Below are 144,179 nucleotides of genomic sequence, written 5' to 3' on the forward strand. Positions count from 1 at the left end.
TATCTCTACTAAAAATACAAAATTAGCCAGGTGTGGTGGCGCATGCCCGTAATCCCAGCTACTCAGGAGGCTGAGGGAGGAGAATCGCTTGAACCCAGGAGGCAGAGGTTGCAGTGAGCTGAGATCGCATCACTGCACTCCAGCCTGGGCAACAAGAGCAAAACTCCATCTCAAAAAAAAAAAAAAAAAAGAAAGAAAAGAAAAGAAAAAAGAAAACACTTTCATTCAATGATTATTAACATTTTATCATATTTGATTACTCTGCATTTATCTATATGTACTTCTATCTGGATTTTTGAAATTAAGTAGTAGATAGCTTGAAACTTCATCCCTAAATATTTTATTCTGCATCTCCTAAGAATATGGACATTTTCTTACATAATCACAATATTATTATCACACCTAAGAGAATGAACAATCGCTCCCTATTTATATTGAAGTTTAATATCCTGTTCAGGTTAGCATTTTCTTCTCTTCAAAAGGTCCTTTATACTTTTGTTTTTTGAATCAAAACCCAATCAAGTTTTACCTGTTGTGTTTGGTGAAGCAAGTTAAACAAGATCGGTCCCTCAAACTTTGGTGTGTTTGTTTTGTTTCATGACATTGACTTTTAGAAGAGTCCAAACCAAAGTTTGGTAGATTAAGCCATATTCTGGATTTGTCTGATTGTTTTCTTGTAATGTTAGTTCTCCCCACTCTCTCCCAATTTCTCCTGTAAACTGGAAGCTCAATCTAGAGGCTGAATTGGAATTAGGTTCGCTATTTTGGCAGGGATACTTCATAGGTGATTTGTACTTCAAATTGCAACAATCAGGAGGCACTTAACGCCAGATTGTCCCACAGTGGTGACATGAAATATGATCACTTGGCTACAGTGATGACACACAGGTCCTTCCATTGTAAAAGTATGGAATTTCCTTGAAAGCAGCCAGCAAATGGTAAATAATCGGTTCCATAGGAACTTTATATTTGATGGTATTAGCACCCATTGATATTTATGTAATTATGTAGATTATTTAATTAATAAATGTAACATGCTAATTTTCTAAATTATTATTTCTCCTTTATTTATCTGCAAGCATATCTATGTAAAGAAGAGCTTCTTACCTATTGGGGATGAATTATATTTCCTTTTAAAAAGGCAGGCTAAGTGCTTAATTCTTTCTCTTTGCTAATTTTCAGAATAAGGAGTTGCTGCAACAGTCACTTTCAAGGGTTGCAAATTAGTTTTTTTGTCTCTCTTTCAACAGTTCTATGAACTATGTCGATTTTTACTTATTCAATTTTTATAATCAGTTGCAGTCACTGATCTTGGTATTCAAATTGACCCAAATTTGGCCAGAGGGAGCTCTTCAAGCTGGCTTCCTCCTATGTCCTTCTGAGATATCTCCATCATTCTCTGGGCTTTTCTTGGCACAAGAAAATGGCCAGGCTGGGCCAGGCGTGGTGGCTCACATCTGTAATTCCTGCACTTTGGGAGGCCAAGGCGGGCGGATCACGAGGTCGGGAGTTTGAGACCAGCCTGGCCAACATGGTGAAACCCCATCTCTACTAAAAGTACAAAAATTAGTTGGGCATGATGGCATGCGCCTGTAGTCCCAGCTACTCAGGAGGCTGAGGAGAATCGTTTGAACCTCCTTCAGGGAGGCAGAGCTTGCAGTGAGCCGAGATCACGCCATTGCACTGCAGCCTGGGCGACAGGGAGAGACTCCGTCTCAAAAAAAAAAAAAAAAAAAGGATAAATAGTAAGACCAGGCACCGTGGTTCACGCCTGTAATCCCACCACTTTGGGAGGCTGAGGCGGGTGCATCACTTGAAGTCAAGAGTTCGAGACCAGCCTGACCAACATGGAGAAACCCTGTCTCTACTACAAATACAAAAATGAGCCATGCATGGTGGTATGTGCCTATAGTCCCAGCTACCTGGGAGGCTGAGGCAGGAGAATTGCGTGAACCTGGAAGGCAGGTTGCAGTGATCTGAGAATGCCCCACTGGACTCCAGCCTGGGCAACAGAGTGAGACTCTGTCTCAAAAAAAAAAAAAAAAGATAAACAGTAAAAGTGCTGTGTTGCAAAGTCACTCGAAAGTCACCCATGTGTAATGCAGTTAAGATAATTTGCTTCAGTTTGATTTCAAATTTAGTTTGCTTTAATTTTTCCCTGTAATAAATTTTAATTTTTAACAGGTAAAACATGTTTGAGCCATTATATGAATTTCGGCTATATAGCTCAAATTCTAAACTATATAAAAAACATGATTAGGAAAATCTACCATATCCATTCATATCCCCTCCACCTTGTCTCCCTACCTCTCCACCTCCTGACCCCTCTAGGTAACCACTTATTTTGTCTCTTTTTGTTTGATGTTTTATTACATATCTGTGTGTATAATTTCCTTCCCTTCTTACACAAAAGACATCAAACTGTCTTCCCTGCTCTGTGCCTTGTTATTTTCCTCCCTAACAATATTAGCAATCTATCCTGGAAAATCCATGTAGTACACACATACCTTCCTTATTCTTTATTGTCACTGTATACTTCAGTCAGCAGTCCTGTGCTGTTGTTGTTGCTATTTAGCCTCAAAACAAGTGGTTTAGTTTATATTTTCTTACTTGCCTTTGTTGCCTTTGTTTATACCCTCCTGGTCCTCGTCGGCATTTGAGGTTTCTGCTAAGGCTTTCCAGATGGGCAGAGGCAGAGAATGCCAGGTACAGCTGACTCCTAGAGAATTCATTGTATTAACTCCACTTGTCTTTGGAGGAGATGAGGATAAGCAGGACCCTCATTGCTGCTGTTTCCCCCATTTCCAGCCCCATCACCCTGAGCTTTTTCAACTTTAGGTGAAAAGATGGAGAGGGATGAATGAGGGGAGGTGTGTGGCTTTAATACACCTTGGTTTTAACTTCCACATCTATTCCTTTTCCTTTCTATAGTAGACATAAGTGGGAATCACTTCCCTCTTGTGCTAATTTAAAGGCAATTTTAAAAAAGAGACCTGAGATTTTACTAACACTTAGAAGTCACACCATTTGTTTTTAATGGGAAGCAAAGAAAAATATTGCACAATGAAGCTAGAGCCTCCCTTTTCAAAAACAAATGTGTCTGATCTCTCAGAATAGCTTTAAATGTGTGTATGTGAATTCTCTTTACATTGATTTTTCTCCTTGCTCATCTCCAAAGGTCATAGCACACATATTCTCCAGTTGTTGTTGTTTTTCTTTCCTGCTGTGTTCCATTTACCATTCTCATAGAAGCCTGGTTCTGCCCTTTTTCCCCCCTGGAATAATAAACTAATGTTCTTTCTTGCTGGATAATTATTTTGCAAATCTCTTTTACAAAGCTCATTTTTTAGGTTGTTTGTCCTATTTCTCTCTTACTCTTTTAAAAAATGGTGGATAAATTCATCTGGCTAAATTTAAAGATTTTTTTTTTTTTTTGGCCTGATTTCCTTCCGATCTTTATGAGTGAAATGGCAAAAAGAAAATAATGCAATGAGGCGTGTGTATCAGACAATTGATGCATGTTAGGTGCATTATTATTGCCTGGCTTGTGAATTACTTATGCTTTAGCACATGGGGAATAAATTAACCATGCTCTCAATATATCACCCATTGGTCCTCAGAGGATAACTGTTTCATGGGACTTTGGAGAGTCCTGTGTGAGGGTTGGCATCCTTTTTAGCCTTTAAGTCAAGCAGAAGGTGAAGCAATGATAATTTCCCAGCCTGAAAAAATGGGGAAGGGGTCCTTAGAGAGAAAAAGAACCTGTATGGGGAAAGGAGATAAAAGAGTAGATGTGAAAGAAAAGTGGGGAAGAGGGAGAGAAGAGAATGGGAGAAAGGGAGAGGATTGGGGGATAGCACAGAGAAGAATAAAAAGGATCTAAACTATGTTAGAGACACAAGTCTGATGGAAAGAATTATCTGCTGAGAGTTGGAAGTCACGTTTTCCAATTTTGTTTCTGCACATCTTGCTATCCAGGGAATCTAAGGAATTTGGTGTAAATCAAGCACTTTGGGAAATATAGTGACTTTTAAAACTTTTTAAAAATTTTTAGAGTTGGAGTCTCGCTATGTTGGCCAGGCTGGTCTTGAACTTCTGGTCTCAAATGATTCTCCCATCTTAGCCTCCCAAAATGCTGGGATTACAGGTGTGAGCTACTGAGCCCAGCCATGTCTCTTTTTATTAGTAACTAATAGTTGTGAGTGTTGACCTTGTACCTGGCACTTACTCAAACACTTGGCATGGATTATGTCATTTAATTCTCATCCCAAGCCTAGGAGTTAGGTGTCATCACTATCTCAATTTTGCTGATATGGAAATCAAGGCACAGATACTGCTATGGTCTGAATGTTTGTGTCTTCCCCACCCCAAAATTATATATTGACACCTAATCACTAATGTGATAGTGTTAAGAGGTGGGGGCTTCTGGATGATTAGGTCATGAAGGTATAGCTCTCATGAATGAGATTAGTGCCCATATAAAAGAGACCTGGAGAGCTAGCTAGCCCCTTCTACCATGTGAGGACACAGCAAGAAGGTGCCATCTATGAACCAGGAAAGAAGCCCTCACTAGACACTGAATCTGCCTTGATCTTGGACTTCCCAGCTTTCAGCACTGTTAGAAATAAGCTCATGTTGTTTGTAAGTTACCCAACTTATGGTATTTCATTATACCAGCCCAAGCTGACCAAGACAGATGCTGAGTAATTCACCCAAGACTGCACCAAGCAAGTAATTGTGGCAGTCACCATTCGTTGCCACTCATCCCCTGTTGTCTTTCTTGCTAGCAGAACCCCAGTAGTTTCAGTCCCAGGGGATGAATGATAACAGACCTTAACCCGTCCTGGCTCTCCCATTCTCCTTTTTGATATGCACTTTCCCAGCCTCAACTTGCAGATGGCCATGTGACCCAGATCTGACCAGTGAGGTATAAGAAGTCTGCTGGAGTACTTCTGGGGAAGCTCTTCCTCCCTAATAAAAAGAAATCATATTTTCTGCTTGTCGTCTTCTTTCTTCCTATTTGGGATGATGGTATGAACATGCCATATTTGAGGTTGTGGCAATCACCTTGCAACCATGAGGTGGTAAGAAGCCCAAGGAAGAGCATCATGCTGAAGATGGCAGAATGGAAAGTGGAGTGTTGTGGGCTTTGAGGACATTGTTAGACTGATGTAATAAACCTGGTTTAACCTCCCTGTACACATCTTGTTATGTGAAAGAATCAAATGTCACTATTGCTGTTGGAAATTTGTCAGATTTGACCAAACTGGCAGCTGCATATATATCAATTAATATGGGAACTGAAGCAGATTTTGGAAACAGGAAGCCTGTCTTCATTTTAGGTTGATAGGCTGCTATTTAGTGCTGCAGAATTCATTTCCTCCAGCACCTCCCCCACCCACAACCTTGACTACAAAGACAATTGTTACTCTTAACTGAGGAACAGTGGCAAAATGTAGCAAATTATAAGAAAATAGGCACTGATGAGATTTTAATTTCCTAAACTATTACTTATTCTACTTTACTATCTAAAACTAGAACAATAATGATACGTATTGCAAGTAAACTTTAGATCATACCTCAAAGATTCCTTTCAAAGGCCCCGGATTCTGTGTCTCTTTGCATGGTTCTCACACAACCACTCACTCATGACCTTTGTGCTTCTACCCAGGATTCCAGTTTGTGCTAGCTAAAACTGTTTCACTCCATCCCCCAACACACACCTCTCTGCTTTATTAATCTTCATATTTCCAGCACCTAATACAGTGTCTAGATATATTAGCAACTTGGTGAATGAAATTAAAATTGTCTGATACCTTCTGTATTGAATAGCTACTTGAGTCATTGGGTTTTTAGGAATTACCAGGGCATATTAACATTTTTTCTGGTTTTGAGAGATGATTTTTTAAAACTAATTATTTCCAATTTAAAGAATTGCAAATTGCTGAAGAGAGGAAGTTTGATAAGTTACCGATAAAGAGCAAGTGTTCAACAAATAAACTGAATTGAGCAGCATGCTCTTTTAAAAAGCTATGTGTTCTGGGCAAATGTAAACTGGTTAAAGTAAGGCATTTCACTACATTGTTCTTTGGGCATAAAAAACTTAATGAGCTTTAAAAATATGCCTGATTGCCGGACATGGTGGCTCACGCCTGTAATCCCAGCACTTTGGGAGGCTGAGGCGGGCGGATCACTTGAGGTCAGGAGTTCAAGATCAGCCTGGCCAACATAATGAAACCTCATCTCTACTAAAAATACAAAAATTAGGCGGGTATGGTAGTGCGCACCTGTAATCCCAGCTACTCAAAAACCTGAGGTGGGAAAACTGTTTGAACCTGAGGGGCGGAGGTTGCAGTGAGCCGAGATCGTGCCACTGCACTCTGGCCTGGGCAATACAGTGAGACTCCGCCTCAAAAAAAAAGTCTGATTTACAATCGGGGGCAATTAACATGGGAAAGACTAAATGCTGTCATTGAGTGCTTCGTTTTCTCCCAAACTTCATGATACCTGGGTCGGATAAGGGCTTCTGAGTAGGTTGAATTTATAGGAAAGTGTTCCCTGACATCAGTGTTAAATCTATTTCCATTTAATGCAAAAATGCTTTCCCCTTGAAAGCTGCTATTTAAACACCAAGACTCTCATTGCAGTACAGACCAGAGTGATATCTGCAGTTTGAGTTGCCTTTGAATATATTAGATGGAGATGGACACAAAGAACTGAGGAAAAGAAGTGGTAAGCTAATGTTAAAGTGTCTGGTTTTTCTCATCTCAGATTTTACTTTCAGGAAAAATTAGAGAAATTTGAAGGTGAAGACTTAATTGTTCTTTTTAAACTCTTTATGGCTTAAGGTGTTAAAAAGCACTAAAGGCAAATGTTCTTAATTTCCATTCAGTAGGCCCTTCAAAATCACAGGAAAAAGAATAATAAAAATATGTATGCTACACAAACAATAACACTTTATGTTTGTTTAACCTGACTTTTCCATTTTCTCTAATTGTATCTATATGTAAACATTTTCTTATACTTCTTCTATTGCAATTATTTTAAATGGCCTTTATGCCTAGCATAATGAGAAATTATAATGAATTCTAAAAACTCATTAGCAGTGTATTTATGAGAAATCAAAATAGTTTCTGAATTCAACAATAACCTAAATGCAAATTTTATGTTTATTATAACATGGTAATCATTTACAAAGTGGTGAACTAATAAAACCAAATACAGAGTATTGGAAATCCCTGTAACTTGTGTTGCCTAGAACTATTTCAGCAATAATCAACATTGAACCTTTATTTTGTTATAGTGTTGTCATCTCCTGACCTGGAATGCAATCTGGGAAAAACATAAATATATCGTCTATACTATATATAGTATATCTCATATATATCATCTATACTATATATAATATCATATATATCATCTATATATTATTATAATGGTTAATATATATCATCTATATATTAATCAAAAACATAAAAATATCTATAGTTAATATTTTTGATTAACATATAGATGATATATTAACCAGAAAAAGATGACTAGGAGAGTCCTAGAAGATTAAAAAATGAAATAAAAATAAAGAACACAAAACAGTATCTGATCTTTTCCTTTAAGCACAAAGCATACTTGTAATATGTTCAGTATCATCTTCCCCAATTAGGCCATAATTTCCATGAAGGTAGGGACTGTGTTTAATTACTGCTGAATCCCCAGCATCTAGTATAGCATCTGGCAGAAACTGAGTGAATATAGCTGCAAGAAATGAACTGCACACAAGGGCTTCAGTTTATCCAGCGGTTACCCTACCAGCAGATCTCAAAGCTTCCTTGTTATTGCTGCAGGATGGCAGCTGTACAAGTCATCACCCTTCCATCTCTTCTCTTTTTCAGTTTGCTGAGTTTTCAGTAGGAATAAGGTGCTAAGGGAATGAAAGTGCTTTTTGGTTTTTGGGTATTTTTTCCTGTCAGATAGGATAAAGAACCCTATTGGTTGACGGGAATGTGAACTGATTCAAGAATATGTCCTGGGTGGGCTCCATGGCTCATGCCTGTAATCCCAGCACTTTGGGAAGCCAAGACGGGAGGACTGCTTAAGCCCAGGGTTCCAAACCAGCCTGGGCAACGCAGACTCTGTGTCTACAAAAAAATTAAATGAATAAACTAGCCAGGTGTGCTGGCGCATGCTTGTATTTCCAGCTACTCAGGGAGCTGAGGTGGGAGGATCTCTTGAGCCCTGAAGGTCAAGGCTGTAGTGATCTGTGTTCGCACCGCTACACTCCAAACTGAGCAACAGAGCAACACCCTGTCTCTATTAAAATACATATACGCGCGCACACACACACACACACACGCACATATATACACACATATACATACACACACCCACACACACACACACATAATTTACCTCCATTCCTTAATCATGAATGTTTAAAGTTCCATTTAATTCAGGAATTGGTTAGTATGGTTCCTGATAATTAAAATTTTATTTGATCAAGAATAGACAGAATTGGCCTGATGAAACAACATAAAACAGTAGGTAAGTTCTCTTTTTATGAAATTCAAGCTGCATTATTTGACTTTATTGCTGCTTCATTTCACAAATATTCTTTTTATCTTAATTATGGCCTCTAAACTTCAATAACATCAAAAAGACTTTGTTAAGTACTTTAATTGAACATAGCACTGTATAAAGAGGCTTATACAAAACCAGATACTTGTTATTTAGAAAGTTAAAATCACACACATGAAACGAATATTTATAGGATTTATATGCTTTGTGCAAATGCAGGCCCTTTCCTGATTTACTTTGCATGATTAATAATAGATAACATTTATGGAGTCCTAACTATGTGCCAGGCATGGTGTCAAAAAGCACTGTACATACATCATCTCTATTAAGCCCTGCAACAACCAGGAAGGTAAGGAAGATGAGGTATTGGCAAGTTAAACCAGCTGCCTAAGGTCATATAGCTGTGACATTAACGCAGGTATAGCTTCCCATTCTTTAACCCCTCTGGCCTACCCCTTCCCTTAACCTCCTCTCCCACAAATCTATCACCCACTGACAGCCAAAGGTGCTGACTCAGTTTTTGAAGGAACAACCACTTTGAATTGGAAAGTGATTGTGACAAGCATGGTGTGGGCACTGTGAAGTCCCTTAAAAAGTTAAATCCTTGGGGAGCCAGGTAATATTAGTTTAAGAGCTGTTAAGAACGGGGCAGCCCTCACAGAACAAAATTATCGGTTAGATTCAATTCTATTCTAAAATTAAAATCTGGGCCAGATGTGCTGGCTGACACCTGTAATCCTAGCACTTTGGGAGGCTGAGGCAGGAGGATTGCTTGAGGCCAGGAGTTCAAGAACAGCCTGGGCAACATAGCAACACTCTGTCTCTAAATAAGTAAATAAATAAAAATAGAATTGGGATGGTTGAGACTTCAAACTGTTTAAAAGAACTCTTTATTTAATCTGTAGATAAACCTTAATGAAGGATATTTATGTTACCTGATTTCCTTCACAGCTTCTGCCCTTGCTCTCTCCCTCTACCATCAAATTTCCAAAGAGGAGAGATGAAAGATGTATCATTGCCTCTATTACCTCATCAGGTTCCAGTCCTCAAGACACTGCAATCTGGCTTCTGTCTACACTTCTCTAATAGAAGTGCTCTCACAAAGGTCAGCAATGATAATAAACTATTACCATGATAACAGCTAGTGCTTCTTGTGGATTTATTGGGTGCCAAACTCTGGGCTCAGTGCTTTACAATGGAGAGAGAAACCTGGAGGACCACAGGGCTGTGCCTGTAGATGGTGAGTTTAGTAAGCAAACCTGAGTTTACTGGGCTCAGTTTTTAAAAATCAAGCCAGCATTCAAAAACCAGAATACTTCAGCTACAGTCCTCATGGTGCCCACCCTTTGCATGAAGTGAATATATTTGCACTTGGATCTTCCTCACCTCCCTAATCAGTGTCACCTGCCTGACCCCTAAAGAAGCATGATTTACTACCCACGCTTTACATAGGTATTCTGGTCAGGATTTAATAGTTGAAAGAAAATAGACCCACTTAAAGTAGCTCAAGATAAAGGAGGGGGATTATGAAACAGCAACTCAAGGGCAGGAACCACGGCAGACTTGAATTCATGAAAACTAAGACTGGAAGCAAGACAACTGTGATCCTCCTTGTTAGTGTCTCAGCTTCTCACCACATAATGACTCCATTTCCCTGGGCCACAGACTAGCTTCCTCTTTTTACTCATTTCAGTCCCTTAATTGCCTTAACTTGCTCAAAGCTTCTCATCCCAACCCTATCCCAGCCTCACACCATCTCCCTTTATTCTATTGCTAACTGCCTTAGTCTTTAAATTTTCTAACTATAAATTCCTAAAAGAGGAATTTGAAGGACCTGCATGTATTTTCCAACCTGGTCACATATGTTGCAAATTACAAGCTGCAATAGGTCATGCCGGGGGAAGTACACAAATATGGTCCAAATATTCCAAATATCTGTGACCAGGTAGCCTGAGACTTTCCTTTAGAAGGGCTGTAGGTTGACAGGCACTATACGGCATAACTTAAATAATATCCCAAGGGTAGTTAATTCTCATTAGAATATTGATTGATAGCCATTATTTACACCCAGTTTATAGACAAGAAACTTGAGGCTTATGGAGGTGATGAAATTTGCCCAAGGAAAGTCTCTATTTTCAATATAATCTTTCTTGACTTTCAGGCTAACATTCTTAGATAGTCTCTATATTTTGAAACTTAAAATTCTTCTCTTGGTTTCTGTGACAGTATACTCTTTCAGTTTTGTACTATTCTGGTTGCTCCTCTACTATTTTTAATTCCTTGTTGTTCTTCCAATTCTTAAATGTAGGAGATCTCCAAGGGACTCTTCGTGGCTCCTTCTTGTCTCTTTCCATATTTTCTTCTTAGGCAAAATAATAGGCTTCTGTAGATTTAGATATAGTCAGACATCATGATTTCTTTTTTTTTTTTTTTTTTTTTTGAGACGGAGTCTTGCTCTGTCGCCCAGGCGGGAGTGCAGTGGCCGGATCTCAGCTCACTGCAAGCTCCGCCTCCCGGGTTCACGCCATTCTCCTGCCTCAGCCTCCGGAGTAGCTGGGACTACAGGCGCCCGCCACCTCGCCCGGCTAGTTTTTTGTATTTTTTTAGTAGAGACGGGGTTTCACCATGTTAGCTAGGATGGTCTTGATCTTGTGACCTCGTGATCCGCCTGTCTCGGCCTCCCAAAGTGCTGGGATTACAGGCTTGAGCCACCGCGCCCAGCCGACATCATGATTTCTTAACTTGGGGTTCTTGGATCTCCCCTCACCCCCAGCCTAAAGGGACTTGATAGAATTTAGGGGGTTCATGGACTTGAATGAGAAAAAAAATTCACATCTTTATCTTTTCACTAAACTCTAACTGAAATTTACCAATTCCTTCAATTATGAATGTAGTTAATAAGCCTTTGTAAGAGCAGTAACACTGTGACTTTGCTACCAATAGAAATCATAGGCATTTTCATATTTTCCAATTATTGCAAATATCTCAAAATTTTATCTTTTCCCTTTACTACTTCAAAATCACGACGGCCATTTGATCCACCACTCAATCTTAATATTTAATACATTAATAAAGAATCATACACATTATCATGTCAAAATTTTAACATTTTGGTAATTGTTTTGCAATACAGTTCCTTTGTAATCTTATACTTTCAAATTTTCTATATTTAGAAACTTTTTTTTTGAGAAACCACCGATAGATTTCATCAGACTACTAAAGGGTCCTTGACACTCCTCTTACTCCCACACAAAAAAATGGTCAAGAACCCCTACTTTAAAACATTCTAGCCATATGGTCTATCAGGACTTGTAAAGGCGATAAAGTCCTAGGCAACACAGGAGCCACTTTCTTCAAGCCTAATGACCTGCTCGATTTTCTTAGTCTTATCTTTCAGTTTTGACTACCCGCTCTATCTGTAGACCTTATGTGTCAGATTGGCATCTAATACTCTCTGTGGTCTGATAACCTGGTGTTGATCTTGGACCTCTAGCCTACATCCTAGATTGCGTTCTGCTCTCAGTTACTCTTCCACTTTGTTTACTGACTCTGGGTCTCACCTCCATAATGGCCTTGCTGTTTTACTGGATTGCTAACACATTTTCTCCTGCATACAAGGTCGAAAGGTGAACCTTTTCATTCAGGGTGGAAAAAATAGAGGATTCTTCTTGAAGTATAGTTCTGACAATATCCTTCTGTTCCTCAGAATACATTTGGACACAGACTGCTTATGAACTTCTCAGGGCACTTTTCGTTCCATGAAACAAAACCTATTTCAGGTGGCTTAAGCAAGATGAGGAACTTACAGATACAGGGATATTACACAGCCCTCAAGAGCAGGGATATAGGAACAGGTTGAACAGGATCAGAGATTGGCAAACTTTTTCTGTAAAGGCCAGATGTAAATGTATTAGGCTTTGTGGGCCATATGACCTCTGTCAGTCTACCATAGACAATACCAAGAGGAACGTGTTTCAGTAAAACTTTATTTACAAAACAGGCAGCCATGTGCATTTGATATGCAGGTCATAGTTTGCGGACCCTTAGATGACAGTATTGTCAGGACTCTTTCTAAAACTTAGAGCTATTATCTCCAACTCTTTTTTACAAATTCTCTGTTGTTCTCTTTCTACCGACTAGCTTCTTCAGCTTCTCTGATTCTCATGTTGGAAGCTCTGAGCTTCCATGTCACAAATTCAAGCTCTCTTGTTTTCCCAGTTCCAATTCTGAATCTTTAGGGTAGAAATGTTGCTTGGCTTTGCTTGGCTCAGCTGCTCACTCCTAGATCAATAAGCTGTGGTCAGAGGGTTAGGTCCTGCTGTATGTCCAGGGCTTTGGGGACCCTTACAACTTCTAGGATCAGAGGAAAGGAGCAGAAATCCCAAGGAGCTGAGCAGATAACCCAGTGAAAGTCCTTTGTTGGTATTCATTCAAACCTACTTTTTCACATTGTCCTCTACTAGTCCCCTCATATTCCTTTCTGAAGTAAAACCAACTCCTTGCTGTTCTCCTCACACACCCTGAATAGTCTCACCCTGCATCCTCCCGATCTGCAGACAGAAATTCCACTCATCTTTAAAGTACCTTCTACAATGGCCACCTTTTTCCTTTACATCCACACAACACTGTATTGGTGCAGTGTGTCTTGTTCTGTCCCTATTTCTGTATCTGCCTTTTTCTTTCCCAGACAATAGGTGCTCTGCTGACAGAGAAATGACTTGTTCAACTTTTATCCCTTCTTGTACCTTTCACGGAGTAGGTTCTGAGTTCCAATTATTTGAGTTTAACAATATCTTCATAGCTGAATAATTCCAAACTGAAGAAAATGTTGACTTTTATAAAGACTTGCATTTATATAGGAATTATGGTATCTACTTTTAAGAAAATTACTTTCTATTTTATAAACATGCATTTCCACATTTATGGTAGCAAAATCAAAGTACATTTGCCAAGAGATACTAAAGACAGCAAAGCTTCTATTTGAAATTTTAAACACGAAGAAGAAATAAAGTCCCATTAGGATTGTCTCTTCTATTATTGAAGGAAATTTAAAAAGATTCCTACTACAGAAATGGCTTTAAGAAAAGCAATAGGAACGGTTATAAACTTGAAATATTCATAACTGCTCTAAAAAGTACTTCATAATGATTGCTCTTTGTGCAAGAAATTTATCAAAGAGCCACAGACCTCATCATCTAATTTCTTCCTTTTTCTTAATTAACATTGTTCCCAGACCTCTGCTAAACTCCCGTGTTGAAAGGAAAGAAGTAAATACAGTACAGCAGGGAAAATTGGTTCCTTTCAACAAAACTGTGAGAGAGGCTTGAGTTTTTGTCAAACAGAAAGCACTTGATAAAAAACTATTCCTAAACTATTAGCAACTATCTAAAAGCTTTTTATTTAACAGCATCCTCCTGGGAAACTGCGCTGGAATGTGCAGCGGTTCTGAAAAAGGCACAGATTTGGCTGAACTGTAAATATTAGGTGCACAGAGGCGAAGCCATTGTGCAGGGTAGGGGTGGGGCGGGTGGGGTCCTGATTTCCAGTGTTGATAGAAGGATTCCAATTTCGTTTGGTATTTATTTTTTTTCTACTACAATTACAGTTTTGCTAAGAAAAATAAAATATTGGTTGTGCTCCCATGTGGGTTTCTAATTTTCAGTGTGTACAGACAAGAGAAGACCTCTCATTTACCCAAAATAATCACCTTTCTGCAATCTCCAGTGCTACTGGACAAAAAAGCGAGCCCTACCGTCCACACCTCCCGAGCACCCGGCTCGCTGATCCCGCCTGCTTCAGGTAGCTGGGGTTAGCCCGGTACTCCAGCGGCCCTGAGACGATGTGTGTCCGCAGCACGATCGTGTCTGTTGGCATTTCTGGGTGTGGATGCTCCAAACCAGTAAACCACAATACAGAACCCAAGCTTGGACTTTGAACCAAGCCCTTTTGCCTAGTTTGCTTTTTCCTCGTCAAGCTAGGATCCTTGCCAACCCAACTCACAGCTTCTCCCCAGGTTGTGGCTCTCCTCCAGCCACCTGCGCGTGTTCGGGATCGAAGCGCAGTCAGGAGGGGAGCTCAGTCCACCAGCCACTCCAGGGAGAGACGGAAACTACAACTCCCATCACGCCCCGCAGCCGGCTCCCTCCTCCTCCCTCTCCTTCCCCTTCAGCCTGCGGCCGGGCGGCGCTGGGCTTTTATCTGCGGACCCCGTGGGAGGGAGCCAGATCCCAGCGATCTTCCCCGACGGCAGTTCTTTACCCGGAGGCGGCCGGCGGCTCGTAGCAGGGTTCAGCTCTGCGTCCACGCCAGCCCGGAGCCCGGGGGCAAGGGGTCTGTCCCGGGCGCACCGAGAGGATGGTCATCCGCGTGTTCATCGCCTCTTCTTCGGGCTTCGTGGCGGTGAGCGCGGTGGGGGCGGGCAGCGGGTTGGGGTCGCGGGGCGCGGGTCCTGCGGGAGGGGCGCGGCGCTAGTCACTGCGCGTCCTTGCGCTCTGCGCGTCCGCCCGCTGGAGCCCGCGCCCGGCAGGTGATCCATCACGCTCCGGCAACAATGAAGAGGGCGGGGAGGAAAGGTGGGTGGGGGACCCTGGCCTCACCCAAATGCCCACCCTGCGTGGCCTGAAAGGCAGACAACGCGGCCTGAAAATGGAGTCCGAGGGAAGCCCCCAGCTCCTGTTGTGTGGCGTGGAAATTTGGGGAACGGGTTGTTCAAGAGCTTCGGGGGTCCCCCCTTCCTCTAGTTTAGTTCCTCCCGATTTGGGACCTTCAGACTGGTTATGTTTTGCACGGGAGCCTTTTTGGCTGCTTTGGTTTGTTAACCTAGCTCCTGAATGAAACAAGTTTAAGTGGGGATTGCTCTCTGTCCTCCCTTCCTCCGCCAGCAAGTGCATTTGTTTAGTTTTATACCTGCGCAAAGAGAATGGTACACCAGGTTTGTCCTGTTATGCTAGGATTGTTTGCTTTCACTGTCATGTTTTTCTTAGGGTGCCATAAATACTTTTGCATCTTTATGTAAATGTATGTGTATGCACGCATTTTCTTTCCACCTGTAATGCTTTGGAAATTTTATCCTGGGGATCTATGAATTGTGGTTTTTTAATTTCATTATTTTTAACTATTCTGTTTAGTGAATGTTCTTGAATTTTTTTAGAAAATTTTTTTTTTTTTTTAAAGAAAAGAAAGTTAAATAGCTAAAGATGTCAGACTTTTAAGGAAAAATTCAGTAGTTAGTATATTTGACAGCCCACTGAGGGACATAGCACATGTGTTTTACATGATTATTGAGACTTGTTTTCCTTAACCAAGAGTTCAACTATAGATTTAAGAACCTCCTTGGTGACATATATAATCAAGTAACATCAAAAAGTGCATTGTAGATTGCTTAAATTTGGTCTGGCCAATTGTCTGCCCAGTAGCTCAGTCAGATTGTTCCAAAATTTGTTTCTTAAGCGGGTGGAGTGGAAGATGGAATAAAATATTGTTTAAAAATCCTTGTAAACTAACTGAAGTTTTTTATTTAAAAAGAAACCAACACGATCATACAAAGTCCCTCCACCCCCATTTGCACTAGAAACAATAGATGGGAAAATGCAACTTATGTGCAGTCATGTTGGGGTCCTCAGACTTCTGACAGTTTCTGGTGTTTCTAGCTATTTGGGTTGGTTAGTCATCCCTGCCTTTTGTAGGTTTCCCTACTGAAGCCACACTTCATGTGTTCACAAACTGGCACTGTTTCAAAGGTAGATTTGTTCAAATGCACTCCTTACTAAGAATGCTACAAAGCTCTTGGTTTCACACCGACTTGCATGCTTCAATAATTGTCCCAATAGCATTATATTGATTATGGAAGAAATGGTTTTTATCCCTTCCACAAGAGATAAAGGCTAGGCTACTTTGAGCAAGTCAGACAAAGTCAAGGTAATGACTTGACTTATTCTATTAGTAGGTAGTATATTGAGATAGTTTTGGTACTCCACATCTTTGTTTCTTCAGTGCCATTAGCAAATATTTATTGCCTGCCTGCTGTGTGCCTTTTTAACTTTTAAATTTAATGTTTTGTGTTTTGCACATGGAGCTAAAATTAAGAGACTTAAGTTTTAGTGTGGGCCCTGACTAGTGCAGTGTAAGCTTGGATAAGGTGCCTCATCTCTGCCTGAGTTTCTCTTCTGTAAAATGAAGGATTTTCATGAATAACTCAGAATTGCACGCTAGCTTTAAAGTCTTTTGACTTCACCAGGTGAGTAAATGTGGATGAATCGTTATAACAGCTTCTTTTGCTTGAACAATATACGTACCTATTAGTCTCAAGGTGAATTTCTTTCCTTGGGCATTTTACTGTGAAGGCTCAGGTCCCCTCAATGCCCTGCCTGATAGCATGTGTTCTGACATGGTTTTGTTTGAGCTAGAAGACATACGCAGTTACCACATGCTTACAGACCATAAACACTAATTATCTATTTTAATGTGCTGCTGTTTGATGACGCAGTCTTTTCAGGTTTTAGAAAATACTTGTTCATTGAGTCTCCTCAATGATATCTTGTATCAATACACAGTTATTCATTGAGGCTCCCCAATTGTAGTTTTATCTCCTATATCAGTACACAGTTTATCTGTAATATCCATACTTTTAGTGATGTTAAGGTTATGTTAATATGTAAGAATAACAATTTCTAAGAACTAATGAGGATATTTAGGTCAATTCTTGGGCTGGCGAGGCTAATGGGGCCAGTAGCATTAAGCTGTATTAGGCTTTAGTGGCATAGCCATGATGTGTTCCCTCCAGCAGTGTTGGGTTGACTGCTGTTAGTGTTTCGTTTGGTGCCTAGCCGTGGCCAGCAAGTGCATGGGAGAACAAATAATTTGATTCTTTAGTCAGTTTGGTTTTAGCTGAAGTTTATTAAACCACAAGGAAGGGATGTGACCAGAATTCGACTTAGCCAAGTAAGTCCCAGGATTTCTAAAAAGATGCTCTGCTTCAATCATCAATAGATTTAAACCATCTATTTAGAGAAAATCATCCTATTTTCTTCTGATTCCCCTAAGCTCTCCAGCTTCAGCAGTTGGAATAACTAACACCAAGGGATGATTCCTCTTTTGTCTTCCCTGGCTCCAGGAGAAGTCAGCTTTTACTAGGAAACAAAAGCAATGCCACATTATTATGCTATAGGTACCTGAAAATCAGATTTCTTACTCAACTGACCATGTTGCTATTCATTCACATTGTATTGTAGGGAAATTTTTTGTTCTCAGTTCTAAGAAAATAGTATATTCATAGATATGTCATTTTAAAATTTAATTTATTCTTGATGTATTACTGAAAGAGGAAGTCTTAGTAACTTTGTCCAGGAAATATGTGAATATGACTATTTACTTTAAAAACATTGAAATCGGTCAATTATTTCATTTACTCATTCAACAAGTATTTTCTAAGAGTCTGCTGCTTGCCCAGCTCTGTCCTTGGTCTTGTGGGAAGCCAGAGAATAGAAGGTGTGGTCTGTGTCTCCAAGGAATTCACAGATGGGAGATGAGTTAGGAAAGGTAGTAAAGTACAACCTAAGGACACATGCTTCTTGCAGGAACATTCTTACCAGAGCTAGAAATAATATAGGAGGCAGAGAGATGCATTGCAGGATGTCAGATAAAGAGGAAATGTGCCAGAAATCATAAAATATGCATGTGGGAGCCTTAGGCAGATGGCAGGGAGAGGAATTGAGTTAGATTTGGAGCCTGGGAGAGAGTTCTTGAGCCCATCCTGCTCAAGCTGGAAAGGAGGAGCTTTGGGTGGGACAGGGTAGACTCCTGAAAGAAGACTGAAAGAAACTGACGATGACAAACTCTGTAGTGCTTAGCATCTCAGAGATGTCTTTAGTTTCTGCAGCTTGTCTGCTGCCTGGAGCCTTTTGTTTCTCAGGGAACATGGAGCTGCTTGGCAGTGGGGGAGCCCTGGTTGTGTGATTTCGGAAGAATCTTTACCTTCCTACTTGCCTTGACTAACATTTCTCAAAAAGCAAATAAAATCTTTTACTCCTCATTAAAGTTCCTGGGCTCTGTTAGAGTTGGAGGGAAACCTAAAGATATTTTTAGTGAAGCCCAACCACCTCATTTTTTAGAAAAGGAAATTTAGGCATAGAGATTAAGTGGCTTTCCCGGAAGCCATTTATGTCCAGTCAGTGCAGAGCTGAGATTTCATAGGAAGCCAGATTCTTGATGCCTGAATGCATTCATTCATGCATTGAATGATTGATGTATTCATCAGACAATCACTGAAAACTTACTTACCCAGGCTCTGTATTACGTGATGTTAGGTACTAGGCATATGCGATGGTCAGAATAGACATAGATTCTGCCCTCATGGCATAAATCAGTTCTCTCTCTCTCCCCGGTTCAGAGACTTGGGATGCAAACTGTTTAATCAAGGAAGAGTGAAGGACTGATGCTGGCTTGGGAGATGTTTCCATGGGGCGGGGTGAAATGAGCTAGACATCAGTATATCCCTGGATGTTGGAGAGCCACCATCACTGGGAGCAAAAGATACAAAGGTATTGGAAGCAAAGTAGGAAATCACAGATAGAACCTCAAGTGAGGGTGGGTGTGGAAGGGGAACACGTGGAAACTATGCTCAGAGTTGTCTTGCTGTTTGCAACTGTAAAAAGTGCATACCTACTGCTTTGGGTGATTTACAACTTTTTTATACACACAATTACCGGGTAAGGTGTTACATCCCTATGAATGTATTCAGTGAGGCCTCCCTGTGTAAGGACACCTCAGAAAAGAGTTCTAAGGCAGTTAGTCAGGATGTGATCATGTAGAATAGAGTGGGTATTAATTCCTGAGTTACTCTAATAACGTGAATGAGAGTATAACTGGCCACTTTAGGATCTTTAGTTCATTGGATCCTCACTGACACACGGCAGGGTAATTATTAATATTTATTTCCATTTTCCAGAGGAAGAGACTGAAGCAAGCTGACCAGATTGAGATCCTACTCAGTAGGTGGGGGAACCTTTAATCAAACCCTGGTGGGCAGGAGGCTTTAGAGCTGCTAGAGTAGATGTTCTCCTTGTGGGCTCTGTAGCATCCTGGGGGAATGAGAGTCTTAGGGGTACTTGACATCCTACAGTGTGGGACAGCCCCATACAGAGAACTGCCCTATCCAAAATGCAAGTGGTACCCAGTGAACAGAAACAGGGCTGGAGGACATAGGCAGAGGAGGGTGTGCAGTGAGGTTAGGGAAGAGTTGGGAGCATACAAGTGATCAGAAGAAGCAGGAGTAAGTTGGGGTCCCAAGGAGTGGATGTGGTGGTGACGGAAGGTCAGGGTGAGCAAGTTTGTATATTAGTTCTCTAGGGCTGTCATTAACACAATACCAAAAACTGGGGTGCTTAAATAACAGAAATTTGTCTCAACATTCTGGAAGCTGGAAGCCTGAGATCAGGGAGTTGGTGGGGTTGCTTCCTTCTGAGGGGTGTGAGGGAGAGTCCTTTCTGTGTCTTTCTCGTAGTTTCTGATGGTTTGCTGGCGATCTTTGGCATCCCTTTGTTTGTAGATGTATCACCCTCATCTCAGCCTTCACATTCGTATGGCATTCTTCCTCTGTGCATGTATCTTTGTGCCCAAATGTTGCATTTTTATAAGGACACAGCCATACTGAGTAGAGCCTACCCTAATGATGTCATCTTACCTTGATAATCTGCAAGCATCCTATTTCCAAATAAGGTCACATTCATAGGTACTGGGGGTTAGGACCTCAATATATTCTGGGGAAGACACAACTCAACCCATAATAGCGTGCAACATGAGGATTGAAATAAAAAGACCAACATATGGAGTTTTTCTCATTTGATTGGAAAGACTGGGCCACATTTCTTGACACTTAAAGGCAGCAGCGGGATATTGAAGTATATGGAACTATAGTCTATGTATGAGGTCTTTTGCTAGAAAATGGGATTTTTTAATATCCCAAGTGAAGATCTAACCTCAGTTTTTCTAGTACATTTTAGTATTTCCCAGATTTGATGTGCTTTTAATCCATTCCTCAGTAACATTTAAACTTAAAAATATAACAAAGGGTATGGATTCCTTTATGAAATTAGGAGCTGTTTACCCATTTGTATATGAATATTTTAAGCATTTCAATCTACTTGAAGAAGCTAATTGTTTTTTAGCAAGATAAAATAATTTATTTGAAAATAAAAATGTGGCTGGGCACAGTGGCTCATGCCTGTAATCCCAGCACTTTAGGAGGCTGAGGCAGGTGGATCGCGAGGTCAGGAGTTCGAGACCAGCCTGGCCAACAGAGTGAAACCCCGTCTCTACTAAAAATACAAAAATTAGCCTGGTATGGTGGCGGGTGCCTATAATTCCAACTCTTGGGAGGCTGAAGCAGGAGAATTACTTGAACCCAGGAGGTGGAGATTGCAGTGAGCTGAGATTGTGCCATTGCACTCTAGCCTGAGTGACAAGAGTGAAACTCCCATCTAAAAAAAAGAAAAGAAAAGAAAAGAAAATCAAAAATCAAAATGTATTTCACTTACAATTACAGAAGAAAACAAATCGAGTTGATCAAGAACTATGTCTTTGAGTGCAGAGAAATTGATGGTATTTTATTTCCCTGAAATTCTCATTGACCCAGTTATTCAAAGAAAAACATATATGGTAATGTGTCAAAATTATATACTATTAGAAGGAAACTTTAAGATAAGCTTTAGATTCTGGAATGCAACTTCAAATTCTGCAGATGTTCTTTTACCCGTTATAAGTAGCATACAAACTATTTTTATTAAGAAAATAGAAGAATTAGAAGTTTTTTAAATTGATACATAATTATACACATTTATGGGATATCTAGTGATATTTTTGTATGTATAATGTATAGTGGTCAAATCAGGGTAATTGACTTATCAGTCCCCTGAAATATTATTTCTTTGTGTTGGGAACATTCAAAATCTCTCCTAGCTATCTGGAAATATCTTACAATTCTATAGAATGCTAGAACTTACTCCTCCTATCTAGTTGAGAACATGTATTTATCTTTCTGTCTCTGGCTTATTTCACTTAATGTAATGTCCTCGGGTGCATTCATGTTGCCATAAGTACAGGATTTTATTCTTTTTATGGTTGAATAATATTCCACTGTGTATATATACCATATTATCCGTTCGTACGTTCAATACTTAGATTGATTCCATGTCTTGGCTATTGTGAATAGTGCTTCAGCAAACATGGGACTGCAGATACCTTTTTAATACACTGATTTCCTTTCCTTTGGATAAATTCCCAGTAGTGGGATTGCAGAATCAAATTGTAGTTCCATTTGTAGTTTTTTGAGAAACTTCCATACTGTTCACTAGAATGGCTGTACTCATATACTGCTTCCCACCAGCAGTATATGAGTTTCCCTTTCTCTGCATCCTCATCAGCATTTGTTACTTTTTGTCTTTTTGATAGTAGTCTTTCTAACTGGGGTGAGATGCAATCTCATTATGGTTTTGATTTGCATTTACCTGATGATTACTGATGTTAAGAATTTTAAAAATGTATTTGTTGGCCATTTGTGTGTCTTCTTTTGAGAGCCATCTATTTAGATCACTTATCCAATTTTAATTGGATTTTTTTTTTTTTTTTTTTTTTTGCTGCTGTTTGGGTTCCTTGTATGTTCTCAATATTAGTCTCCTGTTGACGCATAGTTTTCACCTTTTCTCCCATTCTGTAGGTTGTCTTTTCACTCTGTTGATTGTTGAGGAAACTAAATTTTGACATATATTTATAATATGAAAAACAAGGTGGTTTGCACATTGCAGGAAGTCTCATGTAAGATGGTGTGAGTGTTGTTTTTTTTCTGTTTTTTGACTTTTAAAAATCAAAAATTGAAAAGGAAAAGAGCTATTGATGGTGAAAAACTCAGCAGGCAACAGGAAGCAGTGTGAGATATTAACTAAACAATATTTCTTCCTTAGTTATTTTTCATCTTTGATTTATAAAAAGTTCTTAAATTAATTGTTTTTTTCTATCAAATTAGAAATGGGTGACAGAATAGAAAAAAGTCTAGATTCATAGTGAATGTTTCACTTTCTAAAGTAGAAATTAGCGTGACTTACTGATCATTACATATGAAAGTTTAAAATATTTTGTGTCAGATGCAGTGGCTCATGCCTATAATCTTTGCACTTTGGGAGACTGAGGCAGACAGATCTCTTGAACTCAGGAACTCGAGACCAGCCTGGGCATCATGGCAAAACCCCATCTCTACAAAAAATATAAAAATTAGCGGGGCATGGTGGCATGCACCTGTAGTCCCAGTTACTTGGGGGGCTCAGGCAGGAGGAGTGCTTGAACCTCGGGAGGTCAAACCTGCAGTGAGCCGAGATTGTGCTACTGCACTCCAGCCTGGGTGACAAAATGAGACCCTGTCTCAAACAAATAAACAAAACCCCAAAACCATCACTACCAACAACAAAAATACTTTAGTTTGAAATGCATATTTAAGAATGGGGTCTAGAAATTATTATTTCACCTGCTAAATGTCAGTTTTTTTAAAAAGTCACCCTCGAAGCTCCAAACTCAGGAGACCCTTTTAGGCTTCAGGAGTTTTTCAGCAGGAATTGCTTTAAATGGGTATTATTTTAGCTGGAGAGTTAGTTAGACATTTAAGTTCTGATTTAAACCACACTCCTGTATTCATTTTTTTCTGTGATTAATTTTATTTTATACTGTTTATCCATGATGCAGAAAAAGAGGTTAGCCTTAAAAATTTAGTGAACATTTTCTTTCTTCTGTGAAATGGCAAATGCTTGTTAACTTTTGTGGGGACTGTTCTACCTCAGGTTATATACAGTTGTCTTTTGAGGGTCCTCCTTCTAGTTTTAGCTTAAGAACATATCAACAAGCCTTCTGTTTAGTGTTTTTTAGACAGTGATGAGTATGTGCCATGGCTTAGATTTTGGGGAGCACTGGGGTGGCTGGGAGGAGTAGGGCAGGAGGGGAGGAACTGGAGATCTGGAGATTGGAAACCTGTACCAGCTAGAAACTGCACAACCCAATTTAAGGCAGTGCAGTTTCACTTCTGTCTCTCTCTCTTAATAGGCTTATCTGACTTCATCTGTCAGCACTGGCTAGTTTCTCAGGAACTGGACTGTGGTAATTTAAAGGGTTAGTATTGCTATCTCTTTTATATTTGATTGGTTTTATTTTCTAACTCTAAAAAAGAAATAAAGCTTGGAGAAGCACTTAATTGAATGTTGCCCTTCTGGCTCATGACAGCTTTGCGGTGGGATGGAAAGCTGAACTCAGGTGCCAGCATGTAGGTGGTTGGGGCCCCACCTCCCTACAAACTTAGGCACTTTTAGGCTGGCACAGCCCCTGGGACAATTTGGGAACAATTTTGTTGGTCACCTTTGTTACTATTGACAGCTTATTCCCAAGGGGATCTGACTCTTTTGAGCTGGTGCAGTATTTGGCAGAACTCCAAGGGGTTGTTTCTTGGAGCTGACCCCCGAAGTGGAAGGTACCCCAGCAGGGTGTGCCTGCTTTGCTGTGGGGTCCTGGTGGGCCCTCTACCAGCATTGCTTCTCAGCTCCTTTAGCAGACAGGGAACACTGGGTGCGACTGAGGGCAGGGGGTTCTAACTACTTCAGGATGTGTTTTCCAATTCCTACTGGGTCATGGCTCACATCTGAAATGGCTTTTGTCATCTCCAGTCTAGTGGCTTTGAGAGTGGAGGACTGAGAGTAAGAGACACACAATTAGGTGACTTGATTGACAGGTCAGTTCAGTGGTATTTGGTAAATGCAAATATAGTTAAAGTCAGCAGCTATTGCTACATACCGATCTAATATTAAAAGCAAAACAAAGCAAAACAAAAAACCCAAAGAGCAACAAGCATAGCTTTTGAGTTAACTTGTTTTCCTTCTGCATGTTCCACAAGGCGTGGGAGTGTGGTCTTCTTTATTCATGACATTCCCATGTGAATTAAAGCTCAGTGGTTCTCTCTCTTGCTCTTTTTTTTTTTTTTTTTTTGTGGTTTGTTTTAAATCACAGTCTCTGCTTATCTGTCACTGGTTCTCTTTTAATAATTATGTTCATTGGCGCAGTTTCTTTGAATGGGAATTGGCCACCTTTATAGGCCTGAGCCCTCCATTGATGGGAGTTTAGATTTCACTGTTCTTTTATGATAAACAAACTGCTTACTAGCCAAAATAAATGTTTGGGTTGAATATGTGCTGATTTCTTTAATTCTGGAGTCAGTTTATATTCAACCTATGCACCTACCTCTCTGTCCTGGCTATGGGAATCCATCATTAGAGAACAGTGTTATGGTTAAGGCAGGGGCTGAGTCCAAATCCTAGCTCTGCCACTGATGAAAGGCATGACATTGGACAAGTAACCTTAGCCTCTTCATTTGTAAAGGTGGGATAGGAATGGTATTTTATGCATAGAAAAGCTCTTAGGAGCTTTGAATGAATGAATGATTCTGCATTCGGCATTTAACTAAGTGCCATGACATAGTGAGTACTCAGTGCATGTTACCTACTTTTTCTATGTCATAATCATCTTCAGTAGTAGTAGTGATAACAGCATAACGATAAAAAAAATCACGATGACCTTGAACTGTGTAAGTTCTTTAATCATCTAAAAATTATATATAGTACAAACTACTTACTGGGCTGAGGATGCATGCAGGTATAATTTTAGGAGAGATTTTAGTAAGTTTAGGTGTAAAGGGTTTTCTACTTAAATATGTGAAAACATTATAATTTGAGCAGGCCATTCCCCAAACATACCATTTAGTTAGAGTTCTGCTGTAATGTTTGGATGTTTTATAGGTACATGGCATGTTGTACATGAGTCATTCAGATCATATTTTCACTCCCCAAAAAGTGCTTACTACTATGCACATGGTCACTATTCTTTGCTATACATAATACAGTCAGCCCTTGGTATCTGTGGGTTCCATATTTGTGGATTCACCCACGTGTGGATCAAAAATAATGAGAAAAAAAGTGGACAGTTGCATCTGTACTGAACATGTACAGACTTTTTCTAGTCCTGATTCCCTAAATAATATAGTATTACAACTATTTACATAGCATTTACATTATATTAGATATTATAAATAATCTATAGATGATTTAAATTATACCATACTTTACATAGGTTATATGTAAATACTATATGACTTGATATAAGGGACTTGAGCATCCAAAGATTTTGGTGTCTAAGGGACACTGTTTTCCTGCTGATCCCAGTCAAGGCTCTCCAGGAGAGCCGGGAGAGGGGTTTTGGAGCCTTGACTGGGATCAGCAGGAAAACAGTGTGATTGATTGTCGATGCCTGCCTTGGTACCAGAGGGAGGATTAGGGCTTATGCCATGTATTTGCCATCCCTGCCTTAGACTTCATGTGTTTAGACTCTGTCTTTCAGATTCTTGTAACTGATAAAGAATATGTTGAGTTTGTGAGTAACAGGGAGAAGGAATATGAAACACCAAGTTGAATTGATGGACATCCTCTGCAAACATCATGCCTTGTCTGTCACCCCAAATTTGGTGGGGGTTGGGGGCAGTGAGGGGCCAGGATTTCTGTGTTTAATGAAGATGAATGGAATTTCCTAGAATCCTGACTGTGAATCTGAACACTGTGAATTTTGAATACCTGTGAAACATAAGTTGGGCACTTTCAGATCTGGCAGATGGGCAGGTTGATGATGGTAAAAGCAGTAAGGGGGCTTTGTGGAAAATTGTGGGAGACAGGAGAAGGAAAAAGACAGCTGGAAGAGGGGACCCATTGTACTGAGCCTTGGAACACTGAAAGGGCAGCTGAACAGTTACTCTTTACCTGTGTCCAGCAATGTGGTACAATATTTACTTTATGTTATTTCATCTTTACAATTGTCCTACAAACTATGATTTTTTTTTTTTTTTTGAGACGGAGTCTCACTCTGTCGACCAGGCTGGAGTGCAGTGGCGCAATCTCAACTCACTGCTAGCTCCGCCTCCCGGATTCACGCCATTCTCCTGCCTCTGCCTCCCAAGTAGCTGGGACTATAGGCGCCTGCCACCACGCCCGGCTAATTTTTTGTATTTTTAGTAGAGACGGAGTTTCACCGTGTTAGCCAGGATGGTCTCGATCTCCTGACCTTGTGATCCACTCGCCTCGGCCTCCCAAAGTGCTGGGATTACAGGCGTGAGCCACCGCGCCCGGCCAAACTATGATTTATTATACTCATTTTACAGATGAGAGTGTTGAGACACAGGGTAATTAAGTAGCATGTCTAGGATTATTCAGCTCAGTGGTAAAGCCTAGATTCAAACCCTTTTCTTCTGATTTTGTGCCTGGTACTTTTTATATTGCACCACATTGCCCACCAGAAGAGCCCCTGACCAAGAGACTGATGAGAACCTGGGTTGTGCTATCGCAGCAAGCATGCTAGAATAACAGTGTCTGAACTCAAGCTGTAATAAACAGAGGGAATTGTGCAGGACTCCTGAGGAGTGGTTCCGGGGTCTCCACTCAGCTGCTGAGCTGATAATTGTAGGCATGTTGTCCTTAGAGCATGTGAAAGTAATGGTTTTGCTTCTTCAGAGATTGATGGAAGCTAAAAGGAGTATGATTTAAAATTGAAAACGAGTATTTTGTGATAATAACAATGAGTACCATTCACATGTGCAGGCAGTACTAGGGGGCTTGTGTATGTTATTTGTATTCCTTAAAGTAACTTGGTATAGTAGCTGTTTATAATTACCCTGCCCCCTCTCAGAAGAGTAAGAAGCCCAAACTTTAAATAACTTGTCTTGTCATAGAACCCAGAAGGTTCAGATAACCAGATCGGTATCATCTTCTTCCTATAGGCCATGTCCCAGAGGAAGACTTCAGAAGTTAAAGGAAATGAGAACAGGCACTGCTCCGAAGAGACTGTTTAATGTTTTGTTGGATGTCCTGAAACTGAATATATGATTTCCTTCGAATGTGGTTCTTTGGCTGTGTGTGATAAAGTTGAATAGAACCAACTTAATGGGTTGAACTGGAGGGAGCAGGATTGGATGGGAGGGCAATAGGTAATATGGGGAAAGAAAGGTTGGCCAGGATGGCCGTAACCCAGAGATGGGGTCATAGGCAGAGATATTTAATATATTGGGGCCTTTTGGGCAGCAGATCCGTGGGGACAAATGGTTGCTGTGGAGGTAGGTGTGTGCCCTCATCCTTTACATCCTGAATCCTAGGTTACTAGGAGAAATGTTCTCTATGGGCTGATTATTCCCCGTTGTATGCTCTGCACAAAAGTGTTCTTGTTAGTGGAAGGAGTTTATCAATGTATTGCAGCCTACTGAGGGAGATGAATGCAAGAGAGGGAGTAGAAAGTAGGAGGCCAGAGTTGGGGCTGTTGGTGGCAGGGAGGGAATTGAGGGTCTGGGGGAGTGTAGACAGCCTTCATCTGTAAAGGGAAAGATTCAGTCAACACACATGGGTAGGGAGGAGGCCTGCAGGAGTCGTCAGTGAAGCTGCTGTTTACACACTTCATCTGTCCAGTTTAATTGCTCCGAGATCATTATGCTTTGTTTATTGTCAGCCATCTCTCTAATATTAGATTATTTATACGCAAGTTATTGAGAGAGCCTCATAAGCTTGGTAGATAGAGTAAATTTGTGTGATACAAGGGCAGTGATGAGTAAAAAAAATGTAGACTCTAGGGGCAGAAAGACCTAGGTTTGAATTATGGATCTGATACTCTAATGGGCAAGGTGGCGGAGCGTGCCTTTTTACTTCTCTGGATCTCAGAAAATCTGCTTGTAAAGTTGTTGAAGCTTAATGAAATAGCAGCCATTATTATTATTGAGTGTCATTTAAATTTAAGTTGACAATAATTTTCTGATTTTTTTCAACTTTAAATGAGCTATATAGATTTAATTAAGAAAAAATAATGTTCAAATAATCAGATAATAGGTCCTGAGTTGGCCGGGCGCGGTGGCTCACACCTGTAATCCCAGAAGTTTGGGAGCAGAGGCGGGTGGATCACCTGAGGTCAGGAGTTGGAGACCAGCCTGGCCAAAGTGGTGAAACCCCGTCTCTACTAAAAATGCAAAAATTAGCTGGGTGTGCTGGTGGGTGCCTGTAATCCCAGCTCCTTGGGAGGCTGAGGTAGGAGAATTGCTTGAACCCAGGCTCGGAGTAGGTTACAGTGAGACGAGATCGCGCCCTTTCACTCCAGCGTGGGTGACAGAGTGAGACTCCATCTCAAAAAAAAAAAAAAAAAAAACGGTCCTGAGTTAGATGGAACATAGCCTTAGGAACACCCCAAACTGTCATTGTTTATTAAGGTTAGTGTAGGCTGGAAGTCACAATCTGGTTTCAAGTCTGAAACACCCTCTTTTGAGTTAACACATCATTTTAAATTCTTTTGAGCAAATATTTTAAATACTGGGAGATATCTTTCTTAGACACAAACATAACCGGGATTTCCCATTCTTCTGAAGACATCTGAAGATTACTTGATCCTGGCACCTCACTCCATCATGGCATCATGGCATCTTGGCATGGATCCACTGGAACTGAGTAGTGATACCCCCTTGCCTTGGGCCTGTATCCTTGGTGTCTACACAGCCCCTCATCATTCTTTCCATTTTCCCAACTCTGAGCCATTTGTTGCTGAGCTTGTATATTCTTTTGTCTTATAATAGAAAGTACTTCTTGGCATCTATGTCCATCAAAAGTGGGAAACCATAAGATTATATTGAGAAGGCTGTATATATGTTTCAAGAAGAATGGGAGCCAGCAAAAGTTTGTGCGTGTGTGTGAAAGGAAGGAAATACTAGTTTTAAATGGTTATTAGTTGTTTGCTGTCTTCATTATTTTACATTATTAACTGTCTGACTTCTGTTGGCATTTGAATATTTGACTCTTTAGGGAGGTTGACTGCAGTGGGGTTAAAAAGTTCCTGTCTGTTTGCTATATGCTTGGTGCTAGCATGGTGTCAGCCTCTAGTCACTGTAATCTCAAAATTGCCACTCTGAAGTTATTAACTCTAGGGTGGAACTGCCTTGAAAAGCTTGAAAATAGTTGGTCATACCCTAAACCAGGGTTTGTCAACAGTGGCATTATTGACATTTTGGGCTGGACAACTCTTTGTCGTGGGGGATTGTCTTGTGTATCGTAGATATAGAGCAATTTGCCTGATTTCTACCCACTGGGTGCTAGTAGCACCCTTCCTCCTGGTTGTGACAACCAAAAATGTCTCCAGACATTCTCCAATGTCCCCTAGGGGGCAAAATCGCCCCGTTTGAGAACCACCACTCTATAGCATCAGAGAGGAAATGGTCTCAACCTGAGAGGACTCCGATAGCTTTAAAACTGGAAGGAACTGAAGAGATCATTTAATTCCATTTCCTCTTTTGATAAGGTATGACCTGTTAAATGACTAGTTCAAGTCTACATTGCTTCCAAGCTCAGGATCCATTGTCTAATACTTCTAGAGCAGTGTATTGTGGAGCTAGAATACTGCATTGGAAGTTGGGAGGCTTGGAATCTGGTTCTGGCGGTGCTGTTTAATCAGCTTTTTGTCTTTGGACAAGAAACTTGGCTTCTCTGGGCTTCAGGTTTTTTGTTGTGTTGTTATTGTTGTTTCCTAATTGAGATATAATTCACATGCCATAAAATTAACTTTTAAAAATTGTATGTCCCAGGGTTTTTTTTTTCTTTTTTTCTTTTTTTTGGTGTGTGTGTGTGTGTTTACTATGTTGTGCAATAATCTAATTCCAGAATATTTTATCACCCCTATTCATGCCCATTAGTAGTCACTCCCCATTCTCACCTCCCTCTAGCTCCTGGCAAGCACTAATCTGCTTTCTGGCTCAATGGATTTGCCTCTTCTGGACATTTCATATAAATAGAATCATAAATGAAACCCTTGATGTCTGGCTTCTTTCACTTGGCGTAGTGTTTTTAAGGTTCATTCATGTTGTAGAACGTATTAGCACTTCATTTCTTTTTATGGCTGAATAATATTCTGTGGCATGAATATACCAGAGTTTGTTTATCCATTTATCAGTTGATGGATATTTGAGTTGCTTCCACTTTTTGGCTGTGATTAATAATGCCGCTCTGAACGTTTGTGTATAAGTTTTTGTATGAACATATGTTTTCAGTTCTCTTGGGTATATACCTAGGAGTGGAATTGGTGGTTTGTATGATAATGCGATATTTTGCATTTTTGAGGAACTGCCAAACTGTTTTCCACAGTGGCCATTTCATTTTACATTCCCACTAGCAGTGTATGAGGGTTCCAGTCTCTCTGCATCCTCTCCTACATTTGTGATTATTTGTCTTTTTCATTATAGCACTTTTAGAGAATGCAGTGGTACCTCAGTGTGGTTTTGATTTGCGTTTTCCTAATGACTAATAATGTTGATTTTTTTTTTTTTAAGAAGTGGTTGTGGTTATCTTTTTTTAAAGATTTCTTCTAGCTCTGAATTTCAAATTTTTCTTCTATTCCTTGCACAGACCATATGAATAACAGAATTGAGTCTTTAGGGAATATATATTTTGGAAATTAATTGGGTTAATCAACTCCTATGTATTTATGAATATCTTCTTTTGTCCAGTGTTCAGCCATGTTCAGAATTCAGAATGAGTATATGGCATGATCCTTCCCCCCAAACAACTCTTAATCTTGGGGAGCAAAGATGAACATAGAAAATTGGGACAACACAGGCTCATATGGAATATAATCCTAAATGTACTCATCCTGTAGCTAAGTCAGGAGGGCAGGTATATCTATTTGGATGAGGGCAAAGAAAGTCATCAGAACTAGATAGAAAAATAGCAAATCTCGAGTTGGGAAGGTGGCTGTTTTTAAGATTCTAAAAAATTTTACTTATTTGAAAGACGCCAGTGGAAAGTTAAAAGACCTAAATATTTTGTATTTACTGTGAATTGGAACAGATGTCGCTTTCCCTGTTCTTTTTTGTCAAATACATGAATTTGATTTGTATATCCACTTTGTTTTAGACTTAATGACCCCTTTTTTCCATTTGTATGTATTTCCTGTAGCATGAGAGCAGGACAAGTGGCCACCCTGTAGTTAATTCCACAGCAATGTTTTAATAGCAAGCTTGGTTCTAAGAGATAATTAACACGGATGAAATGATTAATAATTCACCTTTGAATTCTTTTTCCATTAAAGGGAAAAAAAATCATCCTGTTAACAAGATTAAATCTTGTGTGTTAGATTCAGAAAAACTTCACTGACCTTTCAGAGCTTACAGCTTCAAGGCCTAACTTTTTGGTCTGGCATTTTGGGCCCTATGTAATCGGATTCTGACCTACCTTTGCAGCATTTTCTCTCTCTAGTCTTTTGACTAATATATATATATAATATATATATATATATTTTACATATATAATATATATAATATATATTATACATATATTATATATAATATATATTACATATATAATATATATTTTGACTAATATATATATTATATATGTATAATATATATATATATATATATCAGACTTCTTTTTGCTTTTTCTCTAAACTTCCTATCCCTTTCTCATGCTATTTCTTTTGCCTTATTGTGCTCACTTTGCATTGCGTCTGGTAAGATTGCCTCATTTCTTCAAAGCCAGTGGCATTGCTATTTCCTCATGAAGGTTATCCTCTCCCCTTCCTTCCACCTTTGCCCTCCAAACTGAGAGCCTTTTTCTTCCACCTCCCTCCATGCTGTAGATTGTGGAATGTTTTCTCCTGGCCTCAATGCAGTCAAGGTTCTTTGAGTTCTTAGTTCTTTACGGTCAGGGACCTGTTCTGTTTATCTTTTAATTTCCCCACATTTCCTTTTAGAGCACTTATCACATAGTATTTTATTGAATGAATGTTTCTGTGTTTTCCACATCGGAGTAAAGCTAATCAAGAGTTTATGACCATGCCAAAGAGGAACGGGATTAGAGTGTAGCTAGAAGTCTACTTTGGAAAACATAAAGGCTGTGAGGGACACACTTTATTTTATTGCTGTTAAATAAGTGGCAGGAAGAATCTTTTGTTATTAAAGATAATTTTATTGTAGAATTCTATTTCGATATCAGAATTCTAGAACCATGTAGAATGAAGCAAGAGACCTGGAAGGAAGCAGAAAAGCCACTGAGAGGTGATTGGCTCTTCATTCTACATTCTTCATGGCAGAGGGCCACCCTGTAGGACCACCTCACCCAGAGGATTGTTAATGAAACAGGCAGAAGTCGTCACAGCCCAAGTGATGGAAGTCATAATGGGAAGCTCTGAGAAGTGACACTCCCTTCTTAAGGCAGAATTGGAGAATTCCAGAAGCATAGTTTTAGACTGTGTTTGGCATAGAGTGAAACAGCAGACTTTTACATTTGAATGGACTCTAGAAATGTCAGTACACCACATCAAAGTATAAAAATGGACCATCATGAAGATTCTGACTCTAGAACAGGTTAAATCAGGTTTGGCATATTTTGGTTTGATGTCTCTGCTTTACAATGCAGACACATATTTGGTATATTAGAAAGATTTCTAAACAGAAGTAGTTTAAAATATAATATAATAATAAATTTGTGTTTGGTAGGGTGAGCTTCAAGTATACAGAAAACCTTAATTTCCAATTCCAGGAGAAAGTAGGTTATTTGCTCCTAACTCTGGCCCCTACATTTGCAACTCCTTTTTTGCCTTTCATCATCTCTTCTTTCTACCTTTTGTTATAATACTTACAGACTTTCTGTTCCCATCATCCTAGGAGCTGTGCTTTTTGTGTTTCTCCTTTTTGTGTTTCTGGTGCTGTGCTTCTCTTCTTTGTCTACACATAGGTGTAGCGTTTTAGCCCTCCCCATGCACTTTCCCCTTTGATTGCCCTGGCTCTATAGGCATGCCTCTGTTAATGCCAATTTCAAATCGAAGTTACTTGTAAGCAAGCTCTGTCTCTTCCCTTTAGACTTTGCACTGCATCAAATTAGAGGCTTTGTTTTGTCACCTGTGTTTCTCTAGTTCCTTAGGAAGTGTCTAGCACATTGAAAGTTCTTGCAAACATCTGAGTAAACCTCTTGACCTTTTTAAAGGGTTTTGGTTTGTTATTTTTAATGCTAGTTCTTATGTACTCTCTCTCATACAGACACACAAACATACAAACACACACACACACACATGCACACACACAAAGAATTACCCTAATTCTCCTTTGTTAATTTCTTTACTTTTTCTTTGGAGTCAAGATGGAATGGAGAATTATATGGCTGAACACATAGAGAAATTTGAGGTAGAGAGACTAGAATTTGGAGGCACACTCCAAGTTGGACATTCTTCTATCTGGAATGCAGGAATTAGGATCATCTGAGGGAAGGGCAAGTGCCTGTAGAGATTTCAGAAAGACACGAAAGTTCCCAGTGGCAGTTATGTAGGACAGAAATAGCATTCAGTCTTCAGCCAAAGTTAGATAGTTGGAGTTTTCAGTAGACAAGGAAGCTAACGTTACTCAGTAACCCACGGTGGGAGGAAAGTGCCAATGAGATGACCAGCTTAAGACAATAGGTGAGTCCATAGAATGCAGGTGTCTTAGTCCATTTGGTTGCCATAAAGGAATACCTGAGGCTGGGTAATTTATAAAGAAAAGAGGTTTATTTGTCTCACAGTTCTGCAGGTTGTACAAGAAACATGGCACCAGCATCTGCTTCTGGTGAGGGCTTCAGAAAGCATCTATTCATGCCAGGCATCACATGAAGAGAGGAAGACATGAGAAAGAGAAGGGAAGAAGGTGTCAGGCTCCTTTTAACAGTCAGTTCTCAATGGGGAGACAAGAGTGAGAGCTCATGCACTCTGGTCAGAATGGCATCAAGACATCCTGGAGGGATCTGCCCCCATGACCCAAAAACTTCCTGCCAGACCCCACCTCCAACATTGGCAATCAGATTTCAATGTGGGATTTGAAAGACTAGTATCCAAATTATCAGCAGGTGAGGGCATCCAGACTTTCCCTTAAGTATATCAATTTATGCCTACTATGGAAATGTGAACTGATTATATAAGTATAAATAATTATATAAATATATAATATATAAATAACATATAAATAATGTAGAAATATATAAATAATGATGTAAATATATAATTATATAATTGTAATTATGGAAATCATCCTGTTCTTTATTATTTTTCAAATGTAAATAGAAGTAGTTTATAGATAATCTGTTAGGATAACTTTTCACACAATTGAAGACTGACTGATACAGAAATTAGAACAACGTATTACAATACACAGTGTGTTGCACAGTGGCGTCTACGCACATTGATAAAGGCATGGCCTTTGGCTGGAGTCCTGCAATTCTTGTCTATAGAAAATACTATCCTCAGCAGGATTTCCTTCTTACTGCAGAGAGTTTTGACTATTACAGCAATTTTTGCTGTAGCTGCTCTTCTACAGAGTATCCTCTAATTAACAGGAAGCACGTGTATGAAGAGTTGTTTATAATTTTCAGATAGAATCTCATCAAATAGTGGCATTGTAAATTCATATTTTATGCTTTGCTGACTTTTTTCTTTAGATAATAAACATACAATCTTGACAGGAAATGTAAAAACAGTAAAATCCAACCACCTGCATCTTTCATTCCATGGTTCTGCTAATGTTTTAAGGCTTTACATCACTAAGTACTACACTTTTTTTTTTTTTTTAATGCAGACTAAAAGTAGTTTGTTATACACATGTTGATGGAGAAAGTAGTTAGAGCCACTTTCATCACATCAAACAGGGGAATAAATCAGCTGCTGGGTATAAGCAGCCCCTCTGAAGCTACCCAACTGAGACCCATGGGGGTGCAGATGAGATGTGCACGTTGTCTTCATCCTCCAGAGGGGTTGATGGTTAAGTCAGGGAAAGAGGCACAGACACATGCAGCTGTTATTAAACAGTGCCAGGCTGTATGTTATTAAATGCTAGATTGTGGTGAGCGTGGGCATAAATGGGAGTTTGGTGAAGGAGATGATTTCGGAGGGCAGTGGTTAGCATAAATCAGGGTTTCCCAGCCTTGGCACTGCTGGCATTTTGGGCTAGATAATTCATTACTGTGAGGGCTGTTCTGTGCATTTTAGGATATTTTAGCAGCATCCCTGGCTTCTACTCATAGGTGCCAGTAGTATCCTTCCCCCAAATTCCCTCAGCTGTGACCACCAAAAATGTCTTCAGACATTGCCAAATGTCCTCTAGGAGGTCAAAATAACCCCCAATTAAGAACACAGGGTAGGCTTAGTTGAGTACAGTGTGGATTTGAGGCTGAGCTGTGAAGAATAAATAGAACTTGGATAGGAAGTATGGACAATATGGAGGGGATTTTAGTGGAGAAGAACCTTTCAAGTGAAGGCTCAGAAGTGTGTCTGCAGCAGGGCTACTCAAAGTCTGGTCCGTGAACTTAACTGTTACCAGTGTAAGTACTGCAATTGAGGGTAATCATTTAGAAACCTGTATAGTGACTTTACTGAATAATATTATCAACTATAGTAATGAAAACTTCAGGTTTATAGCTTGTCTTTGTTGTTTAATTTTTCTAGAAATTAGTTTCTTGTTTTATAAAAGTATCATTCTGCAACAGATTAGAACATTAATATAAGAACGACAGCAAACTGGTCCTTGGCCACGAGACTTTGAGAGAGGTGTGACCAGATTGGGTTTCAGGTGCACAGTAGGACATAAGGTAGGCTAGGTATGGCCCAGATGGAGCATGGAGTCAGAGTGGTTTCTGAGATCTCTCACGGTGCCTGACATCTTGGACCTGGTACTCAATAAATGTTTTTCAGGATGAATCAATGCTTAGAAAACCTCCAAGCAGAGGAGAATGGACCTAGCAGTAAGGAGGGGGGACCCAGTGGATATTTTGGGCTGAGGGTGACTTTTAGAAATGTATTTTTTTTAACAGCAGGAACTATAATTTAATCACATCATATAATACTATGTAACATTCTACATTTTTGCCTGCTGATATGTAACATAGTTAAGTTTATTACAAACATTATTTCCTAAGGCTTGTGGTATAAGTGCTCCTTTTCAAGTATTACCACTTAATAGTGTTTAATCTACAATGTAACATTAGGTAAGTCAATGATAAATGTATATAATACAATACACTCTGCCACATCTCCCTACCCTGTGTTAAGGTATTATTAACAAAATCAACTAAGAAAAAACAAGACAACTATTATAACTGAAACAAGGCTATGAACATCGCAGATGCATGTCTAAGTAGATAGACAGCATTTCCCCTTAACATGAAGGTCATTTTGTCAAAGAGACTCCTATATCTTTAGGCTAGCATTGGTTTAGCAGCAGCTAGTCTTCAGGACAAGATAAAAATTTCAAGCGAGAAAGACAATGAGTTACTCTGAGAAAACATCAATCCATATTACTAATAAAAGAAGCAATCTGCTGGTTTCACCTTAGCATACAATTGGGTGTGTTCCCTTTCACTTGTGATTCATATTAATATCATTTTGTCTGTCTCTGTGGTTTCAGTCTTTCAGTCATCTGATTATCTCCATTTAGGAACCTTTCTAATTGCTTACCCTGGAACCATCATTATTCAAAGCTGTAACTTACATATTTTAGAACTTACTGTCAAATTATGTGTGTCCTGGCTGTTGGGATTTGTAAACAGTCTAATGTCTGGCATAAAGTAACTTTTGTGATTATTTGGCAATATTTATAGCTGTCCCTTAAAGAAATAAAGGAGAGTACATTTTGGTTCATTAACGTTTTCTGTGAGTAGAAAAAGGTCTGTGCCCTTGGCACTGTTTTCATAGTGAAGTTAGTGGGTCTGTGCCTGAATTAGCAGTGAAGTGAGGAAAGAGATGGCATATAGAAAAGAGTAATTGAAAGGAGCTTAAGAAAGAGTGGGCATAAACACATGAAACCGACAAAGATTTGGAAAGCGCCCCAGAGGTGGCGGCAGCAGGTTTTGGGGTGGAGAATGGTCTGGGTGTTGGCCAGGGTGACTGAGCCATGTATGTCACATTGTCCAGCTGGCTAGCTCAAGCTTCTTCACTTGGTGGTGATTTCAGGGTTCTAATAGTGGTAAGAAGGAAAGTCCCAAGTACTTTTCGGATTCTGTTTGTATCAGTCTTGCTAATCCATCAAGGTTCAAGGGATGGAGAAGTAAACTCCATCTCTTGGTGAGAATAGTTGCATTGTCACAGTGTCAGGGTATTTGTGAACACTTTTATAAGTTGCTGTAGTGTGTGAAAGAAGAAATAATTTTTTCATTAATACTCCAAATCTTAAAAAAAATTCTCCAAATCAATTGCTACTTATTTTTAACATAGCTGATGTGAAGTACTGTGGCTTACAGTCCTATTTTATTCATTTATTTATGAGATATGATTGTATTCACTGAAGTTTTGAGAAGGAAAGGTAAGACTATTTGGTGTGGCATTACCACACTGTGATTTATTTTTGCTAAAGATCAAGTGAATTTTCCAGTGAGCAAATGGATGGAATTTGTGTGGGATTTTGTTTGACAATATGTGCATTGTAGCTCAGAGTTCAGAATCTTTGTTTTGATTTTTACAAATGCTATTTTAGTCCCTGTTCTGTTTTCTTTTCTCATAGTTTCTACTCCTTTACGGATAAACACCGATGGTGAACCCCCTAACTTGATATGCTTTTGTTGTTCCATCTTGGTCATGATTTTGTTGGGTTTGTTAAGCCAAAGTTGAGCTGAATTAGACCCACCGAATAAATTTATGCTTCATCTTGGTGGTTCTTCTTGGCTGTATTATTGTTTTACTCTCCCTACAAGCTTCAAGAGGTCAAGGAGAAATGTTTTGATAGATGTTTCTTTGTCTTCCTCTTAGAGAACTTGATGCACACCTGGTCAAAGGACGAAAGAGCAGGCGGGATTGGAAGTGTCATGTACCTGCTTGAGGGAGGTGGTGTTAAAATTTGATCCCTTTTACTTTTATTCCTCTCCAGTGCAGATATCTGATTCTATTATGGCTTGCCTCGAGGATCTATCTGAGAACACTGTTTCAGTTCTTCTTTGTCTTACGTGGTTTACATCCTAGCAGGAAGGTACACTTTAAGTAACCTATTACTTAATTCATTAAAACTGTAATTAATCTTACAAAGGAGGAATTATTGACACAGTGAAAATGTTTACAAGCCAAGATCTTACCTAACCTGGGTGGTTTTTTTTTTTGGCGGGGGGGTCGGGGATGTGGTCTCACTTTGCCACCCAGTCTAGAATGCAGTAGTATAATATCTGGGTGCTTTTGTCAGGGAAGATTTACTTGAGAGGGTGACCTTAAAGCTGAGGGCATAAGAGGGAGCGTATGAGTCAGCTAGGTGAAGCTGGAAAGAGGTTTCATGGGCTGCTGACTACCTCATGGGAAGTTTTGATTTAGGAAGGATGGTACAATTGAGCAGATGAAGGGAGACTGCATAGGGTTAGTGTAGAGCAGTGGCCCCTTAAACTTGATCCATGCATTACTTGGGAACTTGTTATATTTGTAAATTCATTTTTTTAAAAATAGTACTATTGAGAAATGATTAGCATACCATTTAAACTATTTAAACTATACAATTATGTGGCTTTCAGGATATTTGCAGAATTATCAGCTGTTACCACAATTTAAGAACATTTTTATTACCCCATAAAGAAATCTCACACCCCTTTAGCCATGGGTCCCCAAGCCCCCCACCTTTCTCACTCCAGCCCTAGGCTACTACTAATCTGCTTTCTGTCTACAGGGTCACCTATTCTAGACATCGCATACAAATGGAATCATATGATATGTGATCCTTTATGACTGACTTCTTTCTCTTAGCATGATCTCAAAGTTCATCCATGTTGTACATGTATCAGTACTTCATTTTTATGACTGGATAATGTTCCATTGTTTAAAGATATGAAATGCAGATTCTTGAGCCCCATTCCAATCTTCCTGAATCTGAAACTCTGGGGGCTATTCATCCTTCCATAATGTGTGCTTTAACAAGCCCTCCAGGTGACCCAGATTCACCCAAAGGTAGAGAGCCCCCCGCAGAGGGAGTGGGAGAGGGCAAGCAGTTGGAGAGTTGGGCACTTCTTATCACTGCCTGGGCCTGGTTATAGACTTTTTCCTTCATCTTAAGGATACCGAGAAGTTACTGAAAGGTTTTTAAAGCAGAGGCGTGAAACCATCTAATTATGTTTTTTAAAGAAATTCATTTTAGCTTTTCAGTGTAAAGTGGTTTAGGGGAAATCTAGCTAGAAGAAACTGCAGGAAGCTCTAGAGGAGACATGAGGGTTTGGGATGGGCCAGTGGCAGTGAAAATGGAGAAATGTGGATGGGTTCAGGAAAAAATTTGAAAGCAGGGAGATCATGACTTGGTGGTTAATTGCATCATCAAGGTGAGTCAATGATGATGTCCAGGTTTCTAGATTAAGCTAGAATGGATGGTGGTGCTATCACTAAGATCTTCTAAATTTCCTAGTTTTCTGATACGTAAGTAATTCTTAGTCACCCATTCTTCCTTCTAGAATCCACTCTTCCAGGCAATTCCTAGAGGAAACAATGGATAGCATTTGAATATATACATGTGAAAAATACTGTTGGGAAGATGTATCACAACACATCAAGGACCATAAGTACAGTTGGCCCTTCCATATTTGCAGGTTCCACATCCTTGGATTCAACCAGCCATGGATGAAAAATATTCAGAAAAAAAAAGAACAGTTCAACAATAAAAAAATACACATTTAAAAAACAATACAGTGTAACCACTATTTACATAGCATTCACATTGTATAAGGTATTATAAATAACCTAGAGGTGATTTAAAGTAGAAGGGAGGATGTGTGTAGGCTATATGCAAATACTACACCATTTTATATCAAGGACTTGAGCATCCTTGGATTTTGGTATGGGGGTGGGGGAAAGCTGAAACTAATTCCCTTCAGATACTGAGGGACAACTGTAACATAAATATGAATGTGTGTGTACACACACTGAACCTGCAGTAACTATATATTAAAATAAAGAATATACATGAGAAGGTGGAAAATAAAGGTGTCACTGAATTGTTTAGACTTAGGGGTGTGTGTACAAGGCTTTTGAAGCCTGATGAATTTGCATACTTTAGAAAAAAGGGATGGAGTGTTTTGATGAAAGGAGCGACAGGTTTGAGGTTGCAGTCAATTCTGAAAGGAATGCACAGCAAGATTAGATTCCACGATTCTGAAGATGAGATAAACATGGAAATGGCTGATGAGAGTAGGACCAGGAGACTGTGGAACTTTTTCTTTTTTTTTAATCAAGAGCCAAGGAGCAGTATAAAATTCTGAAAAGGCAGTGATAAGCACTTGAGAAGAACACGCTTGTCTGCTTTTAGATGGGAGAGAGTAGGACAGTAAAGAAATTCTTCGAGGTATTGGCATCAGTGGGATAGGAAAGGGACTGTAGCAATGGGGGAAATAGGCAAGATAAAAGGAATAGTAGAATTTCCAGTATTTGGTAGCTGAAGGGAGACAGTGAAGAAGAAAGAAAAGGGAGATGACTTTGTGGTTACTAGGAAACCAGAAGAGGACATGGCTCTTGTAGCTGGTGGTGGAGGAGTTGTAGGGAGAGATGGCTGTGGAAGACACTGATTTTAGTTTTTTAACATGAACAGGTAATTACATGGAATTAAAACTGAAACATAGTTTTGAGAAATGAAGTTATTAAATTTGAGGGACTTGTTAATTTTTTAAAATTTTCTTTTCTTTTCTTTTTTTTTTTTTTTTTTGAGGTAGAGTTTCGCTCTTGTTGCCCAGACTGGAGTAGGGTGGCACGATCTCCACTCACTGCAGCCTCCACCTCCCGGGTTCAAGCCATTCTCCTGCCTCAGCCTGCTGAGTAGCTGGGATTACAGGCACCCGCCACCGTGCCTGGCTAATTAATTTTTTAAATTTTAATTCAGTTCTAGTATTATCCTACTTAGCGATTTTAAAATTATACAAATAGTTAAAAGCAAACTTTGTTTCATTAATATATGATCTGGAATGTGAAGGGAATTGAGTAACCTATTCTGAAAATACAGTTGCCAGTTGGAAAATATGTACAGATAATAATTTGTTAGTGGTGGATTAGATTTGATTCAAGTTAATAGGAAGAAGCATCCAGCTACGGGCAGGGCAGTAGTAACCTCTCTTTGATCTGTTCTAAAATATTCCTTTATACTCAAGAACAGTAGACTGTAAATTCTGACACCTGCCCAAGTTTCAGTTAAGGAACTAAATGAAATGATTGGATTTATTTAATTAAATTGTATTTATTTCTTTATTTTTTATTATACTTTAAGTTCTAGGGTACATGTACGCAATGTGCAGGTTTGTTACATAGGTATACATGTGCCATGGTGGTTTGCTGCACCACCAACTCATCATTTACATTACGTATTCCTCCTAATGCTATTCCTCCCCCGGTGCCCCAACCCCCCGACAGGCCCCAGTGTGTGATGTTCCCCTTCCTGTGTCCAAGTGTTCTCATTGTTCAATTCCCACCTATGAGTGAGAATGTACGGTGTTTGGTTTTCTGTCCTTGTGATAGTTTGCTGAGAATGATGGTTTCCAGCTTCATCCATGTCCCTGCAAAGGACATGAACTCATCCTTGTTTTGGCTGCATAGTATTCCATGGTGTATATGTGCCACATATTCTTAATCCAGTCTATCATTGATGGACATTTGGGTTGGTTCCAAGTCTTTGCTATTGTGAATAGTGCTGCAATAAACATATGCGTGCATATGTCTTTATAGTAGCATGATTTATACTCTTTTGGGTATATACCCAGTAATGAGATCACTGGGTTAAATGGTATTTCTAGTTCTAGATTCTTGAGGAGTCGCCACACTGTCTTCCACAATGGTTGAACTAATTTACACTCCCACCAACAGTGTAAAAGCATTCCTATTTCTCCACATCCTCTCCAGCATCTGTTGTTTCCTGACTTTTTAATGATTGCCATTCTAACTGGTGTGAGATGGTGTCTCATTGTGGTTTTGATTTGCATTTCTCTGATGACCAGTGATGATGAGCATTTTTTCACGTGTCTGTTGGCTGCATAAATGTCTTCTTTTGAGAAGTGTCTATTCATATCCTTTGCTTACTTTTTGATGGGGTTTTTTTTCTCCTTGTAAATTTGTTTGAGTTCTTTGTAGATTCTGGATATTAGCCCTTTGTCAGATGAATAGATTGCAAAACTTTTCTCCCATTCTGTAAGTTGCCTGTTCACTCTGATGGTAGTTTCTTTTGCTGTGCAGAAGCTCTTTAGTTTAATGAGATCCCATTTGTCAATTTTGGCTTTTGTTGCCATTGCTTTTGGTGTTTTAGTCATGAAGTCCTTGCCTATACCTATGTCCTGAATGGTATTGCCTAGGTTTTCTTCTAGGGTTTTTATGGTTTTAGATCTAACATTTAAATCTTTAATCCATCTTGAATTAATTTTTGTATAAGGTGTAAGGAAGGGGTCCACTTTCAGCTTTCTGCATATGGTTAGCCAGTTGTCCCAGCACCATTTATTAAATAGGGAATCCTTTCCCCATTTCTTGTTTTTGTCAAGTTTGTCAAAGATCAGATGGTTGTAGCTGTGTGCTGTTATTTCTGAGGCCTCTGTTCTGTTTCATTGGTCTATATATCTGTTTTGGTACCAGTACCATGCTGTTTTGGTTACTGTAGCTTTGTAGTGTACTTTGAAATCAGGTAGCGTGATTCCTCCAGATTCATTCTTTTTGCTTAGGATTGTCTTGGCTATGTGGGCTCTTTTTTGGTTCCATATGAACTTTAAAGTGTTTTTTTCCAATTCTGTGAAGAAAGTCCTTGGTAGCTTGATGGGAATGGCATTGAATCTATAAATTACCTCAGTCAGTATGGCCATTTTCACGATATTGATTCTTCCTATCCATGAGCATGGAATGTTTTTCCATTTGTTTGTGTCCTCTCTTATTTCCTTGATCAGTGGTTTGTAGTTCTCCTTGAAGAGGTCCTTCACATCCCTTGTAAGTTGGATTCCTAGGTATTTTATTATCATAGTAGCAGTTGTGAATGGGAGTTCACTCATGATTTGGATCTCTGTTTGTTATTGGTGTATAGGAATGCTTGTGATTTTTGCACATTGATTTTGTGTCCTGAGACTTTGCTGAAATTGCTTATCAGCTTAAGGAGATTTTGGGCTGAGACGATGGGGTTTTCTAAATTTACAATCATGTCATCTGCAAACAGGGATAATTTGAGTTCCTCTTTTCCTAAGTGAATGCCCTTTATTTCTTTCTCTTGCTTGATTGCCCTGGCCAGAACTTCCAACACTATGTTGAATAGGAGTGGTGAAAGAGGGCACCCTTGTTTTGTGCCAGCTTTCAAAGGGAATGCTTCCAGTTTTTGCCCATTCAGTATGATATTGGCTGTGGGTTTGTCATAAATAGCTCTTATTATTTTGAGATACGTTCCATTAATACCTAGTTTATTGAGAGTTTTTAGCATGAAGGGCTGTTGAATTTTGTAGAAGACCTTTTCTGCATCTATTGAGATAATCATGTGGTTTTTGTCGTTGGTTCTGTTTATGTGATGGATTACGTTTATTGACTTGCATATGTGGAACCAGCCTTTGATCCCAGGGATGAAGGCAACTTGATTGTGGTGGATAAGCTTTTTAATGTGCTGCTGGATTTGGTTTTCTAGTATGTTATTGAGGATTTTTGCATCGATGTTCATCAGGGATATTGGTCTAAAATTCTCTTATTTTGTTGTGTCTCTTCCAGGCTTTGGTATCAGGATGATGCTGGCCTCATAAAATGAGTTAGGGAGCATTCCCTCTTTTTCTATTGATTGGAATGATTTCAGAAGGAATGGTACCAGCTCCTCTTTGTACCTCTGGTAGAATTCAGCTAATCAGTCTGGTCCTGGACTTTTTTTGGTTGATAGGCTATTAATTCCTCAGTTCAGAACCTGTAATTGGTCTATTCAGACATTCAGCTTCTTCCTGGTTTAGTCTTGGGAGGGCATATGTGTCCAGGAATTTATCCATTTCTTCTAGATTTTCTAGTTTATTTTGCGTAGAAGTGTTTATAGTATTCTCTGATGGTGGTTTGTATTTCTGTGGGATCAGTGGTGACATCCCCTTTATCATTTTTTATTGAGTCTATTTGATTCTTCTCTCTTTTCTTGTTTGTTAGTCTTGCTAGCGGTCTATCAATTTTGTTGATCATTTCAAAAATCCAGCTCCTGGATTCGTTGATTTTTTGAAGGGTTTTTTATGTCTCTATCTCCTTCAGTTCTTCTCTGATCTTAGTTATTTCTTGCCTTCTGCTAACTTTTGAATGTGTTTGCTCTTGCTTCTCTAGTTCTTTTAATTGTGATGTTAGGGTGTCTATTTTAGATCTTTCCTGTTTTCTCCTGTGGGCATTTAGTACTATAAATTTCCCTCTAGAAACTGCTTTAAATGTGTCCCAGAGAGTCTGGTTTATTGTATCTTTGTTCTCGTCGGTTTCAAAGAACATCTTTATTTCTGCCTTCATTTTGTTATTTACCCAGTAGTCATTCGGGAGCAGGTTCTTCAGTTTCCATGTCTTTGTGTGGTTTTGAATGAGTTTCTTAATCCTGAGTTCTAATTGGATTGCACTGTGGTCTGAGAGACTGTTTGTTGTGATTTCAATTCTTTTATATTGGCTGAGGAGTGCTTTACTTCTAATTATGTGGTCAGTGTTAGAATAAGTGCGATGTGGTGCTCAGAAGAATGTATATTCTGTTGATTTGAGGTGGAGAGTTCTGTAGATGTCTATTAGTCCACTTGGTGCAGAGCTGAGTTGAAGTCTTGGATATCCTTGTTAACCTTCTATCTCATTGATCTGTCTAATATTGACAGTGGGTTGTTAAAGTCTCCCATTATTATTGTGTGGAAGTCTAAGTCCCTTTGTAGGTCTCTAAGGACTTGCTTTATGAATCTGGGTACTCCTGTATTGGGTGCATATATATTTAGGATAGTTAGCTCTTCTTGTTGAATTGATGCCTTTACCATTATGTAATGGCCTTCTTTGTCTCTTTTGATCTTGGATGGTTTAAAGTCTGTTTTATCAGAGACTAGGGTTGCAACCCAGCTTGTTTTTGTTTTCAATTTGCTTGGTAATCTTCCTCCATCCCTTTATTTTGAGCCTATGTGTGTCTCTGCACGTGAGATGGGTCTCTTGAATATAGCACACTGATGGGTCTTGACTCTATCCAATTTGGCAGTCTGTGTCTTTTAATTGGGGCATTTAGCCCGTTTACATTTAAGGTTAATATTGTTTTGTGTGAATTTGATCCTGTCGTTATGATGTTAGCTGGTTATTTTGCCCGTTAATTGTTGCACTTTCTTCATAGCATCGATGGTCTTTACAATTTGGTATGTTTTTGTAGTGGCTGGTACTGGTTGTGCCTTTCCATGTTTAGTGCTTCCTTTAGGAGCTCTTATAAGGCAGACCTGGTGGTGACAAAATCTCTCAGCATTTGCTTGTCTGTAAAGGATTTTATTTCTCCGTCGCTTATGAAGCTTAGTTTGGCTGGATAGGAAATTCTGAGTTGAAAATTATTTTCTTTAAGAATGTTAAGTATTGGCCCCCACTCTTATCTGACTTGTAAGGTTTCTGCCAAGAGATTCGCTATTAGTCTGATGGGCTTTCCTTTGCTGGTAACCCAACTTTTCTCTCTGGCTGCCCTTAACATTTTTTCCTTCATTTCAACTTTGGTGAATCTGACAATTATGTGTCTTGGGGTTGTTCTTCTCGAGTAGTATCTTTGTGGTGTTTTCTGTGTTTCCTGAATTTGAATGTTAGCCTGCCTTGCTAGGTTGGGGAAGTTCTCCTGTATAGTATCCTGAAGAGTGTTTTCCAACTTGGTTCAATTCTCCCCATCACTTTCAGGCACACCAATCAAATGTAGATTTGGTCTTTTCACATAGTCTCATATTTCTTGGAGGCTTTGTTCTTTTCTTTTTACTCTTTTTTCTCTATACTTGTTTTCTCACTTTATTTCATTAATTTGATCTTCAATCACTGATATCCTTTCTTCCACTTGATCAGATTGTCTATTGAAGCTTGTGCATGCATCACAAAGTTCTTTTGCCATGGTTTTCAGCTCCATCAGATCATTTAAGGTCTTCTCTACACTGTTTATTCTAGTTAGCTATTTGTATAATCTTTTTTCAAGGTTTTTAGCTTGCTTGTGATGGGTTGTAACATCCTCCTTTAGCTCGGAGAAGTTTGTTATTACCGACCTTCTGAAGCCTATTTCTGTCTACTCGTCAAAGTCATTCTGTGTCCAGCTTTGTTCCATTGCTGGTGAGGGACTACAATCCTTTGGAGAGGTGCTCTGGTTTTTAGAATTTTCAGCTTTTCTGTTCCAGCTTCTCCCCATCTTTGTGGTTTTATCTAACTTTGGTCTTTGATGTTGGTGACCTACAGATGGTATTTTTTTGTGGACACCCTTTTTGTTGTTGTTGTTGCTACTCCTTTCTGTTTGTTGGTTTTCCTTTTAACAGTCAGGTCCCTCAACTGCAGGTCTGTTAGAGTTTGCTGGAGGTCCACTCCAGACCTGCTGGCCTGGGTATCACCAATGGAGGCTGCAGAATAGCAAATATTGCAGAACAGCAAATATCACTCCCTGATCCTTCCTCTGGAAGCTTTGTCCCAGAGGGGCACCCACCCGTATGAGGTGTCTGTCGGTCCCTACTGGGAGGTGTCTCCCAGTTAGGCTACACAAGGATCAGGGACCCACTTGACGAGGTAGTCTGTCCGTTCTCAGAGCTCAAACACCATGCTTGGAGAACCACTGCTCTCTTCAGAGCTGTCAGACAGGGACGCTTAAGTCTGCAGAAGTTTCTGCTGCCTTTTGTTCAGCTATGCCCCACCCACAGAGGTAGAGTCTGTAGAGGCTGTAGGCCTTGCTGAGCTGTGTTGGGCTCTGCCCAGTTTGAGCTTCCCACCACTTTGTTTACCTACTCAAGCCTCAGCAATGGTGGCCGCCCCTCCCCCTGCCAGGCTGCTGCTGCCGCCTTGCAGGTCGATCCCCCTGCCAGACTGCTGCGCTAGCAACGAGCAAGACATGGGGCCCACCACGCAGGAGAGAATCTCCTAGTCTGCCAGTTGTTAAGACCGTAGGAAGAGTGCAGTATTTGCGTGGGAGTGCCCTGTTTTTCCAGGCAGAGTCTGTCATGGCTTCCCTTGAGTAGGAAAGGGAAATCCCCCGACCCCTTGTGCTTCCCAGGTGAGGTGAAGCCCCGCTGTGCTTCGGCTCGCCCTCTGTGGGCTGCACCCACTGTCCAACCAGTCCGCATGAGATGAATCAGGTACCTCAGTTGGAAATGCAGAAATCACCCATCTTCTGCGTCGAACACACTGGGAGCTGCAGACTGGAGCTGTTCCTATTCACCCACCTTGGAACGGACTTGTGATTGGATTTAATGTTTAGCTCTTTTAGCATGCCAGGCACTGCACTAAGAACTTTATGAACATTATGACATTTAAATTTCATAGCAGTCCTCTATGCTGAATTATTATCTGTATTTTACAGATGAGGAAACCAAGGCTTGGTAGAATAAGTAACTTGACCAAGGTGACACAGACCCACCCCTTTTTGACTGTTCAGGACTAGAACATTAATAAAGCCAATTGGCCCCATTGAAGATCAGGCTGCTGCCTTTGGCATCACTGTCACCATGTTCAGTCCAGCAGAGCTACATGTTCACAGACCAACCAGAGTCCCACACAGACCTCAGTGTTCTGCTTGCAGCAGCCAGACCTACTTCCCATTCATCAGTCATATAAAGGTTTTTGTTAACAGTTTGGTAGTTGAAATTATGTTATGTTCCATGATATCAATTAGCTATTCCAGGAAACCAATGGAAAGATGTTACATTAAAATAACTCGCTGAAATATTTCATTTGAAAGACTTTAGGAGACAAGATTTAGAAAAATCTGTGTAAAGTCCCTGTGTTTTAGTACTGCTAGGTAGCCTACTACTAATAACCATTTTTTATCATTTAAAAAGTCGCCCAGGCACAGTCGCTCACACCTGTAATCCCAACACTTTGAGAGGCTGAGGAGGGCGGATCATGAGGTCAGGAGCTTGAGACCAGCCTGACCAACATGGTGAAACCTCATCTCTACTAAAAATACAAAAATTAGCAAGGCATGGTGGCGGGTGCCTGTAGTCCCAACAACTCAGGAGGCTGAGGCAGGAAAATCGCTTGAACCCAGAAGGAGGAGTTTGCAGTGAGCTGAGATTGAGCCACTGCACTCCAGCCTGGGCAACAGAGTGAGACTCTATCTCGAAATAAATAAATAAATAAATAGTCAGCAAATTTGAAACACTTACATATTTTATTTTGAAACACTTACATCTTTAGAACACACCTAAATCTCCAATGTTAGAATATATGTTTTAATACATTAGCATAAGTACTCAATATAATTCATACATGCAATAAGATAACCATGGAGATTTTAGAAACAAAAAACATTCATAATACAACAGAAACATCCTTCCCCAAAACATTTGTTATTATGGCAACTATATAAAGTATACTTCTAAATGTTTACTCCCTGGAAGGTTCTATGAAAAATAAAAGTCTCAGTGTGATGAGATTATGGGTTTTTTAAAATTAAAAAATTTCAAATGGGAAAGATGATTTACCATATTATAAACATGTAAAAAAGGAAATCAATGCAAATTGATCAAGAAAACAGGACCAAAAATATTGACTGGTTAAAAGAAAACTAAAGTTAAAAGTATGAATTCAAGCTTAATAATATTTATTTGTTTAATACAAATATATGCCTATGTAGTAAGTGCCAGGGACTGTGCTAGTGATACATAGATGGAAAATCACAGCCTTTTCTATCATTAAAATTATATTGTTTTATAACATGTACTGACAGTTTTTCAAAAATTGACCTTTATTTTGTAATCTGTTTTTCTGACAGTGATTCTATAAAACTCAAGCTTCAGTCTTTTGTAAGTCAGCCTCTTTATCCTTGGCTTGGTAATTTGGTATTTACTTTCTAGTAAGATAAACTGAAACAGAAACTGGAGACACTGTACTTTATGTATAATCTCTCATTTAGTTAAGCAGCATTAGAACATTGCCAGTTAGCAAATGGCATCTTGGGGGTTACTCTACACCCCTGCTCTACTCCCCAACAATGAGGCATACTGCTGAGGGTTTCAGTTAGGAATGTATTCATTTGCAAGTAACAGAGAACCTGTCTAACTTGAGCTTGAACAGAAGTGTTTCAGTCTCTCCTGGTAAGTCTGGAGGCTGAACTTATTCAAGGCCTGCCTTGATGGGATTCTCTTGGCTTTTTCTGATGCCTGTCACCTCAAGGTGGAAAGGCTGCCCCGCACCACTAGCCCTCACATCTGGATGCCACGCTGGAAGAATGAGGAAGGGCAGGGAAAAGAGGCTTTAGCATTGTAATCTGTTGGCTTCAGCAGGAAAGCCAAGCTCTGTCTAGAAGCTCCACCTAGCACACTTAGGTGCACACCTCACTGGCCAGATCTGGGTCATGTGGCTGCTTCAGCAATAAGTGTGACTGGGAAAACTGGAGCTTTAGTTTTTTAGGCTTCACAGGGGAGATCATGAATGGCTTTGGTGTTTAACTAGGCTAATGTCTGCCACAGTACTTTCTGCCATTTGCATCCTCTTTTATGACAGCATAATGCCTAGTAAAGCCAAGAATGGGGTTTTATTTAAAGAATTTGCCATGAAATTAGGTATATTTTTGGTGCCCTACTCAATCACTGGAAAGTTCCTGAGGTCTTTGACAAGGGAAAGAGCCTCAGTCCTTTCCTCCCTTTTTAGTTGAAAGGAAGAATCATCTTAGGGCCTTCTACTTTCCTTAATCCAGTCCAGGCCCTCCTTTGTACATTTTGTCAAGCTATTTAAAAAAACCTTATCTTTTCCCTTCTATTTTCTCTCACTGTCTTTGACTTTTTTCCATTTGAGATACATAAGAGGTCCTAATCAGTCTTACGTCTACCCCACGTCAGAATAAAGAAAGCCGTGTGTTTGAAGTGTGAAAGCAGGTGAAATAAAGAACCATTGTGTTGAATATCTAAGGCCTTTGAAAGCATTCAGAAGTTGCTATATTTTTGATGGAGGCCACTTCTAGGGCAAAGATAGAAAAGCTAGTATGTTTGAGTACATGAAACAATTGAGTAGGTGCCCATTACTGCTTAGGCCTTTTCTTAATTTTCCAGTGAACCTATGGAAAAAAGATAGTTGAGTTCTGTTAAAAGAAAAGCTTTACGCAGATTATATTTAACAGGGTTTCGTTGAGTCAAGAATATTTTGAGAATTGGGCAGCCCCCGAACCAGCATAGGTTCAGAAGGACTCTGACGCTGCTTCATAGTCACAAAGAATTTATGTACAGAAAAAGGAAGTTAGGTACAAAAACGGGAATAATCTAATGGAAGTAAGATTAGTTACATCTTGGCGTTTGCCTTGTTTGGACACAGTTTGAACAGTTGCCTGCCTTAATTGGCTGAAATGCTGTGATTGGTCCAAGAGTAGGTTACAGTCTGTTTACGTATCTGGTTAGGTTACAATTCACTATGGATGGAGAAACCTTTTTTTTTTTTTTTTTTTTTTTTGAGACAGAGTCTCACTCTGTCGCCCAGGCTGGAGTGCAGTGGCGCAATCTCGGCTCACTGCAAGCTCTGCCTCCCGGGTTCACGCCATTCTCCTGCCTCAGCCTCCTGAGTAGCTGGGACTACAGGCGCCCGCCACCGCACCCGGCTAATTTTTTGTATTTTTAGTAGAAACGGGGTTTCACCGTGGTCTCGATCTCCTGACCTTGTGATCCGCCCGCCTCGGCCTCCCAAAGTGCTGGGATTACAGGCATGAGCCACCGCGCCCGGCGGATGGAGAAACCTTTAGGCTGAACTCAAAATATGTAAGGAGGTAGCTTTAGGCTAAGTTTTCTTTCTTTTTTTTTTTTTTAAATTGAGACAGAGTCTTACTCTGTTGCCCAGGCTGGAGTGCAGTGGAGTGCAGTGATCTCAGCTCACTGTAACCTCTGTCTCCTGGGTTCGAGGGATTCTCCTGCCTCAGCCTCCTGAGTAGCTAGGATTACAGCTACTCAGCCATGACAGCCAGTTAATTTTTGTATTTTTAGTAGAGACGAGGTTTCACCATGTTGGCTAGGCTAGTCTCGAACTCCTGACCTCAGGTGATCTGTCCACCTGGGCCTCCCAAAGTACTGGGATTACAGGCATGAGCCACCACTCCTGGCCTTAGGCTAAACTTAATTTAGCAGTTTATTGCACAGGTTTGGAAACGGAAGTTAAGAGAGAAGCCAAGTAATATCTCCAAGGCTACCCGTCTGTCAGGGTCAAGATTAAAACCAGGACAATCTGGCTCTAAAATACATTCCATCCCCCAGTTTTCCTTGTTGTCCTCTGTGGCTCATTTGTCTTCAGTTAAACTTGCTTTCCCATTATCGTTCGTATTCAGTCTCAATGTTAAAAAACACTCCTATTCAAATTGATTATGTCTCTTTATTTCCTAGTGAGTCCCAAGGTCCCAGGGTGCAGCATTAGCTATGTATACCCTGGAATTCAAACATGACTAGACGTGTCAGGAAGCCTATGGAAGGAATCTGGCAGGGGCTGCTTAATTATATAAGTTAACTGGCATCTTCCTGGGAAAGAAGTAATCCTACAAGAAGAGAGTAGAGGCATGCAAGTTTACTTAGCAGTCAGTGTCACAGAGTAGGGGGTTAAGGCTGAGTCACAAGCAAGGTAATTATTTAACCTGTTTTCTGATCCAATCCCTAGGGACTCTTGGGGCCAGGAGGTTGCCAGTGAAGGTTCCAAGTGTCTTCACTAAGATTTCCACAGGTCATCGGGTGTTCACGCAGAGTCAGGAGACTCCGCAGCTTACTGCCCAGGGCCCTGTGGGGGTGAGTCACCAGGGCTTGGGTGCAGGCATTGGGATCCTCAGGAGATTCATGGATCTAGAGTCAAAGGGTAAAGGCTTATACATTGAGTGGCCAAGAAGGCTGCTTCAAAGTACATTTGAGGGAGCAGTTTGCTTCAGAGTTCCTGAAGTTAGTGGGGGGACGTGCTTGAGGGTGATGGAATACTAAGTTAGTAATGGGAAGCAGATTCAGGGAAATACCAACACATCTGCATAATTCTCAGTTGCCATATTTGCAAATGTATCAACAATTTAATAAAACCGTTTGAGCAATACAAAACACTTTTTGTTTCATTATGTACTTGCAACTATTAAAATTAACTGACAGTAGAATTTATGTAAACATGCAACCACGTACTACTTTCTTTTTAAGTCATTGTCAAAGTTAGAAGCAAAGTTTTTTTCGCATTAGGGTCTAGAGACTCTTCTGAATTATTTCGGCTATGTACAGTTAGATGTAGCCTCCTAAGCACAATGCTTTTCAAAATTGTGCCACTTTGGGATTGAGAAATACTGTCATTTGATCCACATTCCCATTGGGCTAAATGTAAGTTACATTTGTTCCTAAATTAAATTACTCACTTAGTTTGAATAGTTTCTCTTGAACATCACCTGGAAATCTTTGATGTTCAGGACTGGAATAATTCTTGAATCATCCATTCAGTTAATATTTATTGAGGGCCTCCTGCACGCTGGTCCTTCTGCTTCCAGAATTGACGTTGTAGAGAGAGAGGTGAGAACAAAAACAAAGGGCATATAAATAAATAAAATTTTAATAAATTTAGGCAATAAAACTTCACCAAGGTGGTTCGAGAGGGCTCTTTGAAGAGGTGATACATTTCATGAGCCCTCAAGGGTAAAAGGAATCAGCCTTGTTGTTGGTTGGGAGGAAAGTTCCCCATCTCACAGGCCCTTCTACCTGTGAACATCTTGTCTAGTCATTAACAAATGTTTAATAAAACCGACAAAATCTCCTGGCCTTGGGGAATTTATATTCTTTTTTTTTTTTTTTTTTTGAGACAGAGTTTCGCTCTTGTTGCCCAGGCCAGAGTGCAATGGCGCAATCTCCGCTTACTGCAACCAGGTTCAAGTGATTCTCCTGCCTCAGCCTCACAAGTAGCTGGGATTACAAGCATGCGGCACCACGCCTGGCTAATTTTTGTATTTTTAGTAGAGATAGGGTTTCACCATGTTGGTCAGGCTGGTCTCAAACTCCTGACCTCAGGTGATTCACCTGCTTCAGCCTTCCAAAGTGCTGAGATTACAGGAGTGACCCACTGCACCCAGCCAGGGAATTTATATTCTAGTGGGGGAGATGGACAAACAAATACATAATCTATACAGTCTGTCAGATGCCGAATGCTGTGGTGAAAAATACAGCAGTGAAGGGGGAGTAGAGAGTTCTGGGGTAGCTGGTAAAAGTGTAAAATCAGGTGGTCAAAGGAAGGCTCACTGAGAAAGGGAACTTTGACCCAGAAATGAAGATTTGTGATCTAGCTCAAAGGTTGGCAAGCCTTTTCTATAAAGGGCAGCTAGTCAATATTTTAGGCACTGGGGGACCACACGGTCTCTGTTGCAACTTCTCAACTCTGCCATCGTAGGGAGAAAGCAGACATAGACAATATGTGAGTGAATGGGTGTTGTTGTGTTCCCATAGAGCTTTGTTTATGGACACTGGTGTTTATATTTCATATAACTTTTACATGTCATGGAATACTATTATTCTTTTGACTTTTTCCCCCAGCTGTTTAAAAATATAAAGACAATTTTTGGCTGCTGGCCATACAAAAACGGTCAGTGGGCTGGATTTGGGCCTTAGGCCATATTTTGCCTACTCCCAATCTAATGCAAGAGATTCTGTGTTCCCTTTAATTGCTTTGTATGGTGTATAGTAGTGTTTGAATGTTAAGGTGAAATGCACTCTTCATCCTTTTGGATAACCTGCCTGTTCTAGTTCCAACATGTTGGCTGTTGCTCTGTGGAGTAGATTAAGAAAATTCCTGTGTTTATCCAGTGATAAATATTCACTCACATATATTAAGTTTATGTCTTACAGCTTTTATTGCCAGGCTCTACTGTGCAGTAATAGCTTTTATTTTCAATCCTTCATCATAATACAGTATTTCTGAAGTCATTTTAAGTAGCAATTAAGAATTGCATTTGGGTGCAGGCTATAGAAAACTGGATGAAGAGTGGCTTAACTTATTAAAGGTTTATTTATCTAATACAGAAAGGTATAGATAGGTTGTGCATGAAGAGACTGGGGTGGCAGCTACAAAATATCATTAAGGACCCAGGCTACTGTCTTTCTGCTTGGCCATCCTTAGCATATAGTATTTTCACATACTTATGGCGTTTGTTTTCACATTTGTGAAATGATTTCTGCACTTCCAGGCACCATATCTGCATTTCTGCAAGTAAGGAGACTAGAGAAGGGCAAAAGTCTGCTTTATGTTTTCTTTCATTTAAGTGAAGCCTTCCCAAGGACTATCTGCCTCACATCTCATTGGTCAGAACTGTATCATGTGATTCCCTCTAACAGTAGAGGTGTTTGGGTAAACATGATTTTGCAGCCGAGCACATTGCTTTTCTAAGTAAAACCAGGCTTCTGTATTTAGAAAAAGAGGGAGATTGGTTACTGGGTAAATAACTACCATTGTTTTGCTTTTAAGGGTGTTTAAGTAAATAATAAAAAAAAAAACCAGGTGAGTTGAAGGTACCTTCCACCCATGGATAAAATGATGTAAGATGAAGCCAGGCACAGTGGCTTATGCCTATAATCCCAGCACTTTGGGAGGCCGAGGCAGGCAGATCACCTCAGGTCGGGAGTTCAAGATCAGCCTGACCAACATGGAGAAACCCCATCTCTACTGAAAATACAAAAATTAGCCATGTGTGGTGGCACATACTGAAGACTGAGGCAGGAGAATCACTTGAATCCGGGAGGAGGAGGTTGCGGTGAGCCAAGATTGTGCCTTTGCATTCCAGTCTGTGCAACAAGAGCGAAACTCTGTCTCAAAACAAAACAAAACAAACAAACAAACAAAATGACATAGATGAAAGCAGTGACTGTTGGCCCACAATTTACTTCTCTTCTATTTGCTCAGGAAATTCCTTTTGATATTGATTGTAAGATGCATTTCATTTCAGAAGAGTTGAAGTGTGGGGAGAATAAAAAATTCATTGTGTGAAGGAAATGATTGTGTATGTTATGGTTATTTGGACTCTGGAATTAAGCCCAGCACATGAAGTGCCCTTGATGGCTTCCTGTTGCCTCATGGGAAGCCTCTCTGTTACCTGGGCCTCACCTAGTAGGCTGGCTGGTGTCTTCCTCTAAGTTCCTGCTTCCTGAACAGCCTGCCCCCGCCACCCTAGGTTGAGTGCTCCCAGTTCCAGGTCATGTTCACCTCTGCAGGCCTGACAAACAGGCTGTGGTAGTGTGACACATCTTCCTTCCTGATGCTAATGTCACAAACATCCACTTGAAAACTTCCTTCTCTGGGTTAAGTTTCTCCTACCTTGTTATTTGGGTGATTTGCTATAGTACTAGCTAATTTTCTAAGGTTTTAACTGTTTTGTTTTTTTCATTTCTTCTTTTTAAGCAATCTGCCCTTTCTTATAAGTGAATTATGGAAGCCAGTGACTCAACAAAATGCTTTGAGTTCTGCTTCATGTCACACTGGGAAAACGTGATTTGTATAAAACAGGGCATCTCCGTGGTATGTACTGCCATCCTCCAAGCTGTTCTGTGGACGCTAGGGTGCCACCTCTCTCTCATTGCAATACATTTCTTCTGTTTACTCTTTTGAATATTAACACATTTATTATAATATTCAAAACATTTTAAAGTAAAACTCTTGCTCCCACTTTGTGTCCTTACCCAATTCCTGCTCCCCAGCCCTTGGTTAACCGCTTCTATTAGTTTCTTATATGACCTTCAGGAATTTTTTAAAACAATATAAAAATAAGCAAATATGACTGTGTTCTTATTTTTCTCCATTTTTTTTTAAAGTGACCTTAGTCTACATATAGTTCAGCTCCTTGTTTTTCTTTTTAACCTACTAATATGTCTTGGAGAGCTTTTCATAACAGCGTTAACAGTACATACAGAGCTTCTCTTTTTTTTCTTTATAAGCTGCATAGTGTTAAGGTGATCTCTTTAAAGCACAAACCTGGACATGCCTCCTGGTCATCAGATTAAAAAAAAAGAGCATATATATATTGGTTTGGCACTATCTGCCATTTCAGGTGTCTTCTGGGGGTCTTGGAATGTGTCCCCCATGGATAAGGAGAGACTACTGTGTTTTCATTCCATTTCAATTAGTGAATAGGTACTCTTAAGAAGGTAGGCAACATTTTGAAAACTGCAGATGGATTTGCAGCTCCTCAAGAGCACATCTGACCCCTAGTGACTGAAGAAGGAAAAGTGAAAGATCAGAGGAATGAAAAGGGTTAAGAAACAGAGTTCAAAGTAAGATGATATTCGTTGTTTACTCTCACGTTAGAAGTGAAGAACATTTTTCTCCTGTGAATTGATGAAAGGATGCTTTCATGGTAGTGGCTACAGCTGTGGAATTTCTGAAGAAGGCTGCTGAGGAGAATAAAAATGTTGCTGCTGTCATGAATCAATGAAATGTCGACATCTCAGATGGGCTATACATGGTTTTCAGATGGTTTTGGGCAAAGGGAGCTTTTATGACTATAAATGTCACCTTCTTGAAAGGGTGCGGGTGGGGTAGGGGATGGGATGGGGAGTGGTTATGGCCCACTGAGAACTAAGTCACTCTCTCATCTCATAGTCCATTCTTTCCAAGCCACCTGGATTGTGCTCCGGAGTTCTGGGCAGTCTAGGTTGAAGAAATGACTGTGTTAGTGACCGGGTGCGGTGGCTCATACCTGCAATCCCAGCACTTTGGGAGGCTGAGGTGGGTAGATTACTGGAGCCTAGGAGTTTGAGACCAGCTTGGGCAACACAGAGACTCCATCTCAAAACAGAACGACAACATCAAAGAAACAACTGTGTTGGGACTGGCTTAGTCCTCCACTGGGTATCTAGTGAGTGGACAGTGTGTGACACCTATATAAATCACCTCTTTTTATGTATCAATGACATAAATCTAGTTCAGTTTGGAAGTATATACCTACTGTTTCAGATAAGGATTTCTACTTATTTGTTTGTCTTCTCTCTTTAGATAAAGAAGAAGCAGCAAGATGTGGTTAGATTTCTGGAAGCCAACAAGATAGAGTTTGAGGAGGTGGATATCACAATGTCAGAAGAACAGAGGCAGTGGATGTACAAAAACGTCCCCCCGGAAAAGAAACCCACTCAGGGCAACCCCCTGCCCCCTCAGATATTCAATGGCGACCGATACTGTGGAGTAAGTGGCTAGACTGTTATCATGCTGTTTCTTTTTATTATCCAAAACACATGTCACTTAGAGTTCAGGTGGGTTTTTCCAGTGAAGACTGTGACTTCACCCAATGCCCGTTCAGGTCCGCAAGTCTAACAGAGGGTGAAGTTGAGAAGGGATGTGAGTCCGAGGTCATGGACTGTGTATGTATGTGCAAGGGCTGTGTGGTATGTGAATGTGAGTGCACATGTGTCTGTCGGTCTGAGCTCTGTCTTTGCTTTGGGAACAGCAGTAGGAAGGGAAGCTCTGTGTGTGTGTGTTTGTATGCATGTATGTATGTGTGTATTCTGTTTTAAATTTTGAAGCATTAAAAATAATCATTTTATTATTAAATTATTAATCAAATTATTTTTTGATTAATACATTTTAGGGGGCAGAGTAGTAGAGGGGAATAATTATCTTTGAATATCCCTTTATGGTATAAATAACTGCTAATAGCTGATTGTAAACCAGAGTTCCATTTCTTATGATAATGAGCCAGAGGGATGATTAAGAATATCAGTGCACCTCATATATGAACATATATCGGGTGCTTTCCTGCTGCATGTAGCATAGGAGAAGATGAAGAAGTCACTTTCATCTATTTATCTACCTACTTTCTTACTCCTTAGGTTAAGAAAAATAGTTGAGAAACTTCTGTCTAAAGAGTAAGTTAGGATTTGCCTTTTTCCATATCTCTGAGTATCTAAGTCAGTGTTTATTTTTGGACCTGTACTATAGTTATTTAAGGACGGTCTAAAGAAGAAGGAGCCACAGAGCTGAGGTGCTTGAGATGAAATAAATACTAGGCTGTAATTGGCATGGAGGAAAGGAATAACAGAGAGCCTTTGGTGGCTTCAAGGAAAACAATCCCTTCCCCCACGTGCATAATGGAGAATGAGGAGTTGCAACATAAAGCCGTGTGTAGATTATACAGAGAATTCTTACCTGTAGCATCCTGAGGAGAATCCTGAACATGGCGTTAGACATAACTGAGTTCTAGTTCTGCCTTATGTCGTCTGGGACAGCTTTGGAAAGTTACTTATCTTTTTAAAAGCCCAAGTTTTCTTATCTTTAAGCAAGGGATAGTATCTGTCTTACTTTGTGATAGTTTCGAAAGCATTTCTTAAGCATATTATTATATAAAAATGAAGGCTGTTATTTTATGGGATTTTTAATATCATTATTTTATATTTTATTGAGAGAAGTGTGTGGTAACCAAGGGTGTATTTTATTCATGATTAGCAAGGATATAAAATGTACTCTTGTGCCTGCAGACCTAAATGATGTAATAGCTGAAAATGTTTGCAAAGTATACAGTTCAAAATAAAATAAAGCTGTAAGTCAAATAGTGCTAAAAGGCTTAAAACAAAAATCTAGCAGTTTTCTGTCCATCAGACTTCGAGGCGATGAAAATGCTTTTCTAGTCTTAGGGTTTAATGGTAGTTTCTGGGTACAGAATTCTAGGTTGGAAAGGATTTTGATGATACTGATTCAGTGTCCCCTAGTTTTCAGTGCTACAATTGAGATGTCTAATGCCGTTTTCCTTGATTGTTTATATGTTTTTGTCAGTTTTTTCTATGAAAAATTTTAATCTCTTATTCATATATGTATTCACCACATCTTTTGGTGAATTACTATGGTATGAGCTATTTTTCATTCATTGTGCTGAGTGCTCAGTATGCCTTTTAAGAAATTCTGTGATTGCTGATTACATGTGTTCTTATATTATTTTTCCTGAAAATTGTCTCCCTACTTTTTTCCTTGTTCCCTTTCTCTTGAGTGCCTATTAATTTGGATATTGGATTTCTTACATTGATTTTCTAATACTTTAATCTTTTTTTTCTAATGTCTACCTATTTGATTTTTGATCTTTCTGAGAAAGTACAAAATCCTTTCAATGAATTTTTGTCCTTTTCTCCCCATTTCTTGCTCTGTGATTCTTTTTAATAATGTTGTATTTCTATTAAATAAATACAAGATCTTAACTAAAGATATTAAATGTGATTTATTTGAAGTTTTCTTCTGTTACTGTGTTGTTCCTGTTTTCACTGATTTTTTTTTTCACTTCGTTTTGGTTATTTTTCTCAGGTGGGGTGGGCTTTCCTTAGATGTATGTCGAGCCTTGTCTTTTGTTCATGTAAGAGGTGAGACTAGGAAGCTCACTAGAAGCTGCGTATGTGTCTTATATGAATGCAGGCTTGTTTCCCTGTGGGATGCCTCAGTAGCCTGTTAGCATTCTCATTGCAAATATTGATAGTAGTATCTTTTCTCAGTAGGTCTTTTCTCAGATGATGGTTTAATTTTTCCAGAGAATGGCCTTTGAGTCTCCTACTTTGGGAATCTCTGCCTGGCTATTAGAGTTCTGGACCTGTAGGGTGAGGGAAATGGAAGGTCTCACTCTCTAGCATGCAGATTTTCACTTCCTATCCCTGTTTTCAGTCTCTCTTCAGTGCCCATGTGTATACGTTTTTTTGCTTCCCTCAAGCCATGTTTATTATTAATGTATTTATGTCTTCTAGCTCCTTCAAGGAGCGTGAGGCATCCTGGGATCTAACTGCTGCTTATACAGACTTTCAAACAATTTTTCTGTTTTCTGCTTTTGCCCACTCTCCGTACCTTCACAATAGATGATGCCTCCAGTTCCTGACCTTTTCTGGAGCCCTACAGCTTGCTTCTTGTTGATAGTACTTCTGCAGACATTGAGTTTTGACCATTCTCTTTTTTCTAAGATCTTTCACCATTTCTCTTCCCACTTACTGCTTATTTTGTGGTTCAGGCCTTTAGATCGAATCTCCTGGCTCTATTTTGAAAATCTTTGTTGTTTTGTTGACTTATGGAGAAAAAGGAAGTAGAGACATCTTTGTTCTATCATCATAAAAGCAGATAGTGCTGTTTGAATAGAGGAATATATTGAATGAATAAAATAATATAATGTAAAATACAGTTAATCTTACTCACCTTATTTTTATCTTTTTATGACTTCTAGCTCTCTATGTATCTTTGCCCTTTGGAGTCTGTGGAAATTTTTTCAAGTAGACTCTCTGGGAGCTGGCTAGAGGTTTATATTGTATATTGATTAGACTGTGCCAGGTAAATGGCATCTTCTCTGCTTGAACGGTGTTAGTCCTGTGGTGGTGGTCACGACAGTTGTTGGCGTACGCACCGTCATCATAGTCTGTTCTGGCGAGAGTTTTGAGACAGTGTCGGCTCTTATCAAGGTTAGGTAAATTTGACTTTGACACAAGCATTAGAGGGCAACTAACCACAGGCCTTGTTCATCTCACCTGCTTCTGTACACCTTGCTTTACCTAGTGATAGTTTCTGACTGGTCTCATCTGGTTGGTTAACCTGTGGAAACCTACTACATTGCGAGTGACGTGATCTAGAAAGCTTGTACATTCTTATTCTGTTTCCTGCAATTAGAAATTTATTACTTTATTTTAACCTGGATGAGCTAGGCATGTGAGACATAGAGTAAACAGCTGCTAAGCTACTTGGTAACCAGTGTGGACAATTGCCCTCTCTTTCATTTAGCAGTTGAATATCTTGCCTTTTGGAAAGAGTTCCCCACTGAATGGAATCTCCCTGGCATGACCAATCAGTTTTTTCTACCCCAGAATTTGAACACTGAGGGGATGATGTAGAAATACAGGGTCAGTTGGAGGTTGTTTGTGGCAGTGAGTGTCCGGGGGGATGGGGCCAACCATAGCTGTGGCTGGTGTCCTTATGGAGCTGATCTGGGGTGTGACATGAGTGTATTCTTGGCTACCCAGACAGGGAAATTCCTTCTGTTTTCTGAACTGGTCCTCTAGTTTTGACATAGAGTCTTGCCAACTCCCTGTGATACCTCCATAATTCCTTTCCCTCAAAGTTGCTAGTGTCTTTCTCAGTTATTTGCATCAAGAACCCAAACTGGCACAACTTATTCCTGGTGATTCCATGGAGTGGAATCAATTCTTACTGTGAGCAGGATTCTTCCTTCTCTGAGAATGTGGGTGACGAGATTCTAAAGGTAAAGGATCCAACACTTTGGCTTTTATGATGAATTGTAGTGTCTGATTTGGATTTTAGAAAGCTCTGGGCCTCATGTCCAAGGTTTTAACCCTTTATTCTCTCTCTGTGGAACTGGCATTTGTGCAATTCATCAGAAATGAAAACTTACCCACTTACACTAAAGGAAAGTACCTACTCCCCTTTCATTTCTTTTCTCTCTCTATTCAGCAAACAGGTGATTTAGATTTCTTTATATATTTTTATGAATTTAAAAATTTTCTTTTTTTTTTTTTGAGACGGAGTCTTGCTCTGCCCCAGGCTGGAGTGCAGTGGCGCAATCTCGGCTCACTGCAACCTCCACCTCCTGGGTTCACGCCATTCTCCTGCCTCAGCCTCCCAAGTAGCTGGGACTATAGGCGCTCGCCACTACGCCTGGCTAAGTTTTTGTATTCTTTAGTAGAGACGGGGTTTCACTGTGTTAGCCAGGATGGTCTCCATCTCCTGACCTCGTAATCCGCCCGCCTCGGCCTCCTAAAGTGCTGGGATTACAGGCGTGAGCCACCGCGCTCAGCCTAAAAATTTTCTTTATTGTGATAAAAACATATAACACCTACTATCTTAAGCACTTTTAAGTGTACAGTTCAGTAGTATTAAATATATTTACATTGTTGTGAAGCAGATCCCTAGAACTTTTTCATCTTGCAGATCTGAAACTCTATATCCATTAAACAACTCCCCTTTGCCCCCTTCCTCAGCTCCTGGTAACCACTATTCTACTTTCTCTCTATAAAGTATCTACTTTAGATAGTTCAACTAAGTGGAATCACACACTACTTGTCTTTTTGCAACTGGCTTCTTTCACTTGGCATAATATCTTCGAGGTTCATCCATGTTCTAGCATGTGACAAGATTTCCTTCCTTATCAAGACAGCATAGTATTCCATTGTATGTATTTGCCACATTTTGTTTATTTATTCATCCATTGATGGACATTTGGATTACATTCACCTCTTGGCTATTGTGAATAGTGCTGCTATGAACATGGGTGTGCAGATATCTCTTTGAAACCCTGTTTTCAGTTCTTTTAATTTTTAAAATTATTTTATATTTCTTTTATTTTAGATACAGGGAATACATGTACAGGTGTGTTACATGGGTATATTTCACTAAGATAGTGAGCATAGTACCCAATAGGTAGTTTTTTGACCCATATCCACTTCCCTTCCCACTCTAGTAGTTCGCAGTGTCAATTGTTCGCATTTTATGTCCGTGGGTCCTCGATGTTCAGCTCCCATATGTATGTGAGAACATGCAGTATTTGGTTTTCTGTTGGCCATTCTCACTGATGTGAGATGGTATCTCATTGTGATTTTGATTTGCATTTCTCTAATGATTAGTGATGATGAACATTTTTTCGTGTTTTTTTTGGCTGCTTTTATGTATTCTTTTGAGAAGTGTCTGTTCATGTCCTTTTAATGGGATTATTTGTTTTTTGCTTGTTGATTTAAGTTCCTTATAAATTCTGGATATTAGACCTTTGTCAGAAGCATAGTTTGTGAATATTTTCTCCCATTTGTAGGCTGTTTACTCTATTGATTGTTTCTTTTAAATATATATCTAGAATTGAGATTGCTAGATGGTATGCTAGTTCTATTTTTAATTTTGGGAGGAATAGCCAAATTATTTTCTATAGCAATTGTACCATTTTGCCTACCAAGATTACCTACCAACATTGCAGAGAGGTTCTAACTTCTACACATCCTCACCAACACTTGTTATTTTTTGTTATTTTTTAGATGGTATCTACTCTAATGAGCGTGAGGTGATAACTCATTGTGGTTTTGATTTGCATATCTCTGATGATTAGCGATGTTGAGCATCTTTTGAATGTGTTTGTTAGCCATTTGTATATTATCTTTGAAAAAGTATCTGTTCAGGTTCTTTGCTCATTTTAAAATTAGGTTATTTGATTTTTTTGTTTTTGAGCTGTTGGTGTCCTTTATATATTTGGATATTAATCCCTTATCTGATTGGCAAATATTTTCCCCCACTCCATAAGTTGCCTTTTCACTCTGTTGATTGTGTCCTTTGATGAACAAAAGGTTTTAAGCTTAATGTAGTCCCGTTTGTCTGTTTTTGCTCTTGTTACTTGTGCTTTTGGTATCATATCTGGGAAATCATTGTTTGCCAAATCCAATGTCATGGAGCTTTTCCCCTGTGTTTTCTTCTAGAAGTTTTATAGTTTTGGGCCTTGGGTTTATGTCTTTAATCTGTTTCGAGTTAGCTTTTGTACCTAGTGTAACATTAGGTTCTAACTTCATTCTTTTGCATGTAGATACCCAGTTTTCCCAATACTGTTGAAGAGACCATCTTTTTTCTCAATGAATGGTCTTGGTATGCTTGTCTGTTATTTGACCATATATAGAAGGGTTTATTTTGGACTCTCTGTTCTGTGCTATTAGTCTATATGTATGTCTCTATGTAGTATCACACTGTTTGATGACTATAGCTTTGTAATATGTTTTGAAATCAGAAAGTGTAAGTCCTTTAACTTTGTTCTTTTTCAAAATTGTTTTGGCTCTTCAGGGTCCGTTGATTTGCCATATGAATTTTAGGATGAGTTTTTTTTCTATTTCTGCGAAAACTGCTGTTGAAATTTTAATAGGGATCATGTTGAATCTGTAGATTGCTTTGGGTATTATTGACATCTATAATATTATCTTCTAATCCATGAACATGGGATATCCATTTATTTGAATCTCCTTTAAATTTTTTCAGCATGTTTTGTAGTTTTCAGTGTACAAGTCTTTTGCCACTTAGTTAGGTTTATTCCTATTTTATTATTTTTGATGCTGTTGTAAATAAAATTGTTTTCTTAATTTTCTTTGTCAGTTATTTATTTGCTTTATATATTGCCTCTTTGTAATTATTATTATTTTTTTTGAGATGGAGTCTCGCTCTGTAGCCCACGCTGGAGTCCCAATAATGGGATTAGGTTCTTAATGCTTCAGAAAAGATCCCAAATGCACTTAAAACATATGATCCCAAGACATTGTTCCCAAAAGTCTTACATAAACACTGCACTTGAGAACAATTGCAACTGTGTACACTTAGTTGTGCTTGGGCTGTGCTTCTGAGCCTCCACAAATGGTAAGAAAATGCTAACACATCTCCTTGTCTCCTTCCATGACAAGATGATTATTATATGTGTTGCTGATAAAACCAGAGTTGGGTTTCTCAGTACCTGGGGGTGCCCAAAGTCAGAGAATAAAGACTGCCCATCTGCCCAGAACATCCACTTGACTTGAAGATTTTCACCATGTTGCAAAACTTAATATTTTTAATAGCAAAACAAACACTGGTACTATAAAGACACATGCACACGTATGTTTATTGCAGCACTATTCACAATAGCAGAGACTTGGAACCAACCCAAATGTCCATCAATGATAGACTGGATTAAGAAAATGTGGCACATATACACCATGGAATACTATGCAGCCATAAAAAAGGATGAGTTCATGTCCTTTGCAGGGACATGGATGAAGCTGGAAACCATCATTCTCAGCAAACTATCACAAGGACAGAAAATTAAACACCGCATGTTCTCACTCATAGGTGGGAATTGAACAATGAGATCACTTGGACACAGGGCAGAGAACATCACATACCAGAGCCTGTTGGGGGGTAGGGAGCTAGGGGAGGGATAGCAGTAGGAGAAATACCTAATGTAAATGATGAGTTGATGGGTGCAGCAAACCAATATGGTACATGTATACCTATGTAACAAACCTGCACATGTGCCCTAGAACTTAGAGTATAATAACAATAAAAAGAAAACTGGCATATTATAAGTCAAGATGTCTCATTTCCATTAAGTTTTAAGATTAAACAAAGGTTCAAAGGAATTTCACATCTGTGGGGCCTCCTTCAAAATCCGTGCTTCAATCCTCTAGATCAGGGATCAAGCCACCTAGTAAATATTTTAGACTCTGAGGGCCATGTAGTTCTCTATTGCATATTCTTTTCTGTTTTGGTTTTTATTAGTTGTTTTTATTTTGTTTTTCAACCTTTACAAATACAAACATCCTTCCTTTTTTTTTTGAGATGGAGTATCGTTTTGTTGCCCAGGCTGGAGTGCAGTGGCACAATCACCACTCACTGCAGTCAGGTTCAAGCAATTTTCCTGCCTCAGCCTCTTGAGTAGCTGGGACTGCAGGCACACGCCACCATGCCTGGCTAATTTTTGTATATTTGGTAGAGGTGGGGTTTCACCATGTTGACCAGGATGGTCTTGATATCCTGACCTTGTGATCCACCCGCCTCAGCCTCCCAAAGTGCTGGGATTACGGGCATGAGCCACCGCTGCTGGCCGTAAACATCCTTCTTAGCTCACAGTCCCTTCCACCGTCTGCCCCTGCTCTGGACATACCATTCACATTTCCCTCTGCCTTTTGGAGTTCCTTAGTGGATATATTTGAGAAACACTGGATTGGCTGTTTCCCAGGTCTCTGTCCTGACAATTGAGTGTGTCATCTAGTAGAATGGAGTAGAACAAAACAATGGACAGAAATTTTGACCTACCTCGTAGCCTGTCTGCAGTAATAACGTGTTACTAGAGTTCTGTTTAGAGTCAGTGAGAAGAAAAAAAAGCAAAAGTCCAAAATTGTAACTATTATCCACAGGAGATTGTGCTCTAGTTTGAAGATATGGATGTTATTTATTTAGGGCTAATGGCTACATCTACTATATGATACTTAAGGGAAAGCCCTAAAAAATCACCCTACACTGATCTTCCTTACCTCATATACCCAGTTGATTACCAAATCCTGTAATTTTTACATCCTCCATAATTCTGCCCTGTTTTTCTCTCAAAGCTCAATCCAAAGGTGTGTTGTTATTACACTTTCTCTAATTAACTAGGACTCTGGTTATTAGTTCCTCTCCCCCATGCCCAGCAAACTTGTGCCTTATTATTGCTATTATGATAGTTATAGGTTTTTTTCATGTCTTTGCCTTCAGTTGGTTTCCAAGCACCGTGTGCTCACCTTTACCCTATTTATCTTAGTATGTGGTATCCATTAGGTTGCTAGGAACACAGAACATACCTAACAAACATGGTTATATGAATGGGTAAATACCTACACAGGTGTTTTCAGCTCAGGAGGTAGCCAGCCCATTCTGTTGGGACATGCCTTGTCAAGGTTCTGAGCATTTGCAGTATATAGTTTGAAGTCCGTTAAGCCAGACTGTGCTGCATTCCCATTTTATTAATAAAGTTCAAAGCCAGATTGTTAAAAGCAATCTTATTGAATCTACTTTTAAAATTTTACGATGAAATCCGTTTAGAAAACTAACTCTGTTAGAAGCTCACCTATCCCACAGGTAGCATTTTCTTAGGAACATTTATCTGCATTTGAAAATCTGTATTCCAAGGCCTTGTGTCTAAAAGATCAGTTATCTAATCAAGGAGAATCTTCTCCATCAGATATTTTCCTGTAAATATTCCTATGTGGCATCTTTCCAGATACCAGGAGGGGAAAGTTGAGTAGTAGAGAGGGTGTGATACAAATTCCCCTTTATGGTTGATTGCTGGTCAGCTGCGTGCCCGGAAGCAGAGCGATGTAATTCGATATTCTCTGCTGTTTTATCTTTTTGGTATAACTCTAGCTTTTATTCTTCCGTCTATAAATGTTTAATCTCCCATTTTCACCTTCCTGAGTTGTTTGCCTTAATATTCTACAGTGATGAATTCCTGGGATGTGACTTTCATAAAAATGATGACTTGTGCTGTGAATACTGAAAGCTTTCATCCAGACAGTTTGAGGCCTCCCCAGTTGCATGACTAGCAGTATATCTTAACTAATATCCAAACTGGTGGTTTTCTTTCTGTTTCAAATTCTCTCTCTTTCTGAGCCTTATGCAATTGGAGTTAATGAAGAGAGAACAAAACTGTTAAGACAATCAGGACTTGTTAATATCAATGTCAAGAGAAAGGGTCGAAAGTGAAAAGTTGGTTTTCCTCTGCTCTTCTTTAATGCAGCTTCCCTCATTTCCCCAACATGTAGCCTTTTCATGAGGCTCTGCTTTGTCATTTTTCTAAGTTATTGCCATTCATGCATTAATATCTATATCCCTTGATTTTAAATATTGGATAGTATTTACTTTTTCCTTTGAAAGTTGAAGAGAAATTGACATTCTTATAGCTTCTCTCATTTCTCCCCCATTTTGATATATGAATACGCATACACACATGAATTGCCTAAGTATGTCACATTGTCTTCTGTAACTATAATAATTATATAAATGTATATGTATATTGTTATAATTATATAAATACTATTCCCTACAGAACTGCTTAGTGTGAGCAGCCATAGATAGAGGAGGGTATGTAATCTTATGTTACTAAATCCCTGTGGCTTAAGGGAGAATGACACAAATGTCAATATCCAAGGGAATCTCTTAATACATTTTAACCTTTTCATTTCTTCCACTTCACATTTGTCTGGCAAACCTATGAGAGAAATAACTTTTCCTTCTTGTATTTTTTTTTTTAATTTGCGTGGACTATGTCCTGAAAATAATTTTGTTAACATAGTGTGCCTACCTAGTAAACCTTCTGAATGCTTTAATTTTTTGTAAGTCTTTCATTCTTAATTGATCATTTTGTTTAATATGAAAGACTAGATTTAAAACCAAGTTCCCCCAGGAAGCATTATTCCATTTTCCATATTCTTTGTATTGATTGGAAGACTTCATGCTTGCTAAATTAGATTCTTAAAGGTAGGTTGTTTTGCTTCTCTTTTAGAGAAGGTTTTAGGGTTTTCTTGGAGCTCTAGAATTTCATCAGTATGTGCCTTTTAAAAAAAATTCTGCTCAGCAATTAATAGGACTGCTCAATCTGAAAACTAATGTCTTTTTTTCACTGGAGAGCAAGTTCTGTTATTTCTTTGCCCCCTTTTTCCCCCCTCACTTCCATTGTCTTTCCTTTTCATCTTCAGGATCTTTTTCCTTTTGGATGAAGTTTTACCCTTATGTTCTGACTTTCAATACTCATGACTTACCTAATAATTTCCATCTCTTGGTCTTGATATTCTACATTCTGAGAGGCATTTGTAACTTTTATCTTCTAGATCTCTAGCCTGGTTTTTAGCTCTATGCTATCCTGCTTTTTATTCTTTTTATCTACTTTCTAATTTGGCAATCAAACTTAATTTTCAGGAGCTCTTTTGTTTCTTACTCCTTTAAAAATAGTGGCTTGTTCTTGTTTTGTGGATGCAGCATTTTCTTTAATCTCTCCAAGGATATTAGAAAGCATTTTTTTTTTTAAGTTTTGTATATTCTGTAAGTTATCTCTGTGTTCTCCAGCACTAGTTCTAGTTGTTGGTTTTTTGTCTTTCTTAGGAGCCTTTTGTCTTTCTTAGGCTTGGCTTCCCCCAGTAACTCACAGGCCTGCTTTCCTTTGAGTAGGAAGGTTAAATAAGACTGTGAAAGAGAGTGGGGGCAGCACGAAGCAGACTGGAACTCCTCAGGTGCCCATGAAAGAGCCACACCCAGGCAGCAATGGACTTCAGTGCGTGTCCGTCCAGCGTGAACTTCCTTTCCATTTTTCCCTGTCTGTGTCTGATGTGGGGTTCAGGGTAACCACAGACTCTGCTGGCCTCTCTCAGGTCCCTGAAGCCTCACCAGGAGTTTTCAGCATATAGGCAGTGAGTGTTCTTTGGAGAGCACTTCTCTGGAGCTCTGGCCACACTGGGAAAACAAACTGTCTAAGCCGTTACAAATGTACTTCTTTTTACATTGATGGCCCCACCATAGTCTGCTCCAGATTGTTGTGTTCATTGTCTCAGGCTCGTGATTGCTGTGCAGGCTCCTTGGGAAGGACTGTTCTTCTATTGGTTTGGGCTGTGGTTCCCCCTGCTGTGTTTTCTCTGTTTGGTTGCATTTTATATATTCTGGGTATTTATTAAAATTGTATGGCTGGTTCCTGTTCCTAGGTTTTTCCCCCTCCAGTTTAAATTGGCTCTTGGGTAAGAGGGGAAGTAGATGTATTTGCTTACTTTGTTGTCTTGAACCTGTATGGTCAGAACTATTAAACATGAATTAGGAATTTGAGATTCTCACCTTTGGGTTTGCTCATATTTTGGTATTTGGCAATAAAAATTGCCAAAATGAAGCTGTTTTAGATAACTGCATCTTATCTATCCTGCCAGAATTGGACTTGTCTACTGTTTTTTGATTTCTATAGCAAGATTTCATAAAGTATAGCACTAACAACCTTTATCCACTAAATCAAGAAATTCTGCTTAGAGGCTACCCTCCGGCTTGAAAGAAAATTTGAGAAGCAGCCGCTGTTCATTTTAAGCAGCTGTAGCAACTCCCGTAGTCTTAAAAAATTACTTTTTAAAAAATATTCTTCTTTTGGGTAAAACAAATTTACTTTGGCTCATTTAGAACTGATTGCTGCTACACCATTTCCTTGTTTTTGTTCCCTCCAGCGTTCTGTTTGGTTATGTCCTTGGCATGAAGAAATAATGTGGGCCTGTCACTTAATTGTGATTGTCTTAGCTGTGGGAAGCAATACAACCTATCGGAGTGGCTGCTGTGGGCTTTCCTAACTGTTCTCTCCAGAGACACTGAAAGGGCAAAGAACATTAAGGTGTTTGTCTCAGATGCTTGCTTAGTCTATAATGGTCTAATCGGAGTGCACAGATAATGTCCTTAGGTAAGCTTTGTGGAGGAATGAAACTGTTGTTAACTCTACCTCTTGTAGATTTTATCATGAGCTTAGAAATGTCTCTAACAGTGGTTTTCGCTTGAACATAAACAGAAGTATAGGTGATGAGAGATTTCAAAAAAACAAAAACAAAAAACCACAACAGTTTAGGTTGCTATATTCTTAAAATTACAGCATTTAGATAAATGTTCCCTTAGTGAGTTTGAGTAGCTTGGTTATGCTATTATCTATACAGTTCAGAGATTTTTCTTTTTGTCAGCAGTTGGCATTAGAGACAAAGTGAATTTTTTGTCCTTTGTCTTAAGTGGAATGAAAATGCACCAGCTTCTGAAATGGGCAATTTTACCTTGAATATGATTTATGTGGTTATATCTTTCTGCAAAGTAAATATTTACTAATCATCATATTCTGTAATTACAAAAGGTTGATTGTCCTGAAATGTGCAATCTCAAGATGTAGATTTACACAACACTTTAGGGAGAATGCCTTAGACTATAAGGAATTCAGTGAGCCTATTTGGAAACTTTATGTGAGTTTTAAAAATACAATGCTTTCAACCTTTGTAGTAGGAATCCTAATGTATTTTTTAAATATGTATAAGCCTGACAAGTAAAACAAATTTGATAAGACAACAGATTTTTTTCTTTTATTTAGGAATGCTTAAGAATTTGTATCTTAATAGGAAGTAGTTTTAAATGTTTTAATACTGTATTAATCTTAAATTATTTCACATGCAGTTTAACTTATCTCTGTCATATCTACTTTTTGCTTAAACATGACAAAGAAAATATTAATAGTTTCACTTTATATTTACATACTTTAGGATTCATCAGGCCACTCAAAAGCTTCTGAATGTTAGAAAGTAAATTTTTCACACAATTCTTTTTTTTTTTTTTTTTTTTTTTTTGAGACGGAGTCTGGCCCTGTCGCCCAGGCTGGAGTGCAGTGGCCCGATCTCAGCTCACTGCAAGCTCCGCCTCCCGGGTTTACGCCATTCTCCTGCCTCAACCTCCCAAGTAGCTGGGACTACAGGCACCCGCCACCTCGCCTGGCTAGTTTTTTGTATTTTTCAGTAGCGACAGGGTTTCACCGTGTTAGCCAGGATGGTCTCGATCTCCTGACCTTGTGATTCACCAGTCTCGGCCTCCCAAAGTGCTGGGATTACGGGCTTGAGCCACCGCGCCCGACCCACACAATTCTTTAAAACCGGTAAATAACAGAATAGAAATAGGATTTACTTAATTGTTACTAACATGATATACCTAAAACATGGCATGTCATTAATTAACAAATGCAATTCATCTATCTACATGACAGAAATTATTGGTAACGTGGTGTCTGTTGGGTACTAGTGTAACGCTGACTTTTAAAAATTATTGTCTTTAAATCATTCTCTTTTTTAAGCTAATTACCAAATTTTATATTTGTCATTCGGAAGGAGTTAATTACCTTAAGTAAAAATTTCTGCTCTTTTGGGTGGATCCCATTCAATTTCTAGGTAAGAAGCACCCTGCTGGCAATACTGATAGGGCACTGAGTTAAAGGTTCATAACATAAAAATAACACTTATAATTGTTATGGGAGAAATACAGCTTAAGAGAAATTTTTCTTTTCTAAAAGTAAAAAATGTTGCCATTCTGAGATTTCTAAACATCTGACATTTCTAAATACCTTTCTTGGTGACTGAAACTTCAAGAATGGTTTCAGTTTAATATGGACAAATGGAGTATTGATAATGTTACATATTTTCTCTACATGAGAGAAAATGTTATATATACACTTTTTTTTTTTTTTTTTTTAATTGAGACAGGGTCTTGCCCTGTTGCTCAGGCTGGAGTGCAGTGGTGCAATTCTAGCTCACTGCAGCCTCAAAATCTGTCTATTTTATGGGTGTTGTTTTATATATATGAAACTTGCATGTGAGAATTTACCTTATTTCCAATTTTGTGATTTGGGGCATTGGGATCATTTTAAGGTTAAGGTTTTTAATTATAAACACTGAAACCTGAAATATAAACGTTAAGTCTCATTGTACCTTGCCTTTTGCTCTTTTACATGCACAATATTTTCGTGTTACCACTTAAATCTTTTGAAAGTAGAATTCATACTACATTTATAGAGATTGAGTGAGGCATTGCTTCTTATATTTTCTTTTTTAAATTTCATTAACTTTTCATTTCTGCATTTCACACTGACATTAGAGTTGTTTGTTTCTGGTTTTGTTTTGACACAGGCCCTCCCTCACTCTGTCACCCACGCAGGCTGGAGTGCACTGGTGTGATCATTGCTCTCTGCATGTAGCCTTGAACTCCAGGGCTCAGTTAGTCCTCTCACCTCAGCCTCCCAAGTAGCTGGGGCTGCAGGCACATGCTGCCATCCCTGGCTAATTTTTTAATTTTTTGTAGTGGCGGGGTCTCGCTGTGTTGCCCAGGCTGGATCAAACCCCTGGCCTCAAACAATCCTCACACCTCAGCCTCCTAAAGCTCTGGGATTACAGGTGTGAGCCACCCCAAATGACCATGTAAAAGATTTTTAATCACATAGAGACAGATGGTAGCCTTTTAAAACAAGAACAGGGACAGCATTTTGATGACCTCAATTTTTTCTTCTCATTAATATCTCTTCCCTTACCTATTCAGTTAAACAAGATGGGGCAATTTCCAAATAAGTATCTCTAGGAACAGGAATACCTAGGCTGGGCTTTACACCTGGACACAGCTAACAGTCCATTTAGGAGCAACTCTACTGGATTCTCCTTTGTTTTGTAGAATTCTGGAGTACCAAGGGATTTCACTAGTATTCTGATACAGAAAGAAAGAAAGTCTGAGAACGTTAAAGGAGTTGATCAAGGTCATAGATAATTCATAGTGGTTTGCTGGACATCACATCCACGGTTGACTAAACATATACACCACTCAGTTTTCCAGAAATGAATCTGTGGTTGCATAGACAGTGGTTGGTGCAAGTAGAAGTATAAGACCCCTCTTGACTGGGTGTGGTGGCTCATGCCCGTCATCTTAGCACTTTGGGAGGCCGAGGCAGGAAGATTGCTTGAGCCCTGGAGTTCAAGATCAGCCTGGGCAACATAATGATACCTCATCTCTACAGAGAGGTGGTCTTTTTGTAGAGGGGGTTTTCTCTAAAAAGAGGGATTATCTTTACAATAATTTTTCTCATGTACATAGATGAATTTTTTGATTTTTTTCTACAGAAAATGAAAAAATAGCTGGGTATGGTGGTGCACACCTGTGGTCCCAACTACTTGGGAGGCTGAGATGGCAGGATCACCTGAGCCCAGGAGGTGGAGGCTGTGGTGAGCTGTGAACACACCATTGCACTCCAGTCTGGGTGACAGACTGAGACCTTATCTCAACAACAACAAAAAAGATCCTTCTACTCCCCAAACCTGATGAATTAGAGCCAGGCCATATAGGGCCTTTCACATTATATTAAGGATTTTAGTCTGTATCTTACAAGGAGTGAGAAGTCTCAAAGGAAAGGATTTAAGCAGAGGGTGAGATCAGATCTGTTTTTATAAAAATCAGTCTGTCCTCACTTTCAGAGAATGATGGGGTGGAAATAGTGAGATTAGACAAAGGTCGATAAGTTAGGGTGCTGTTGCAGAAGTCTAGCTTAGATCAGGTTGGTAGAGACCAATGTGGAAAAATTGAGAGGCTTAAGGGACATATAAACTAGTGGTTGAGGGAAGAAAGGAGTCCTGTGATGTGTTGATATCTAAGTTACAGGGCCCTGTAAATAGTGGTGCCATTTTCTGAGACGTCCAGTTTGTGGAGTGGAAGATCATGAATTGTGGTTTAGCCTGTTGTGTTTAAGAGTCTGTGAACAGTTAGTGGCTTTTATGGAACCAGAGCTCAGAAGAGAGGTCAGGGCAAGAGATGTGAATTTAATCAGGGCTATGGCTATGAATGAGCTTCCCCAGGGAAAGACTTTCAGCTGAATAGAGGCTGAATATGGTTTAGAGAGAACAGGTATACTAAGTTACATACAGTGGATATCTTAAAGGATGGAACAAATCTAGCTGTAATTTAGCCCTCTTCCTCATCTTACCACATTCAGTATAGTCAACAAATTGTCAGGTAGAGAAAGTATGTTTTGAACAGAATTATTTCTTGAACTCCCATGAGGGAATTATTACTCAACTCTTTGGAAATAGCTTCATTACAAAGAATGTAAAATTTTCAGTCCATGAGATTTTGCCTGTATTTTATGTCAAACTTTGACCTGTTTTTGTGGCATAGTTAGGATCATATTTTGTCTTATAAGAAATTACAAATTTTCTTACAAATTCCATGAAATCTCTACATCCTAGAGCCGTTAGGAATCTCCAATTGCTCAGTGTCTCATGTAGTTTCTCAAATATTACATGTTGAAATTGAACTCCAGCCTTCCCTTCAGATTTTTTTTTCTCGTCTTTTTCATCAAGCCAGAAAGTTCAGAGCCATTGTAATTCTTATTTCTCCCTAATCACCCCCATCAAATCCACAACCAAGGATGATCATTTCTACCCCCAAAACGTATCTGCAGCCCGTCTGCTGCCCTCTGCCATCACCCCGGCTGCCACCATTGCTTACTGCGATTGCCAAAGTATTCCCTTTTTTCCCCTGCTTTCCTTTTTGCTGCCCTTTTTCTGAGCCATTCTCCACACAGTTATTTAGGTATTTTCTTAAAAGAAACTAGATCATTTGCTCCCTTGCTCAAAACCCTTATATGATTTCTTTTGGTACTTAAGATAAAATTCAAGATCATTTTCTTGGTTTACAAAGCCCAGCGTATGTTGATCCCTGTCCACCCTGCCAGCTTTGTGCTTCACTAGTGCTGTTCCCTGCCTAAGAATGCCCCCGTCCCCGTCCTTCACTTGGCTAACTCTATTCATCCTTCAGATGTAAACTTAAATGCCAGTTTTCAAAGAAGACTGGGCCAAATCTCTCTTTTCAGACATGTTGCTCCTTCTTGGCTTGGTCAAGGAAGGCCTTTCTTTAGAGCTGATCCTAAATGACAGAAGGAGCAGCCCGTGAAAAGCCTGAGGCTCCTGCCTTCCAAACCAGGAGACTCAATTACTAAAGCTTTTGGAGAAGAGGATGTGTACACACAACCAAATAATTCAAAGATTTTTTTAATCAGACAAGGCACGCGTTGCAGGAAGTGAATCTCTACAAGTTTAGATGCCGTTGGCTTGGCTTAACAATGGATTCATTAGCGCTCAGTGACTCCAGCACACGTGGTGCCCCATACTTGGTTTCCTTTTGGGCAGGATGCATCCTAGAGTACAAAAAGTATGAATTTCAAGGTCAGTGAAACATGAACCCAAATATCAGTTCTCTCACTTATTAGCTGTCAAACTTGGACAACATATTTCTTTGCCTTGAGCCCGTCTCTAACTTGGCAGGCTGTGGTGAAGATTAAATAACATAACGTTTATAAGGCACTTAGCACAAAGCAAATGCCTAAATGACTGTGATCATCATTTGCTTACATTATTTATCCTTAGGATAAAGTTACCAAACTACCAAATTTTAAGACTGCTTTACATATGATAAATGCAAACTTTTGAAAAGAAACAGTTGAACACATTGACCAGAATTCCTTGATGCCTTCTTGTGAAGGTAGGAAGAGAAAAATGATTCTATGTTTGAGGCAAAGGTAAATATTATAGAGAATATAGTTTCCTTTAGTTTTTATTTGATCTTTTTATTCCCTCTAAGGAGATGGTCTCAAAGAATGTGGAAAACTTCAGAAGCAGAATAAGACACACTTTCATTGACACATGGAGACCTTTACAGCTTTGTTTACCCAGTGATTTTTTTCAAAGCCCTAGATAACAAAATATCAAGAGTGGAATTGGGAGGCAGTCTTCCATACTGAAGACCTAGAGTAAAATCTTAGGTCAGAGTGATTCCACACAGACAAATGTTAGTTTGGCCCACAAAGGAAAAGGAATGTGTTCCTATTTCATTTCTGTCATCAAATGTTTTACATTTTAATCTGTCATAGGTTTTGGATTAAAAACTTGTTACATTCTTCATCATACTAAAATAAATTTTTATGCGCAAGCAGACTAATTCAGCAGATTTATTTAGCTTTTCCCTGATCTGGACGGAACAATGGTACCTTTTTTACTTCCATAAAGAATTTGTCCAAAGCACCAAATAGAAAGATAATTGTTTGCTTTCGTTGGTTTATTTTCTCCTTCCCTTTTTTTCTAGGATTATGACAGTTTTTTTGAATCCAAGGAAAGCAACACAGTCTTTTCATTTTTAGGCCTGAAACCACGGTTGGCATCAAAGGTAGGTAAATCTTTTCTTATTCTTGTTTTAGAATTCATCTCTTTTGAGTTCTTCTTAGAGATGTGGAGTGACAGTGTTAGAGGAATGCATATTTAGTTTCTTAGTTTTGGGGGTTTTGCTTCCTCTCATGTGTAATTCGAGACTACCCAGTGTTAAAACATACAACAGAGGCTAGTTTTGGGGGTTTTTTCCCCCAATTTTTCAGTCGTTGCTATAAATAAGAATATTACCTTATTTCTAATTTATACCCCATTCCTCCAAGAATTTAAGGTAGTAAAAACTAGTAGGTGCTTTCTGTTTAAAATTGCAATTTTTTTACTGTACATTTTTTGGAATAGTAGACTCAGAGTCTATTTAAAGGTGTTCTAAATTTACTCTCATTGGAGAAGAGATGGTCTATAATAATAAATGGTCAACCTTGAAAAAATCTTCAATTCCTTAATCAAAATATTTTGAAGCCACTTTATTAAGTCATATGTCTTAGAAAACATAAAGGAGCCAGTATTTTCTCATGTTTAGAACCAGAAATGATGTGTGTTATCACAACTTTATTAAGCTTGTAGATTCACTTTCAAAATAAGAAAAAACATTTCTTTATTAAGTAAGGTACTATTTTGATATTATTTCTTCTTTTAAAACACACATTTTAAAATTCTTTCTGATTATGAAAGTAGCCTAGACTCATTTTTTTAAATTGGGAAAATATTAAAAAAGGGTAAAATAAAGAATTAAAATCATCTCCCAGAGCTAACCACATTGACATTTTTGTGTATTTCCTTGCAGTCTTTATATACATAGTAATTGAGGTTTTGAGTGTTTCAAACTGAGACTGACTTCTAATATGTCTATTTTTAACACAACTGAAATAAAAGTACCTTCCCTAGAACTTCGATGTCTGAAAGTAATAGGTCTTTTGAGGCTACCCAGGATTTGTACCATCTCTGGCATACCTGTAGGAGGAAGGCAGGGACCCTCAATAACATAAATTATACACCAGCATCTACAGTGCCTAGCCAATGTGAAATCTTGCTTTGTTTTTACACCAGTAAGTCCACAGATGGTTGTGGGTGGTTTCCATGCACATGTTTTAAGCAGAGGCAAAACCCACACATACCATATTTAAAGGTTCTTAAAACTATTTTTATAAAGATGAAACATTTGAATACTTGTTAGGAAAATTAGAGTATTTTTATAACATATTTCATCCAAAGATATTAAAAGTCCAGATTTATCTTCAAAGAACTGTAAAAAACTAGGATGGGGTAGTCTAATGGATACATAAATCCAGTGGGCATCATTGTCTATGCAAAACCTTTTAAAAAATATTGTTTGTTCCCATTTTCCCCAAATATGGAAATTCTTTAGAGACTGTGGGCTGACTTTTTTATTTTTCAAAGAAATGTATTTTCTCACTAGTTTCTCAGGAAACCTATGGTCTATGAAATATACATTCTCACATGGTTTGTGGCCATAGTATTAAAGTTGATCTTGGTGTCACTGAAGTTAACTTGATTTCAGGGGACCATCCCAAAGGTAGTGAGGACCCTGGACACCATCCCCATTCAGCCCACTGTTTTCAGGGACCTAAATCAGTTGTACCTGGGCAGGAGTATCTGGGACCAGAGTAGATGTCCATAGCACAAGGTCTGTGCCACTCTCCATGAACCATTTAGGGCTTTAAAGGCTAATAGCAATTAATACTTCATCGTTGTATGAGAGAAGTGAAAATATCTTCAAGAACAATTTAGCATTTTCTCTCTTCTGATCTTTTATTTTTCACCTTGGTAGTGATTCATCATATAGTCTACAGTCTAAAGCTTTGAAAGAGTGTTCACAGGTTTAATGTACTAAAAGATGAAAGCCCTCTTTTCTCTTTTCCTTTCCTACTCCCTGTGTAGTATACACACATAAAAAACACGGCAAGAAAGCCTATGAGGAAACATAAAGACATCATTGGCACCTATAATTGCTCTTACATGATAGGAGAGGACATTCACGGGCCCAACAGGCACAGGTGCAGTGTAGGCTCTGACTGGGCTGCCCTCCATAGTGGGAGGGGCAAAGGCAGGCTGGAGGTCTCTAGATGGTGGCCTACAGGCCACATTTGTGCTGGATATGTTATTTGTCCTGTGAAGAGTTTTTAAAAGTATGTAAATGTTAGATGGTATGGAATCCCTGGTGGGGGTGGTGGGGTGATCTCAGTTTCCCTTGTGGTTAGCTGGAGCCCACAGTGGCTGGCCCATCATGATATCCAACTAATTCTGAGAAGGGGAGGCTGTTTCACCAATAATTTTTAGGTAGAAAACCGTCAAAGTTAAAATTTAGTAGACCCCAGGAAGGGCCTGACGTAGAAGATTGTATTTTCAGATCCCTAGCTTTCAGGGGTGATATCCAAAGTAGGTAACAACTGGTCCACATTGGATGCTGACCAGCCAGAGCTTGAACAGCCACAGAGGCCCCCTGTGCCAGGTGTCAGCTCTTTATCCATTGGCTCAAGGGGGAGGGTGTGCAGGGGCGGCAGCTGGGAGATTGGGGCAGCGACTCTTGACTAACAGGTATGGTCATACTAGAGTGGTTCTTCATCTTGGGTTGCTATTAACGAGCATCTCTGCAGGCCCTCTGAGCAAGGTAGCCCCCACCCAGCCATCCACAGGTGGAACAGTACCTCTGAGAGGAATCTCAGTAGGTCATTGAAAACATGCAGCTTTCTTTCCACTTCTATATTTGGCAGGTCAGGTGGTGTGATTTAAATCTGGGCTCTGATGCTGAAACCCAGGATTAGCTCTTATCAGTCACATGGAGGTGATTTGTTATGATTTCCAGCATCTCTCTTCCTGACATTTAAAAAACCCCTGCCAAGGGTGAATTTTCTTGTCGATGTAATGCAATAACTGACCTTTTTTTTTTTTTTTTTTTTTAAATAGGCAGAACCTTAGAGAAGAGTGGAAGATGACGGAGATGCATTTTGAAGCACCCCCTGGTACTCAGCACACACATGCTTACCTAATGCATCACTGTGACAAAAGCCACACGCATTATCAGTAACTTTGCTTGCCACGGAAAAGGTGTTTTTGAAAGATGTGGATATAATGAGAATTGCATGATTGCTTTAAGCCAAATCAGGTGGTGGATTTTTTTTTTTTCTTATTTTATTTGCCTGCAGTTGCCTCACTCACCTGGAAATACCGTCACCTGTTACAGGTGTACTTTCTTAATGACTGAAAGATAAGTGGGTGGCATCATCAGAGAGAAAATGTTGGATCTGCCCTAGGTTATAGTAGATGCCGGAATTGCGTAAACCCACTTATCTTTAAGCTGCCTGGATTGCATCTTTGAAATTTGTCTGCCAAGTTGTTAGAATCTTTGAATCAGAAGGAAAAAAAGCAGCGCTGTTTGACAAAGGGTGTTGAAGATTTTTGCTGCAGAATCACTTACAAACATCACGGTTCCTGTGCTTTGTAATAACACCTGGTGAAAAAGTTAGATATACTAGATTTGTTTTAGTAATGGAAACTCTTACCCCTGTATATTATCCAAGCTCCTACAGATGTTTCCAGAAATCACTGTTGTAACATCAAGTGATCAGAACCAAGTTACTGGGATGACAATAATTGCTATTTGAAATACATGCTTCTTTATTTCTTGCAAGGGGCAAGTTTCATCCAAATGCCTAAGACTGCTTGAAAGATATATTTTAAGTGGTGCACTAATTAGATAGTAAATTTATAGGAAAATTGTCTGACAAGTATCTGAAGGCATTTTCAGCTCTAGCAATTTATTTATAATACATAAGTATTCATATATTTTTTAATGCAGCTCCCCTAACAGGCAGCTGCTGCTTCTATTTTGTGAAGGGACTATATTTTTTGAGAAAGGAAAATCTCAGTTAGATATATTTTGTGAACCCTTGATTAGACATATTAAAATATACCAATATTGTAGTAAAATTTAATTTTTCCTTATGTTACTTTTCATTTGCCTCTAACTTTGCTTGCTCATATTTCTGGCCAATGTACAGCCTCATATTTTTCAGAGTAATGCAGATACTTGTTCTCATTCCGTATGTGAGCACAAGTAAGTTTTCAGAGCAACACATGTGAGAAAGAGAGTAACCCGGAATTGTACTTGTCAAGAAAAATCTATACTCCTATTGGAGTGGATGCTGATAAACATCGAACATACCTACTTCATTAGAGCAGAGGCTATTTTTCTGCATTATTGTCCTTATAACAGGGATGCTTAATTTTTTTTTAAACTAAAAGAGTTTTAAATTGCCAAACATGGGAACAGCCTTGAATAGGATAAATTTTCAGAGGACTGCCTAAAATATTTTATTCCTAGCATCCTGATTCTGGACTTTTCCTTATAATCTGAGCAGGAAATTTATAAGAAATTGAAAGAGCAGAAGAATTACAGTCCTGTCACATGTGCCCAGCACTCCGCCTCATGCCTTGCTACATGTAGACTAGTCTAAAGAACTTGTTGAATGCTAAGGCTGAAATCCCAACCTGAGATTTGTATTCCAGGATTACAACCAGAAGGAAAGTATGACAAATTTTTACTTAACTGGAGCAGACACGTGATCCACAATTTTCTCTTCAAGGGAAGCTGTGGTCAAATTATGGATATTACTGGTTAGTTGTCATTAAGATCCAGGTCAGATTCCGTTTGGCAAATCCCAGGGACTATCCAGGAATTTTTTTTTTAACTGGATATTGTGTCTGAGTATGTGAGTCTTCTGATAAAACTTAGAATTTCTTTTTAAGCAGTTGTAAAAATTGTCATGTTGTAATTCATTACTCAGCTAACGTTTAGTCTACTCTTGCTAGTGCATGCCAAGAACCAACTTGGGAAGGTTGAGGCTTTGCAAGTTAACTGTTGGGGTTATAGGATCAATACCATACTTGCTAGACAAAGCTACCCAGATTTGTCTTATATTATAATTTTTGAGTTAACCACAGTATACCTATTGTGATTATAGTAAACAGACTAGTGGGTAGTAATGCTAAATTACCATCACAGTTATGTACCATCTCCCCATCCCATTTTTTTTTTTTTTTGATCAGCAAAGAAATACAGGAGACCAGCCTCGAGTGGTGCTGTACTTGTTATGAGAGAGGCAGCAGCACAGTGTGTGGCATTTACATGGTACCCAGGCTCCACAGAGTACCGAGATGTTGCTCTCTGGGACCACACTTAGTTCAGAGAATATGGGGTCCTTACTTGTATTCTTTTATCAGCTGATTTCAAAACATATAATAATAATTTTCTTGTTCCCTTCTTTAACTAGCTGCCGTTAGATTTTGATAATCACAGTCTTAAAATACTAGGAACAAGTGGATGGGAATTGTAGGCATAGATTTCATATCAAGGGCATTTCAAGACAGAATTTTTATTTCCTGTGGTAGGCTTGTTGGAGCAAAGGAAATGTGCTGCTAAAAATCAACTTATGCCATTTTGAAATTAGATAAAAAACGGAGTGCCATCCTGCTAGGTGTGTACAGACCAGAAGAAAATTTAGTTGGGAAAATACTTGTTTTTCCAAATTCTGGTGTTTTATTACAATCAAAGAAGAGAAAAAAGCAAGGTATTTTTTCCCCTCAGACTCTAATATATTTTAGATTTGTTTCTGTTTTATAGATTTAATTCAACACTTCCACATAGATGTTTTTATATTACATGAATTTAATAATAAACTAAACTTATTTTTTGTCTCCTGTTATTGAAAAGTACCAAAGCTTCCTTCTGTTTTGTTTGTTTGATTTTACTATAGGGTTTTGCCTTTTCTAGAGATACTTTTCATTTAACAGCTTTTGTTAAGTGTCAGGCTACACTTTGCTCTGTATAATTATTGTTTTCAGATTTCAGTTTTTATGTGTTTGTCTCTTAAGGCATTGGTGAAATCTCAGATTTTATATTCAGCATAAAGGAGAATAAATTCCAGAAAGCACATATTCTGAAAATGGAGTGTTTGTTCCCTACCATTTTTCACACTTCTCTTAATTTTAGTTCTGTTTAGTTGAGAGGCTGTGATTTTACTCTTGCCTGTGAACCTCATGCATGAAAGTGGCACATTAAATTGTAAAAATACAAACAGATCGTTTGATCATTCAAGGAGCCAGGTATGAGGTCCTGCACGAGAGTATTGGGAGGACACCATAGATTCATCTCAGACAGTAATCAGGACCGAGAATGGAGTTAAATCACTCAGCCCCTGGGTTGGGTGGGGTGGTTCAAATGGATGACTGTGTGATCTCCTGAGTACACTGAAGCCACAGGCTGGTGGCTGTGTTCCCCGAATTGGGTACAGAAGACAAGGGCAGAGTGGCCGTGGCCCCTATTACCTTTGTAGCAGCCACATCAGAAAGCAGAAGAAAACAGTATTTCTGAAGGCATTGTCTGAGGTTGATCTCATCACTGAACAATTTCAAGCCCTAAGCACCAGAACAGAAGGAGGGCGGAAGAAGGGATCAGAGGGAACAAGCTGTAGGTTTGCAGAAATGTGTGAAACCAAAATGATCACTGCCTACTTGTGACTCAAATCTTCAGAGTTTTCTTAGTTCTTCTAGAAATACAAGTCAGGTTTGTTTTCATCCTTTCTGGCAGCATGGATCAAGCCCCTAAAATGTGGTAAGTATTGTCAGAGCAGGACAATATCTCTACTCTCAAGTATGAGGGGAACAGAAACAAAGCAGCAGTTTTAGCCGGGGTTCAATGATAGAGTGGAGGTAAATTAAGAGCCTACAGGCTGTGATTCACCATTTGAAACATTATACGTATTTTTTTTGTTATAAGCCATTTGAATTTTTAAAAAATTTCATACATGCAATGGAATATAGATATGTATATACACATATTATATATGCTAAAGTATAAAGAGTAATAATAATGATAATCAGCAAACCCCTGTGTGCCTACCACCCACCTTATTGCCTTTCCTTTGAGGTACTGTGTGCTCTTTCCTGAACCTATCTCTATCCCTGTCTGATAGAGGGAGCCCCTATACTGAACTTTGTGTTGACCATAGCCTTCTTGTCCTTCATCGCCTTATCTCCATGTATGTATCCTTAAAGAATAATAAATGGAATTAAACTGAATGTATTCTTCTGTCACCTCCTTTTTATGTTCATTGCCATCAGAGTTTTTTCACTGCTAAATATTATTCCATTATGAATATATTACACGTGTTCTCTTCTCCAGCTGGTGCTTATTGAACTGCATCTTTGTTTGAAATAGAAAAAGGTAATGTTGCTGTGAACATTCTTTTATGTGACTTCTGGTGTACATACTCAAGAATGGATGTATACTTGAATAGAATCGCTGGTTTATACAATAAAAGCACATCATCAGTTTTAATAGATAAGGCCAAATTGCTTTCCAAAGTGCTAATTTATGCTCCCCACCAGTATACTAGAATTTGCAGCACTCTAGATCTTTTCCAATGTTTAAGATAATCAGAGTTGCATTTTTGCCAAGCTGGGGAGTATAAAATGTTACCTCATTGTGGTTTTATTTTGTAGATTTTTGATTATTAGTAAGTTGAACATGTTTTATTATGGGAATTCTTATTTCTTTTTCCTGGCAATCACTCTTCATGTCTTTTGCCTCCCTTCCTATTGAGTTGTGTTTTAATGATTAATTTTTAAAGTTTCTTTATATTTAATCTTTGATTGGTCAACATTTATTTAATCATTAAAGTGAAGAGAAACCAGAGTTAAAAGAAAACTTTTCTGAGGCCATTTCCAGAAATATGCTAAGCGTGTGAATCTTTATTCTATTTGAGGAAAATAAAGTTAAATACATACATTTTTTCTTGTGTGCTGTTTTTTACCTTGTCAGCATCAGTCAAGAGTTGACTTCAGGAACTCCTCTGTGCTCTGGAAGGGCTTGTTCTTTGAAGCCATTTTAAAGCTCATCAGTTCCAGTTATTTCATAATAAATTAATGCTATTAATGTTATAATTTAGTTTTCTGCTACAGAATTTTACCAACAAGAAACCTTTATATAGACTGTTTAAATATGCACATCTCCTTAGTATGTCACCATATAATGGGCCTATAGCAATAGGCCAAAATGATGTTACACTTAAATGAACATTAAAAATGACTTATTTAAGTAATAGGAGATTGTATTGAACCCATACCCAGTTAAATAATCCTTAAGCTGAGTGAGGTAGATCGGCATCATGCTGAATATGACCCAGTGTATTGTGGTGGCGGCATGTTCCCATGGGTAAGCCAACTGGCAGGTAGAAGAACAAGAAACTTGAATGCAGTCTTACCTGCTGGGCCCCTGCTAATTGAAAGCATGACATTTTTGATAGACTGAGGACCCTGGCTGGCATTTGAAAGCATATTAACTGAAAAGTTGGTGTTGCTTATAATGAATAGGACAAAGATTTAGACCTATTTGTAAAATAGCACTCCACACTGTTGTAATATACATCATTTGTGGCCCTATAATAATAAAATCCATTATAATGAAACTTTCCACTAAAAAAGCTCTAGCACAAGAATCTACCATACTAATGTTATAGAAATGAAAGCTCTAGAACAGTGCTATCCAGTGTGGTACCAACAAACCATATATAGCTATTGAGCACTTGAATTGTGCCTAGTTGACTCTGTGATATGAATGAAAATATATTCCAGATTTTGAAGACTTAGTGTGAAGGGAAGAATGTAAAAAACGCATTAATAATTATTATATTGGTTATATATTGAAATAATATTTTAGATATATTGGGTTGAATTAAATATTAAAATTTCTCTTTCCTTTTTGTTAAGGTGGATACTAGAAAATTTAAAATTACATATATGGCTCATATTTTTACTGGACAATAGTGTTCTGTACAAACCTCTTTACCTGAATTTACAATAGAGAAATTAATACCTTTAAGAGGCTTTTTGGGTTTTGGCAAAATGTTACCTTCTTTCCTTTGTGATACTGAAAGGAAATGTGAACATCTTCAGGAACATAATTTTCTAATACTGCTGCCAAGATAAATATTTTTCTCATTTTGCTTTTTTGTCCCTCTAGGTTGAAGCACTTTTTGTAGTGGAAGAGAAGGTTCTTTTTTTTTTTTTTTTTTCGTGGAAAAACAGAATAATGTTTGTGTTTCTCATAATATGTGACATCTCTTTATGTGTCCAGTCTCTTGTTACTACATCATCGTATAAACTCAGTCTCTTGTTGAATTGGTTTCTGTGAACTAACTCATGTGGCATGTTTGTATTTTTAAAAATACATTTTATTGTATATATTTAAGGCATACCACATGATGTTATAAGAAACATATTTGTAGTAAAATGGTTACTATCATGGAACAAATTAATGTATTCATGATCTCACATAGTTACCCATTTTCCCTCCTTGTGACAAGAGCAGCTATAATCTATACCTTTAGCAAAAATCCTGAATAGAACATGCTGTTAACTACAGGCCTAATGTTGTGCCTTTGGATCTTTAGGCTTGTTTATCCTACATATTTGCTACTTTATATCCTCTGACCTACATTTTTCCACCTTGCCCCCCCAACCCAGACTTAATAACCACTGTTTTATTCTCTCTATATTTGACCTTTTTTTTTTTTTTCCAGTTTATCCATGTTGTGGCAACATTATCTCCTTTTTTAAGGCTGAATACTATTTCTTTGTGTGTGTGTGTGTGTGTGTGTGTATACACACATACACTATAGCTTATCTATAATAATGCAACTGCAACATCTCTGTCCGGTTTCTTGTTACTCTATCATCTTATAAAGTTGATATTTCCTGTTGAATTGGTCTATGTCTGTGAATTAAATCATAGTGGCATTTGTGTATTTTTTTCCTTGTTTTAAGAAAGGGAACTTAATGAACCACACGGATACCATCTACAATCTGCAGACAGTGATGAATATTAATAGAGTTTAGTCCTAAATTTTCTAAAATGTTAATTCTTTGTATCTGTAAAACTCAGTTGAGCCTGTAACAATATATGAATAATCTGGCCAGGTGCAGTGACTCATACCTGTTAATCCTAGTATTTTAGGAGGCCGAGGTGGGAGGGTTGCTTAAGGCCAGGAATCCCAAGACCAGCCTGGACAACACAGCGAGATACCTTCTCTACAGACAATAAAAATGTTAGCCAGGGATGGCAGCACACACCCATAGTCAGGAGGCTACTAGGGAGGCTGAGGCAGAAAGATTCCTTTAGCCCAGATGTTTGAGGCTGTAGTGAGCCATGATCACGCTGTGGTACTCCAGCAGGGACAATGGAGCAAGACCCTGTCTTACAAGAAAAAAAAAGAATATATGGATAATTTGCCTTTTAAACGTTTCATTCTGGGCTGGGTGTGGTGGCTTATGCCTTTAATCCCAGCACTTTGGGATCGGGCGGATCACCTGAGGTCAGGAGTTGGAGATCAGCCTGGTCAACGTGGTGAAATCCCATCTTTACTAAAAATACAAAACATAGCTGGGCATGGTGGTACACACCTCTAATTCCAGCTACTCTGGAGGCTAAGACAGGAGAATCGCTTGAACCCAGGAAGCAGAGGTTGCAGTGAGCCGAGATCGTGCCACTGCACTCCAGCCTGGGCAACAGAGCGAGACTCTGTAAAAAAAAAAAAAAAAAAAATAGTTTCCTTCGGGCATTATTGCCAAAAATTAAAAACAGAATGTGTGATTATTAAGGGAAAATTCTTCCTTTCCCTGCCCAAGGTCTTTTCTTTTTTCATTTTTCTTTTTTTTTATAATACCGTCACATTCTGTTGCCCAGGCTGGAGTGTGGTGGCACAATCTTGGCTTACTGCAGCCTCTGTCTCCCAGGTCCAAGCAATTCTCATGTCTCAGCCTTCCAAGTAACTGGGATTACAGGTGTGCCCCACCACGCCCGCCTAATTTTTTTTTTTTTTTTTTTTTTTTAGTGGAGACGGGGTTTTGTCATGTTGGCCAGGCTGGTCTCGAACTCCGGACCTCAAGTGATCTGCCCGCCTCAGCCTCCCAAGTGCTAGGATTACAGGTGTGAGCCACTGCGCCTGCCCTGCCCAGGCTTTTTAACCATTTCTTTTTGCTATTCTCTTAGCAAAGTAATTTTGGGAGAAAAACCAGTATTATTTTTGTCATTATAATTGATGGTAATAGCACTCATTAAGTGGAAGAATTTTTTTTGCATAATTGTGTTTGGGATCCTTTCCTGAAATAAGAGTGATTGTGTTATACCCTTGCAAGCCCAGGAGATGCCAACCATCTCTTGTGTGGTGTAGTTACTTCACGTGTTGCTTTGGATCTCATCCTTTGTCATTCTAATGAATTGCTATACACACCTGTGTGAGATTTAGCTTTTGGAGATTTAGCTTTTGGGTTTGCCTGTATTTATTTATCTTGTCCCAGATAAATACAGACAAACATTGTTCATGATAATTTGATTTAGTTTTTGATATTATCATCCCATTTGTGTACATTCTCTTTTATTTTCTTCCCTGCCAGTCTATTTCATGTCATGTACTAATAACATCACTAGGTTGAAATATGGATTCTGGGCCCTGACAGCCCACAGCTTGGCTCCAAGACTGACTCTGAGATCAATAGCTGGGCTAAAAGACCAGAATTTGGCATCGACTTTGTGACCCTAGCCCGGAGGAATCCTTTTCTCCCTCCCTTCCTGTCTTTAGTGGTGAACCACTCTTAAATAATCTGCTCCTAGCCATGTCCTAACCAACTAGTATGGCTAACAAAAGTGATGACAACAGCACTATTTTCACTTCCCAGACTAGGAACCAGAAGGAATAACTCCAACTGCTGCCTCCCTTACTGTACTGTTTTACATACCTAGTAAATGTTTATTATTAAGCTGTATCCTAATCATAGATGAGGAGCTGAACACTGACAGTTTTTCCATCCTAGTCATAAGGGGGCTGTGCAAACAGAATTTTAGCAGTTACATATTTAGCAGGTTAAATGACTCCAGCATTTGGACTTGTGGATGGCTTCTGAACAACAGCATCAGGAAAGCCCTGCCCTATCATTGACCCATTGAGGGCACCAGACTGCCTCTAAGTGAAAACATTCCAGAGTGACCCAGTTCTCTAGAGGCAACTTTACCCAAACTCCAAAACATGTAACCAGCTACATCTGCAGTGAGGTTGGGCATGATACTGCTGGAATCAGAGATGCAGGCAAAATGACAAGTGGATGCTAAAGGAATTTAGGTGGTGGTGGTGTCTACCTGAAAAGACAGCTGTCTGCCTGAAATACCACATTTTAGAAAGTGGATTTTAAGTGCTGATGAAGATCTGATTTCTACAATGTTTTCACCATTACTGAAAACTGCTTATTGGTTTCCCTGATGCAAATGGCCCTTTTATTGGTAATATTTTCAATACCTTATAATTTAATTCGAATATTTTTCTGATTGAAATAGCATCCTTTGCATCAACAAATAAGCTATCCAGCGAAAGCCTGAGAATTTTGTGCTAACAAGTCATTTTTCTTCTTTGTACTTTGGTTTGTGTCTTTTACATGATGAACATCTGAGAAAGGAGAATATAAGCCTTCTTTTATTTCAGTAAGGGCATAATCACCAGTCACCAGTTTAAACCCAAATATATTGTTATAAAAAACAAATCCATGATCTCTTATCTTGTATTAAGACAATTTTATGGAGTATGTTGATACTGAGTATTATACTTGCTTGCATTACATTGTTGAAGAAAGTGTAGCACTCGGTAACTTACCTGTGAGCATAAATGTTCACTGTTGAGTGTCTCAGGAGCTGCTTTTTTTGGTATTTTTTATTTTGTGCTATTTAATTTGGGTCAGCTTTTGTATTAGTTCGTTTTCACCCTGCTATGAAGAAATACCCAAGACTGGGTAATTTATAAAGGAAAGACTCAAAGTTCTGCATGGCTAGGGTGGCCTCAGGAATCTTACGATGATGGCAGAAGGGGAAGCAAACATGTCCTTCACATGGTGGCAGGAGAGAGAAGTGCCAGCGGGGAAATGCCAGACACGTATAAAACCATCAGATCTTGTGAGACTCACTCTAACAGGAGAACAGCATGGGGAACCACCCCCATGATGTAATCACCTCCCACAAGCTCCCTCCCATAGCACATGGGATTATAATTCAAGATGAGATTTGGCTGGGGACATAGAGCCAGACCATATCAGTTATGTAACCCAAAGACAGCAATTACTTGTATGTCCTTTTTAAAAACTTATATACAATAAATTTGCATATAAAAACTGACTCTACAGTCAAATGAAATACCTGGTTTATTAGTATGTGTTTAGTCTATCTGATAAATATATGGCCATGTACTGAAAAGTCTAGTTTTTTTCTTACGTTATCATTAGAACTTTGATTCCCGTCATCTTTTCTGCTGACAATTACCAGTTAGAAAGTTTGAAATATTTTTTGTCAGTCTAAGACCGATTAGGAGATAAACATCACCCCATGATTTAAACAGGGGAAGTTAAATATAAAGAAATGCTGAACTCTGATAAAAGAGTGACTACCAGGTATAAGAAAACTCTATAATTTTTCTTAGGGGTAAGGGAGACTATCCAAAGAAGGACAGACTTGGAAGGGATGCTGGGCTTCAGACTCCTTGTAAAGTTATATTTGCAGTCCACTGGATGGTAGAAAAGTTCACTGGGCAAGCAGGAAGCAACCCTCTAGAGTGCAGGCTGGGGCCAGGTGAGCCTCAGGGAGTGGCCGGGCTTGCAGAGAGAAGGGGCGTCAGTGCAGACAGGAGGTCTGGAGCACATGGTATTCACATCAAGAGGGCTGTGTGAGGTTATCATCAGGCCAGACCGGAGCTGCAAGGTTCCCGAGAGGCCACGTGTTCTGGGCCCCTGAGCTGGGGCAGAGCTACCTACACTGCTGACATACCATGCAGCAACCGTCTCCTCGCTCCTGCAATATCCCTTCAGCACGCTCCACCACGAAGGCTTCACATTGTGCTCAATGTGAAGAAGAAAATTTTAAAAGATTTCTGTCCATGATCACAGACAGGTATTGAAGCATCAATTTGGAGCTAAGATGCAATAAACTGGAAACAGGTACATGTCATAAAAGGATTCCGTAAAAGGATTCTCTTAGGGACTTTTCGTCTGGAATTAGTCATGTTCATTAACAGCAGAAGGTTATCAGTGTTTTGTAAAGTGTAGGTAATTTAAGTGAAAATTTGCATTACAGGAAATACTGATGCCTTGCTATCAAGTATCCAAAACTTCATTGTGGGAAGCCAACAAATCAGTTATTAACCAAGCTAATGAGTGGCTTATACGAGATATAACTGACAGGAGGATGCAAGGTTGGGAATATAACATGGGCTTCTGGCCAGCCTTACTTTGTGGGTCTATACTCAGTTCCATAAAGCTGTTGAAATTTAATTTCAAGGAAAAAGCATGGTGCTGAAGTGCATACTTAATGCTTATAAAAATGACTATTCATGTAATCAGTTATTCTGGTGACAAACACTAATCTATTTTTAGAGCTTTGGTCTTAGCCCAACCCTAGAATTTCTCTTTAATTTCAAAACAATAAATACAAACAGCCCAATGGTGCTATAAAGGACATAGCTATTGGCTGTCTTTTTGTTTTTAAGTTACTCCTGTGGCAAATAGGAAATTGAAAAAAATTGTCTGTAGCTTCCAACCTATTCATTCATCCTAAAAGGTCTTACTTATAATGGAAGACAAAGAAGGTGCTTAGGAAATAGGAGGTGCCAGATCCAATTAAATCCAGTGATTCTGTGCATTCCCAGACTCACGGTCCATGGTGCCTAGTGATTAAGTGGGTGGTGATAGATGGGTAGATGATCCTGCCAGACATTTTCCCTTTCTTAACTTTAAGCAAGGCTGAAGTAAAAGAAAAATTAATTTTACTGAGAAAGTAATTGGTTTCAAAAGTGGCTTGTCTAGGACATGCCATTTCTAACCAGTGTCTCTCCAGCTTGATGCTTGAGCCCTTGGTAGGTGCCTCTTTTCTGTTTATTTTCTCATTGATATTTGGGGTTTTTCCTACCATCAAGACATGTTTATCAAGTCAAGAGTAGCAAATAGGTATTCACAGTAGTCCTGCTATTCTGGACTTCGTTGGGAATGAATATGAAAGTTATTTCCAGTGTGGCTCTGTCATATTAGGAGCTTATTATGCAGTGTTTACATCATTGTGATGTGGCCAAATCCACAGTAGCAAAGAATCTGTGCTGGCGAGGAGGCTGCACTAGAGGCCTCTGGACCCATTTAATTCATAGGCTCTATGCTATGGATATTGCAGATGTCTACAAATCAGCGCTGAGCATTGGTGTTAGTTCCAGGAGCTAGTTAACCTCACCCCATAACCTCAGAATTTGTCAGGCATTAATATGGAGGCTAGGGGCAGATAGGGAGATCTGGGACTGTTACTTTACAGATGTATTAGTTAACTGAACATTCTGGTTTCTCCAACAGCCAAAAGGAAGTGTTAGTGCTGGCTTACAATGAAAGCAGACCAAATCATGAGACTATTTATTTTTATTTTATTATTTAACTGCCCACTTATTTCCATTTGACTGATGTTCTCTGATATTCATACACATTTTTTAACCCTTAACCAGCACAGTCAGTTCAGTCACTAATAGCACCTCTGGGTTGTTTCCCTGAGAAAAACTCTGGCCTGCATGGGCTCCTTATTAATTTCAGCTCTGAAGTCAGAAATCAACATGAATTGCTTGCCTGACAGAAGTCTGACAGTTTAGCAGTTACTAGATATAGCCCTTAATATGAGCTAACTGCTGTTCAGTATTTTTCTTGGGTAGAGCAAGTGGGTGGATGATAAAAACAGCATGTTCTCTCATCTTACAATAACCTTGATTATAGTCAAAGTTCTTTGCCTAACAATAACTTTGGTTATATTCAAAGCTGTCAGAAAATGACTGCATAAATATTAAACGTAAGATTTGGAAAACACTCATTTTTAGATACGTGTGTGTGTGTGTATGTGTTAGTACATATGTACATATATAAGGGGACATTAGCCTTAATTTTTAGTTCTACTAAGTCTCAGTTTAAAAAAGTGAGAGGGGTGTGGTGGCTCACACCTGTAATCACAGCACTTTGGGAGGCCAAGGCGGGTGGATTGCTTGAGTCCAGGAGATCGAGACCAGCGTGGGCATTGAGGAGAAATCCCATCTCTGTAAAAAACAGAAAAATTAGTCATGTGTGGTGGTCCATGCCTGTAGTGCCAGCTACTTGGGAGGCTGAGTGGAAGGATCACTTGAGCCCGGGAGGACAAGGCTGCAGTGAGCCATGATTGCATCACTGCACTCCAGCCTGGCGAGAGTGAGACTCTTGTCGAGAGAGAGAGAGAGAGAGAGAGAGAGAGAGAGAGTGATGCAAAGACTATCTTTAAATAAAACATTACTTCCAGTTATTCAAGTCTCAGCCTAGGCTATGAAATGTGACCTACAGCATCCATCAGAAGTAAAATGCAATAATTACAAATCAGTGTAACAGGAAGAATATCATGCAATACCATGGCATAAATAAGGACATATAAACAAAGGAAATAATTCTAGCATAAAGAGGAAAAATGGGACTGACGGTTTTTGTAAAAGCTTGTTGCATGTTTTCAAATCAAGACAGGGAAGTCTTCCAAATTTAGCAATGTGTAGAAACATTCTCATGAAATCAGAAAAGGGGGTACTGGAGGGCAGGTTTTCATCCTTTCCAAACTCTTCTAAATTCTCCCACCCAACGCTCATTTCAGATTCAAAATACCATACATTTACATTTATAAATTGAAATTTTAGAATGGGAAAGGACCAAGTGTTAGTGACTAGTGAAGTTTCAGGGTATTTCCAGAACTCTAAATGCATCTGCCCTTTAATGTTTGCTGCCACTTGCTTTCAAAAACCCAAATCAACTCATAGTTTTTTCCAAAAAATGCATGCAAATCTAGTGGAAGGGAAAATACCACAAAAAAAAATAGTGCTGTATAAAAAAACCAATTATTTGTGTGATTATGGAACTGGGTGCACCTTTAACAAATACTCCTGATAGTCAAGCAAATCCAAGATGTTCTAGTGCTGACATGGGAAACAGAACTAAAGAATAAAATGTGAAGTAATCAGGTATATCATTTACTCTCATTTAGTTAGAATTTTGCTCAAAAAAGTTGAGCTAGAACGGAACAGAGGAAAATGGCGAGGTTCTGTGATTAAATGTATATTTGCTGTATAATCTTGAAAAAATACTAAATGTGTGGCACATATGTAGACAGCCGAGTGCCCTTTGATAACAGCACTTGGGTCGTAGCGACACCTAGAGGCCTCATCTCTGAGTACAGTTACAGGGTGGGCTTTGTGTTGCATTTTAACCCTCACTGTGGTAAATAAAAAGACCTGTGAAGATAGCTGTGAAAATAAAATCTACCCTTTAAAAAAGTCGATTATAGTATATGAGATTTATTTATGTTAAATTAGAAATGAAGGTCTGGGGAAGGAGAAGCTGCAGTATTTCAGAAAGTTACTTAAGCGAGTCAGGAAACCTGGGTTCTGGAAGGAGGTGGGCGTTCCTCTCCTTTTGTTAGGGGGAACAAGGAGGGAGAGACCTGATAGGGGGCAGGAGCCCATGGCCAGAGGCATCATGCTCCAATTCACATGATTGCAGTGCTCATTCTCAAGGAGTTCCAGAGAATTTTAAAGTAAATCATAGACCACGTAAGATTCCCTATAGCATCAATCACAGGATTTTGCATTGGTTAGCTATAGAAAATATGCACGTAAACACGACTTTGCGTTTTGGTGGAGTGCTGTAGTGCGGAGCACACTGCTGTGCTAGCTGGGCCAGCAGAATGCTGGGGACAGAAGCCCTGGGGGTATGAAAGGTGCCTTTCTTGTCAGGTCTGAGAGCCATCACCTGGGCTTCCCTTCACCTGGGCTTTCCATGCTGCTCAGGGAGATAGAACATAACGACAGAGAAGATGAACCCAGAGGCACTTTTCTATTCATGCGTTTTGCAAAAGAACATTCATCTAGCACCACATTGGTTTCCTATACCCAAACTTAGTGGCTTAACACAATGAACATATGTCTTGGAATTCAGAAGGTCAGAAGTCTAAAATGAGTCTCACAGACTAAACTCAAAGTGTCTGTAGGGATGCTTTCCTTTCTGTTGACTCCAGCAGAAAATCCATTTCCTTTCCTTTTCTAGCTTCTAGAGGCTGCCTACAAGCCTTGGCTCAAGGCTGCATCACTCTGACTCTGACACTCCTACCTGCCTCTTAAAGGGACCCTGTGATTATACTTAGCCCACCCACATAATAATCCAGAATAAACACCCCATCTCAAGATCCTTAATTCCATCTGCAAGGTCACTTTTGCGCATGTAAGGCAAGGCATTCACAAGTGCCCGAAATTGGGATGTGATCTCTCTGGGGATGGGGTTGGGGGTCAGGGGAGGAGGGCACCGGCATTATATTCCACTTACCACAAGCGTTATATAAGCCAACACTTAACCAGGCACAGGAGATATAAAGTCCCTGCCTCTGACGGGGGATGGGACTGGGGATCATGCAAATAAATCAGATTTTCCAGCAGTGCAAAAGACTATAGATAACTCAGGAAGAGGCTAGCTCTGCTGAGGCAATCAGTTCACATACCCCAAGCAAGTGACATTTGACTGAAGTCTGACAAATCAGGAAGAGTTAGACAGATGGGTGGAAAGGGAGTTTTAAGCAGAGCAAAAAGCATATGCAAAAGTATAGAAATGTATAAAACAGCTCAGCAGTTTCCATGATTAACGAGATACTGGATTGTGTTGTTGAAAGTGGCAGAAGATGAAACTGTACCTAATGGCTCAACTGTGTTAAGAGAGATTCTTCTTCCTCTGATAACAGCTGTTCTGGCTCAGAAAAGAGGAGGTTCGTCTTCTCTTACATAAACATTGCTTCCCAGTGTTCACGGTGTTGGAAATTCTGTTCAAACCTGGTCAAACAGCCAAATGTATTTTAATCTACCTTTTTATTAGCCACTTCTAATGATAAAAGAAAAAAGAGCTATAAAGCTAGAAAGAAGATAAGCAATTGATGATCCAATGAAATTATTAAAAGACAATTTCTAGAGAAAGATGTATAATATATTTTTCATAAGACTCTTAATATAGTTCTGTTCTCTCACCATTGGCCTCATGAAAATTTTAGTGAGATTTTTATTAAGAAAAAAAGATCACCATGATAAAGACCCAAAGGTGAATTGTTAAGAAATGTGAAACAAATGTGATATTATTATTGAACCATTTCATACTAACAGCTTGTAAAACATCTATTTCTCTGTTATTAGGGAAATTTTATTTGATTTTTATCTTTTGAATACGGACAGATCTACAGCTGGTGCCTATTTTCCTGAATGACAAAAGATATAAGAAATGTGGCTAGGAAACTGTGAAGGTCAATGAATTCAATCTCCTGACCTACTCAGACCCCTTGCCTGCAAAGTTGGTGGGAGGCGTTTCATAAGGAAAGCACAAAGTTTAATAAATATCTGAAAGCTCACTTTGTGCCAGGCATTGTGCTGGGCCTGCAGGAAACAAAGAGTGTAAGATAGAGTTTGCCCTCAAGGAATCATGGACTAGCTGCAGGGTAAGGGTGGGGAACAAATACGTGTAAGCAGCTCCGTTATTGTCTATGTCAGATGATATAATTGAAAAATGTCCCGGATGAAAGTGCTACTAAAACAGTGGAAGGACACTTACCTAATTCTATCTTGGAGAGTCTGCCAGAAAGGTCTTGTTAGAGGAGGTCACTCTTTTTTTTTGAGACGGAGTCTTGTTCTGTTGCCCAGGCTGGAGCGCAGTGGCGCGATCTGGGCTCGCTGCAAGCTCCGCCTCCCGGGTTCACGCCAATCTAGAGGAGGTCACTCTTAAGATCAATCAGGGTTAATGAATGAATGATCAACCAACTAATTAATCAATAGAAGGAAATTTCCTGGGGAAGCAGGGTGGGAGGAGAGCGCATTGGTCAGAGGCAATAGCATGTGCAAGGGATGGAGGTGGAATAAAGGTTACACATGATAGAGTCATCACAGATGCATTCTGGGCAATGGACTAGATTGTAATGAGCCTGGTATTCTATACTATAAGATTTGAAAATTAAGTTATAAACCCCCACTACTCAAAGTGTGGTCCAAGGACCAGCAGCATCACATGAACCTTGCTAGACTCCACTCCAGGCTAGAAGCACATTTTAACAAGATCCCCAGGTGATTCAGGGTCACATTAATGTGTGAGAAGCGCTCCTGCAGATATTGAAAAGCATTGATGGATTTAAAGTAAGAGTATCAAACAATCATATTTGTGTTTTCAGGAAATCACAGAGTTTGGCAGTGAGAAGGGAAGATGAGCTATGGGAGAAGGTGATGTGGGGAAGAATAAAGGCTCAGAGACCATTTAGAAAGCTAATTTATGGATGATAAGAGTTTGAACTAGGGTCATGGCCATGGATATGTCTTACTAACTCTGGAAGAAATGGAGAGTAAAGGACTCAAATGTTCTAGCTTGGTTGATAGATGCAATTATCCAAAACAAGGAGCTTAATGAGGCTCCTTTTGGACACCCTGAGATTGTTTGAAGCACAGGTGAAACAGTCAGGTGGATAATTTCACCACTGAACAGCACCGTGACTGACAATTCAGGAAGCTCTGGAGAACAGAAAAGGAAGTAAAATCTGAAGAATTAGGAAAACCAGTAGAAAGCATTGTATGGAAAGCCAAGGGGAAGAAAGTCTTTGAGAAAGATCAGGTCAAATGAACACTAGAGCATATCCTTTAGATTTGACATTCTGGGAATTGTGGTAGAATTCCTTAATTATTAATGTACCAAAAACTCAGAAATAATTACTGAAATTGAGCAATAGTGAATAGAAATGGAGTAGGGCCAGTGGTAGCCAGAGAAAGTTACTAAAAACAATGTAAGTTGGGACATGTATAATTCTAGTAGCAGGTGTTATTTTTAAGGACTCTCATGGAAGCAGGTTAGCCACTTAAACATGAGGATGCTTTGGCAGAAATCTTATAAAAGCCCACTGAAACATGGGGAGCCCAGAAATAAGGTAAAAATTGAGAAAATTGAGATCAGAGATGCTTGAGGCTCTATAAAGATTTTCGGAGAAGGAAAACAGATGAAAGAAAGGAGTGAATCTTCTTTTTAAACTGGTCATTTAGAACGACATAAGTTTTGTACTGGCTCATTAAGAACAGGTATGTGGAGTTAAGCCTTCTTACTGTCTTATACAACTAACATCTTCTCAGTCAGCTGTTCATGCTACAGTGTATTGGAAGCTCTCTGCATTTCACTCCTAGGTGTAATTCTTTAGTGTATTAGAAACTGGGTAGGCTTCATTAGGTTCTTAATTAAGTATTAATTTATTATATTCTGTGAGCTACATTGAGCTGTTTTTTAAATCACAGTAATTTACTTTTTAGTATCTTCAAAAAAATGTGTGCTTCCAGGGATCTTCTACCCAGGAAACAAAGCCCACGGGAAGACCATCACCTAGAAACGTTAAAACATCACAGACACTTGGGTAACTAGCTGTGTCTAATTTTACCTTCTGCCATTCTAGAATAACTCATTCAAACTTAATTTGAAAATATTCTTTCTGTTCCCATAATTTTTGTGTTTCTTGTCTTTTTAAAGTAATTAAAATGAAAAACAAGAGACTAATTGCTATACTTGTAGGAGTCTTTATTTTTATGCAGTCATTGTATACAATAATTTCCTCCTCTAAACAAAGCACGCTGAATCTGAAAGATTTTTAAATTGCCTGCTAATTGAATTAGTTCAATTGTTGGCCCTACAGGGAGACCTCCCATACATGGTCTTTATTCGTTTAACTCTATTTGTTTCCTGTCATCATTCCCAGTTTACACGCTTCCTTCCCACTTGCATAGTGTACATAATTAGATTCAACTGGTACTGAATCGAGCTTCTAGCCTCTTTAAGCCTACCCCACTTTCTGTATCAGTCCTTCTCATTGGGCAGCCTGGTGTCCACTAAGAGCTCCCATCACCAGCACCTGTTGCCAAAGATCACTTTGGTTATGAGATAAGTGGGACCAACCCCTTTTCTTAAATTCAAGCAATGATAACAGAATGCTGTTTTGAGAACTGAAGTCAACACAGCAGGCATGGCTGGAACTTGATGCTCCCCCTATGTTGCCAGAATCGTTGCTCTCCAGCTGCCTGCCTTCATCTGGGTCTAGCTGTAAAAGAAGGTCTGCATGTAAAAGAAGGTCTTACATGCAGAAGGAAAAATGACTCCAGGTTCTCAAGGTTTTTAAAACTAAGGGCCACATACTGAGTATCACGGAAAACTTTAGACAGCCTGGGTCACACGCCCACTTTACAGGACAGCCTACCAGAACTACACAGAGTAGAAAAGTTAGGGGACTATTGCCAGATGACAGAACCAATGCTGGTCAGGTGAAAATCGCAGGTGTCTTTCACATTCCAAATAATGAGTGAAACTAGCCACTTGGAGATTCTCTGAAAATGATCAAGGGGGAAAAAAAAAAAAAAGCAAAGTAAGAAGTGATAAAACCTTGTGAAAAGCTGAACTTTATTTAAGACAATCAGGGACATGAATGACAATGTAAAAGAAGATGATAGCATAATTGATCACAATATGATACCAGAAGTAATGTGAACAGAAGGAGAGTAGTCCCCATAGAAAAGGGGAGACAAAGAGCAGAAATCTGTCGGTGAGTCCCAGAAGGGATCCTAACAGGATGATGGAAATATTGTGTTTAACACACTAATTGGGCGCCTGCTATGTTCTACGCAAGTGGCTTTCAAACTTTTTGACTATGAGCCACAGTGAGAAATATATCACATATCAAAATCACATAAACACAGATACAACACACTCCATATAATAAAACTGTATTAAATGACGTTTACTCTTTTATTGTGCAGTGCTCTTGACACCTCTCACTTCAGTTTCGAGGCCTGCACTGCTGAAGGCTAGACTGTGGAACATGATTGCCGTGGTGGCTCCACCCTGGCTGGCCCAGTCGAAGAGAGCAGATGGCATCCCTTTTCCCAGCACTCTCAATTTTCTACAAGGGCAAGTGATTGAGTGCCTGGAGGGAGAGGAAGGGGAGTCTGACAGATACAGACTGGAGTTCTTGGTGCCAAAAGGACAAAAACCTGGATTCCACTTTATTACCACTTTTTTGTCCTCGTAGCAATCATTTTACTTCTCTAGGCATGTAGACTTTCTACGAAGACAGCTGCCAATACATTTTTCCACCCTGTACCTACAGCCCACTTCCCCCATCAAGAGGGAATGTCTCTTTTCCCTCCCTTAGAATCTGGCTGGCCTGGTGACTTACTTTGACCTGTCCAATGTGATGGAAGTTCTAATTTTAGGCCTGGGCTTTATGAGACTTGGCAGCCTTTTCTTTCACTGTCTTGGGCTCCAACTACCATGTAAAGGAACTCAGGCTAGACTACTGCATAGTGACAGACCACGTGGAGAGACCCAGCCAGCCTCCCCACACAGGAAATCCCAGCTGACACCATGTGGAACTGACCTGCCCAGCTGAGCTGATATATCCAGCTGAATCATGAAAAATTATAATAAACGGTGGTTGTTTTAATCCACTAAATTTTTAGGGTGGTATGTTTCACTGCACCAAGTAGTGTTTCTCTTCTTACTCCTCTTCTCCGGCAGCAGGCCTCAGAACTCTACCCCTCCATGTGTTGGAGGACGGCAGAATGGAGGAGGAGATAATTCAGCAAAGCTTCCCAGGTAATCCTGATACTGCCTCTTGCAGTTAAGTTTACTTTGGGCTGCAAATAATAGACAAAGCCCAGTTACAGTGGCTTAAACAACATGGAAGTTTATTTCTCTGTTGTGCCAAAGCCTTGAAGTACTTTGTAAAGGAACTAGTTAGAAACAGCATAGAGTGCCAGGATTTCTTCCACTTTGGTCAAGAACATGCCTTTCCAACATAGTAATTACATAACTTTATCTGCTCCCAAATTGGAATTTGCTGTTTCAGATTACTAAAATGATGCTTACTGTTTTACAATTGCCCACACTAATTCTGAATACAGGTATTTGAGTTTAGCTTAGAGCACCTTCAGGGAAGCTCTTCAAGTTTAGTTATGACATTCTAGTCTCAGTTTCACTGACCAAGCTTTAAGAGATTAACTTATGATAAGTAATGTTTTTTGGAGAAACCAAGAAGTCTGTGATGGGTTAATAACTAGCAGAGATGAACTTAATCGTGATTGTTAAGTTTCAGGTCTCCTCATTTGCAATCTTCTTTCAAGGCTAGGGAGGAAGCCCTAGCAATATACTTACACGATCAGATGTTTGTGTAGAATTAACGTTAAGACCAGCTAAGACTGTTGTCTCTTTCCCTTCTGATGTAATCTGTCACCATTTCTCATGTGTCACTATGCTGGATTGGCCATAGGTCAAAATTTGACTAAGGGGAAGTTGAATTGGGAATACTCTGAGTTTGAGAAGTATTTGTGTGATTCGCAGTCCCTTCTCCGTGTAGGGAAGTGGTTGCTAGGTGTGGAAGAACTTCAGGAATACGCCCACTGCCCTCTGTGCTGACTCACAGCGTCATGGCACAATGATGCAGTGCCAGAAGTGGAATCGTGCCATGAACACAATCAGCAGCAGCTGCCAGTGAAGTGTACAGACATAGAAGAAAAAAGAAAAGTTTGTAACGTGCAGAGCCATGAGCTAGATTGTAGAAAATTCTTCTAATAATCAGTGTGTGAAGTTGTAGACAGAAAAGTCAGTTTTCATTGATGTTCTTTTGTCAAAACATAAGTTCTCTCTGGTCAGGAGTATAGACAATAAGTGGCATATATAATTACAAAAGCACTACACACTTTTTTCCATTTTTATTGGAATTTTGCTAATAAAATTTACTGGAATTCCTGTATTTGGAAGAGCAAACCTGTAGCAAATCAGTGAGCATATCTGTATGTGACATGACATGTTTTATGCATCCCAATATATTTGGTTGCATCTTAGCAATTCGAAGGCTGTCCTGACATAGTCTGGTGGTTCCCACCAGAATGACCCACAAAATTAAGTTCTGAGAATGCTATGAATTGGTCACTGTGTATGAAAACTTGACATGCCCTGAAATCTTACAACACATGTATAAAAGAAATTTGATAGAAGTTTCCTACAAATATACAGGCCATTCCCAATAATGAGTTGTGAAGTTAGAAAAAAACTTTTCTAAACTATAAATAATTTTTAAAAGTTCAATAAACTATGCTAAAAGAAAGAATAAATTATTTCTATTTTCTCTCCAAATTGGATTACAAAGTAATTTTCATATGAAGAGATGATCAAAGGACATACTATCAACACTGTAGAAAAAGATATTACATAGATGTGTTAGACCTTTAATTACAAGAGCCATGTGAATTTTTAGATTTGGCAATGCTGTTTTTAAAAATTTATAATTTGTTGTGATATATTTTCTCATTCTTACAAAAATTTATTTTCATACCTAACTTTGTATTCTGAATTTTCTGTAAGTTCCAGCACTGATAAAATTTAAATCCACCCACGAAAACTAGAAGAAAATCCAGATCAGTTCAGTTAAATAAGAATAACTTGTTTTTCCTGAAAGAGTGAGGCTTTATGTTGTGATGAACCACTGTGATGCTAGCATTCAACGATAGTGTTCTCTGGACCTGCAGATATATTTCTCCCAGTGCCATAGGACACAGGCTCCCAAGTGGTGTAGCAAGTGTATATCTTGGCATTGTCTGTCTACTGGAAGCATCATTTTGTAATATTCTATGAATGGTTCTAGTTTCTGATAGAGACAGTTTTATTCTCTGTTGAATTCCACATTGTGTCAGTGAGCAGAGACCCCCTACACCAGGTCCACAGTCAGCCATCTCAGTGGCCTACACTTGCTAGCTAGAGGGCCACAATGCCTTCATTGATGTGGGTTGTGTTGGGCACTTCTGCCATATGCCATGGTTTCTGCTTCTGGACTTATTTGTGTCGAAAACACATGTTCCTTGAATAGGAAGATGGTGCTTCTTTTTTTTCCTAGCCAAAAAACAAATGTTAATTAAATTATGTTTAACTTTAAATTCCAACTACAGCATTTCTTTACCCCATAAATTGTAGACTTTGCTGTGTCTACCTTCATTTTCCTGATTTCCTGCTTTAAAATAAACATTTCCCTCAGAGCAATCCAACTTTAAGCAGAAAAGAGAGAGACTTTTAATAATCAAGTACAACGATTACCCAAATAAGTTCTCCTCTTCATTTGCATCTATATTCCCTGGATAGTATCCCAACTCCAAATATGTTAGGTTGTTTAACAAGAAAATGTTTTATGTGCTGTCCTTTAATTACAGTTCAGGAAGTGGTACTCCCAACAGATGAGTAAATATATTCCTTTATTTTCACATTGTACAATTGTTGAATTTATGGCATTGAAGAATGTACCAAAATTATTCACTACTTATTAGTATTCACTGTAGAAACTGACCTGAACTTCATGATTTAAAAAATAACCTTCTTAAGCACCTGAACATTTAAAAGTGTTTTATTTTCATCTGAAAGGTAAACAAATAATTTTTCCATGCTAGCAATTTGTCTTTTCTCTTGACATTTTTTAAAAAATTTACTTTTGGAAGAGTTTCTTAGAATTTCTATAATCTAACTCTGATTGCCTAAAGAGCCACATTAAAACGTAGTAGGAAGAATTTAATGCAGAAGTTTTTTTTTTTTTAAATGAACAATGAGAAAGCTTTTAGATTCACTTTCTGAAATAAAGCAGTTACCTTTTATTTTTAAGTTTAACCATTATCCTTCCCTCTCTGTTGGCAGAAATATACCATGTGATATTATATAACTATGTCTCTATTCTTCATAGAATTTAGTTCATTTAGTAGTATAATCCCTCCATTCTACAGAAGTTAGCCTAGAACCATGTTTCAATTTCATTGCTTTCAATACCTGTCCATTCTAGTTACTCAAGTGGTTGTGGATTGATTAGCAAAAGGTTTAGATGTTTTGGACATCTCCTTAAATATAAAACTGAATAGTTCACATCTTCTCACCATCCATACTAAATTTACTTGTACATGGAGGTGATGCATTATAATGCATCATGAAGTAGTAAAGATTTTGTTTACTTTTTTCCTAACAAGACCATTTTATCAAGCATGCAAGATCAATTTGATAATTGGTTATTTTCTATTTCATACCTGTAAAGCCATCTTAATCATGGAATAGGTTTCATTTATTATTACTTTTCTCCAGTCATGTTATTCTTGTACAAGCATAAGTGAATTTATGTCAGTGTTGACAAGCATCCCCATGTAAGATGAAACTGGCGTTTGGGTGATTCATTTCTAGCCAGTCTGATTTACTCAAACTGGGGGGGTCATTGACATGGCAGTAAAAGTCTTCTTTAAAGCATCACCTTAAAGATTCATGACTTCTAGTAAAAACTATACCCAATGCTAAATCTGTTGGAAAAACTAACAAAAATATTCTTCTTTAATTGATTTAAAACATTTTTTGCTGTATTATATGAGCCAGAATTTTTAGGGTTGGTCACCAACTTGAATGGTTAAAATCTGGGTCATAAAGACAGTGTAAAAACAGTAGCATCTGGCCAGTATGAAGGCTCATGCCTGTACTTCCAGGACTTTGGGAGGCTGAGGCAGGAGGATCCCTTGACTTCTGGAGTTCAAGGTTGCAGTGAGTTATGGTCACACTACAGCACTCCAGCCTAAGCGACAGAGCAAGACCCTGTCTCAAACCAACAACAACAACATCACAACAGTAGCATCTGCCATTAGCCATTTTCAGTGAAACAGGAGTCTTTACACTCCTCGTATAATCTTCATGGGCAGGTGGTCATGGACCTTCATGTGTGCGTCCTTCTGACGGTCTTCTCCCACCCTCAGAGCATCGATTACCGTTTCTCAACATACCAATGAGGACGTGGTCACCTATGGGCCACTGAGATTGGTGTAGCCACTATGTTGCCCTAATTATTACCACACTAAAATGGAAAATGCTACCTTAGGTCAAAAAAGAAGGTGGAAAAAAAAAATTTTTTTTTAAGAGGGTGACTGTGCTGTCTGTTTTCTGAAACTTCCCTAATAGTAAAGATAATGGGTTTGATTCACTGTTAAGTATTACACTTCTTCCACATTTTCCTCAAAAATTCAGGGAGAAGCTCTGGAAAGCTGTGTCAAGAGATAATATCCTGAGCTCCACTTAGAATGCCTCTCCCTGTTTCAGTCAGGGTTGATGGTTTACTTAATTTGTTTGGGCTGCTGTAACATAAACTGGGTGGCTTAAAAACCACAGAAATTTGTTTCTCACAGTTCTGGAAGATGGGAAATTAAATATCCAGGGGCTGGCAGATTCAGTGTCTGCTGAGGGCCTGCTCCCTACTTTATAGATGGTGTCTTCTTGTTGTGTCCTCAGATGGGGAAAGACAATGCAGCTCTCTCTGGGGCCTCTTATAATTTTATAAGGGCTTGAATCCCATCTATGAGGACTCCACCCTCATGACCTAATCATCTTTCAAAGGCCCTACCTTATAATAACATCATCCTGGGGGTTAGGATTTCCACATCTGAATTTTGGGGAATGCATTTTTAGACCATAACAATGTCTTTAGCAAGTGTCCTCTAAATCTCTCTCTTCTGGAGCCACTTTCCCTTTTATTCTAATCCTTTCTTTGTCCAGTAGATTAGGGAACATCTCTGGTTCCCCAGTTGTATAGGACACTTTTTCTGGTGAGCAAGTAACCTGGGCTAGTGCTTGTACCCATCATCTTTTCAAAGATGTTCATCAGATTCTTTTGTAAGTAAAGTACTGTGATGCGCCTAAATTTACAGCACTAGCTGCACAATTTCCACCTTTATTGTTCCTAGACCCTTGCTATACCTTACTCTCAGGAGCTCTATTTGATGTTTTCTCTCCTCTCTTATAAGGGCTAAGTTGTATACTCTGTTTCTTACTGCTCATCTCTCTCCTACTAGAATATCATCAGAATTTTCTGTTTCCTTCGTGCCTCCATAACTCTTTCCTGTGCTATTGCTTTGATGAATGCCAATTTCTTACTCCTTTTCTTTGTATAAATATGCTAAGTTTCCCCATTGTCAATTGGACAAATCCTTCATCCTGGCTTTCAGAAATCTTCCAAAACCCCCATCCTTCCCTATCCTTCTCTGCTCTATCTCCAGACTCTCCCCACCATACCCATCTGCTTCAGCCTGGCTGACTGCTCCTTTTTTGGAGTGTTTCTCTCTCCCATCCTATGCAGACCCATAGCTTTTCCATTTCCTCACCTGTGATGCCTTTTTCCCCACCCCTTGTTCCAATCAGTCTTTAAGCTTCAATCCGATTCCCCCTTCCTTCTTTAGGAGGCTTTTATTGACTACTTCTGCTGACTTTTTACGTCACTCTTTTTCGAACAGTTCTATAACTTGTTTCCAGAATTTCTCATTTGTCACTTGATAGTCATCAATAATCTAATATGTTTTCTTATTGCTCCAAGGAGATTATACGTTTTGAAAAACAGGGTCCACCATTTCAGCTTCTCCTCCTTCTGTCCTGCTGACTTTAGCAAAGGGCCTTCCCATGAGGGGCACTAACTAGGTGTCCATTGAGCAAATGGCCTGCAGCATCTGGAGGTGGACTGCTCTGTAATAAAGACGGGCATTTGTTGTCTGCTGCCCAGTGGACAGCTTGTCCTCTTCCCCAGGCTGGAGGGGGTGTGACAGCATGTGAGTGGCAGTTGCTCGTTCAGTTGGACTGCTTGGCATACTTGGAATTTTCCTGCTATGGGGAGATCACTTGGCCCCGGCTGCAGCTCAGTGATAGTCATGTTAGTTATTTTGGAACACTTGGTCCACTAACTCCCAGGTGAAGTATTGTTTATCTGTCTCTAATATGTATTCAACTTCTTTATCCTACTTATTACCAGTAGGAATTATACCTCACACTTGTATAACAAAGTGCTTTCATGTATATTTTTGCATTCGAACTTCAAAATAACCAGATGAGGAGTGAAGACCATGTGATGTTAAACTGATCCTCAGAAAGCTGAGATGATTAATCGGCATAGTTCACAAAGTTTTCTGTTTATCTGTCCAATTTCATACTATCATCAATAAAAAAAAAATTTAACAGTTTGGGCGAGGCATGGTGGCTCACGCCTGTAATCCCAACAATTTGGGAGGCTGAGGCAGGTGGATCACTTAAGGCTAGGAGATTGAGACCACACTGGCCAACATGGCAAAACCCCTTCTCTACTACACACACACACACACACACACACACACACACAAAGCGGGTGTGGTGGCAGATGCCTGTAATCCCAGCTACTTGGGAGGCTGAGGCATGAGAATCATTTGAACTTGGGAGGCGGAGGTTGCAGTGAGCTGAGATCGTGCCACTACACTCCAGCCTGGGCGACAGAGCGAGACTCCATCTCATTAAAAAAAAGAATTAGCGGTTTGCATTTGATGTAGAGTTTGTTGTTTCTTGTTTGTTTGCTTTGTTTTTCCTTCTAATTCTCTACTCCTCCTCATCTCTCATCTTTTGAAAGCTTCCATTGTGTTCTGGTTTCACATGAAGCAGGAATACCATAGTGCAGCCCATTCCTTGACCCAGTGTTTTGTGACACAGGCAGAGTATCCCTAATCCAAAAATTTGAAATCCAAAATACTCCAAAATCTGATAGTTTTTGAGCACTGACTTGATGCTCAAAGGAAATGTTCACTGGAGCATTTTGGATTTCAGATTTTCAAATTAGGGATGCTGAATACAATGTAAATATTCCAAAATCTGAAAACATCCAAAATCTAAAACACTTCAAAATCTAAAAAATAAAACACTTTTATTCTGGTCCCAGGCATTTCGAATAAAGGATACTCAACCCCTGTATCTAATATGCACATCCCTGCTCTCACTATTGATGATATCGTATAGAGGTTGAAAAATTATTTCTAAAAAGGGCTAGAGTATAAATATTTTAAGCTTTGGAGGCCATGGGGTCTTTGTCATACCTGCTCAACTCCTCTACTGTCGCATAAAGTCAGCAATAGATAATACGTAAACAAATGAGGTGACTGTTCTAACAAAAGTTTTATAAACAGTGAAATTTGAATTACCTGTAAGTGTTATGGGTCATTAAACATTCTTTTTATTTTACTTTTTAGAATAATTTAAAAGTGTAAAAGTCATTCTTAGACTGTAGGCTTTGTAAACACAGCTGGTAGGCCAGATTTGGCCTGCAGACTGTAATTTGCCAACCCTTGAAACAGTGTATAAAGTAGAGCCTAGACATCAGCCAGGGTACTTTAATTAGAGGCAAAACGGGCTTGAGCCCAGTTCCACGACCTGTGGAATTTCAAAGCTGTCCCTAAGTTTCCTGTCTGTCTTTGGTGGACAAATGCTCTTATGGCCTCCTGCATCTCCTGGCTCCTTCCCCCTTAGGTCAACCCTCTTTTCTACACCTTGCTAACCCTCCTAGGAAACACACGCTCTCCACTGAGCTCCTCGATGAAGTCTCCACCCACACACATCTTCTTAAAACAAACTGCTGAAGATTTCAAAGGATGAGTTTGTCACCGAAATCCAGGCAATGTCTAATGGAACTGTGACATTATACTTCTTACAATGTCATTCTATCACTTCACCTCTTTCTTTTCCCCCAACAAATAAAATTTTGTGCTCTTTAAAAGGACTGGCTCAACTTCTTGCAAAAGCATTATCTTTTCTCCCCTTTCGAATGTTAGACAGTCATTTATTCATTCACTCAACATGTGTTTATCGAACATCTAACACAACGCTGTCCGAGAAAACTTTCTGCAATGATGGAACTGTGTTCCATCAACATGTGTTTATTGAACATCTAATACAGGGCTGTCCAAGAAAACTTTCTGCAATCATGGAACTGTTCTTGATCTATGCTGTCCAAGACAGTAGCCACTAGCCACATGTCACTCTTGAGTACCTGAAATGTAGATATAGTTTAGTATTCCTTATGTAAAATGCTTGGGACCAGAAGTGTTTTGGATTTTGGATTTTTTTTTTTTTTAGATTTTGGAGTACTTACATCATACATACTTATCAGTTCAGCATGTTTAATCTAAAAATTAAAACTGAAATGCTCCATAAGCATTTCCTTTGAGCATCGTGTTGGTACTTAAAGTTGCACGTTTGGCGCCATTACAGATACTAGATTTTTGAATTAGGAATACTCAGCCTGTAGTGAGACTGAGGAGCTAAATTTTAAACTATGCTTAATTTTAATCAACTTAAATTTAAATAGCTACACATGGCCAGTGCTACCACTTTGGGCAGCATAGATCTACTAGGGGCAGGCCACTTAGATGCCCGTACAGGCTCTGTAAATGCTTAATTCCTAAAACATAAGACAGTATTGGGTCTGGGCCCTCATTGCCACTGTGTAGGATTTAATTAAAACTCCACAGTTTATCATGGCTGCCTTGTAATCAATAACTTTCAAAGCTTTCACTTTTTACTCCTGTCAAGTAGCTGAAGATAGTACCTGGCTTTTTTTGTTATTTGTTTTTTTGTTTTGAGATGGAGTTTCACTCTAGTCACCCAGGCTGGGGTGCAATGGCGTGATCTTGGCTGCTTCAACCTCCACTTCCCGGATTCAAGCAATTCTCCTGCCTCAGCCTTCTGAGTAGCTAGGATTACAGGTGCATGACACCATGCCTGGCTAATTTTTGTATTTTTAGTAGAGACGGGATTTCACCATATTGGCCAGGCTGAACTGACCTCAAGTGATCTCCTGACCTCAAACTCCTGACCTCAAGTGATCCGCCCACTGCGGCCTCTCAAAGTGCTGGGATTATAGTCATGAGCCACTGTACCTGACCAGTACCTGGCTTTTAAGTTTCTCTCTTTTTTTCACAGTAGCCATATGCAAATGCAAAGCTTCTTTTCCCTCAAGAGCATATTCCTCACACAGAGTACATCTTCAGCCATGTGTCCAAATGCAATACTGATTCTAGTTGTTTAATCACTAAGTGCATAGACACAACAGCTGGTCTTCGTTCTTAAAGCCTCTCCATTTAGGCTTAATATTTCATCTTAAATGCTTTAATAGTTAACATGGGATGATCCATATGGAAACTATCCTATGGAAATACTGGTAGTTTGCCTACAAGATTATTGATCAAGTTGGATTAGGAAGGCTGTGAAATAGTGCTGGACATTTCTCAGAAATGTCGATAGATACTTAATCACTGTCAACAAACATAATCTTTCTTTGGCTATAAAGACAAAAGAACTGTCACAAGAGTATAATTAACCTGTATATTATTGCAAAGCTGGAATCATTGTTGCCTGGCCACTTGGTATATGCTGCCAGAGGATGCGATATTCAAATATACATGCATCTTGGGGAAACCTGGATCTACGACCCAAGAGGCTAAATTAGTGTTGGGATTCACTACAAAACTGTGAGTCAAGACCAAGATGATGTCTGAAACGGCCAGTGTATTTGGGAGACCAGTTCATTCTAGGCTTCCCTAGTTGTTTGAGTCCCTTAGCAAGTTATGTGGATGTAAGGTTGTCAGCATCTTCAAGATAAGAGATATCAAGAAGAACTTTCCAAATTAAAAAAAATAGATTGGATATAAAACTACTTTGGACCTTGTAATGTAATAACCACTTAACAAATGTTAGTTCCTTTTTTCCTCTTTGCTTCCTGGCTTTTGGGACTTCAGTCCCTCTGTAGGAGTCCTTCATCAGGGATGTCATGACCAGACCACCTACTTCCATGGAATAGAGGTACCCTAGAGGAATTTGGGAGCAGGATGGAGGGAAAATCTAATTCTGTACAAGCTGCTCCAAGCAGTGTCACAGCATAGCAAATGCAGTTCATCTCTACTGTAAGTACTGTAAACCCAGAACACAAAAAATTCTTATATAGAGTGTTCCAGGAAACATGAGCTCAAACTAAAAACCACTAAATGCCAGAATACGTAAACCACCATAACCAAGAGTTCGCAGAAACAATGAACTGAAGAATTAGAATATGGATTTGGGAAACATTTGATACCAGAATATGAAATGTTAATGTACTTTAAAATTATTTAAAAGTACTGAAAATATGAATGGGACCAAGAGAATTATAATATGGCCAAGCAAGTTAAAAAAATAAAACTTACAGAAATAAAAATATATAATGATTAAAATGAGAAACTCTGTTAATAAGTGAAATAGCAGTTAGACCTAGCTGAAAGGAAATTTGTAAACTGTAAATTAAATCTGAAGAAGTTACTCAAAATGAATGATAGAGATAAACAAGATAAAAAGAAAGGTCTATAGTAAGGAAGCTTAACTATATTCAGTTAAGAGTTTCAGAAAAACACAATGGAATAAAGAAAGGTAATATCCAAGAAAATACTGGAAATTTTCCAGAATTGTAGAAAGGTTCAAATTCTCAGGTCCAGGAAACCCAAACAAATCCCAAACCAGATAAATAAAGTAATTGTTTACTTAGACACATTGATGTAAAGTGACACAGAAAAGTTTATAAATGTTTCTAGGAAAAAAGGACAAATTATGCTAAATTAGACTAACATGTTAACTTTTCAACAAAAATCAATGAAAGCTAGAAAACAGTGAAATAATATCTTCAAAATACTGCAAGAAAATAACTACCAACTTTTAGAATTTTGTGCTTACAGAAACTATTTTTTCAAACAAATGAAAGCAAAGAATATTCATTATAAGTGCTGTACATACAAAATAAAATGCAATGTCTAAGTTAAAGGATAATTTACAAATTGTTCTCTATAACCACATGTTACTTCTATAATCAGAAATCAAAACTTCACTCATATGTGTAACACTGTCAGTAAATAATGTTGTAGATTAAGATAAAAACTATTCTTTCATTTCAAATTTCTATGACCAGTGCCTAGCATAGGACCTGGTACAGGATAGATGATCAACAAATATTTGTTGACTGACTGAACATTTAACATCATTAACTATTTTCCATCTATTTGACTCTTCCCATTTAAGCATGTCATTTTCTGCTTATATCAGGGCTATGATGTATCAGGGCTATGATGTATCAGGGCTCTGATGTTCATCTACTAATGGCTAAATTGATTTGTCTCAGGTAGGAGAACTAATAAGAGCTATTTTAAATAAATCTAAAGTCAGTTCACACTGAAACATAGTTGCTGGTAATGCAAAAGGGATTTCAAGTCCCATCACATAGTTAACAGGTCATGTTCAGTTCCATGAGCGTCAATAATATCTATGGCAGTGTAGAACTGGAGAATACTGCTTTCCTGAGGGAACAAAAGATTTTAAACTACATTTTGGCATAAGCTCAAATAAAACTTGAAGAGCAATAGGTAGTATGGTGAAGAAGACACTTACTGGTGATCAAGAGAACTGAGTTCAAGCTCTGCCTCTCTCTGACTCAAAGCTGATCACCTTGACAATGAATCTAATTTACATCAGTGAACTATGGCTCTTAAACTCTATGGTCTCAAGAGGGTTTCACACTGTTTTCACTCTATAATATTTTACTACAAGAATGATTTTGGTAGTAGCTCCATTGTTCCCATCAACAAAAGAGCTACAGCAATATCTTTAGTGTGTCTTCACTGGGACTTTTTGAATCTCATTGTGGTCTGAGTCCATTAGGGCTGACTTCACTTTTAGGCATGGGAGGCACCAGGGCCCATGATACTTTTAGGGCTTCATGAAAATGTTTTCATTTTAATGTCTCTTAAAATTAAAAAAGGACATAACAATAATGAATATAATAATAAATGCAGGCTGGATTATATTTGTCTTTATACCAACTCACTCACAAATTATAAATTTTTATTATTTTTTATGGAGGAAAGCACAGAAGTCATAATACAGCCCTACCTACTTTAGGTTTAGATGTACAGGAATTTATAAAACTTCAGATTAAATAAAATCTGGGAGACACTACAAGAATCTCTGCATTCTAGGTCCAGAAGTTAGTAGTTAAATTTAGAGAGTTACATGCTGAGACTTAAATTAGTAAAATGAACGTAATGAATGAGGCCAATAATTTGCAAAAAATGACCTCAAAATATAGGAAGCCTCTCAAGAAAAACAAAGTTGGGATATCTGCGGTAGTAACTGTAATCATTATTGAGCATTTATTATGCACCAGGTGCTGCACTAAGTGTGTTATGCGCATTATCTCATTTAATTCTCACAATAACCTTATAAGTGAGTATTATTATTACGAACTTCATTTATAGAGGATGAAACTAAGGCTTATAAAGATTAAGTTAACTTGCTGAATATCATGCATTTGTTAAGTGGCAGAAAGAGGATATGAACATAGAGTTTGATTTGGGAGAACACAATAAGCCCCCAACAAAAGCCCCTCACCTTGTGAAAGCACACTAAAGCCTCCATGGGACTAGCAGAGCTCCGCAAAGGCAGAGTGAGTCTGCCTGAAGCATAGGGAAGAACAGCAGGGACAAGGTGGACTCCAAGTGGATTAAAGCTAAGCTGAAAGGTAAAACTCTAAGGCTAACAGAAGAGAATGTAATTTGTTTCATGACCAAGTATTAGATAAAAAACCTCTTAAGCAAGACACAAATCAATGGAATTCTGTAACCCTGCCAATCAGCATGATTCCCAGGTTAAGTAATTGTCAATGGGCCTTTCATGAGGAACTTCTGAACAAATTTTAAAGTTAATAATAGACTGACAAAGTTGCAGAAATGCCCTTGGGGAAGATTTTGCTTTTCTAAAATCGAAGTTTTCAGTGGTTGGTGAACAAGAGCATGAAACATTTTGAAATTAGTTGTAATGAATATAAAGATGTGACCATTCCAACAAACTCGAAGAGGGGAGCAGCAGATAATGGGATATAGGGACTGAAGTAGAGAAGAAAAAACACACACACATTTCTTTAGCCATGCTGTTAAGGGTTCCGAGGATTTCTAGTGCATTGGAAGTCATAAATACCAATGTGTGTAATGTTTGTAGCTTATAGGAAATAACTATGCACAAGCTAATTTAGAGTAATTTGTTTATAGCTCTTATTCCATATGGTCTCCATTAAGTTATTCTCTTCATTAAGTTATGAATGTAACTTAGCAAAGATTTTTTATAATATTTATTAAGGGTTGAATTAATGAGATTCTCTAGTATTCATGTCTATATCAGATTGCCCACATTGTTGTAGTCACCGTGTCTTTTATTCTTTGATGCTTTGACATCTTCAGCTTTGATGATCCTGAAGAGACTTCTCCTTTCAGGGTTAGCTAATTTCTAGAGATAAGCAACTCACCTGTAATTGTGCCTATTCTATGCACACTAACCAATTCAGACCGTATACCCTCTCAACTACCTAACTTTATTGAGCTCTTACACGTGGGACCACTATCCACCTGCCCTAACCACCCAGGGGCAGGTACCAGACAACTGGGGATATCCCTATGCCCTAGAGCCCACTGAAATTATTCAAACCAGTCAATTCTAAGCATGGTTACCCTGCCTCACCAGATTCTTCCCACAGAAACCACAATAAAGGCTCTTGTCCACATTTCCCCCATAGCTCCTTCTGCCTCCTGACCAACCCAGGTGCCTCTCCACGTGCCCCCCATGGAGTGGTGTGCCTCCTTCTCTCTGAATCTCTGAGTATGACAAATTATCTTTTCAATGGCAATTGTTTCCTGAGCTCTCAGCCTTGCCATACCTAGATTATAACCTGCCTTTCAAAATAAATGGTCATTATTTTTAAGATTCTGGTAATCCAGGTAGGAAGAACAGGTTAGAAGCTTTCTTCACTGCATTAGTCAGCTTCGGTTGCCATAACAAAACATCATAAACTGGGTGGATTTAAACAGCAGAATGTATTTTCTCACTGTTCTGGAGGTGGCAGTCTGAGGTCATGGCCCCAGCATGGTCAGGTTCTGGTGCGGGCTCTCTTTCTGGCTTACAGATGGCCGCTTTCCCACTGTGTCCCACATGGCAGAGACAGAGAGAGCATGCTTTCTGGTGTCTCTTTTTATAAAGACACTAATCCCATCCTGAGAGCTCCACTTCATGACCTAATCTAACCCTAATTATCTCCCAAAGGCCCCATCTCCAAATACCATCACATGGGGTAGGGGGTAGGGCTTCAACGTCAGAATTTTGAGGGCACAAAACTATTTGGTCCACAGCACCTCCTCAGCCGGGTTTATTCTCATCTGGGTGTGTGATACACATTATGAAAGAGCTTCGGAGTGTTTTTTCCATGATGGTTAGAGAAGAAAGACATATGATCTAGCAAATGTTCATGTTTTGGCCACTAGATGATGAATTTCTGTGGCTGGGTGAAAACGGTGAAATACAATTATATCAAGGGTATGGGAGAAAGCAAGGGAGAAGGGGCCAAGCTTTGGCGTGACTCCTTTCCTGCTAGTCTGAGGAGAAGCTGAAGAATGCACTGTGGGGAAGTGAAGGTGGGAATGCACTTGAGAAACTAAAGTCAGGATTACCAATTGACACAAAATAAGGGTAAAAATATTTTTAAAAGAATATGAATTATTTTCATGGACTAGTTGGAAATTTAGAGAATGAAAGAGGAAATAAAATTATATCTTAGGCCATGATGTGTATTCGATTTTAGATATTTTAGGAGACAAGAAGCCCTCAGACCCCACTGGTCCTCCCCTCAGCACCACAGAACCAGAGTTCATGCCCTTTCAGACCCCCTAAAAGTCAATTGCAGAGAGAAGTTGACTCACTTCCAGGAGAAATCTGGAGAAAGTAATGCCTGCTACCATGAAATGGGACATTTATAATTCATCGCAGAAGAGATTAGCCTTCATCATTTCTGTAGGAAGTGGAAGTGCCTGTTTCCTCATCTACAAAACTGGGATAATAATAGCATTTGCCTCTAAAGGTTGTTGTCATTGACATATATATATATATAGAGAGAGAGAGATAGAGAGAGAGAGAGAGCGAGAGAGAGAGAGAGAGCGCGAAAGCACCAGACATTTAGTCTAGTTGGTTCATTGTAGCTGCTGTAAGTGTCAGCTATTACTACTACTCACATAACATTTTACAAATGAGGGAACTGAGACTTTAAGAGAGACCAAATATCTATCCCAGGGGTTATATAGTTGCTATGTGGCTGGGCTGTGCTCAAATTTTGAACCCCAAATCTACCCACTCAATATGATTCTGCTTCCTCTAATGCAACAGAGGTCATTCGCTTTTGTATCACTGCACTGAGACCTGTATGATTCATCCATCAAACTCCCATCTTCCTTTGTTCCAATTCCATGCTTTGTCAAGCAACGTTTTGTGTCTTCCCAAGATCCTGTGTCAGAGGTGTGCTCTGAATGGCAGTGGATGATCAGTCATTAGAAAGGAATATTCCTGGCTGGATGCAGTGGCTCACGCCTATAACTCCAGCACCTTGGGAGGCCAAGACGGGCAGCTCACTTGAGGTCAGGAGTTTGAGACTAGCCTGGCCAACATAGCAAAACCCCATCTCTACTAAAACAACTACAGAAATTAGCCGGGTGTGGTGGTGTGCACCTGTAATCCCAGCTATATGGGAGGCTGAGGCAGAAGAATCACTTGAACCCAGGAGGCAGAGGTTGGAGTGAGCAGAGATCGCACCACTGCACTCCAGCCTGGGGAGGCTGGGAGCCTGGGGGACAGAGTGAGACTCGGTCTCAAAGAAAAAAAAAAAAAGAAAGGAATATTCTGACATTTCTGTCTATTTTTCGTCGAGTGTGGAGGCATTTTTTGCCAGTTTGTTTCAGCTTTCTGCCTGGTAATTGTAGACATTACCATTACACAAATTTACCATTTACCATTACGTACATATTTGTGGGATAAACAAACAAAATACCTCTGTGGGCAATTGAAGGAAAAATTGCCCACTGAATCTATCATACAATCTATCATGTGTTTGTGCCCCAATCTAAAGCAATTTAAAAATCCAATCTTTTTTTTTACAGATAAGTGGGAAAGTCATTCTCATTTTACAAAGTCAGTTATTCACTAGAAGATTTCTTTAAAAACTGGACGTTGGTTTGTCTGAAACAACACAATAAATATATACATAAACATGACTTTTGATAAGTCTTCCTCCCAGTGCCCTACCTTATATTGCAGCCACACTGACATGGCTTGATAAATCTGTCATCTTGGTTCATGCCTCTGTGCCTTTGCATAGGCTGACCCCTCCACCTGGAAAGCCCTTCCACACACTCTACCTATTGAAACTCTACTTTAATTTCTAGGCCCTTTTCAGGTACCAACACTCACGTGGTAGTTCTGTTGATCACAACTGATCTTTCCCTGGTATCTTTCTGCAGTTTTTGTGTGTGTTCATGGTAAACACATCTTCTACTTCCTAATTATAAGCTTCATGAGTAAAAAAGACCCTGGCTAACCTCTTTTTACTTCCCAGTGCTCCATGCCTAATAACTTGTCTCGCACAGAATGTTCTCACAGTTCCTTCCTAGGTACCACTCACAGCAGAGGAGTATAGGCCTTCAGACTGCTTCAGGATGGTATTTCTTTGGAGCTGTGCTTTATCTTAAAAATTCGTGTGAATTTTATGTTCAGTTCTATCATGTAGTATTAGTAATTCTAATATAAAATTGGTTAAATGGACTCCTACATACAATTTAGACTCCAGAAACTTACCACTGTTTACGCTCCCGTTAGTTAGACTTTCTAACACATGACTCTGGAGAAGGGAGTGAACTCTGGTTCTGTGGTGCAGAGGGGAGGTCCAGTGGGGTCTTACGGCTCCTTGTTTCCTAAGAAATGTTCGCATTTCTCAGTTGAACAGTGTAAGCAGAAGCTTTATAATGTTTGTTGAATTAAACAGTGTAATGTAATGTAAAAAGTATTTGTTCCAAATGCCAAATAATGGAGAAAATATAGTCAAAACAGAGAGAGGCAGTTTATCCCTCAGAAGCTTGGAATAACATATCAGAGTATTATTTGAAATAAGGTAAGGCCTCCAAAATGCAATGCACTCACATTTCCTGATGTTTCCCCTACCTTCTCCAATTCTCATGTTCAACTTGTGATGATTGATTGCATTAACATGCTTGTAGCCAGTTGCTCTGAAAGCCCACAAACAGAATCGCACACAAGGAAAGGTGCCTCCTGATTTCCATTTTGGCAGATATTTTAGCCTATGAGATTTTGGGTCTGTGCTCATTCTCATGACTGTGTTAGTAAAAAAGATGCAGGACTTTATAAGTAACTGACAGCTAGCATTAATATCTAGTTACGAAGGAAGTATAATTCAGTTTTTATTGACATGCTTTACAGAGATTTCTAAGATGGCCTAGGAAAAGGAAAGATTAATAAAAAGCCTTTGGAAATAAGTAAATTGCTGAATGAATATGTAAATAAATAGAACACCCCTAATTCTTGCCCTCTGCTAAAATAGATACTAATGCTAAGGGACTCGAGGAAATCATTTCCTAAACAACATTCCTAAACTCCAAAGATGCTAAATGCTTCCCAAAGTAAATATCTCTGTGATAAGCTTATTATGGAATGCGGTGTAACATAGAACTGTCTGGACTCTGTATGGGGAAATGTGTTCATGCGAAAACCTGGTGATCTGCATTATAACCTCTAACAATAATCCAATTGAAAATGCCAAAGTGCATTTTCACCAGGCAAGGACTTCTTCCTTTACATCTTTTATGTATCCTAGCAAGAGACTTATTAATATTTTTGAATGGAGAAGGGATAGTAGACCAGCACACAGAACCACATGATGGAATTTTCTATCTCCGTAGTAGCACCTCCCTCAATAGCTCTTAAATTCCTCGTATAATGTAGATTTAAATGTCAGCAAAGTAAGCGTTAGTTGCACATGTACTTGATCAGGTGCGAAAGAGTGCTTTTATATATTTTTTTTCTCGTTGAATATTTCCTTATATTTCTCCTTCCTTGCCTGCTTACAAAACTAACAAAGAGATAGGATTTTCTCTAATCTGGCTTTGACAATGTAATGGAATGCCTTGTGTACATTGTCCCTTTTTTTAACACTTATCAAACAGCACCGTTCCTTGCATTGGGACTCTCTGAAACAGCCATTGTGTCATTTATGGCTTGGCTGTCTTTCTAGTGCTGCCGAGTATTTTCTGTTGCACTTGGCTGAGATTGTATACATGCAGTAAAATCACTGAACTGAGGAAGAGCTGCCTGCCTGCTGCTCCCGCAAGGCAAACAGCATTCAGAAGGGCAACTCACCACGGATTCGATAACATTTCAGTCACACTGTGACGGTGCATACAGGTTTAATCAACTTCACCACAGACATAATTCATGGTGGATCCCTTTTGTTTCACTTATAATCAGAATGAATACACACAGGAAGCTCATTTAGCCCCCACCATTCCTCATCGGCTGCCTTGATAAACATTGATTGTATTTTCCAGGGTCAGAAATGATGAAATCAATATGTAACATGGCAAGTTGTATTTGCCCATACTCCTTCATTCAAATTCCCTGACAAATTTTAAACCTTTTACATTGCATTTATTTTACGGATTAAGTTTGTGAGCTTATAGATTTAAATGTCAGCAAAGTAAGAGTTAGTTGCACATGAAACTGACTACATTAAATTTTAAAGTGAAAGTAGGTATTATTAAACCCCACACATAGAAGTATTAAAATATTTTATTGTTATGATCCACTAACTCATTCACTGATTAATTTGTTGATCATTCCTTTGTCATATATTAAGGTAGCACTTTGTATTTTTCAGAGAGCTTGAAAGTAAAAGGTTAGGTATTAATCTGTTTGTGTTACTATAACAAAATACCTGAGACTGTGTAATTTATAAACAACAGAAGTTTATTTTCTGATAGTTCTGGAGGATGGGAAGTCCAAGATCAAGACATCAGCATTAGGGGACAAATACTGTGTCCTCACATGGTGGAGGAGCAAAAGAGCAAAGGGGCCTAACCTAGTTGTCTTCAGCCCTTTTGTAAAGCACTAATCCGTGCATGAGGTAGAGCCCTCATGACTTAATCACTTCCCCAAAGGCCCCCCTTCTTAATACCCCCACAATGGGGACTATGTTTCAATGTGAATTTTGGAGACACATTCAAACTATTGACACACAAAGGTGCCTTCAAATTGTAAAACTTCTTAAAAATGTTATATTAAAAAGTACTTTTTTGTTTCATTTTATCCATTCATTCACAAAATGTAAGGTACTTACTGTGTGTGGCCCAAGACCTGTGCTAAGAACTGTGTGGATTTAAATAAGGACTAGCCTCCATTCTCTAGGAGCTCACAGTTCAGTGGAAAAGAAAGAGACACATAAAAAGAAGAGAACTGGCAAAGAAGTCACAGATTAGGTTATCTCATCCACAGGAACCTCACAGGTGGTCTGCTCCACGGACCCGATGGAGGAGGCAGAAATCAGAGAGAAGAGAAATGCCAGCTCTGAAATGGCTCAACGTATTTTAGAAATGATGAAAAATTATAGTGCTGGGAACAGGAATAATAAGAAAAGCTACCAGAAAAATGAGAGGAGGAACCAAAATGTAAAAGGCTATCTATACCATGCTATGGTGCCTAGAATTCATTCAGTCATGGAAAACCATTGGCAATTAAACAACTGCATGTCTAATAAATTTTTTTTCACACTGTATTATATTTTATTATGTTACTTAATACAGTTTATTTTATGGTAAAATTAATCACAGTAATGATAAGTCAGTGGTGCTTCACTAGACCCTATTGATTTCCAAAGGTCTTATTCTGCTCTTGAACCTCTCTGTGAATGCTTTTAGTTCTTTAAAATGTTATAAGAACAGTTTAAGACTCAGAAGACATGGGTCCAATTGGCCTTCAATAGCTTTGTAACCTTACATAGGCTAACTGATTTCTGTAAGATCTGGTCCCCTGTCTGTCAAATAGGTATAATGATTCCATACCTCCCAACGAGCTCACAGGGTTGTGGTCAACATTAGGTTAAATATTGTGCACGAATTACTTTTAAGACAGTGGAACATGACACATGAGAAAGGTATTATTATCATCGTCATTATTATTTTTATTTGAGAAATTGAGGTCAACCTGAATTACTTGGCAATTAGTCATCAGAAACAATTTTCTTCCCTGCAGCACCAGATATGTAATAGCTAATTTACAAACATGTAGTACAAATTTCTTTATTTAAACCTCAATTTTTTGATAATTGATGAAAATGTCTTTAGGTGAATTGCCTGAAAATAAGTCAAAAAGAGAAGGCACATAGACTACTCTGGTTTGAAGAGCCCCCAGGGTCATGCAGTGTGTTATCTGCACAACCATACACAATGCCTTTGCCAACACAAGAGTTTGATAAGAATAAGAAGGGAATAATTGAAAAGCACAGATTTTGAAGAGATTTCAGCTCAGAATTCTGCAGAATTGACAGATATAGGCTGCTCTGTCTATGGAGTAGCCATTCTTTATTCCTTCACTTAATAAATTTACTTTCACTAAAAAAGAAAAAGAAAAAAGGGAGAAAGATATAATTCGTTGGCCCCAAAGCACACTCAGATCATGATAAACACACACTCCCAGATCTACCACTAATTGACTGTGCACACTGATCAAGATACTTCAACTCTTGGTGCTCTTGTTTCCCTATCTAGTACATGAAAATATTAACAATGCTTACTTATGAGGGTTGTCGTAAAGTAGAAGTGAGTTAAAATTTGTACTCAACATATGGTACAGAGTAGGCACTTGAAACATGTTAGCTATTATTACAAAAGAATGCCAATTACACAGCATATTTGTCACAGGCAACAATGAATGACAGAGGGTAATACATTAATATCTTTAAAGTACTAAAGGAACAAACATTTCCAGTCCAGAATTTTATTAAGCCCAGATAAATTATAAATGAAAGAAACTATCATCAGAATGAACAGGCAACCTACCAAATGGGAGAAAATTTTGCAATCTATTCATCTGACAAAGGGCTAATATCCAGCATCTACAAAGAACTTAGATTTATAAGAAAAAAACAAACAACCCCATCAAAAAGTAGGCAAAAGATATGAACAGACACTTCTCAAAAGAAGACATTTATGCAGCCAACAAACATATGAAAAAAGATTCATCATCACTGGTCATTAGATAAGTGAAAATCAAAACCTCAATGAGATACCATCTCATGCCAGTTAGAATGGTAAACATTGAAAAGTCAGGAAACAACAGATGCTGGAGAGGATGTGGAGAAATAGGAACACTTTTGCACTGTTGGTGGGAGTGTAAATTAGTTCAGTCATTGTGGAAGACAGTTTGGCAATTCCTCAAGGATCTAGAAGCAGAAATACCATTTGACCCAGCCATCCCATTACTGGGTATATACCCAAAGGATTATAAATCATGCTGCTATAAAGACACATGCACACGTATGTTTATTGCAGCACTATTCACAATAGCAAAGACTTGGAATCAACCCTAATGTCCAGCAGTGACAGATTGGATTAAGAAAATGTGGCACATATACACCATGGAATACTATGCAGCCATAAAAAAGGATGAGTTTGTGTCCTTTGTAGGCACATGGATGCAGCTGGAACCCATCTTTCTCAGCAAACTATCGCAAGAACAGAAAACCAAACACCACATGTTCTCACTCATAAGCAGGAGTTGAACAATGAGAACACATGGAAACAGGGAGGGGCGCATCACACACCAGGGCCTGTTGAGGGTGGGGGGCTAGCATTAGGGGAGGATAGCATTAGGAGAAATACCTAATGTAGATGACGGGTTGATGGTGCAGCAAACCATCATGGCATGTGTATACCTATGTAACAAAACTGCACGTTCGGCACAAGTACCCCAAAACTTAAAGTATAATAAAATAAAAATATAAAAAAATAAAAAATCCAAAAACAATTTCTTAATTGTAAAAGTGCCTGATAAATAAAGGTGGAAAATTATAGCTCAAAATAAATAAATAAATAAATGTTTTACATCACCGAATTGTAAAGAAAAAAAAAAGATATTTTTCATACCAAACCCTAAAATGTTTACAATTCACTAACCCATACTAAAAGATTATTAAAGGATGAACTGTGCAAAAAGAAACAAATTCAAAAGGGCTGAGTTAAAAGAAACAAAATTCATCATAAAACAAGTCTTAATTAGCTATTGACTATACAGGTTCTCCTAATTTTTGTGTTAACAAAATGTAAAAATTAAAATCAGGTGAAAATAGCAGGCGAGTTGCTCAATGACTAGCTAAAACATGCTGAGGCCTATGTCCTACATGGGAAGGTTAAAATACTGAAAAACTTTAAACATTCTTAGAAAAGTATATAGCTAAATATTTATATTTAAAAATTAAGAGTAGTACACTATCCCCCACTGCTAAATTTGACTGGCTACAAAAATATGGGTAATTTGTAATGCATAACATTACAGGGGAAAACTTAAAGAAAGAAAATAAAGGCAAGCAGAAAATACAAAATAAGATGGTAGAAATAAGACATTATTGTTTGCAGTAGTATAAATCAGTAAACAATATAACAGTTGCCGACAGGAGAATGGATTAATGTTTGTACAGTTGTTCGATGGTAAACAATAAAGCAGGTGATGTGAATGAACGAGAGGAGCAGGTGTCAGTGGGCTACAGTTGAAGGAAAAAGAAAGTTCCAAAATATACATATGGTATGGTAATATTTATCTAAATTTCTAAAGTATAAAACCACAGGAAGGAAAGGGGAACTGAGATTGGCCAAACCTAACAAATTTGTCAAAAGTTAATATTTTCATCTATTGGTGATTTGTTGTCATGATTTCTTAGACTTTTCCAATTGTTTTATGAAAAATATTATATGTGTTTATTTGACATGCTTATTTTTTCTGATTTATTTAAAATTTTAAATTCTTTAAAAATATTTTAAAATTTTTAATGAATACACAACAGTTGTACATATTTGCAAGGTACTTGTGATATTTTGATATAGTATATGATGTGTACTGATCAAATATGAATAATTGTATATCTATCAGCTAAATATTTATCATTTCTTTGTGTTGGGAGCATTTCCAATCTTCTAGCTATTTTGAAATATACAATAAATTATTGTTAACTATAATCTCTCTATTGTGCTATTGAATAGAACTTATTCCTTCTATCTAAATGTATTTTTGTATCCATTAATCAATCTCTCATCATCCTCTGATGCCCCTTCCCAGCATCTGGTAAACATTCTTCTACTGTTTACCTCCATGAGATCAATTTTATCTCTCAAATATGAGTGAGAACATGCAACATTTGTCTTTCTATGATTGGTTTGTTTCCTTTAACTTAATGTCCTCTAGATCCAACCATGTTGCTGCAAGTGACAAGATTTTATTCTTTCTTATGGCTGAATCATATTCCATTGCATATATGTACTACACTTTCTTTATTCATTTGTCCAATAATGAACACTTAGGTTGATTTCATATCTTGGCTATCATGAATAGTGCTGCAATAAACATGGGAGTGTGGATATCTCTTCTATATACTGATGTCCTTTCTTTTGAATATTTACTAAAAACTGAGATTGCTGGATCATATGGTAGTTCTATTTTTAGTTTTTTTGAGGAAGTTTCATACTCTTTTCTCTAGTGGCTGTATTAATTTGCATTCCACTCACAGTGTACAAGCATTCCTCTTTCCCTGCAGCCTTGTTAGCGTTTATTTTGTCTTTTCCATAATAGCCATTTTAACTAAGGTGAAATTATAACTTATTGTGGTTTTGATTTGCATTTCCCTGTAGATCATTTTTTTTCTCACATATTTTTTGGCCATTAGTATGCCTTCTTTTGAGAAATGTCTATTCAGATCTTTTGCCTATTCTTCAATTGGATTATTTGTTCTTTTGCTATTGAATTGAGTTCACTATATAGCCTGGTTATTAATGCCTTGTCAAATGGATGGTTTGCAAATATTTATTCCCATTCTATAGGTTGTCTCTTTACTTCATTGATTGTTTCCTTTGTTGTGCAGAAGCTTTTTAGCTTGATTTAATCCATTTGTCAATTTTTGCTTTGGTTACCTGTGTCTGTTGTTCCCCTCTTTGTGTTCATGTGTTCTCGTTGTTTAGCTCCCACCTATAAGTGAAAACACACGGTATTTGGTGTTCTGTTCCTGCATTAGTTTGCTAAGGATTATGGCCTACAGCTCCATCCACGTTGCTACAAAGGACATGATCTCATTCTTTTTTATGACTGCATAGTATTCCATAGTGTGTATGTAAGAAAAGTTTTAGAGACTTTGTCCCACGAACCCATTTAGCAAACAAGAAAATCAAATCCAGTAAATTAAGTAAATTATCAAAGGTCACATAACCAGTAAATGGTAGTTTCAGAATTAAAGTGCATCTCTCTTGATTTATACTTTTAACTGTTGGGAATTTGGAGTATGACCCATTGTGCATTTTTAAGAAGTTTCAGAAATGTGGGTAATGGAAAAGCAAGATGTGCACACATAGTTCGGTTCTTCTGCTTTCTCTCCTGGTGTGTTCTTTCATATCTTTCACGTCATAAGAAAACCAATACAGTTGAAAAATCAGATAAATACTGAATCTTTGGTAGTTCTAAGTGATCAGATTATCTGAGAGAATCAAAAACTCATATAATACAAGATTTTTATTTTTAATAATCTGGCATTTTCTCATTGAACTGTTTCATTATAGCCTAATATAGAAATCAAACACAAAAAGGAAATAAGGATTTCTCAGGTTATAGGTACGATGATTAAGTGCCAGATTAAGAGCATAATTTCAGTAGGGCATAGAGGCTGACATAACAGGGCATCATAAACAGAAACAGAACACAGTTTCCAAATAAGGAGAAAAAAGATTACTTTCAATTTTTAGTGTAATATAAAAATCTTAAAGACTAGCCTTAAAAATAAGCAGTGTGAACTTCTGGTGCTGGCCAAGATTGAGTAAGCCCAATATAGACTATCCCTCACTGATAACTAAAATCTGGACAAAATATAAAAAGTAACTACTTGAGGACTTTGAAAAGTAAACCATAGCACATAGATTGGGAAGGAACGTCAAAACTTGAAGCAGAATCCAAAACAGTCTTGAGTTTTCTGTATTTCTTTCTCTCCTTAATCTCCCAGCTTTGACCTGAAGGTAAGCCAATTCTGGGAACTGCACAGTGGGTGTAGACAGCAAAAGTTACAAGAGAAACTGCCTCTTTCTAGGCAAAAGACTGGGGAAGGGATGCAGCTGGAATATTGGGGATCCCCTTTTGCAATACAATGGACTGAATGTTTGTTCCCCCCACAATATTCACATGTTGACATCCTAACCTGTAAGGTGATGATATCAGGAGGTGGGGTCTTTAGGGGATGATTAGGTCATGGAAATGGAGCCCTCATAATGAGGGTTAGTGCCCTTATAAAAGAGGCCCCAGTTAGGCACAGTAGTACCCTTGTAATCTCAGTTGCTCAGGAGGCTGAGGCAGGAGGATGGCTTGACCCCAGGAATTTGAGTTCAGTCTGGGCAACACAGTAAGACTCCGTCTCTAAAAAAAAGTAAATAAAGAGTCCCAAGAGAGCTGCCTTGCTCCTTTCACCGTTAGAGCATGCAGTAGGAAGTCTACAGTGGGCAGCTCAGAAAAGGGCCCTCACCAGAGCCTGATCATGTTGGCACCTGTATCTTGGAATTCTGGCCTCCAGAACTATGAGAAACAAATTTCTATTGTTTTTAAGCCATGCAGCCTATGGAAATTTATTATAAGGTCCTGAGCAGACTAAGACATCCTTCCCTGTATTAGTCTGTTTTCATGCTTCTGATAAAGACATACCCGAGACTGGGCAATTTTTTTTTTTTTCATGTTTTAAAAAAGTGACATTGTTTTATTACTATTGGCAGGTGGGGCCTGCATGAGGTGGTTGGTATGCTGGGCTCAGGGGATGTGTGGGCTATGGAGATGATGACAGAAAGGCTGGAAGGAAAGGGGATGCGTTTGAAGGCCAGGCCCAGGGGGTCCTCAGATCCGCTTCTGGGAAGGGACAGCCTTGAGGAAGGAGTCATGGCAAGCCATAGCTTGGCCACCAATCAGATTCAGAAATTCTGAGAAATCTAGCTGTCCATCACTGTTGGTATCCAGTCTCTTCATTATGCGGTCAAGGACACCGGGATCCTTTTGGTTCTTTGTGAAGGCAGCTAGTTCTGTATTCATGAAGCTTAGGAACTCCGTCTTGGAGAGAGTGTAGTTATAACCATCCTTTCCAGCATACTTCTGGAAAACAGCAATCAGGGACTCGATGCACCGCTCAGTTTCTGTAGGGCTGGAGGCTTTTGCCATGTTGGAGCTGAGCGAGGCGCGGGAGGCTGTGGCTGGGAGCGGCGCTGAGAGCTCTGTGCGCGCGGCGTGCGGGTCTGGAATCGAGACTGGGCAATTTAAAAAAGAAAGAGGTTTGATTGAACTTACAGTTCCACATGGCTGGGGAAGTCTTGCAATCATGGTAAAAGGCAAGGAGGAGCAAGTCACATCTTCCATGGATGGAAGCAGGCAAAGAGAGAGAGCTTGTGCAGGGGAACTTCTCTTTTTAAAACTACCAGATCTCGTGAGACTTATTCACTATCATGAGAACAGCACAGGAAAGACCTGCTCCCATGATTCAATTATCTCCCACTAGGTCCCTCCCACAACACATGGGAGTTCAAGATCAGATTTGTGTGGGGACACAGCCAAACCATATCATTCCCCCTCCCTTTTTTCCCTCTCCCTTAAGGCCAACCTGAACCAGGAAGATGCCCTGCTGTAGCAGTGGTGGCAGCCCTGGCATGAGCATCTAAAAGTCCAGAGAAAACTTGTCTCACTAGTCAGAGGAATCAGCAAAAGGAATTCATATGGTTGTTCTCTCTTCCTCTCATCAATTCACTCCAAGAGCAACCACAAATGTATAGTATTGCATGACATCCCAGGTAGCTAAAGCTGTAAGAGAAGGGAAACTAACTATGATCTATCCTCACTGCTCAAGTCCTAGACTGACCCTTTAGTCGTTCACATACATAGGGTTTGAAAACTGAATGTGAGAAGCACCACCCACAAGTGGTAAAACAGAGCTGTTGTCTGATCCTAGCAACACTACCTAATTTGAAGATTTACTGTAAAATAACAGAAATCAAGATAGTGTGATGTTTGCAAAATGTAGATCCATGGCAAGAATAGACATCTCAGAAATAGATTCACTGAAATGTGGTCAACTGATTTTTAGCAATTATGCAAAGACAAAGAAAGAATAGTAGAGGAAGAACAGTCTTTTCAGTTGGAATAATTACACCGCAATATTCAAAAAAGGACCTTGATGTTATACACCTCATATAAAAATTAACCCAAATGAATTATAAACCCAAATATAAAATATAAAAATATAAAACTTTCAGAAGAAAACAGGAGAAAATCTTTGTGACCTCAGGTTAGAGAAAGAGATCTCAGATATGACTCCAAAAGCATTACTCTAAAGGAAAAAATTCATCAATATAACTTCATCGAAAGTTAAAAACTTTTTCCCTGCAAAAGAATAAAACTATTTTTTAAATTCTGCTTGCTATGGACTGAATGTGTATATCCCCTACAAGTTCATATGTTGAAATTCTATCCCACAAGGTATTGAGAGGTAGAATTGGTGGAAGGTACCATTAAAAGAATAAAAAGACAAGCTACAGACTGAGAAAATATATAAAATCACATATATGACAAATAATTTGTATCCAGAATATTGTTTTAAATCTTAATAGTCAACAAAAGCAAATAACCCAATAAAAAATGGGCAAAAGATTTGAATAGACACTTCACCAAAAAGGTAGATTGACAGACACCTGAAAAAATGCTTAACATAATTATTCATTAGGGAAATCCAAATTCAGATTAAAAACATGAGATACTATTATACTCCTATTTGAATGGCAAAAGATTTTTAAGAAACAAACTAATGCTAACAAATGCTATCTAGCATAAGGCACAAGAAGAATTGTCATATATTGCTGCTGGGCACGAAAAAAGGCACAGCCACTCTGGAAGATAGATTGTCATTTTCTTTTAAAAAAATTTCTCTGAATGCTTTTATTTATTTTTGAAACTTGAATTAACATTGGGATCGGATTACTGTGAAAAGTATATGTGAAAATATTGCATCTTGTGAACTCATTCTTTTTTGTCTGTTTTATTCTTATAAAATAGTTATGCTGAATTAGTGGCATTTATGACTAAAAAACATTAGTCTTTAAACAGAAGATTAATTTGACACATAACTGGCTTACTCATTGTCTAGTCATGTTTCTGCAAATGACGTGATCTCATTCTTTTTATGGCTGCATTGTATTCCATGGTGTATATGTACCAAATTTTCTTTATCCAGTCTACCATTGATGGGCATCCAGATTGATTCCTTGTCTTTGCTATTGTGAATAGTACAGCGATGAACACACACATGCATGGGTCTTTATGGTAGAATGATGTATACCTCTTTGGTTATATACCCAGTAATGGGATTGCTGGATCAAATGGTAGTTCTATTTTAAGTTCTTTGAGAAATCTCCAGATTGCTTTCTACAGTGGCAGAACTAATTTACATTCCCACCAGCCATGTATGTGTTCCCTTATCTCCACAACCTTGCCAGCACCTGTTATTTTTGGACTTTTTAATAGTAGCCATTCTGACTGGTGTAAGATGGCATCTCATTTTGCTTTTGATTTGCATTTCCCTAATGATTAATGACTTTGAGCATTTTTTATAAGCTTGTTGACCAGATGAATGTCTTTTTTGAGGAGTGTTTGTTCATGTTCCTTTGCCAATTTTTAAAGGGGTGATTTGTTTTTTGTTTGTTGATTTGTTTAAGTTCCTTATAGAGTCTATATATTAGACCTTTGTTGGATACATAGTTTGCAAATAATCAATCCTTCTTTGGAGGTTGTCTGTTTATTCTATTGATAGTTCTTTTTTTGTGCAGAAGCCCTTTAGTTTAATTAGGTCTCACTTGTCAATTTTTGTTTTTGTTGCAATTGTTTTTGGAGTGTTCATCATAAAGTCTTTGTCAGACCAGTGTCCAAAATGGTGTTTTCTAGGTCTTCTTTTAGGATTTTATAAACCCTGGAAGAATGATGTTATACCTAGAAGCCTAGAAGACTATGGGGTTTTTTCTTTTATTTCTTTATTGGGGGAAACCCCATCCCCGATATTTATCATGGATTCTTTTCTATTTCCCTAAGCATCTCGGCTGGTTTGAGAAATAAAAAGAAAGAGTACAAGAAAGAAATTTTAAAGCTGGGTGCCCCAGGGAGACATCACACGTCGTCAGGTTCCATGATACTCACTAAGCCATAAAACCAGCAAGTTTTTGTTAGTGATTTTCAAAAGGGGAGGGAGTGCACGAATAGGGTGTGGGTCACAGAGATCACATACTTCACAAGGTAATAAAATATCACAAAGCAAGTGGAGGCAGGGCGAGATCACAGGACCACAGGATGGGGCAAAATTAAAATTGCTAATGAAGTTTCGGGCATGCATTGTCATTGATAACATCTTATCAGGAGACAGGATTTGAGAGCAGACAACCTGCCTGACCAAAATTTATTAGGCGGGAACTTCCTCGTCCTAATAAGCCAGGGAGCACTACAGGAGACAGGGTCTTATTTCATCCCTTGGGCTTGGACTGTAAAAGGCGGCTGCCTCCAGGGGGCCATCTATAGACCTACCCTCAGGGCGCATTCTCTTTCTCAGGGATGTTCCTTGCTGAGAAAAAGAATTCAGTGATATTTCTCCTATTTGCTTTTGAAAGAAGAGAAATATGACTCTGTTCCACCTGGCTCACTTGCAGTCAGAATCCAAGGCCATCTCCCTTGTTCCCTGAAGATTGCTGTTACTGTGGTCTTTTTTCAAGGTGCCCAGATTTCATATTATTCAAACACACATGCTCTGGAAACAATTTGTGCAGTTAACACAATCATCACAGGGTCCTGAGGTGACATTCATCCTCCTCAGCTTACAAAGATGATGGGATTAAGAGATTAAAGTAAAGACAGGCATAGGAAATCACAAGGGTATTGACTGCGGAAGTGGTAAGTGTACACAAAATCTTCACAATTTATGTTCAGAGATTGCAGTAAAGACAGGCATAAGAAATTATAAAAGTATTAATTTGGGGAACTAATAAATGTCCATAAAATCTTCACAATTTATGTTCTTCTGCCGTGGCTTCAGCCAGTCTCTCCATTCGGGGTACCTGACTTCCCGCAACATTTCTTTTTTTTTTTTCAGACTGAGTCTTACTCTGTCACCTAGGCTGGAGTGCAGTGGCAATCTTGGCTCACTGCAACCTCTGCCTCCCGGTTTCAAGTGATTCTCCTGCCTCAGTCTCCTGAGTAGCTGGGATTACAGGCATGCACCAGTAGAGACGGGGTTTCACTATGTTGGTCAGGCTGGTCTTGAACTCCTGACCTCATGATCCACCTGCCTTGACCTCCCAAAGTGTTGGGATTACAGGTGTGAGCCACCAGGCCTGACCTTCTTTTTTCTTTTTTTATTTTACTTTAAGTTCTGGAATACATGTGCAGAACGTGCAGGTTTGTTACATAGATATACATCTGCCATGGTGGTTTGCTGCACCTATCAATCCATCATCTAGGTTTTAAGCCCCACATACATTAGGTATTTGTCCTAATGCTCTCCCTCGCCTTGACTATGGGGTTTTCTAGGTATAGTATCATATCGTCTGCAAAGAGAGATAGTTTGACTTCCTCTTTTCCTATCTGGATGCCTTTTTTTTCTTTCTCTTATCTGATTGCTCTGGCTAGGACTTCCAGTACTATGCTGAATAGGAGTAGTGAGAGTGGGCATCCTTGTTCTGGTTCTCAATGTTCTCAGATTTTGCCCATTCAGTGTGATGTTGGCTGTGGGTTTGTCAAAGACAGCGCTCATTATTTTGAGGCGTTTACCTTCATTGCCTAGTTTACTGAAGGTTTTTAACATGAAGGGCTGTTGAATTTTATTGAAAGCCTTTTCTGTGTCTAATGAGATGATCTTGTGGATTTTTGCTTTTAGTTACAGTTATGCTATGAATCACATTCAATTTGCGTATGTTGAACCAACCTTGCATCCTAGTAATAAAGCCTTCTTGATCATGGTGGATTAGCTTTTTGATGGGCTGCTGGATTCAGTTTTCTAGTATTTTGTTGAGAATTTTTCAATCTATGTTCATCAGGGATATTGGTCTGAAGTTTTCTTTTGTGTGTGTGTCTCTGCCAAGTTTTGGTATCAGAATGATGCTGGCCTCATAGAATGAGTTTGGACAGATTCCCCCCTCCTCAATTTGTTGGAATAGTTTCAGTATGATTGGTAACAGCTCTTCTTTATACATCTGGTGGAATTTGGCTGTGAATCTGTCTGGTCCAAGGCTTTTTCTGGTTGGCAGGTTTTTATTACTGATTCAATTTTAGAACTCATTATTGGTCTGTTCAGGGGTTCAATTTCTTCCCGGTTCAATCTTGGGAGGTTGTATGTTTCCAGTAACTCATCCATTTTTTCTAGGTTTTCTAGTTTGTGTGCATAGAGGTGTCCATAGTAGTTTCTGAGGTTTTCTTAATATTTCTATGGGATCAGTGGTAATGTCCGCTTTTTCATTTGTCTTTATTTGGATATTCTTTTTTTCTTTAATAATCTAGCTAGTAGTCTATCAATCTTATTTATTCTTTCAAAAAATAAAGTTTTGGTTTAATTGATCCTTTGTATGGTTTTTCTTATTTCCATTTCATTCAGTTCAGCTCTGATTTTGGTTATTTCTTTTCTTCTGCTAGCTTTGGGATTGGTTTGCTTTTGGTTTTCGAGTTCTTCTAGGCGTGATATTAGATTGTTAATTTGAGATCTTTCTGACTTTTTGATGTGGGCATTTAGCACGATAAACTTTCCTCAACATTGCTTTAGCTGTGTCCCAGACATTCTGGTATGTGGTACTTTTATTTTCATTAGTTTCAAAGAATTTCTTGATATTTGTCTTAATTTCATTGTTTACCCAAAAGCCATTCAGGAGCAGATTGTTTAATTTCCATTTATTTGTATGGTTTTGAGAGATCTTGCTACTGATTTCTATTTTTATTGTGCTTGTTGTCTGAGAGAGTGCTTGGTATGTTTTCAGTGTCAGTCTGAAGGCTCTAGTGGGTAGGGGTTGGGGGGATCGCCTGTGCCTAGGATTGCAAAGGCTCATGGCAGAAGTGTGGGTCCCAGGGCATCTCACTCACTCACCATTTTTCCATGGTGGGGACCCGCCCTTGGCTCCATGCCAATCCTTGGTGGGCAGCTGTCGTGTCTTGCTCTTCCCTGTTTTCTGTGGATCACATTGTTTCCTTGATGAATCCCAGTGTGCCCTCCGGGATGATCCAGTTAAAGAGCTAGTGTTTACTGGCTACTCTATCTTTTCTCTGTGAGAGTGGCACACACTAGCTGCTTTTAGACAACCATCTTGGCACCTCCCCCACCCCCGTAATTTTCTTATAAAGCTAAAAAAGCAGCAAGCAACTATGCAGCCCAGCAATCCTACTCCTAGGTATTTTACCCAAGAGAAATGAAACAAGCTTATACAAAAATGTGTACAAAATGTTGACAGCAGTTTGTCTTAATCTTGTCTGTGCTCCTATAATGAAATGCCTGTGATCGGGGAATTTATAAAGAAGATATTTTTTTTTGAGGCAGGATCTCACTCTGTCACCCAAGATGGAGTTCAGTGGCATGATCTTGGCTCACTGTAGCCTCAAACTCCCATGCTCAAGCAATCCTCCATCTCAGCTTCCTGAGTAGTTGGTACCATAAGTGACGCTACCACACCTGGCAAGAATAGAAATTTATTTCTCACAGTTCTGGAGGCTGAGAAGCCCTAGATCAACGTTCCAGTAGGTTTAGTGTCTGGCAAGGACCCAGCCTCTCTGCTTTCAAGATGTCACCTTATTGATGTATCCTCCAGAGGTGACAAATGCTCTGTCCTCACCTGGTGGAAGACCAGAGGAGCAAAAGGGCTGGACCCTATATAAAACCTCTTTAATAAGGGCCTAAATTCCATTCATGTGGGAGGATCCCTCATGACCTAATCACCTCCTAAAGGTCCCACCACTTAATATTATTATATTGGTGATTAAGTTTCAACATATAAATTTTGAGGGACACATTCAGACTGTGACACAGTTTTACTTATAATCACCCAAAATTGGAAACAATCAGAATGCCTTTCACCTGTTGAATGGATAAATACACTGTGATATAGCTACATAATGGAATATTACTCAGTCATCTAAAGGAACAAACTATTAATACAGGCAAGATTGATGACCCTCAAATATATGATGCTAAAGTAGGTGTCAGCAAGCTCTTTGGTTTGCAGGCCAAATCCAGCAACACCCATTCATTTATGCATTGTCTGTGGCTGTTTTCATGCTACAATGGCAGAGCTGAATAGTTGCAAGAGACTATATGGCCTACAAAGATGAAAATAATTATTACTTGGCCCTTTACAGAGAAAGTTTGCCAATCCCTTTGCTAAGTGAACGGAGCCGGATACAAAAGGCTATATTCTCTATGGTTGCATCTATATAACAATCTGGAAAAGGCAAAACTATTGGGATGGAGAACAGGTTAATTACTCCCAGTGGCTGAGCTTGGGATCAGGGATTGGTTGTAAAGGGGTAAGTAGCACAAGGGTATTTTGGGGTATGATGAAACTGTTGCATATCTTGATTATGGTGGTCCTTACACATCTCTGTGCATTTTCAAAGCTAACAGAGCAGATATAATGGCACATCAAAAAAAAAAAAAAAAAAAAGTCTTCCTGTATGTGAACAAAAGACTAAACTTAAAAAGTAAGTGCTGTAAAATGGCACATATATTCGTGTGGACATTTTGGCTGCAAGTTGCAGAAACTGAAACGATTTTTAAGCAGGAAAACAAAAGAGATGATTCATTGCTTAGGGAGCTAGAGATGATACTGTGGTAGATGACAAATCTAAAGAAAGGGTTTCAGGAACCAGGGCTGAGAGGCGACACCTGGAGATCACTGGGACCAGGATTCTTTCTCTTCACCTGCCCTCAAGTCTTATGTGCATTGTTACTCTCTCCTACTGTTCTCCTTATGGCAGGGTACTGATCCTCTGGCAATTTTGCAGCCCAGCTGAAAAGAAAGAACTTTTTTCTTGAGTGTTCATTTATCAATCCAGGGAAGAATGGCGATTGGCCTAGCTGGGTAACAGACTCACACCTAACCCCATCTCTGTGGCCAAAGGACCAGGGTCTATTTTGAGAGGAAGGGGATTAGAAAGCCTGTTGAATGGACAAAATCCAGTAGTAGCCTCAGTTGATGTCATGAGGCATAAATTAATAAAATTAACACAACTAGTATTTTATTTCAAGTTTACATCTATTTATAGTTTCACCATTGATTTCTTATCCTAGGCAAGCATTGATTTGAAAGACAGGTTTAAGAAATTTTAAGAAGTTTTGAGGCACTCAACCCAAATAGTTTGTGACTTGTAGAAAAGGGAGCTACTCTTCATTAAATGTGAAAATGTTTATCTCAGGTTCCAGTGTATTTCATTAAAATACTGATATTTTAAGAAATGACAGGAAGGAAATGGCTTAATAACTGTTGGGATAGCCCAAATTAAAAACACTTATTATGTAGATCAAGACCATACTGTATCCCCTTTATGATTTAACTGTTTTCCTTTGAAGTATCAGTCCTTCCACATTTTGGGATTCTTTTTTAAAATATCAAATTTAGATATCCTTTTGTTAAAAGAGAAAGATGCATAATTTTAAAGATTTTCTGAGGAAACCATTAACCATGATGATTGCATTCAGTTTGCTAATTTTCCTGCCTCTGTGTTAGTGAACTGGAACCAATATTCTCTTTAAATGGTGAGCAGACATACAAAAACCTTAAGTTTCTCTTTTCGTGCAGTATATGGTATAACAAAATTCATAAGCTGCCTTCCAAATCAAAAGACACATAAGTTTCTTTATCTTGTTTTTCTCTTTCCGTTTCTGCAATGCTATTGCAAGGGCTCCACCTGAAGGGGTTGGCATACCCAGAGAAAATCAAATACACGCTGATCTCAAGTCCCTAAATTAGCAGCCAGTAGCAGGAGGAAAAGAGAAAAATAAAAGCTGGCTTCCATTTGCCCAGCCTTCTGGTTCATTGACCAGGGAACCAGCATCGGCTGCTCATTTGCAGGGCTGCACTGATGACTTCTCCCCAGGAGGGAACCACAAAGAGAATCACTTGCCCTCAAACACTCATATTTCTGTCCTAGGGAAGCAAAAACAGATGAAGAAATTGGAATATGACTTGCCTGAGAGCAACTTTGAACAATTTTAGAGAGAATTTATGTCATGTAGTCTCAAGTTTTAAAATCTAATTTAATAAATGTACATCTTTACAAAATAACACTGTGCATATTGGCACCATTTCTATCCATTTCAACTGGAAATGAAAGCTGAGTTTTCCATTACTACAAATCCTGTCGATATTGCGGCAGCTGGAAAGAAGAGTGAATTTCTCGTATTATTTTCCTCTGTGCATTAAAGTTATATTATTACATATTTTTAAATTATCTACCACTCTATTTTAAAACTACAAGTTGAAGTAATGTAAGATACTTAAAACTAAAGCTGAGAATTGAAGAAGTTCTTTTTAGGGAAAGTTTTGAAATTATCTCATTAAACCCAAATCACTGCTTTCACATTTAGCAATGCCTACCTGGTACAACAGAAGAAGCGATTGAATAAAGGACCTCCTGGTCATTTTAAATTGTGTGGTGGTATGAGGAGCTGATCAAAATTTTCCCTGTTTTCCAGAATTGGAGACAAAAACCAATTCTGAGAACAAAAGGTACTCAGTACCTCTGCATTCTAATACAAAAAATGAATAGAAGGGTGTCTATGGTTTCTTGACTTATCAATAGGTCTAAGGGTTTGTTGATCTCTCCTGCTAGCACCAGACCTCCATTTAAACCTCAGATTCCCTGATTAAAATAAGAAAGCCCAGAGGGATGAGGGACAGGCTGGGAGGGAGGCAAATTTGGGAGGGAAGGCTAAGGAGGAGGGATCTCAAGGATTGGCACACCCAGTGCTCACCCAGGGCATCTGACACCCAGAATCAACCATTTTTTCATGCCCCACTCCTCTACATGACAAAATTACTTCAGTAGATAGGAAATTAATACATTTTCAATCTTAGTTTAATCTGCTTATGCCCCTTTAAGCTGAATTTTTCTATTACATAGTTTTCTAATTTGCTTGGGTTTCTCACAGTTCAATTTTCTATCCTTCTGATTCTGTGGACAAAGAACATTTATAGATTACTATCATATAATTTATAATATATGATGTTGTGTGACTTTGTTCCAGTAGAAAAGTCAAAGAGGCATTGATATTACCCAGTCATTCTTTAGTAATTAGAATGAGAATATAAGCAATTAGAATGTCTACATAAACAAATTCTTATAAAATATTCAAACGACATTTTTGCATCTGGAAAAGCACTATGATGATCACAAACTGAAATAAGTAATAATAATCGGCAGAAAAGCAATGTAAACAGTGAGAACTGTTGTATTGACTTTTGTAAATGTGATCATGATGATACAACAGAAGAATTGATTGAATAACGGACCTCCTAGTCATTCTAAATTGTAAACTATTACAGAAAAAAAGAAAAAGTAATAGTTTAATATATTTTAATTACATTAATGAGATTTTTGAAAAAAGGGAAAAATGTATGCCTTAATATTGACCTGTCACAGTAATGAGTAACATTACAGTTTCTAGTTTCAAGACTTAATTTTGTCAAGATAGATCTTCTTTGCATATTCATATTCAATGATTGCATAGCCAGATTTTTCAATCTATCTTTCCTCCTGGATGATCCAAGAACATTTTTTATTAGTTTTAATTTCGAAGACTTTTTTTCCACATAAAACAACACATGTGAATTTCCCTGCAAATAGTAGGGAAAGGTCTTAAGCTTAAGTTCAGCAGAGATTCAAAAAAATCCCATGTCATGATAATCCAGAAATTTCAATACTGAGAATGTCATTTTTTCTTTGAGATTTATTCTAGCAGCTTTCAAATGTCTCAATCAAAAAATGTTCACTAAAGTACCTTAAGTAAATTTATATAAGTTTATATCATATTTTGTTAAAACTTTCAAAGGTTTTCCTCTGCTACAAAAATCAGAGACTTTATTTGATCCTTTGCTTTAGAACTAATGTCCATTTCTTGGTAAGAACAATAAAGTGGTTCAATTTTAGACCTTTTTCTAACACCTAGCAATGTATGACCAGCATCTCCTGTTATTTCTCCTGGCATTCTTCTTCAAAATTTGATTTTTAAAATGTCAATATCCATTTTCTTACATGTTGTTATGGGAGAAAACTTTTGCTCTGCCAACTTAGGTCTGAATGATCAGGAGCCCGAGAATGGACAATACACAGATTAACAGGAGAAAAATTAGTTACATATGTCAGAGCGCTATATAGAGAAAGCAGCTCCCCAGACATCTAGGGATACAGTTTCTGTACCAGCTTAATTAGGGGAGTGGAAGTGGTGTTAGAGCTTCGAAGGATGAAAGATTCTGTGAGGCTTGTTTACATAACTTCTTGGGGGGAAATGTCCCAGTGTCTAAGGTCAGTTACCTCCCTAACTGGAGACCCCCTCTGGGAGGTGAAGGGTGTTTGTAGCAACTGACTCTCTTAAGCTCTGCTTTAGATAGATGACAAAAAAGTTCAGGTAAGATTTCCTTCTGCATCTGCTACAGCTCAGATGTTTTTACTTTGATTCCATTTTGGTGGGTTTTTTGTCCCTTCAATGTTTTATGGCATAATTACAGTCTTCTTCATAATTTCATGGTCTTTAAGCAACAACTTTAAAGCTTATTGTTTCACTGTACATTGTTCAAGACTGATTTGGGCTGCCTGTAAATATTGTGGGATCTTATTAGCCTCATCTAAAACTTCACACTGAAGAAGGTAACACAGAAAAAACAATTGCATGCAACAGAGAAGAATTTTAAACTAAGCCTCTTGGGTCCACATTTTCTTTTGGATTGTATGGTATTTGAAGATCAAAATTAGCTTTTCAAGCTTACTTGGACTGTGTGGCTTTATAATGAGCATCCCATCTACTCTTGGAAGCTCTATTTCATTGTCAGGCACATTCTGCAGTGTTTCCCATCAATGAGGTAAGAATTAAATGAATGAATGAATTGTTTTCTGAAATACCAAGAGAGCCGTGTGTAAAGCAATGCTTCCAAAAGAGTGAATGCTGCAAAAATTCAAATAATTGTTTACGGAAGATATGCATAAAGACTGGGAATTATTTCTTTGATTTGTGCCTGTCACCACTGTGAGTATCTGTCATATCATTGACCACAAGAGACGATTATGTCTGCCCATCACCATTCAATTGTTTCAACTTCTCTTCTGAGGGCTCAGCAACAGTCTTCCAGAAATAAAAAAGAAGCCCAAGAATAAAATATTTCCTTTATTTCAACTTTACCATCTTGAACATGGTCATCTCCGACCACTTTGCACATTGGTCAGTGTTTGAAGCATGGAGAATGGTAGCAGAAAGAATTCCTAATTATTATGCTTTTAAAAATATCTGCCACTAATAAATGATACCACTGATTTAATGTTTTATTTTCTTGATTCATTCTTTAGTTAACAATTTAAGAAGGAAAGCATATTTCAACTCTTTAAAGCTATTATTCAAATTCATTAAAATACTGCATATACAAACTGAAATTACCATCTACCAACCAGATGTATCATACCTCACATTTTGCGCTGCTTCACTCTGTTACATTTGAAGCACAAATAAAATCTCTAGGGGGCCACATAGAATAACAGAATGGAAATTCTCTAATTCTGTTTCCTTCTCTTTCCAATCTCTGTGCTATCATTATTTAATTTTGAGTCACTGTTTAAAAGTAGAAATATGGAGTACCACAATGGTTATGTCCAAATCAAACTTTATTTTTTATTAACTTACTCATCATAAAGAATGCAAGTTACTGAATCCCTGTGTGTTGGGAGCCAACTGATTAATGGGGATTTCTCCAAATTAAGTTCCATATAGAATACCTACTAAAGGATAACAAAAATCTATTAATCAGAAGCACATACACACAATAACCAGTAATTATTCAGAACTTAGACCAAGAAAAGTTATTTATAGGGAGAAGTATTTCATCACTGACATTACTTAGTATTGTCAGTGTGTGGTGATGATAAAAAAGCAGACTGACTTATAGTTGATTTTATTGTTATTTTTAAATTCTCTACAGACAATTTGCTGCCTATTGCCTGCAAGGGGTGGTCCCTTCCCACCATCCTTAGTACATCTCTGGTCTTGAATGATTCTCTAGCCAAAATATTCATTTTTAAGGTTTGTGAGCTTGTGTAAGAAGAGAAAACTAGTTTCTTGTTTCCTGATTGTTTACTTAGCCATTGAGCTTGATGACCTGCCTCGGTGTTTCCATGTTGGGGAAAGTTGGTATAGTGGCATATCCTGGTGGAAAGGACAACACTGTCTCCAAAGTTTCAAGTGTGTACCTGTGACTGAGGCCCTCGAGTTGGGCCATGGTGCCTAGGAAAGCTGTTTGGGATAATTCTAGATAATGGAGCTATATCAACCAAAGAATAAGGACGGCAACCTCTTTACCATGGAGGCAGGGCTGACTCTGTTAACACCAAAAAAGAAAACCAACATGCTCTTTGTAGCCTCGTAAAGACACTTCCATCCTCCCTGACCCAACGCCCTTCCATGTCCTCACATCTAAGCCTCCGGAGCTTCAAGCTCATCTGTGGAAGAGGTCTTTAAATTAAAGGTGGGCTCTTTAAATTAAATGTGAGATAAACATTTTAAGCGGAAGAAATTCATTCTTAAGAAAGACAATCACCCTGGTTTAATAACTAAGCAAATTGACAAGTTATGGAATCAATCTGATATGTGTTTGAAGTAATCTATTACCCACCTGGAAAAATGCATCTAAGTGGAGTGTCAATAAAGTAGTAGTTTTTGGGAAAAAAAATAGAAACTTTCACTTATGTACTTGGATATGTTGGAATTCTTTATTGGGCCATTTTCCATTTGTTAAAAAATGAGTTAATGCACCTCTGTCCCTTCTCTGCTGCTTGGTGGAACCTAGAGAGTGTTTTCCGTGCGTGCGTGCGTGTGTGTGTGTGTGTGTGTAAATGGGGGTCTCATTATACTGCCCACACTGGTCTTTAAGTCCTGGCCTCAAGCAGTCCTTTGACTTCAGCCTGTCCAATTACTGAGATTACAAGCGTGAGCCACTGCTTCCAGTCAAGAGTATTTTCTTTTTTTTTTTTTTTTTTTAATTTATTTATTATTATTATACTTTAAGTTGTAGGGTACATGTGCATAACATGCAGGTTTGTTACATATGTATACTTGTGCCATGTTAGTCTGCTGCACCCATCAACTCGTCATTTACATCAGGTATAACTCCCAATGCAATCCCTCCCCCCTCCCCCCTCCCCATGATAGGCCCCGGTGTGTGATGTTCCCCTTCCTGAGTCCAACTGATCTCGTTGTTCAGTTCCCACCTATGAGTGAGAACATGCGGTGTTTGGTTTTCTGTTCTTGTGATAGTTTGCTAAGAATGATGGTTTCCAGCTGCATCCATGTCCCTACAAAGGACGCAAACTCATCCTTTTTTATGGCTGCATAGTATTCCATGGTGTATATGTGCCACATTTTCTTAATCCAATCTGTCACTGATGGACATTTGGGTTGATTCCAAGTCTTTGCTATTGTGAATAGTGCTGCAATAAACATACGTGCGCATGTGTCTTTATAGCAGCATAATTTATAATCCTTTGGGTATATACCCAGTAATGGGATGGCTGGGTCATATGGTACATCTAGTTCTAGATCCTTGAGGAATCGCCATACTGTTTTCCATAATGGTTGAACTAGTTTACAATCCCACCAACAGTGTAAAAGTGTTCCTATTTCTCCACATCCTCTCCAGCACCTGTTGTTTCCTGACTTTTTAATGATCGCCATTCTAACTGGTGTGAGATGGTATCTCATTGTGGTTTTGATTTGCATTTCTCTGATGGCCAGTGATGATGAGCATACTGGATTTTGCTCTAGTTGTCCTTCGTTTCTAGGAATTGTGCTGGTCTGGCCTATGACTTTCTTTCAGATATTTTCTCCTAACATTTGAGCTTCGAGTTTATCTCCACATCATCTAAGGTTAAAGAGGAGAACAATTCAAAGGGAGAATGAGTTTTGGAGCTTTTTCTAAAGATGTGTGTGCCTCTCACATGCACAAAATTCTCTCTCAAAAATTAGTCAAAAGCTATCGCACGAATCATGGCAACTTGTCCTTCTTCAAATGATATGATTTCCCCTTTTTGTTTTCCAAATATTTATTATATTTTATTTTTTTCCTTTTCAATTGTTCTGTTCCATTTCCTTTGGGAAATACAGAGAAGTGTCCCATAATTTTCTTTTGGGCTGGATAATTATGAAGTCCAGAAGGTTTCTTTTTATGTAAACATCTCTTAAATTGTTAACATACTTAAGTCTCTCATTTAAATAATGACTAGAAATTGTTGAATTTGAGTTATGTATGCATAAGACATTCCATCATTAGAATACCAGAAAATCTTTTGAGACTATTAATTGTATTGGGCTATGAAATTGCCTTCCCTGACTGTGTTTACAGAAACAACAACAACAACAACAACAACAAACACATACTGTTTCAGAAGTATTTTACTTGGGGCCTATTTATTTCTAAACATGTAACTATTGAATGCTGTATCTTCTGTGATAACAATTGTAAATATTTTTTTCTCAACTTTTAGTTCAAGGGGTACATTTTCATGTTTGTTACAAGGGTATATTGTGTGATGCTGAGGTTTGGGGTACGATTGAACCCATCACCCAGGTAGCGAGCATAGTACCCAATAGGTGGTTTTTCAACATTTCCCCATCTCTCCCCATTCCCTCTTTTAGTCTTCATTGTGTATGGTTCCCATCTTTATGTCCATGTGTACCCAATGTTTAGCTCTCACTTATAAATGAGAACATGCAGTGTTTGGTTTTCTGTTCCTGGATTAATTCACTTAGGATAACAGCCTCCAGTTGCATCCATGTTGCTACAAAGGGCATGATTTCATTCTTTTTATGGCTGTGTAGTAGTCCATGATGTATATGTCTCATGTTTTCTTATCCAATCGCCCATTCATAGGCTCCTAAGCTGATTCTATGTTTTTGCTGTTATGTGTAGTGCTTCCATGAACATACAGGTGCATTTGTCTTTTTGGTAAAATGGTGTAAATAGATTTTTAAAAAGAGATACCACACAAATTTTACCATAGTCATTATTAGCTTAGAAGGCATTGAACATGGTTTTTAATATTTCAAATGCTAATGAAAATATATTTGCTATAATTAGGAATAATAGAAGAGGATCCAAGGAAAAAAATTTCACATTTGCCTCACAGGCCAAGCCTTATAAGGACTTATAAGGTTCTGGGGTATATGTGTGTGTGTTTCTGACTTAAATGTCCAACTGAAATCTCCTCCTGGATTTTGTCACATTTCCCTAAGTGTTCCCAGGCCTCTGCTGAGCTAGGTCACATAATGCAGCCTCTGGAAATGACAGTCTTTACAAATACATGAGAGTTTAAAGTGGCTGTCCACAAAATGAGACTGGAGATAGATAGGGCCAATTGGACTTGTGTCTTTTCACGAACCCAGGGAATGAAACAACTTCTAGGAAGAATATTATCTATATCTTATATTAATAGAACTCCAAATAAAATAATAATAATAAATTCATGCTTATAAAGTCCTTTATAAGTTTATATCACACATTAACAGATTTTAAAATTTATTCTTTTTTATGGCATTCCTATGAAGTAGCTATTATCATCCCCATTTTATCCATCTCCCATGAGATCCACTGTAATACAGTTTCTGCGTTTGGCCATTTTAAAGTTCACACACTTTAAAAACATTAAAGAGACTGCAAGTAGGAACTGAAGATATAAAATGAGTTTCATATCCTCTTTTATCTTGATTTAAGTTTTAAAAAAATCAAATATCCCCTTCTCTGTCGCTCATGTTATATC

General features: G+C 38.8%; 1 protein-coding gene, 1 long non-coding RNA gene and 1 pseudogene across 4 annotated transcripts in view; 2 read left to right on the plus strand and 1 right to left on the minus strand.

The window, feature by feature from the left end:
- Nucleotides 1-14,574: 14,574 nt before the first annotated feature.
- Nucleotides 14,575-84,057, plus strand: SH3BGRL2 (SH3 domain binding glutamate rich protein like 2). Of its 2 annotated transcripts, none has more exons than XM_003897833.4 (4): nucleotides 14,575-14,970; nucleotides 57,721-57,906; nucleotides 76,876-76,956; nucleotides 79,881-84,057. In XM_003897833.4, exons 1-4 carry the CDS (start codon nucleotides 14,926-14,928, stop codon nucleotides 79,890-79,892), a joined length of 324 nt encoding a protein of 107 aa, XP_003897882.1. In that variant the 5' UTR covers nucleotides 14,575-14,925; the 3' UTR covers nucleotides 79,893-84,057. The 2 variants fall into 2 exon arrangements, with proteins under 2 accessions (XP_003897882.1, XP_009203837.1); XM_009205573.4 differs by lacking the exon at nucleotides 14,575-14,970 and adding an exon at nucleotides 55,507-56,247.
- Nucleotides 84,058-106,780: 22,723 nt separating this feature from the next.
- LOC103883810 overlaps nucleotides 106,781-144,179 on the plus strand; it is a 46,766-nt gene continuing 9,367 nt past the window's right edge. Inside the window, exons 1-2 of the long non-coding RNA XR_004184333.1 lie at nucleotides 106,781-106,880; nucleotides 110,723-110,887. This is a non-coding gene — a long non-coding RNA (uncharacterized LOC103883810). The remainder of the gene's footprint in view (nucleotides 106,881-110,722; nucleotides 110,888-144,179) is intronic.
- Nucleotides 126,836-127,422, minus strand: LOC100999914 (annotated as a pseudogene). The gene has a single exon (XR_646164.4). The product of XR_646164.4 is annotated as a protein S100-A11 pseudogene (transcript).

The sequence above is a fragment of the Papio anubis genome, chromosome 6, assembly GCF_008728515.1.
Source record: "Papio anubis isolate 15944 chromosome 6, Panubis1.0, whole genome shotgun sequence".
NCBI lineage: Eukaryota > Metazoa > Chordata > Mammalia > Primates > Cercopithecidae > Papio > Papio anubis.

What these genes read in the sequence shown, in the direction of transcription:
- SH3BGRL2 (XM_009205573.4), top strand. Translation starts at nt 56,158, where the DNA reads ATGGAAGCCAGTGACTCAACAAAATGCTTTGAGTTCTGCTTCATGTCA. An exon ending in TAAAACAGGGCATCTCCGTG is followed by an intron (nt 56,248 to 57,720) that starts GTATGTACTGCC and finishes TTCTCTCTTTAG; the next exon opens with ATAAAGAAGAAGCAGCAAGA. An exon ending in ATGGCGACCGATACTGTGGA is followed by an intron (nt 57,907 to 76,875) that starts GTAAGTGGCTAG and finishes CTTTTTTTCTAG; the next exon opens with GATTATGACAGTTTTTTTGA.